Source organism: Anser anser (genome assembly GCF_964211835.1).
Source record: "Anser anser genome assembly, chromosome: 4".
Taxonomy (NCBI): Eukaryota; Metazoa; Chordata; class Aves; order Anseriformes; family Anatidae; genus Anser; species Anser anser.
The window spans coordinates 15,234,736-15,376,721 of record NC_139724.1 but is presented as its reverse complement, the minus strand read 5'-3'; the positions used below and the strand labels follow the sequence as shown (position 1 = coordinate 15,376,721).

Here is a 141,986-nt window from a genome sequence, read left to right as displayed (position 1 = left end):
TTTTTTTATTTGTTTGTTATTGGTTTTAAGTGTTATGTTTCTTACGGAATTTCCTAAGCTTCAGTTTGTGCCCATATCCCCTTGTCCTATTGTTGGGCACCAATGGAAAGAGTTCAGCCCCACCTTCTGTCCTTCCCCGCTATCAGCTGTTTACACACATTGATAAGATCCTGCTGAGTCTTCTCCAAGCTGCACAGCACGAGCTCTCTCAGCCTCTCCTGATATGAGAGATGCTCCAGTCCCTTAATGATCTTTGTGACCCTTGGCTGGGCTTGCTCTAGGAAGTCCATGCCCCTCTTGTACCTGGGAGGGAGGACTGCAGGGAACACAGAAAATTTAGTATGCTTGTGTTGTACAAAGCTCATGTATTCTATTACTTAAACACTGTACACACTTGCAGGTTGTACAGACCGATGAAACTGCAAGAAAACCAGATCATATTCCAGTCAGCAGTGAGGATGAAAGAAATGCTATTTTCCAGCTGGAGAAGTTTATACTATCCAATGAAGCTTTGGAAAGTGAGTAGTACAAGCTAGCTTTATAGATGAGTAACATCTTGCAATTGCACTGCAGCAGCATGACATTCAGGTCTTTGGATAAAAAAAGTTCTGTAATTCTGCAAGAATTAGACAGCTGATTACTAAGTCTTTCGAAGGTACCATGCAGGTAATTTGTCCATATTGCTTGACCTTAAAACTTGCAAGAATCTCAGAAATACAGAAGTATAGGGTTCTTTGTTATACTCGCACACAAATGCAGCCCTGATAACTGTGAGAAGGTAGCAGGGTATTCCCTCTAAAGAGGGAAGAGGTCCTGACTTAGATCCCAGATGGACTGAAAGTGATTCTGGTATGAGAAACTTGAGAGCTGGTTCTTACAGGAAACAGTCTGAAATTATCCTAAATTGTGAAGCCTGTTAGAGTCTTCATCAGCATCTTCTAGATATGTTAACATGTAGATACTTGAATTCTGTTTCTGTGTTTGGCAACACGAAGTGGTCACTGGGCATGAACTGCATGCATAGATTTTTAGCCCATGGACACAGAGGAGAAAGATTACTTCAGCTCTAACCCATCCTATGGAGAGTTGACTCAAACCTCTGTCTCCCATGCTACTGAGCTCATACCAATATGGTAACAGATAAACAAAGCTTTTATATGGAATTCTCAGAGTAGAAAAGCTATTAACACGGTAGAGGTTAGTAAGAAATACCCACAGAACTATCCAAAATCTATTCTTGGTGTTGCAAGGAAAATAGTATTCTGGACCTCTTTATTTATTTAGTTACTCACTTCTAACAACAGTCATCATTAATATTGATAGGGACATTTTTCCTTCTAGCATGGAAAAGTAAGTTATAAGTATGGCACCAAGCTCCAGAACATTAAAAAAATAAAATAAAAAAAAAAGTATTTGAGTGTATTTGTTAAGGTTCTATTTCCCTGTAACTTATGTTTAGGACACCCTCCGTTTTCTAACAATAATTTTTGCTCTTTTTTTTCTATGAGTAGATGACTTGCAAATGAAGCCCATTTCTTTTGAAAAAGATGACGATACTAATGGACATATAGATTTCATAACAGCAGCATCAAACTTACGAGCCAAGATGTACAACATCGAACCAGCGGATCGGTTCAAAACAAAGCGCATTGCTGGAAAGATTATTCCTGCAATTGCAACGGCTACTGCTGCAGTTTCAGGGCTGGTAAGTATGCTTTTAAAATTCTGAAAATGCATGTTTGTTTTTTTTTTTTCTTGTTGCTGTTCCTTGCCTAAAACCACTATTATTTGGATATTCATTAATGCTACCCAGACAGAGCATCATCTAAGAAAAGGTTTTTTTAATTATTTAAGATCACAATGTATTCATTCTATAATGATAATTATCAATCTAATATGTCATAAATACTTTCATTTCAAACTTATATTCTGCTGTTGTTTAACCTGGCAGACAGCTGAACACCACACAGGTGTTCATTCACGCCCCCATAGCGGGATGGGGCAGTGAATTGGGGAAAAAAGTGAAACTCTTGGGTTAAGATGAGGGCAGTTTGATAAGAAAAAAAAAAACCAAACCACAAAACAAGTTATGCACAATGCAATTACTCACCACCCGCAGATCGATGTCCAGCCAGTCTACAAACAATGGGAGGTACCTGGCCAACTTCCCCAGCTTTTATTGCTGAGCATGACATCATGTGGTACGAAATATCCCTTTGGCCAGTCTGGGTCAGCTGTCCTCATTGTGTCCCTCCCAGCTTCTGGTGCACCCCCAGCCCTCCTCTCTGGCAGGGTGGTGTGAGACGTTGAACAGTTCTTGACTTAGTGTAAGCACTGCTCAGCAACAACTGAAAACATCAGTGTGTTATCAGCATTACTTTCCTCCTAAATCCAAAACACAGCACCAGGCTAGCTACTATGAAGAAAATTGACTCTACCCCTGCTGAAACCAGGACATATTCTTCTATTCTGTTGTGTGCAAGTACAAAAGGTCACTCTTGGTTTCGGCTGTGGTAAGCCCTCAGTACTTTTATTTCTGGTTTTCTGACCGGAAAGAGGAGTTGAAGATAAGCATTTTGGTTTGTTTTTTTGCAGTTATTACTACCATCAGAGTGGCAGTGTCAAGAGTGGAAATGATCTATTCAGTATTAGTTCACATCCACGCACCTCAACAGAACTTCAAGCCTTATGGGGGGTGTCTTGAATTGAAGAATTTTGTAAGAGTCCTGCATTAGGAAGAGTTTTGAACATTTTAAATACTTGCAGCAGCAGTAGATTTATTTCTGTGGTATATTTGGGTTGCATCTAACGTGATTTACTTTGTGGATTGCACAAAGGCTGATCTCCTCAACAACTTATCCTACAGTTGTGTGGCCTCCTAATTAAATTAATGTGGGTCTTACGGAAGCAAGTGATTCTTATGTATTGCAGGTTGCACTGGAACTCATCAAAGTTGTGGGTGGTTACCCAGCTGATGCATACAAGAACTGTTTTCTGAACTTAGCCATTCCCATAATGGTCTTTACAGAAACTGCTGAAGTAAGAAGAACTGAAATCAGGTAGGAAGGGTGATGGTAGAAAGGTGGTATTCTGGAAACCTGATGTCTCTCACTTAGAAGTTGGTGAGACATTACATGTGCGAGACTTGTACTTATTAAACCTAGATAATCAGATTAAATCCGTATGTGCTTGTTATAGCAGAAGTGTAATGGAACCAAAGTTCATGGTCATACTCCAGTTAAAAATACAGATATATTCAAGGTTGGTTGTTTTCGTTCTTCAAACTTGGAAGATGATGAATAACTTTGTGTTTGCTATCAAGCTCTATTAGCCATATACTACTGCCAAGGGTGTCCCATAATGCATCACTCAACTTCCTGTTTGGACATGCAGCTCATACGCTCCTCTGTCCTAATTTTAAAGCTAGTGGTTTTAAGGGCTTAGTTTTGTTTTCAGTGGAAGCTGTTGGTAGCTAGGCTCTAAAAATCTAGACAAGATAGATATGCAGCACAGTTATTAATAAACATCCTGTCTGCTCAGACTGGATACACTTCTGTATCTTGGTCAATACAAAACCTATTTTTCAGTATGTCTGAAAACTCACTAATTTCGTTGCCAGATATTATGTTTACTCAGTTATAGCTTTGTGTCTTGTGCTTAGCCAGGTGAAAGGGCTAGAGAAATGGCAGGAGACAGAAGAGATTTTTGCTTGAGATAAAACAGCAAGTCACTAGAAGAGAGAGCAATTCTTCGATATATGTGTAAAGGAAATGTCTGTTCTAAAGTAACAAACCATCTTTCTCTTCTTAAAACAGGAATGGGATATCATTTACAATCTGGGACAGGTGGACAATTTATGGAAAAGAGGATTTTACACTGTTGGACTTCATAAATGCTGTCAGAGTAAGAAATCTATTGCACTGTGTTAATGCAAGATGAGAGGAAAGCATTTTCTTGTCTTGGGTTGTTGGCTCTTTTTTTTTGCCCTTGTCAATTGTTGTTTTAACCAGAATAATTATAGGAAGAATTTCAATGGGAGCTTAAATTTGTAAGTTAACACATCCAAGCCTATTTTCAAGTTCTTTAATTTGATTTGTTAAAATGTATCTTAATAAAACTTCTGTCAACATCCGTGTATTATCTCATTTTCTGTTTGGAATCCTATGGTTTTCAATAATTAGCTGTAGTAATAACTGTAGTTGTCTGCTGGGTTTTGTAGCTGTCATAGTCCTTTAATACATTTTAATTTGTGAATTCCAGGAGAAATATGGAATTGAACCAACTATGGTTGTACAGGGAGTCAAAATGCTGTATGTTCCTGTGATGCCAGGTCATATTAAAAGATTAAAGCTGACGTAAGTATAACTGGAAAATGGATCCAGGGATGTGAATGCACCTACAAATTATGTTCACTGGTTGTATCATAAGAATGTGTCTGACGGCCCTATTTTCTCCCAAAGTGGTTTCTAGTTGTTTATATTTGGGAAAGAAAAAAGGTACTTTCTTCCTTTAAAAAAAAAAAGTGAATTAATTCTTGTGGTGAATTAACTTCTGTGCTGAGGACAGGAGACTTAGAAAATGCAACTCTAATGACTCTAACTGATGAATGCCAGAATGAGAGACCCAAAGAAGTATGACAGTAACTTTTTGGAGACAGAATATAGCTTGGTTTAAGCAAAACAAATACTAAGTGGTCCGTTCTAAACAGGCTTAAAACTAATGTTGATATTTAGCAACTTAGTTCTGAAAGTAGGGGAAGACATTCAGGAAGGAGTTAATGTGTTGGTTGCAAGCTGAGATTAATGGTAGTGTGTTTAGTCTGTGGTAATTCCTTTAGATTCTAGTTTACTTTAGGCCTTTTAAAAATGAAGTTTGCAAGACTTTGTGAGTGAAGCTTACTGACAGGATGTCAGGGTATAACAAACTAGAAATTTGAGAGGGTTTGAGTACAGGCCATTATTATTATTTTTTGATTGATAGACCTTTGCAAAGGAATAGCCACATCTGACCCAAGTTGAATTTAACTTTATGTGTCGATTGAACTTCTGTAGCTCAAAATTTGTCCGTCACAACTCCTCTGAAGTGTTCGTTGGTCAGTGCTTACAAGTAAGTAGATGCATTGATCAGTAGTCTGCTAGTAGCTAACTTCAGGGAAAGTAGTACTTGTGTGGGCAAATTCCAGGGAGGGAAGAGTCTGTTGGTGCTGCCTGTAGGGTGCCTGGCATACCAAGATGTGAATTTATAGCCCACCTCAGAACAATTGTTTATATTCCTTCTCCTACAGCTGTATAAATCATTTTGAGTGAGTAGAGTTTGTAATAAAGTCAAAGGCCTGCTTTGAAGCTGCCTCTGTGTAAAGATCAAGATTTTCTATTAACCCTGAGACTGTTCAAGCTTTCCATGTAGTTACAGCTTGTGGGGTTCTGTTACAGATGGTCCCAAAAGCTTTGAAAGATATGTGCACAGCAAATTCAGGTCTTGCTTGCAAGTTTGTTTTTTTCTTCAGGTGTTTAAAATCTTGCTATATTAGGACAACAAGCATTTCAAAACGCTGTCTTCATTTCAGAATTACAGCACTGACTAGAAGCATAGTCCTTAGGTGCAGGTTTTAGAGACGTTTACCCACCTTGCTCTGTAACTTGAGGCTTCCTCATGCAAATGGATGTGACGTCAGTATCTCTGCTAAGAAGAGTCTAATGCTTTGTGTTCTTGTGAGGGAACAAGTACTTTTGGGGAAAGCAGCTTTTTGTCCTGTGTGCTAAGGCTTAGCCAGAAGTAAAATCCTTCTCTGATGTGTCCTGTGAGGAATAGAAATAAACGTGTTCCTCAAGCCTCCTAGCATTTGAGCTGGCCTCGTGAACCAGTGCTCCAAGTTGGAGAAAAAAAAAGATTGTTTTGAGACATCCAGAAATATGCAATGAATGTGACGTTGATCAAAGTAATTATTTGTGCAACTTAAGTCTCCAAGGTGCAGCTATTGCTTATGTTGCAGTGATAAGACTCTAGAGAGCAAAGAGGGGAAGTAGTACTGAAACATGACGTGCTTGCCTAGTTTAAATTTGCTTTGTGGTCACCGAAGAATAAGTCCTAGATCTTTTTTGTTTCTCCCTCTCATAGCTGTTCACTTTCAAAATTCAAGGACTTGGAAAGTCTTAACTTCAGTAGAATTGCTTTCTGTGAGAACTGCATATCTAGTGTCTGCATTGGAGGGGGTCTGCCTAATAAAGTCTTAAAACCAGCCATTATTGGTAGACCAAGAATTTGGTCCTACTTCATGACCAAATTGCTGCACAGAAAGCTACTTCTATCTTGTGCCTTAATAGGATGCGAAAGAGAAGTCACATGGGTGAGGAATCCCATCTGAAAGTGGCCATTTTCTCTTGTCATTTTTTCTGAGCGCTTGTTAGTGAGCAATGTAGTAGCTCACTAGCAGGGTGAGGACTGTGTCAAGAGAAGTAGAATGCCATTTGCAATAGTTCAGACAGGAATGACCTTTGTGTCTATTTGTGTCCATTGTTAAAAGAAAGCTCATTCTCCATTTTCGTGTGGTTTCTGGTATGTTGGGCTTCATTGCTAGTAGTGAAATTTATCCTAGTCTGGCTCTGAATTCCCATTGTCAATCCTTCTTCTGTTACCTCAATAAACTGTTTGCTTCTTTGTAGGATGCAAAAGCTTGTGAAGCCATCTGCTGATAAAAAGTATGTGGATTTGACAGTATCATTTGCTCCAGAGACTGATGGAGATGAAGACTTGCCAGGGCCACCAGTGAGATACTACTTTGTTCAGGAAGACAATTGATGGTAGAGATGCAAAAGTCACTCCAGGACCATTTGTTTTGAAAGGAGTGTGCTAATTTTCAGCTATTAAAGATGGTACTATATTTTTTTTTTTTGGTGAAGCCTTAATTAAAACAAATGGTGAAAGTCAGTTGCTTTGCACTGAAGACAAACTGGACTTGTTTCATCTCCTGTTACCTTCAAACCTGTTTACTCAAGGGAGGATTGGTCACTCCATGAGATGGAATGTCCAGTACAGTCCTTACCTTAAAGACAAAGATATGTTTTAATTTGTGGGGAGCTGAAGAAAGCAAGAAGAACAGTGAACGTAACAGATTGTCCCCATGTGCAATTTAAGCACTGCTTAGAGAAGATTGCAAAAACTGGGGAAACTGCCATTTTATGATACTCCTGTCAAATCCATTTCATGTGTTATTTTCTTCTCAAATCAGAATTTCAATCTTGCCATCTACATGAGGGATAATCCATCCAAAATGTTTAAACTTCCACTTAAAAGCAGATGAGCTGCTCTGTTGTGTTGTTGGTGCTCTCTTCTGAACTGTATGTGATGCTGTGTGCCAGAGCAGCTATCTTAATGTCAGTCTCCACATGGAAACAGAGGGAGGCAGGTCTTGAACAGGTATAAAAATTGTCATAGCTCCCCTGAAGTCAAGACACCTGGAATTGTTCATTATCTGCACTAAGACTGTTCTCTGGGGAATACTGCAATATGGGGAAAGTGGAACCCTATCGGAGAGCTGAGTTAACACTTTCAACAATAAAACTTTGCCTTCAAGAAAGAGAAAATGTTCAGTGTGGTTGAGCCTTTCTGCCCTTACCAAATTGAGAGCACTGTAGCAAGAGATGACTTTGAAAGGAGGTAAAGGCAAATGGCTGCAGATGTTTGTCACAGCAAACACTGTTTCCTCAGCTGCTCCTTCTGGTACCATTTCCTTACAGTGGATGGTTATGCTGTACAGCTGTCCACAGCATGAGTCTGAGTTGCACTGAGTTTTTTTCAGTTACTAGGGTATCTAAGTATAAAGAATCTGCTTATTGGAAATAATTAGAGACTTGCTTTGCGCTGTGGTGAGGCAGAGGTGTATTACAGAAGCATCTGTAACAACATCTCTGTCATTCAAACACTAGATAGTGTAGCTCATAGTTCATGTGGCAGGGGGAGGGTGGGTTGATTTTTTTTTTTTTGGTATTCCCCAGTGATGATAGTGAAGTGGGATCAGGGAAGAAAAAAAAAAAAAGAAACAACAACAACAACGCTACAAACTGGAAAACTTTTTAATATTTTTAAGCTTTAGAGACAGTGAATGCCCTTCTCTAAATCCTGTGGTTGTTGCAAAAGGTATTAACTACTTCACTGTTTATCCTTGATTATTCTTTGTTAAGATTTAGGGATGAACATTTAATGAACATTATTGGTTAGGTCTCTTCCCCCCCCCCACCCCCTTCTCAGGTAGTTGTAGTCAGGAACAATAGCTATTAGGCTGGGCACTTGAACAGCAAGATGTATGGAACTGAATAGCTGGAATCAACACAATTATTTCAGTATATGGGATTTGTTCATACATACGGGATACCTTCTGTAAAGGTGTATATAGTTTTACGGTCAGTATAGCTTATAGATATTTTCTAGATTATTAATAGTGCTTTTTAAACTACCTAAATTATTTCTTTTTTTAAATAACTTCTTATAGATTTTTTTTCTGAAACAGGAGAAAAGATTATTACACTTACAGTGTAGAGAAGGCACAAGCAGACAGTAAGTTTTCACTTCTAAATAACAACCAAAATATATTTCCATGTGGCGGTATTAGAATCTAAACTCTAAACTGAAATCAGTAATTAGTACTAAGGATCGCTTACTTGAATGTTTAGGTTAAATGAAGAGCAGTGTCACCTCTCACAGCTGTAAGCTGTGAAAGAAATGAAATTTTTAGTAAGTATGCTCTGGTGCATTAGCGTGGTGATAACATGCTTCTTTTGAAGTAGGCAGCGTAGAAAAATAGTGTTAGTCTCACTACTTTGCTAGAAGGCCATCTGACGGCCCTCAGGGTATAAAATAAATTTTCAGATACAAGTAACAGAGTGGCTCTTGCTAATGACAATGCATGCAGCTTTGTGAGAACCTTGGCAAAAATTCTAGGTAGAGGATGGCAAGTATCAGGGCCAGAACTGACAGATAAGGCTGTATCTCTGTGCTGTTCTTATTGTGTGTATCTGTTGGATGCATGTCTGTTCTATGGGTGGGTTCCTCTCAGTCTAACAGTTGGTGATAGAAAAACCAAAAATGCAAAACGAGTCTATAAATGTTTTTAGCTGACCTTTAAGATTTTCTGGATATAAGTTAACCTAGAGAACACTTTACAAGTAGTTACGTAAGAGGACTTCATATGGATGAACTGTGCATGTCAAGTGGCTATTAAAGTTGTTTTTCATATTTTCAGATTTTCTGAATTGCTGATACAGGGGGTGAATGTGTTTATGTTGGAGCTTGTGTAGAGGGGAGTGAGCAGATTTGGCATTAATTTGTGTTTGATACAGTCCATTTTTCAATTTAGTGCTGCTTTTTACCTGAAGTCCCAGCAGGTGCTCAGCAGGATCATGCTAAAAGGGCTCAACTCAGGCTGGCCAAGTGAGCTTTGGGCTGGGGGGGATTTGCTGGTCTTCCAGATCTCCAGTACTGCCAGTACAGTGCTAGCAGTGCAGAGGTGCATTGCACCACCTGGAATCTCATAACTGCTTTTTGGCTTTGTGATGAAAACTTGTGTGTGTCTAGGATTTTTTGACGCTATGTTCTCATGCAGCAGCTAGAGCTGGCCATCTCCCTGCAGCAATGAAGAACCAACTGCCTTTCTGCTAGAACACTCTGAATACCTTTCCTTCAAAATGTTTTTCTTTGCAAGAGCAGTTGATTTGCAGAGATTAAATTTTATATCGGCGTTAAAGATCTTTCTCATTCATGCTTTTTTTTTTTTACAGTCTGCTCAAAATTTACATTAGCTTTCCCTTAATTTCTTACATTAAATTACTTCCTAAATAGCTGCAGGAATGTTCATGCATGCAAAACAAGGCATTTAGCACCTGGCTCTATGTCTCTTTAATGCTTGGAGTAGTGAGGATTCTGTGTCAAGATCATGCTACTCTTAATAAGGCTGTTTTGACAGATCTGGCCTCCTTCTTGATGGATTTAGGAGTAAAAAGTACACATTTTCATCTTTGTATCTCCATTTTCAAAATACATGTGGTAAATATGTGAACATTTATTAAAAGAAAAAGTGCTATTCAAGAATAATGACTGCATAGAAAGAAAACTCTGGCCCCAGTTTCTACCAATGCTGAAACACCCGTGTCATCTCATCACAATCTCTCGCATCCTAAAATAACACAGGTTTCAGCTAGGCAATGTTTATATGTACATCTGGCTTGTATCAAACAGAGGTAAGGGCTTTAGGTAAGTTCATGTTTTTAACCTTTCCTTGTATCTTTGGAAATATTGTGGCTAGTTGTTTGAAGAAAGGAACTGAATTTCAGCCAAATGCAACTGACTTAATTGTTCCTCTACCTCTTGTGCTACAGGAGTTGTTTTGTTTAAGAAAAAAGCCAGGATCAGCTAAAGGAGTGTAGCTCAGCTGTAGATACTCCATCCTGGAAGCACTTTGTTCGGTCCAGCTGCCTGACACACTTTAGAGGCTAAAAATATCACACTCGGATCATACTGCTGATCACTTCAGTCACTTGTTTTGAAGGCTGGATCCCCAATTTCCGAGAGGAATTTCGAGGTGGATTCTGTGGCTGAGGCTCGGCGAGGTTCCACACCTGCTCGGTATGATCTGTCTGTCATGCTTGCTGCCTTCCCTCATTACCAGCTGCGTGCTCTTTTCTTCATTGTGCTCTGCCTCAGCCCATGGAGAGGTGGTTCGGAGAGCTTAACCAGCAGGGACACCGGCTAATTTGTGTTTAGTTCCCTGAGCTAGCTCATGGCAGGATCGGATGAATGCTCCTGTTAGCGTGTAGAAGGGGTGGGAATGTACGGCTAGGCAGGAAATGTCGCAGTGTGCTTGAATTTATGCCCTCCCCCAGTTGCAAAACATGTGAGATGCCCCATTTGCAATGTTCAAGATGCTGTAAGGGATGGGATGTGTGTGAACTTGCAGAGAACCAAGAACTTCCAGTTTAGGCTATCCAGGCTTGTATTTTCTGCTTGGCCAGTATTGCACCTCTAAAGCAATGCTCAAAGCCCCAGTAGATGTGAGACATCCCTGCTGTCCACATGGGTTAAACAGCACTGATTCTCTTGCAAATGAATAGAAAAGAAACAAGTTTGTTAAATATAGAGTTTATTGCACTGTGAGCCAGTGACAGAACTGAGCCCACGTACGCTGTCTGCCTCAGTTTGGTACAATATTTTTTCAATGCATTTTGCAGTGTCAATGTGCCCTCTCCCTCACTCTTTTTACTTTTTTCAGTTTAATTTTCTGTAGGAGTTGGGGTTATTTGGATGTACAGTATTTTCCCTTTTTTTGAGAGCTACTATGATGTTCTCCCCAGATCTCATAAATTTCTCTGGGAGAACCTGAATCACATTCTTGATTTAGGATAAACAAGGCTGTTGTAGAAATAGTGACATAATAGCCTGGGAAATGCTTTCAGCTTAGCTGTAATAGAGGAGTTCCTGTAAGCTCCTCCTTGTGCCTCTGTCCTTCAGCAGGACTTTTCCGTGTTTTGCTTTCAGAACTGTGGGCCATCTGCAGAGCATTGTGGCATGTCTCCATGACAAATGGTTTCAGGTTTCCTTGGGTTTGGGTCACAAAGTAATTGATGACATCCTGAAGACTTGCAAGTGACACCTGTTTCACAGAAAAACAAAACAAACAAAAAGAAAACACCAAACAAATCATACTGCATGTGTTAGAGAGAGAATACATTTTGAAAACATGCTGGCAGGCTGGTGTGCCTAGCAATGTTCTTTGAACAATTGGTACTGGATTTGCATCTAGCATTTAGATGCAGTGAGGTCTAGGACAGCTCCCTGCAACATCTGGTAATGTTTTTATCATAGAATCACGGAATGGTTTGGGTTAGAAGGGACCGTAAAGATCATCCAATTCCACTGCCCTGCCATGGGCGGGGACATCTCCCACCAGACCAGGCTGTCTAAAGCCCCATCCAGCCTGGCCTTGAGCACCTCCAGGGATGGGGCATCCGCAGCTTCTCTGGGCAACCTGTGCCAGGGCCTCACCGCCCTCAGAGTAAAGAAATTTTTCCTTTTATCTACTATAAATCTACCCTTTTTTAGTTTAGAGCCATTACCCGTTGTCCTACCACTATGCTCCCTGATAAAGAGTCCCTCCCCAGCTTTCCTGCAGGCCCCCTTTAGGCACTGGAAGGCTGCTGTAAGGTCTCCCTGGAGCCTTCTCCAGCTCTTTTCCAGGCTGATCCTCAAACATACAACTCCTTCCCTTCTATCATAGGAGTAAACAAACCAAAAGAGGTATAGCTCTGTGCACCTTCATGCTCTTCAATGACTGCTGATGCTCTTTCAGCAGGTAGTTTAGCAGCAAATGCTTTTTCAAATCATTAGGATGTTTCTCAGGCCACTGGTTAAATGAGTCTTAAGGAAAGTGGAAAAAACTATTTAGAACCAAGTAATAAGGTCCATACACACTTGATTGCACCTCAGCTAAGTTATTTTTATTTCTCAGAGTTATATGAAGTGCACTTTGAACTTCCTCTAGCTGCAATAAGAGCTCACTTTTCAGACTTATTACTGAAGGCTGAATTACTGGGAAAAAGAAAAAAACAATCTTGAGTGTTTTGTGGGTGTTGGTGGTTTGATTATATTTTTGGTAGAAGAGAAGAGGTTGTGGGTATTTTTTCCTCTTCTAATTCTTGATATTTTTTTTTTCTTTAGGTTAGTTAGACTAACAGAGGCAAAAGACTAAAGAAAGACGAGATGGGCTAAAGAGAGGTAAAATACATACTTTCTCACAAATTAGAGTTAGGAATTTACTGTAGCTTTTCTAACTTTCTATAAAGTAATATTTCTTACACATGCTTAAGAATCTCTTAACAAGGGAATTGCTCATTTACCTTTCTTTCCAATTCAATAATGTAACTTGTTTCTTTAGACATCACTCTGTAGTGTTTTATGCACGGGACACTGTAAGGAAAGGAAATGACAGTTGATATGCTGCTAGAAATGAAATAACTTATGATGTACCATTGCTGTCATGAATTCCACTGAGGAGCAATGGATGTGTTTTGTAATATCCCCAGAGCCTATTGAAGGGGTGTGGCAAGATGTTTTTTCTTGTCATAGTTTAGGAACGCTGGGAATTGCAGATGTTGTTTCCCGGTGTCTCAGGTGACTCTTGTTCTGAAACTCTGCAAAGCTAAAATGGGGCGATTCAGTTAAAATGTGGTGTGTTTCTAGTCCAAGTTACTGTTTGAAAATATTTTTCATTTTTCTTTATTCATTTTACAAAGGGATATGGCCTGTTCGGTTTTCATTCTGCACGAAGATCTCTTAGGATTGGGTTTCATGGCTGGACAGCAGATGGGAAAGTGTTTTCCCGAGGAAACTGGCTTTTGCTGGTGGGTCTTCATTGCTTTGTTTAATCTAACTGGCTTTGGAGGAGGAGAGAACTGACAAATTGGTCTCAGGCCCATGCCCTTCTTGCCCCGTTTGCCTTGTTCAAAGTAGTCTGAAGGTGAAGAATATGCTTCGCATGTCAACTTTGGGTATTATGAATTCAGCTTTTAATACAGTATGTACTAGTTGTGAAACAATATATTATGGACTCAACCTACTTCAGCCCATGTCGGACAGTGATTGCATAGTTCTTGCTGTCGCTGCCAGGACGCAGAATCAAATTCCCACACGAAGGATTCTTTTCCAACATCTCTGTCGCTTCTTTCCGAGATACCGCATAGAAGCAGCTGCATAGAAGGGAGGGGAGAAACAGCATGAATGCAAGTTACACAAGTAAGGCCATGTCATTCTGAGCTGCGCCAAGAGATGTGGTCTACCAGGCTGATGCTTCTTAACAATGCTAGGCTCACCCAAGGTAATTAGCCGTGGCTGCCAAGGGGCATGACATCTGAAGGACTCTTGATGAATAATGCTATTACAGGAGCATAATTCAGGACAGCAGTGCTCTGCCCTTCTCATGGAGGAAGTGGCACATTTGTTCAGCTATATTGCTTTATGGACCCTTGCAAAAAATGTGAGAAGAGCAACATGGAATTACTTTGAAGGGTAATCAGCATGTTCTCAGAAGGGCAGATATACCAGTCCAACACGTGGTTTTCTAAAAGGTTTATCAAGTGTAGCAATATACTATGCTCAACCTTTTCAAAACAAAAGGCATTGTGGAAAAGCTGCAGGAGTAATCTTTCCCTTGTAAAATCTCTAAAAGGCCTTAAGGTAGACTTTGTTCATTGAATATTTTAAAACCCTTTGTATAACAGTTGAATTTTGAACGTCTGTATGAAAACAATACTCGGAAAGAGGGGAAGGCTCTCTAGTCAGGCTGGGGTTTGCATATTTCTGTCAGAGCTTACGCTGGCATAGCAGTCACTGTACTGCTGTCGTGCTTGCTGGGAAGGCTTTCATTATTCAGGGATGCGCTGGAACAGTCATCAAGCATGATCCTTCTTTTCTTTTCTTTCTCTAGCACTTCATGCATTCTCCTAAGTTGTTCAGGTAGTAACAACTCATCTGGTGGAACTGACAACTAGAAAGGAACAGCATAGTTACAAATGAAAAGAATGGACAAACGTTGTGAGCAACTGTTTCTGTGCCATCACAGCAATCTCCAGAATGCAGCTGCTCTTTCTTACCTGCTCAGTTTAAGCAAGTGTGATAATTTGGAAGGTCTGGGTATGCTGCTTTGAATAAGATGCTGCACATCTGTTTTTGTTAAAATAGTAGAGCAAATACATCTGTATCCTGATATACCAGAGGTGTGCACTGATAAAAGTGGGAACAGTATGAACAACTGCAAAATATCAGGGATTCTATACTGCAAAAGGCTGCATAAATGTAACTTAATCTATTTCAGCTCACCTCAGCTTTTTAAGTGATTCAGCTACACCAATGTAAAGTAATCTGTGAAGGAATTTCCTTTATTTTCTACCGGTCACTATTAAAGAGCGTCTTGCTCTTTTCAAAGTGCGTTTAACTAAGATCTTTCATATGAGTAAGAATGAATTTACATAAAATGATTATAGCACAGTTATTCCACAGTAATTATTAGCAATCTTTTCTTAAACATGTAGATGACACCTAGGACTCTCCATGCATATAAGAAAGGGGAGAAAAGTAGTTTGGCTATCTAAAGAGACTGAGAGAAATAAAGCCAGAGATAAAATTACCTAAGTTATTTCTTTCCATTTTCAAACTATTACAGCTGGCAAAGTGCTGTGAGTTTTGACTGTTAGACCAATAAAAGGAGCCCCAGAGGAAGGACAGTGCTAGCTGTTCAGAATAATAGGGAAACATCAGATACGGTTCCATCTTTTCCTAAGTGCCACGTGAAGGCTGGTGGGAAATTGACCTTTTTTTTCCCCCAGTAGAATAAAACACAGGGCTCAAGGGGTTCTCTCAGGTGTGCAGTTCAGCCATTTCTTCACTTATTTCTTCATCAAATGTTGAAGAAGTTATTTCTCTCAGAGTAGGCTCCCTTTTCACAGGTGCAGGAAATGGCCTTATGCTAGAAGTCTTTCCTCCCCAGACAGCAAACAGTGGGTTGGGAGCTGTGTCTGATAAAATATCATGGCAGATGAGCTGGGGTGAAATCAGCCTGAATTTTGCTCTCTTCGGGGGATGAGCAGGCAGCTTAGTGTGTGCAAGCGCATTAGAAGCAAGCTTTATGCCTGTGGAAGACAACTTGTTGCATGCACAAAGACCCCTTATACAGGCTTTCGACATTGAGCTACAAAACCCTTCCCTACCTTTGCTACGGTGAGAATAAAACCCTTCCATTCTTTTCCATATTCACAGTTATCAGCCTGAGAGAACAGAGAATGACAGTGTAAGAATAACTGCAGCAAACAAAGTGCAATATTTTCATGTTCAGATAACTTTCATCCCTTTAGAAGTACCTTGCCTGGAAATGAGCCTCCTGCCAAGCTACATCACACCCTGAAGCACTGCACTTCCCCAGTTGCTCCAAGTTCAATTAGTGAGAGAGGATGGAAGTGAGAAGGAAAGAAATCATGGGCTCTGTTGGAGTAAAAGGAGTAAGGTGTGTGGATCCAAACGGAAGGCCAAGCTAAGGAGGTAGGTGAGTCTCAACTGCAAAGGTAGTCCCTGAGCTCTATAATCTCTATTATGGCTTTTGAGCTGTGGCAAGGGGCTGATCAGATATTTTATTGCCCTTCTTGGTTTTACAGATGGCCTAAGCCTTTCAGGGGGGCACTTCCTGACTTTTCTTGTGTATTTTTTTTATTTTTAGGTTCAATTCTTTGCTCACTTTATATTCTCAGATACTCCAGAGAAAACTGCCTAATGTGTTGAGGGGGAGTTTCCCTGGTGTTAAGTTCTTCAGCACTGCCTCCCTCTTTGGCTGCCTTTTGGTGCCTGGCCACACCAAAGAAGGCATTTCTACTCTCGTGTCAGAATGGAGCTCTGAATATCCATGACAGATGGGGTAAAGCACCAAGCAGCTTACAAATCATGTCTTTCATTTTCTTACCTTCACTTCTAGTTCCTCATTTGACAGTGTCAGGATGAACTGTGAAGAGTCATTTTCGTTTGGATAAATATTGGTTGCTGAGGTCAAAGCTGATATATCTAGCTTCTGTGAGTACTAAGGAAGCAAAAAAGGAGAAATAACAGAGGTTGTAATTTTCACCCCAAATCTAGCTGCTCTTCAAAGAAATTTGTTTAGAAGAAAATGCATGGAAAGTTTTTCGAGATCTTGGATTAAATTTCACTGACAGACATTTCAAAGCTCAGTCCCTTGTTTCTGCTTACAAAAGCTCTTTGCACCCACACCATGCCTTCTGGATTTTTCCCATCTTAGTCTTCATAATTACACATTAAAGCCAAGAGACCTCTCCAAGTACTTGCTTTGTGACTTCAGCTAAACCAACAGCCACAATGCCTTATGATCATACCAAAGTTTGTATCAGCTGCATAGAGGAAAGTCATGTTACACACCAAGATATATTTTTACTCTTGTGCACAGTTGAGGAAAGAGCATGCAGTAACATTATGGAGCAATTTGGATACATTTGTAGCTTAGGTGCCAAAAAAATAATTCCTTTTTTGCTTTAATGAGGCAGATTCAAATGCTGTTGTTTGTTTCACTGTCTTTTTTTGATTTCAGTCTTTCTGCTACAACTTTGAGTACTATTTTCTGGACTGTGCAGGTGGGAGACGGGAAAGGGCACCGAGAGGTGTCTTGGGTACATAGGGATTACTTCATGAAAATAACTGATGTGGTTCACACAACGTGCGGTTACAAAGACAGCATGCTACTCACTGTTGGTGCTTTCTTATCATCATAAAAGAAGAGCACAGTTCCTCTCAGTTCTGTCCAATACACTCTAAATTCCTGTTATAGAGGAGGAAGCGTCAGTTTGTCAATACAATCTTTTAGTTTCCACAAAGTGCTGAAAGTAAAAGAACTGCTGCTAAGAAAAAATGTCATGTACTTTTAAACTGGTGTATTAAAGATCATGTATATATTTATTTTCTAAGTATTTTATGAAAAAAAGTTATTAAATATTTTTTGATAAGTAGAAACAAAAAAAGCTCTAGGCTTTTTTCTCTACTATCCTAATTTGGCATTGAACTAGAAAGCTTTCATTTTAATTAAATTAAATGTTTTTAGCATTTGTCAGGGGACTTAAAAGGGGTAAGGAATGGGAAAAAAATACATATTCCCTTGAAGTGTCTATTTGCATATAATTTTGATCGTGCCAATTTACTTGCTATAGGGACAGGATCATGGATCTTGAGAGCAGTCTGACCTATTAACCGGACTTCCTGTATTCAAAGTGGTATTTTGCATGCTTTGTCTTTAAATTATGTGTGCTCATAGAGCAACATCATGCCGAAGTAAGTATGACTGTCTGACTCTTCTTACTGTTCCCTAATACAGTCATACCCAAGTAATGGGAAAGCTTTCTGTACTCTTCTCCATTTTCTTGCAACCCTGATACCCAAAGAGGTGTAACTCTTATGGGATGTGGAATTGGGAACACAAACCTGTAACACAGAAGTTCTGTTCTAGTTTTCAGTTTCCTTACTTGTTTTGTGTTTGTGTTTATTTTGTTTTGTTTGGGGATTTTCTTTGACACAAAGTTAGACATATTCACAAAAATGGAGAAAGAAGTAACTAGTGAAGTCCACTAGGTCATATGAATTAAAGTGAACAATGTTTATCCTGCTGGCAGTCCTTGCTCCCTGTCCTGCTAGCTCCTAACTAGTCTTTCTGGTGTTTTCTGACAAATTGCTGGTGTAAGATTCTCTACAGTGTTCAGCCTCTGGACCCCAAGCTCTGAGCACTGCAGTGTGCTATTAAGGTGTAAATGACCTTGTTAAACCATCTGTCCCTAGCAAATTAATGAAGCCTGTGAATGCTTGCTTGGTGCGGGGCTGGATGTTATGGGAAAGTTTTGAACTGCACTTTATAATGTAGGCTTTCTGCTCTATGGAGACATAGTAGTAGTTGCCCAGGAGCATTTGTAATTGTTTCACAGCCTTTAATATATTTATTCTTGAGTGTCTGGTTTCTTATAAATGATAATACAACTTGCCCAGCCCATGTCAATCTCTTCAGATTGGTGCGTATTATTGTTGTGCCCTGTTACAACAAGGCAAGGCATTGAATAATTTCTAGTGCTGCAGAAAAATTAGCAGCAAGATTATCAGTCTACTTTTTGTTTCTTGGAGTTCCTGTTTTTTGTGGTACTTGTTTGTTCCTGCGTTGTGAACCACAGTGCTATTTTGGTCTCTTGATTATATCTACCTTTAGCACAGCACAACTCATATTTTTTTCTACTTTCTTCATCTACACCTACAGAGACATGAGTGTAGGTATGGCTAGGGTAAAAATTACTTTGTAACACTAAGTATAGGGATTGTCATTATCAAGTGCTAAAAAAGGATGATCAGCTTAATATAGGGTCACGCTCTGAACAGATGCAATAGTAGTAGCACAGATAAAAGCATGGAGGCGTTTGTATGTTTGTGTCTTAATAATAACAAAATCCCGGGACAAAAACAAAACACTCTGTTTTGTTTCCAAGCTAGTCCACCTATGTGAAATCATCAGCTCATACCAACAAGAAAAAAGAGATGCAGCGCAGCTCATCTATACTTCAGGTGGTGCGTCCCTGAAGATTTCAGGATGCATTCAGTAAAATAGATTATTCACTGGAGCGATTGAACCATGTCTCAGTATTAAAAATATTGCATTAGCTTTTCACTGTGCTGGTAGCTATGAAATTGATCAAAATCAATCCACGTTTCAGCAGGTATATAATTATAATATTACAATTATGGTTCAGTTATAATGGGATCCTGGAGATATTGATGGTTACCTTACATAATTTATTTTCCTGTTTTTCCCCTGAGTAATACGAACAGAAACAAATAAAAGCACAAATTAAGCTGATATCACTATTTCAGTGCACCTATTTGCATCAGCCAGCACCGAGAAACATTTCCCACCACCATCATCAACAGATAGATATGCAGCGATAATATTTTGAGGAAATGTTTAAACGTATCTGCTCTCTGGGACCGTGCACCTTACCTGGGATTTCACGTGCCGGACTGACAGGTAACCTTGGAAGTACAGCGGCAGACCTGTGATCCTCTGTCTCTCCTGGGAGATTCGCCGGGGCGCTGGCTGAGGAGCTTCCACAGGCTGCTCCATGCTGCTTCTCAGTATCTTCTGGTCATCAGATGTGCTGGTGGTTGTTTGTTTTTTTCTTGCTCGCCCCCTCGCCTGTTGTTCTCCCCTGCTCTGCGTCAGTGTCAGCCGGAGAGCTTGTCCTGGTGAGGGGGCAAAAAAGCAGCGCCTCTAAGAGGAAGTCTCAGTGCTTGCTTTTAGGTCAGCATATGCTCTGCTTGGTGTGCAATCGTCGGGGGAACCAGATCGAGTGGATTAAAACGGACCTTTTCCAGTGAGCTGTACAAGACTGTGCTCCTCAGTTTGCTCAAGGGTAAGTGTTCGGAGAATGAGCACACTGGTACAAAATTGCATTGTTACTGTGAGGGATGTCACCAGGACGTGGTGGTGGAACAGCCTGATTTTTATGACTTGTCATAGGCTACATGCAGGCTGGGAAAGCTGTGCTTTCAGCTGCTTCCCAAGTGCTATTTATTTATTTTTTGTCTGTGAAAACACATTTTAATGTTGAGACTATCAAATTAGAGTTGGAATTTCTTTAGGAAATGGGATGCCATAAGTGATGTTGGAAATAAACCTGCTTACACTTGTTTGTAGCTGCCAAGGATAAATCAACTTTCTAACGTGCACATAGGAAAAGATTTTTCTTTGTGAAAGAGCTAATATACGGAAGTCTTTAAACACAATGTGAAGGGAGATGGTAGTTCAGGAGTGAAACATTGGTACTGCTGAAATGAGGGGTGAAATTTCCATAAATTTCTCAGAACAGTGATGTTTAACTTGGTTTCTGGCCTTCCTGTAGCGTTCAGAACTAATAGGGATGACAGGACTCAAGTGTTTTGGTGCTTGCTGCTGTCAAAACCAAGGCAAGCAAACACCAAATCAGTGTTTTGGTTTTTGTTGAACTACTTCATGACCTTTTTTTTGTTCCTCGGCTGCATATATGTGTAAGATGAGTATGTAATTACCCATAAGGTGAGCTGTGGTGGATCATACAGCTGCCAATCAGCTATAGCAGAAGACAGGGGTCTGAAAGTAACTGTGTGATTTCTAAGTGTGGCAGGGGACAGGTTCACGTTCTTAGGTTTTGGCTAAAAGTTGGCAGATTTTTGTACACTTGGGTTTTGTTGGCAGAACTTGACTTTGCCATTGAGTGATGCAGAAAAACCAGTGGAAAAGATTTGTCTGCGCCTTCCCTGGGGAAGGCTGACAACAGCAAGGCAGCACTCAGCCTGCCGTTTGCTACCGTGCGGTAAAAAGCATTACGTTAAATTCCAGGAGTTAGCCTGATGTTAATTCCAGGAGTTGGGCTCGGTGATCCTTATGGGTCCCTTCCACCTCGAGATACTACTCTCTGACACAGTTCGGGGCTGGCCATTAGGCACCACCAACTTGCCGCAACTCTTGCGGCAGCGGCTCCTCAGCCACGCTTTGGCAGCACAACGCCCGACCCGCCGCGGCACCCGTTCCGCAGCACACGGCACCGCCGCCTCCCGCTGCCTCTCGTCAGGGCAGTGCGGCGGGGGCTGCTGCGCAGGCGCGGTAAAGGCCCAGGGGTGGGGGCAGTGCTGCGCGCGAAGCAACGGCCGCCGCTGGCGCGCGGCGGCCGCCGACCAATGGCGTGAGGCGGCTGCGCTGGGGGTGCGCGCGCTGCCGAGGTTTGAAAGCGGCGGCGCTAAGGGAGGGCAGGGGGAGGGGCGGCGGCCGGCGGCGGGGCGCGGGGGCCGGCGTCTTGGTCGTGGCGGCGCCGCGGGATGGCGGAGGGCTTGGTGAGGCGGCGGGGGAACCGGGGGGGTCTGGGGGGTGAAGGGGGTCCGGGGGGGGTCGGTCCGTAGCGGCGGGGCCGGCCGGCCGGCGGCGTCTCCTCACGGCGCTGCTGAGGGGCGGGCGGGCGGACCGGCGGGGCGTCTCCACGCCACGGCTGCCTCCTGTCAGGCGCGTGACGCCTGTAAAGGCCGTGTATTAGTCGCGAATAAGGCGTTAAACTTCGTTAAAAGCTCAAAACTTTGTAGCCGCTGCGGGCATCTTTGGTTATTTTTGTGTGAAAGGCGGCGTGCCGCCCGGTGACACCGCGCAGTACCTCACGGGGAGCAACCCGGAGCCTGAGGCGGCGACGTGCTGTGGGGTGGTTCGGCTCCGGGCGTTTCTGAAGCGACGGCTTCTTGTCAGTCGGTTACCCGAGTGGCCCAGCCTTTCCTCCAGCTGTTTTACGCCGAGAAGTTGGAATAAATTATTTCGGTTTGGTTGTTTTCACGAGATATAATATCGAGAAACGTGTAGAAGGGTCCCAGGTATTTTCAGTAAGGCTAAAGTGTACTGAGTTCTGCTGTATTAGCGCTACACAATCTCCACGCTGCACATACGCTTTATTCAGCAGGTTTACACGTGTGAAGAGATCATAAGTGTTTTTTCCATTAAACATTTAAACGTTTTTTGAAACATTTTGTTGACGAAAAACTGCACTCTGTTCACTAAATCTTGACTCACCCTTCCTTCCTGTTTGTTTCTTCTACTGTCTTTGCTTGTTCCTAGCTCAGTAGGTTTTATTTCATTTGTTGGCATTTATTTCATTTGTTGGCTCATAACGTACTGTCACCTGAATTATTACTGTGCTAGTTGTGGTAAGAGATGGCTAGAGTCTTGTCTGCTATTCGAATGACTTTGTTTACACTAGTTTTGATGAATCAAGTCTTCCGGGACTCGTTTACGTGAGAAACAGGAGGCTGGTCATTTGCTTGTTAGCAGCATGCTTAGTAAAAGCTGATTCTTATTTCTTAACAGGATCATTTCAAAAAAGACTACAGAGCAAGATTCTGCCATGGAGGAGGGTAATTTCCACTTACGGTTTTAATCTTAGATACAATAGTTTGGGAAAGTTATGCTGATTTATTTGTATGAGCTTAATGCCAAAACTCTTGGGTGCATCTTAAGCTGATTATACAATATTTCTCAACCTTTCTGTATTTCTCAGTGGTGGGAGGAGTAAATTGTGCTGGGGGACAAAGCAGAAAGGATTTCCTCAGTATTCTTCTGCTGAAGTGACAGACTGTGGTGTGGATAAACCTAAGCTACTCCTAACTAGACTACCTGAGTGCAGCGATAGCAGCAGTCTGCGCCTTTCAGGAGGCAGAGAAACGAAGCCCACCCAGAGTTCCAGCTTTAGTTGTTTGGTCCTTGCTGCGAAATGTGGAAGATGAGTTTGAGTGTAGTGCTGCAGTCTTTAAAGGCATGCCAGAAGTCAGCAAGCTTTTTGTTACTGGAGTCAATTTTTAGACATGCGTTTCGTGAGCTTACCAAATGTGCCAAATTACCTGTTTTGACAGGCTTCTAATAATTACGGGAAAAATGGTCCATGGTGTTTTTCATTTTATTTTGGTTTTGATCAACATGGGCCAGCTGTTGGATTACTTCTCCCATGTTAATTTTAATGGGGGGAATATAGAATGGTATTCCAAGCAGCTGAGCTGTTCGCTTGCTTACAGTTTTGATGCCACAAGCCAGTTCCTACTTCCAAAGCTTTTGTAGAAGCATGGAGTAACTGCAGATAAGTGATAGGAAGAAAAGCGAAGGGTGACTTGTTGTACATCTACCCCTTCAGACAACTACACGTTTCATTTTCTGGGTCTGCTGAGGCTGAATCATCATGCAGGCAATACTACTTCAGGGCTGATTTTTAAAGTCTATTTATTTCAAGCCAGAATCTTTATTCATCCCAAAGTTCTTTTACCTGAAGATTGTTGTAATACTTGTATGTTTTCTTCTGTGGAGAGATACTTCCTCATTTGTACCACGTTTCGTGACAGCAGGGCTTTTTTTCCTGGAATCCTCATAGAGACAAGTTTCTTTGCTGATATCTGCGTATGAGAACAGATGAGATTTATTGAAGTTGGGACTAGTGGAAATAATAAAGTAAAATATTAAGTAGCAATAACTGAAGTGTTTGCTGCATGTACTTTTATATTACTAGGATAAGGATATTTAGTATTTTTTATTTAATTTTTTTTCCTCTTTCTAGAAAGAAGATTGATATACAACCAGGTCAAAATGTATTGAAATTCATTCAGGATTGTTTTGAAAGTAAGGTTTTATTTGACATTTTGCTTAATTTGCTGATTAAATAATAATTTCTTTCTCATATTGTATTTAGTGGTAAATTATTAGAAATAAAATGGTTAAAATAAAGTTTTTGTCAGTCTTTAACGGTGCCCCCTTTGCAGTCCCTTAAACCTGTGTAAGCTGTTTTATAATCTTTTTCCTGAGTAGCTGGTTTCTTTCTTGTTTACATTTACTTGAATGTAACAAGCCTTAGTAACTTGTTAAAATCAGTGTGATTCCAAGTATCCCCTATTTATAGCTTTTTCTTTATAGGCTGTGATAGTGAACTTACAATAAGCTCTCCATGCACAGACTGTTGCTCAACTCCTGTTGGCAGAAACCAAACGAGGACTTCAATACAGAGCCAAAGGGTAAGTTAGTTACGGACGTATCACTGTGTAGCTTTGGGTATGCATTTGGATCAATAAAATGGTTAAATTTCGTGTACTCTCAGGTTGAAGCACATTGCTATATAACTGATGGTGGGTATGGCTGTCTTGGACTGTATTGGAGTTGGTTTCAGTCACTTTACCAGATGTATAGACTCAGCTCTTTGCTGTCAGATGGACAGTAAAACTGAAAGATGATCCTTGTATAAAAGGAGCTTTTAGTTCCTTTGAAAAGCCAGCTCCTGATAAACAGTTATTATGCGTAAAATAACTTTGTGACATTGGGGAGGAGTGGAAACAAATCAATGAACTTATTATTGGCTGAAAGAATGATGCAAATCTGGTTTGTCTGCAGCCCATTCAGTCTCGTTTCAATACTTGGATTCTAGCGTTTTTTGTAAAAATCGGATATTCTGTTAACAGTGTTAAAACCAGACAGTCTTTATAATGGCATTTGTTTACTTCAGTCTGATGTTAGAATGCTGTATAATCTCAAATGAATTTGTGCAAAACTTCAGTCTGATATAATAAAGGTGAATTAAATTGTTTAAATTAGTACTGGAAAGAAAAAATATCTTGCCTGTGGGCTGGCAGGATGTCTATTCAATGCTGCAAATTGATTTTTGTGTGTGCGCTGTTACACCTGTGTGAAATTTACAGTTAGCCTTAGAAAGTCTTACATAATAGAAAACTGAAGTGTTCAATTAAAACAGAACTGTGCTTTAAATGAGTAAGAATTAAGGGACGAAAATTGTTGTTTTCTGTAGAAATGTATATTCTTGTCAAAATACCATTGCTTTGTCAAACATTTTCCTTTGCTTGTCTTGTTATTCTCCATTGAATCTGGCAGTCAAATGCAGGGTTAACGAACTCGGTGAAGAGAACCTGTATTTCTTCAGTATCCGTACCCGCATCACCACCAGATACTGTCAGTAGCCAAGGTTGGTAGCACTATTATTAATTTAAGGTTTGGGATAACTCTTGGTATTTTATAAGCTTTTGAGTAGAAGAACTAAACCTATTTAGTATACGTTGCAGGAGGGCCGCACAAATCCTACCTGACGCCTGCAATACACGGTTATGCAGCAGATTCTAAGAAAACAGAGAGCCATTTGTCTAAAGGAGGGGCTCATGACACATTAAAAGATGCCGAAGCACTATGCAAAAGCCCTGCTGAGTTCGTGGATCCTGAGGATGATAATGGGGCTTTGGGATCACCTCTCCTTGTGGAGGAAGCAGAAAGTTCTCCTGTACATATGTAAGTAGAGCTGAATGTTGTTTTCACCTTTTAGGGTAAATTAGCATGGTGGTTTCAGTCATTGATGAGTTTCTATTCTGAACTCAAGCAAATAATTCCAGGTTGGAGGAAAAGTTCAATTTCTAGGCTTAGAAGGGGCATCATTGTCTTTTTTCTTTTTTATAAGGTATTCTGGTGATAAGGGTTAATTCCCAAAAGAGTACCCAAGGCTTCCAGAATGAATTTGAACTCCTTTTTTCCCAGTACAGTACTCTAAATGAACAGCTTCTCAGATCGGTAGTCTCTAGACTTCTCAGTGAATTTACAGTGCGCAGTAGTGTGCTGTTGACAGCGTTGACCTTAAAAGTAACAGAAACTTTGTTAAAGCAGTGATGAACAGTCATCCTTCCTCTTGCTCTGAATATGCAAATACTACCTAAAGTAGGACAGGTTCAGTTGTAGTCATTATCTCCCCTTCAGAAACTTTCAATCCCAGCTGCAGCAGTAGCTGGTTATCCCAACTTTTTGGGAGGGCTGAATCTCTGGGGGGACGTCACAGAGAGGAGGGAATGACAGTGGTGCTAGTGATGTATGATGAAGTGCCTCTGGGAAGAGAGTGTACCAAGGGTCTGGGAACCCTAATGATTCTCCTAATTATGTTCTTCTAAAACTAGGAATTTGTCTTGTTGAGCAGCCCTTGCCTTGATCAAGAGTCACACGTTGCCTTGCTGACCCCATGTTGCTTTGTCAATTTGAATACTTCCTGCTACCCTGGGGAGTGGTCCCACTAATGTATGTTCCAGCAAATTCCAAAATGAAAGCTTATTCATAAAAACTGAGGTGCTGTCAGCAAGAGAAAATGGGAGCATCTGTGCATCCACAAGACAATTTAATGTGCACTCAATTTATAGCATCATATTTGAATGCTGTTTTGCATACCTAGATTACATTTTGATGACCAAAATATTCCTGCTGTGGTGAAGAGCCGTGCAGAAGTTGTCTGTTTGGAAGGACCTCAAACTGGGAGAGATGAGCAGACTCTCACACAAAGAGCAGAACGTACTGCTGTGTCATCTGTACGGAAGCAGAAGTCGTCTTTCTCTTCAGCTTTCTTAGCAGCTGTAACAACAGGGACAGTTGGGAAAAGGTTTGTTTTGAGGCTTAACATGAAATGCACTTTGCTTACAAAACGATCCAGTCCTAAGTACTGGAGCAATGTCCTTTACCTATAAAAATGGTGTGGGAGGATGTTTTGGGATAGTCATTTGTTGCTGGAAAAATCCAGCTTGAGAAAGGGTTTATTTAAATAGTTGTTAGAATGTTTTGTGCAGGGAGGATTTAACACCACTGTTAGGATTTAACCATGCCGTTTGTTGCATTTGTCTGCCAGTAAAACTGTATGCAGCTATTGAAAAGTGTTTCAGATGGAGTGTGAGATGTTTCAATTAGGTAGACTAGAGGATTCAGGAAAATCTTAAATGATTCTGAAGTTAGAATTATAGAATCACGGAAGGGGTTGGGTTGGGAAGGACCTTAAAGCTCCTCCAGTTCCAGTCCCCTGCCACCTCCACCCAGACCAGGCTGCTCAAAGCCCCATCCAGCCTGGCCTTGAGCACCTGCAGGCATGGGGCATCTGCAGCTTCTCTGGACAACCTGTTCCAGTGCCTCACCACTCAGATAATTTCTTCTTTATATCTTATGTAAACCTAACCTCTTTTAATTTAAAGCCATTCCCCTTTGTCCTATCACTAAAATCTCCGACAGAGTCCCTTTCTAGCTTTCTATACCTACAGAACCTTTTCTTGTTGCCCTTGATATCCCTGGCCAAGTGTAATTCTGACAGGGCTTTGGCTTTCTGAACCTGATCGCTGGCTGCTTGGATGATGTTCCTCTATCCCTCCCAGCCTAGTGCTAGCAGTGATCACAGCAGTCTTTTTTCAGAGCTAATACAGATTGGAGTGGTTAGGTAGGAAGTTGACTGTCCAGCACCTGAGAAATAATGAGGTATGAATATCAGGCTGAAACAACGAAGAACAGGTCTTTTGGAAGATGGAGGGTAATGAATGATGGACTTTATAATGGGAACGTCCTGCAGCATGTTTGGGTGTTCCTCAGTCATCACTAGATTTACAAGATCGAGACTCACCTTTTCCTCCCAAATGATGTCAGTACTTTGTCCCTCCTTTCTTTAGGTATACAGCCTCAATATCATCATTATCACCTGCTGTTGTAAAAGATGAAGACATAGAACTAGAGAGTGAATGTGAGTTTTTAATCGATGAATCAGATGGTCTGTCTTCTAATTCTTGGTTTTCAATACCCCAGAAGAACAAAAAGTCCAAAAAAGATGGCTCTGCAACCCCTGTTACGAAATCTCAGTCCTCTGAAAAGGAAAAGACAGAAGATAAGAAAGGCAAGACTGGGAAGGTACAGGCTGAAGCACTTACTGAACAGAAAACGCACAATTTGGATGTCAGAGTGCAACATAACTTCAAAAGAACGTCACAGTCAGATCCAGTCTCCTCTAAAGGTGAAGGAAATGGACTTAAATCTCAAAAGCAAAGCAGTACGCATGTAGGTAAGTTGTTTACCTGGTCCTCAGACTTCTTCCAAATCGTAGTACTGAACATTTTTGTGTTGGTCTGTTGGGAAATGAGGATAAGGGAAATAATTGGAGTCCTGATTGGCATTTCAGGTACACAGTTAAGTTTGGGTATATATAAGGCAGTGAGACAGAATGTCTTCACTTCTTTTTAACCTTTTCCTGTTAGGAGGTTAAAAACTGATAGGGGTGTTGCCTTTTCTTATGAGCAGACAAAGATGGGTACAAAGCTTTTGCTCCTGTCTCCCTAGATAGCAGATTAAGATGTGTGCTTTAAACTGAGTGCTCAGTTTTTATGAATCACTTTGGAAGGGTTTTGTAGGAGGAAGCACTGAAAACTAAAGCAGACAGAATGTGACATTTCTGCACTTACTCCGCTAAGAGATACAGGAGATACTATGGATTAGAGAAAGGCCTACATTAAGTGCTGGGGAAAAAACTTTTTCTGGTATTTCATTTTTGTATGATTCTTTTGGTTTATTTTTGTCTTTAGATGTAAACACATTTCTTCAGGTTTTTCTTCAGGTTTTTATGCACGGAAGGTATTCATGTCCATGTGTTTTATGTATTGATAGGAAAGTCTAAAAAGGATGCACTTCATCAAGACTCTCCAAGACACAGAAAGATGTCCTGCGAACCAGAAGCTGAGCAACTGATGTTGTCACTGTCTGGATCGGACACAGAAGGATATGATGAAGAACAGAAAAAAAGGGTGATGCCAAGTGAGGATTCACCAATGCCCTCAGCTGAGCATCATGAAGAGCAGATGCCATCTCCAAAAGAGAATCTGAAGTCTTCCAAGTATCTGCAGTCTGCTTCAAAAGCTTTTCTGCATTCAATCCACAAGAAACACACTGCTAAGCAGAAACTTCAAGAATCAAAAGATAAGCTGTCTAAGAAACGGGCAGAAAGTCAAAGGAAAAAGCTTAAAAAATCTGCAGAGAAAAGTAGTAATAAAAAGCCTCAGTTAAAAAGAGGGGAGAGCTCTGATAGTGAATCCAGTGAAGAAGGGCTTGAAAGAGAACCAGTCGAATTGAATGAAATGTTTACCTCACCTCTGCGTCAGAAATTAGAGAATTCTGTACTTCAGAAGCTGGCTTCGTCTGAAAAACCTAAGAATGTATTGCATGCATTGGAATCACTCCGTGGTGTTTATAACAAAACTCCTGTAAAAGCTGCAGAGCTACTGCAGCGTCTCACAGACAGCATACAGAATTCTGAAAAGAAAAATTCTGAAAAGAAAAGATCGTTGGTTAAGTCTTCAGGAAAGACACTCAAAAAGATTAATCACAGAACCCATAAAGGTGTTTCCTCAAACCCAGAGGACACTGAGCCTCAAAATACAACGGATTCTGACAGCTCTTCTGCACATGAGGTGGCAAGAAAAAAACACAAGCAATCAGATGTGAAAATAAAAAGTAACAAAAGAAAACATAACGCGCAACATAGACTACAGTAAGCTTTTCATTTAATTCCTTAAAAATGTGGTATGACTTGATAGATAATGAAACACATTTTGTTAATTCTAAGCAGTAATTGCAGTTGAAATAAGTGTCAGTTTCAGAGTGGTTAAATAGCTACTAGAGAAACCAAGTGGTGTAATTAGCAACCTACTATTAAAGGTGGATTCCAAAATCTAGTGTCTGCTTCTGCCTAAGGAAACTTAAATTCGGAATTTTTGAAGTGTACTTTTGAGATTGAGTAGCAGCTGCAGTGTTTGGTGTAGTCTTTGTTGTTTGTGGGCTTTTTGTTTGTTTTACATTAATTTGTTTTTTGAAAATCTTTTGTATGGTTCCCTGCAGTAAGTAAAATTAAGGGCTTACAGTAAACATAATAATTGTTTCTCTTCTAGAGATTCCTCTGCAGCTGTGAAAGTTATGAGTTGTGAAAGGTAATTTCCTTTGTCTGTAAAACTTGTGTTTAATCCCGATCCCCCGCCGTGCCATACTGGTGCAATTGTTGTGCTCTGTGCTCCACTAGTATAGAACTCAGTAGAAAGGGATCATGATTCATGCTTGAGTTACCTTGCTAACACAGTTAATAAACTAATGGAACTGTTCTTTTTTGTCATGATGAAGATGTCACAATGTTTCTTGCCTTCTGGGATTTTTTTTTCCTTTGAGGATTGCTTCCATATTAGCGTGTGATTTTTGAACAGAAATATCAGCACTTCTCAAGCTAATAACAACTGTACTAGTAGCATTGCTGCTGGTAAGTAGGGTACAGAATAGTAGCTATGCTCCAAACTCTTGTTTGTGCACATAGATAAGCAGATACTTTCTCCTTCATGCAGTGGCGCCTTAAAGCAAGTAGAAGTGGCAAGCTGTGACTTTATTAAATTCTTACGTTGTAATTCTACTGAAAACTGTAGTATTTGCATTGAAGTGAGCCTACTGCAGGCTTCATTTTAGACCAAGTGATTCTACAAGGTATAGGCGTGCTGATCGAGTGTTGAAACAAATGCACCTTTTGGAGTTTGGGTGGAGCACAGCTCTTTTCACCTGTTGCGCTTTACTGGCATGTTATTTAATGGCAATGCAATGCAGCCACAGATGGGGAAGGAGGCAAGGTTGGCGTACTACGCTGTGGCTATAAAGACAAGTCTTGTTAGAAGTGATTTGATTGCTGGAGAGTCTCTGGAGGTGCACGTATACGTTAATCATCCCTGTGTTATGGGGAAGGCTTTATGGCAGAATACATCTAGCTAAAATTATAAACTTTGTTACTGTCCTTTGCTCAAAGCATGTAAAAGATTTCTTTAAAGTACTTTTATAATCATGGTCTATAGAAAATTGTTTGAAAGGTAACACTACAGAGGAGAGGAGGAAAAAGGAAAAGTCATGAGATTTTTAGGAGGTCTGGTTAGAGGGATGATGTGAATACTAGTTTGTCTGCCTGATGGCTGACTAGAGGACCAGCTGATGAAAGAGACCTGTGATTTCTAACTAGCAGTCCTTTGCTTCAGTGTCTGATCACTACAAAAAAGCATTTAGAAGGAGAAAAAGAAACTGCATGGTCTGGAAAAAAAAAAAAACTTAAATTTGGTATTCCTTGTACTACTGTAATGTTCCTTTGATAGGTAACATATTGAAGCAGATGTATTTTTTTTTTCTTTTCTTGAAGTGGGCCTGTTCTAGAATATTGTGATGAATTTACTTCCAGAAGTAAGTGTTGTGAACAGGATAATGAATCTTCAGGTAATGTTTAAAGTCGGTATTTTGTTGCATTTTATTTATAAGCTTTTTAGGCTGAGGTTGTACAGTAATTTTTGTTGGATCTCTGCTCTTCTGGTTTATTCAGAATAAGAAATGCAGACTGGGCTGGCTGTGATCCCATTTCTGCCCAAGTACAATATGCCAGCTTCATGTTGTGCTGGCTGTAGAAGGACAAGCACTGCGTGGCTTGGCATCAAGCCTACCAGGATAAAGTTGTCCTTCCGAAACACTGAACAAATGCTTTAGGTTCAGTTTGTACACACCAATTTGGTGTGTTGTCATGTGGTGGCACTATATGGGATCACTTCAGGCCGCTGTAGAGCAAAGTGTCTGGCCCTAGGTAATGAAGGCGTGTTCACCTAAAATATTTTGGTTCTCTAAGTAGTTTCCCTATGCAAGCTGAACATCCTGTCATAATGAATATGAACCCTGGGGGCAGAAAGTCTTTTTTTCCTTAGTTTTAGATCCAGTTGTAAATAGTATTTAGTTTGTGCAGTGCTTTTTTGAGAGATCTAGTTTTGTGGGTGTTCGGGTAATAAGTTTGTTCTAAAGTTATACTAGAGGGGTGTGAAGGTGAACAACCTAGCCACTTCAATCAGTAGAATTACGTGTCTACATAGTTGTAATACTTGATTCTTGATATGAAACCACATATACTGTTCAGCTACCCTGGGTTTTGTATATCTTTAAAGAAAAAATGTTGGTGGGAACACTGATATTGGGACTTCTGCTTGTATTACCTTCTTCTTCTTGCAGATATATTGAATAAAAGTCAGGAGTAATAAATGCCTATTATGATGGTTTTTTGAATGTAATTTCAGATGATTCTGAAGACTTGCATTATCAAGTAAGAAATTTGTCAGACAAGATAAGCAGACATAAAATAGGTAAGGTTATTTTAAAATACTTTAATGTAAGTGTATAAATGCAAAAGCAGTTCCAACTCAATGTAAATTTAGCTGAAGAAGACACAGGAAGACACCTAGCGAAGGGTTCATTTGTTAATTCACAAAGCATCTTCATGAAAATGTAGAGCCCTAGAACCCCGTAATTTTAAGTTGAAAAATATTTGGAAAACAGTCTGGAAAAAACACTAAGCATAGGTAAGATTTGTTAGTTCCTCTTTAGGGTACTATGTAACCCTGCTCAAGGTGGTTTTTTTTTTGTTTTTTTAACTTTTGAAATCTATACTGTTTCTTTGTTTTATATTCAAACATGATCTTTTTAATTCTTTTAAAAAATATCTTTTTAATAATTTTAGTTATCTTTTTAATTGTAACATTTTCCTTTTTTTGAGTCAAGACACTGCTTACTATTCATTGAGAGCAGTAAGAGGGTTTGAATTGGTTTTGCACAGTGTAACTGAGGGTGCAAATAACCTACCTGCCTTCTGTGGTGGTCTGAGTTGATCCTGCGGAAGGATAGGATGGCACAATGGGCATGCAGTGGATTGTAATCCCACACTAACCTGCTTTTGTGGTTTTTTTATTCCTTTTATTATTATTTTGTTCACAACAATGTAGTTGTCTACCTTCAAAAACAATTTAGACAAGGCTTGTTTTTAATTTACTGTTTTTATTTTTAGCAGCTAAATATTCTTGACGAATTTGCTCTCAACTCTTAAGGGGGTGTTTTGTTATTCCTTACAAAAACTAAAATAGAAATTCTGACTGTATATGGTAGATCAGAAAAACTGAAATTTGAGACTATGAAATACATGAGTTGGAAGATGCATACCTGAGAAGTCTTGGAAATGCGTGGGGTCTTCAGTTGGGAAGAGTATTGTTCTTTTTCCAGACCTTGGAGATGGGTTAGGGGTAGAATCTGGAAGAGCAGGGTCTGCTTGGGTGCTCTGTGTTACTCTCCTCTTGCCATAACCAACTTGAAGCCTTTTCACTCTTGCTAATGAAATCCATTAGATTTGAGGAGGGTTCTTAGCCTTTGCCGAGGGGGTTCTGTTCATAGTTATAATGTTTGCTGCTTCTTGTTCTTGAGCCCCTAATGTCCATATCTCAGTGATTCAGTAAGGTATATTGAATGAAATCTACAGTCAGCATGGTGACTGCTTAAGAAAATGGAAAGGGAAATAATGATGTATGCAAAAGAAGGCTTCTGGCAAGACCTGATTCCCTTTCCTGTCATGAAAGGAAATTGGTATAAATATCGGCTGGGAAGTGATATAAATAACCCCTGGGAAGTGCTCACTCCCTGAACAGCGGGAGGTAATATTTAAAGTTTCCCATTTCTGATTTTTTTTTTCTTTCATGCTTACTGTGAATTGTTTCATCCTTTAAATTAGTAATGCCTTCCAATACACCTAATGTTCGTCGGACAAAAAGGATACGACTAAAACCTCTGGAATATTGGCGAGGCGAGCGTGTAAACTATACGATGAGACCTTCAGGTATTTGTTCCAAAATGCCTATCTCCTTTGTTCTGATAGGGCAGTAAAGGGAAATCTGTGGTTAGATCTTGTGCAATGAAAGTGTTTTAAAAAAGCAGATGATTTATAGTCTCTAGCCATTTAGTCATCTTTCAGTGTAATCTTTCTCTTGATACTCCTGTTTCAGATAGAAATAATAGCAGCAGAACATGTTATGTACACTTGCCTTAACTGTTTAGGGAAGAACAACGTGGTTTCTTTGTACTAGTAAGTTTCTTGTATCAAAGATTCTGTATGATACTAGGAAGAGACAATGTATTGGATCATTCATTGGAGCATTTGTCATCGTGTGGACACTGCTTCCTGGAGCAGATACAATAATATTTTATCCAGTCTCAGTGTTAAATGACCTATGTGATAAAGTACATCTTGTTCTCAGGGATTTTTTTCTGTTGGCTTAGCCTTATTTGGTATTTTCCTAATCAGTCGGTCTACTTGAAAATAGTATTTTATGTGTCCCTAAAATTGATATTTTGTCTTAAAACTTGACTCTCGTGTCATGGCTTTCTGAAATGTTCTTTGACTGAAACAGATTCTTTTCAAAAAGTCTGAAGTTGTACTGCACTTCAAAATACTTGATGAGGAAAAGCTTTTTGGTTTTGTTCTGGCTTTCTAAAGCTACCTGAAAATTTCAGCATCAAGGAAATATATTCCAAACTGAAATGCTTGTAGTTTCTGTAAATGTTCATTCATGTAAAATAAATATCGTGTTAGCGACCTTTGTTCAACTTTTGTTTCAGGAGGGCTGACAATTAGTGGAATAGTGTGTCCAGAAACAGAACCTCGCAGGAAGAATAGCCAGAAGAAGATTCGTCATAAGGAGAAAAGAAATTATACAAGTATAAACACTTTTTTTCATTCTTTTGATGCTTTAAAAAAAAAAAAACTAATTGAATGCTCCATTGCTGTAAGATTTTCTCTTGTAACAAGTCCAGTTTCTTTGAGTGAAAATCCTTTTGGAATTAAATGCATTAGTGTGATCTGATGCGGAAAAAAACACAGCTGTTGCTTACTGTAGCCCTAGCAATGCTGTATGACCTTAAACTTTTAACTTCTCTGGGTTGGGAACGAAGAGACACATGACAGATCCAGAGGTGTTGTAATGCTCTTAAAGCTGCGGTTAAAGAAAATCAGCTGTACTTCAGCCCTTGACCAGATTGTTAGTTAATGAGGCTAATGTGTTTAGTTTCATAATGCACAATTAACGTATAAGGGCTTCTGGTTGTCTTGCTGATACCTGTAGCACCACATCTGGAAATGCAGCATCTGGTATCAATATTTTAAACTGTTTTATGTTAAATACAAAATCATTGTGAGTTTGGTGAATGGGGAACTTTAAGAACAATGCACAAAATGGGTAAAATTAGTCAATATATACTTATATACCATACCTATATATAATATACAATATATACTTACATAATATATATAATATACAATATATACTTATATACAAATATATACTTAAAGACCCATGAATAGGAAGCTTTGCTACAGCCACTAAGGCCAGGAGGTGGTAAGTATGTAGGTAGTGCTCAGAAGGGAGATAGGGTCAGAGTCCAAAAAAAAAAAAAACAAATTCATTTTTCTGTGCTTTCTTTGGAAGAGATTTTGGTGCTAAAGAACCTTTCTATATGGGACTCACTAGAGGTTTTGTTTGTGACTGCAGTGTTTTATATATATGTTAGAGCAAATAAATGTTAACAAGGAAAATACTGTATGATCCTGACATGGTTCTAAAACAAATAAGGTATAAGCTAATTGTTAGAGGAAGAATAAGGAAGAAAACAGAGATTGTTGGTACAAATTTCTGGTGCTCTAGACTGCTGCATGTAAATTTGATTCCCTATCACAAAAAGAAAGTACTAAGACTAGAGAGGGTTCAGAGAAAGTTGTTGATGTCACGGAAGTACTTCTGTACAAGAAACAACTGTGTGTAGGCTAAGGCTCCTCAGCCCTGAAAAGATTCCAGAGGTGTGATAAAGGCCTATAAAATCACAAATGACGTGGAGAAGAGAAATAGAAAGCAATTACTGCTTTTTTTTTAACACAAGAACTATAATGTATGAAAGGAAAATAGTGGGAGCTGGGTTTTTCACACAAAATAAGGTGGCTCTTCTCCCTGTGTTCTCTGTGCTCTGTGCCACAAAATACTGTGGAGGAAAAATATTTAGATTCAATGTGAGAACTGGATAAATTAATGGAAGACTTAATTGTTAATAGCTCTTAAATAAAAGTGAGTTGCATGTGTAGAGGTGGAGAATATTCTGTAGAAACATCGTTACTCCATTAACAGCGGTTTTGAAGGTGGGAGGGATACCTGCTTTTGGCTGCTGATGGAGACAGGATCCTAATCTGTTGAACCTTTGATGTGAGCACAACTTTTAAGTTTCTACGCAAGTCATTTGCAGTCCATGTAAGCTTGAGCTGGTAGTGACTATTCATACTGTATCATACAAGAATTCGCTGCTTTAGGTTAGTTTGAAGTGCCTCCAGATGTGATGGATATCCTGGTTAACAGACATTCATCCTGAGAGATGCTCTTTTGTTAGCATCCTTGAATTTTAAGTGATATGTACAAGGCCCATCAGCTGAGTTGAATTTCTAGGACAAATTTCTAAATTCTAATGATACAATAAAAATCCTGTGGTTAGTGCTGTAGAGTTGCACCTATTACTGCCTCTTTATAGAGAGAGGGTTTTTTTTTTTTTTTGGAACAATGCTATATCAAACAGTAACTTCCCTCATAGCCCTGACTGTCGTAGTTTAGTGTTGGAGTGTTTAAGTAGACGTGAGTGCCTATAAAGTGCTATAGATTGTCTTTGACAGCCTTGTTCTGACTACATTTAAAGAGATTTCCTGTGCACTGTGGAGGTAAACATGTCCTCTTAAGAGAGTTCTTCAAGAGAGCTTTGGGATATTTGTTCTGTCTTGAAAATTCTCCAGTGTCTTTTTTCTCTTTGAAAAGCATAAGGTTGTCATCAACTCTTAAGCTGTTGCCTTCTCTGGAAAAATCCATTTTATTTTAGAAATAGTTCTCTGATTTACAACTTAGAGTGAGATTCCTGTAATGGTGTCTCTCAAGAAAAGGAAAATTGAACATGTGCTTATTCTTTTTGAACACTTTCATAAGTCTCCTGATGCCCATCAGCAGTAGGTAAAAGGAGGAGACTTACTTTTCTTAGTTCATCATGTATTTTACATTCTCTCTTAATATCCTCTTAGTATCTTTTGCAGGAAAAGTTCTTCTCAAGTTAAGGTACTTTGGGGTAAATACTGTCATTAATAGGCAACCTTATTGGCGTTGCCCTGGAAAATACTTCAGGCTTTAGGGACCATTTACTGATCACACAGAGAAATAATTCCAGTGAAAATTGCGTTTTCAAAGAACTGCTATGGGTTAGCTCCCTTTTTCTGGAGAAGGTATATTTCAGTCTGTTTAGTTGCTTAATGAAGGAAATTTAATTACCTGTGTGTGAAATTGTGGTTACATAAGTTTTTAAATTGTGTAGTGATTACTTCTCTGTATTTTTTTTCTCATTAGAAAATGAGGTAGCTAAAAAATTGAATTGCACCCTGGCTGATACTTCTAAGCCAACCATTGTAGTGGACCCAGTAACAAATCAAGAAGTTCTTCAAGGTAAGTTGAGGGGATGTAACCAAGGACCTTTCTAAACAATGTAGCAAGTTCTTAGATATAGACTGATAGAGGAAGAAAATTGTTCATGCTGCCTTGGGCATAAAAAGGGTAAGCTGTGAAAATATTCATTGCTTTTCTGGAGAAAATTCTGGGGGAGCCACAAAAAGGGGAAGGGAGTGACATGTCCTGTTTTTCAGCTAAATACTAAGTCTAGCTTGTGGGGTTTTTGCACTGAAACAATGCGTGGTGCATATAATTTAAAAAGTTGCTGAGCTAACAACAAGACTTGGTTATGTGTTAGCATTGACATTAATCTCCTGGACTTTCCTTGTAGAGTGTATTAACACTGGAAACAGTCACTTGAGTTTCTTCAAAGATGAATCGGTAGAAATATATAAAAATCTGAATACATCTACTTTTTCCACTGGTAAATTAATCTTGAAGCCACTTAAAGAAAAAGGACACCAATTTGTCTACATGGATACAATAGTAAGTATGCTTTTTCCTTATTTATTTTTATTTAATGATCTATATCAAAACAGAGAATCTTAGAATGATTAAAAATAGCATATAAAGTTGACAGGTTTGTCATATTTTTTGCCTAAACTACAAATGTATACAGGAAACATAAATAAATTTCAGCTGTGAAATCAAGCAGTTATAACTAAAGAAACTTGCTGGAGGTACTTTGCATGCACAGTACCCTGCTTTCTTTCACATTAAACGTGTATGTTCATGTGTGCTTCATGTGCAGACAAGATAGAAAGATTAAATAAAAATACCTCCCTCCCCCCCCCCCCCCCCGCTACAAGTTGCCTGTCTTAGTTGCCTGTCTTAGGTTTCAACTGGGGTGGGGAAAAGGAGTTGCAGCTCAGTTTATTATGTTAGTTATGTTATTATGTTAGTGGTTTTTTTTGCTATCTTGCAGTGTGTATGCAAAAACAGTGTTTTTTTTTTCTTGGATAACTTTCTTAAATGTTTGCAAAGGAAACATTGCTGATCTTAGAACCCCCACCCCTCTCTTTTTTTTAAAGGCTTTCCATGTTATCCATGGCAAAATAGTTGTTACTTTGCATAAGACATCATATTATCTGACTTCGGGGGCCTTTTTCTATATTCCAGCAGGTAAGCGCATGTTTTTAAAATCAGTTTTTGGGGATTGGGTTAGACTGAATTAGCGGGCTACGAAGCACAACTGAGGTGAATAGTTGGGAGAGAGGAGTTGGAGTAGAGTATGGGAAAGCACAGCATTAGGAAGAAGGGAGTGTGACCCAACACTGGACACAGGCTGATGATCTAACCTTGGACTGTAGTGGTACAAACACAGCCTGTTTACCTGAGTTTCCTTCAGAGTTTTTGATAACATAATCAAGTTCCAAGAGTGAAGTTCTCTTGGTATTCTAGTTCTGTCCCTAGCTACGATGTCAGGGAAACTTAATCGGACAGCTTTAAATAGTGGTAGTTAATATAATTTTCATCACCATCTTTTCCTACATAAATTAATGAAAATTCATTTGGATCAGTTCACCACATTTTGCACAGTGCGTGAAGTACAGAAGGTGCAGCCTGTCTGCTGAAAGTGTTGTAACCTCATATGGGTCATTGAGAATTGTAGAACGCCACTGATTTTGCTCTTCTGAGATGAAAGTGGAATGAAATCCGTATGAGAAGCTACCCTTTAGCGGGTAAGAGAGTAGTCAGGAGAGTTTGTAGTACTAACGTAGACTGTTCATGAAGTGGTAGAGGACTTACAGCTTGCTTGTGAAGAGGCTGTGTTAAAGAAGTGACAATCTACCACTCTTACTGTTTTATCAGTTTTTCACCATGACATCCTGTTTTAACAACCATTGTTCAATTAATGCTTGACACTTCAGTAAAAGTGTCGGTTTTAATCTTAAAAGCTGAGGGGTCAGCAGAGACAGATATATGGTTTGATTTTGGGTAAAGGAGATTGTATTAACTGGTGAAAGTTCCATATCTGTATTCCTCTCCGTTTGTCCCTGTTTCCTGATGGCCTTTCTGTACTGCGTGGATGGGCGATGCGGAGGTTGTGGTGGAAGATCTCTTTGTATCTTATCAAGTGTGGCTATGTATGAATGTTAGAAAGTTGCTCTTCCTCAACATCCAGTGTCTTTTAGATGCCTCTGTATTTGAGGTCACGTTAGTATGCAAAAATCCCAAGTGAAGATCTGCAAATAAGTTTCCTTGTGCAGTTCTTAATGAGATTGTCCATAACAATTAAAATAAATTCAGTCACATTAAAGTTTTCTTGTGGCTTTTGTGAGTGGAGAGTTTAAGCCAATTACTTTGGCTTCGGTAAAAGTCTTGGTGAAGATGTGCTTTTTTCCTATCACAGGTTAAAAGAAATGAAGCTAGCTGTAGGTCTTCTTCCTTTTTACCACTTTGAAATGCAGTGACTTGCCTGGAAGAGTGGCATCATAGATTTGGGGCTAATATTACTTCTCCTTAAATATATGAAATAAAAACATAGTTTTCAACTGAGTTGAAGCCAAATAGGACTTCAAAGATTGCTAGTGGCTTCTAAAGAAAACTTTTTCTGCTTTTATTTATAGGAAATCAATACAACATCCGTAATCTTCTGAACGAAGAAAGTGTTCTCCTTTTCACGCAGTTCAAAAACGACAGGTGTGAAGAACTTCCTCCAAAAAAGTTTGCTTGAAATACTTCTCACGCTTTTGTACTTTCTGATTTTTTTTTTCCCCTCATAAGAAGTATGTTTGTTTGTGCCCAGCTTAACTTCACAAACTAAGACAGCTGGTAAGATCAACATAGAAAGAGCTACAAAAACAACTCACAAGTTTACTGTCAAACTGCAGTGACCCAGTGAAGGGCCTCACTCTGTATCGGGCATTTGTCATCCAGAGACAGGAAGAGATACTTAAAAATTTGTTGGAAAAACGTATTGTTGTTCCAAATTGTACTTTTATGCCTAATCTCCCCCCAAATGCTTAACACTTAAATTAATTTTGACATCTTCAGCTAACATCTGTTAGACTCAATGTCTGCCTCTCAGAATAATCTCTGTTTAAACGTAGAACCATGCTGTCTGCACTCCAGTAATTGTTGTCTAGGAGACAGGCTGCTGGAATTCTTGCGTGCTAGGGTCCAGCACTCTTCTAACATGTTAATGACAGCAGTTTCTTCCTTGTCTACCAGATGTATGATTAGTGCCTAAAATTTGTATTGTAAAATGGATGGTTTTATCTAGGAGCTTATCGGTTTTATCTTTTATATGGAGCTCTGAACGTTTCAGATAGCTTTATTTTGCCTAATGGCAATAGGTCATTGCTAAATGTGTTACTTTAATATTGCCTTTTGTTTTGATTGATGTGTTTCTGAATAATAACGAGGACCTTTGGGAAAATTGTAATTATACTGTAAACTCCAGAAGCCAAGTCTAGACAGCAGATGGTATACATAACATTTGTCTCTCAAGCTCTTCAAGGTTCCTTCTGGCTGAACATAAGGGATAAACTACAGCTACTCTGGTAGGGTGCTTTCTCTGAGTGGTCACTGCTGTTCCAGAAGAGGAAAAGATATGGAAAATTGAACTGGAATTGAAAACTTTTTAAGGGCAGAATACTTGAGGATTGAGCATTGACCTTGTAAGCAGTCTTGGCCATGATCTTTATGCTAAATCTAGAGTACAAATTAAAGTAGGAGAGGAGAATTGGCTTTAGCGTTACCCATAAGAAACTTTCAGCTGAGAACTAACTCCGTGTCTGTGAAAGCACTTGGACACTGAGGCTACAATTAAGACGTGAGAGATGCTTTAGGTTGGGGAATTTTAGGTAATACACTTTCTTTCAATTTTTCTCTTTCAAGCAGTGGTTCCTATAATTAGTTCATGACCTTGTATGTAATTAGTGAAGTTACGTGACATCTTTGTATGCGTGGCTAGGTCACACTGAACTCTGAGATGATTCCAGGAGCGTGCCAATTGCCATTCAGTTCACCCTCTTGAGGAAAAACTATTTGCAGTCAAAGTTCAGATTGCAGGGAAGAGCGTTCGTTTATTCCCCTCAGCCTCAAATTTTGTAAGAGGTTTAAAATTATTTTTTCTACAAGTCATTTAGTTAGAACTGATAATAATTTGATGTCGGTAGCTTTTTGCAACTTTTGGGCTTGGTTGGCCTCTTCAAGGTCAGTGAGATTCAAATATTGTCCCTCTGTTGGAGCCTTGCCAGCAACCAGATGGGCACTCATGCTGTCTCCCCTGCTTCAGGGAATCCCACCCAGTAAAATGCTCCGTTTGTAAGTCTTTCAACTCTTTAGGCAGGCCCACAGAGATCTGGAAGTTTGCCACTTGGTAAACAGTACAGGGCTAGCATTAGACCAAAAATCCTGTGCTCCTCTCCCAGGCTTGTCTCCCAGCAGTCAGGACATGGATGTGATGATCTCTGAGCCCAAGAGCTCATCAGCTCCAGCTGAAAGAAAGCAACCACTTCTCCATTGTGTTAAAGGCCAGGGAGTTCAGAAGGAAGATACCCTGCAAGTTTTGTTGTGCATTACCTGACTGCTGAGAGTGGGTGCTTTGTTAAGGGTCTGGTGAACACGTATGGACTACGGAGCTGATGGCCCTAAAGGAAAGTGTGGCTGTGTGTTACAGAGCTCAGGGCAGCCTGCTGCTGTTCCAGAATACCTTCTGGTTTGGTAGGTTCAGGTGGAAGCAGTGCATTGCCCTTATTGTCATCTTCCCCACTGCGCTACATTGCAACTTGTCAGCAGGGTTTTTGAGTGGGCTTTTTTTAGGTCTTGAGTAACTGATGAGAAATCCATCTTTCTGGATGTTTTCTTAAGCAGAAGTAATATGTTCAGACCGCTTCCTGATACAGACTGGGAAGTAGCAGATGTTCAAGTGCAGGTTTGAGGTCAGAATGCTGCAAATGCCTCTTTGCTTTTCCTAATTTTGTGCCTGAGAGTGTCAACAGAAAACTGTGGGTTTGGTTTAAAAAAAAAAAAAAACTAATTTTTTAGGCTAGGTAGTTTGGTTGCTTTCTGGCTAGTTGATTTATTGTGTGAAGTGTCTAGTATAATTTGCAGAGAATGTTTTGTAATTGAACTACATCTCAAAATACTTGATTTTTCTCCTTTTGAGTAGCAGAAGTCAGTTATGTCAGGCATGGTGTTGTGTCTAGGATGTTGCTTTCAGTTTGTAAAGTTTTGGTGAAGTACTTGCCTTTCAGTTATGCATTTTGTCTTGTCTTTCACAGTGTTAGCTCAACTTCTAGTATAAGAAATAGTGGCATAACATTTTGCTGCGATAGTTCAGTATGAAGTTCCTTTAAATCTGCAGTGAAAACAGAGCTTGATTTCTTAAAATAGTTTAAGTGGCTGCAACTGCAACATTCTATAGTTTAGGAAGAAATAACTTGTTTTGGAAAGGAGGGACAGAATTGAAATTTATTAAATGTACGAAGTTCTTATCTAAAAGAAACAATTCCACCATTTGCCATTAGATGGCGCTTCAAGCATAGCTGTTTGTCGTTGCCTGGCATCTGTACCCAAAAGCTTTGGCTTTTGAATGGGGGAGGAGTATGTTACAAATGGCGATAAATTCATTTGAACTCTGTTGCAAGTAAATGTAAATAGATTTCCGTTAACATTAGGATTTGGCACAGAACCTTGCGAAGTTCATTCGGTCAGCATGTAAGTTGTACTAGTTGCAGCCTCTCACTCAAAGTTGTTTTTAAAAATACTGCTGTGCGGCAGGAACTGAGGTGAGCTAGATCGTTCACCCTTTGTCTGGATTGCATATTTTCGTTTAACCTGACACGTGTAGTGTGAGTAGGCGCAGGAGTATTTACAGCTTGAGCTGAGAAGTCCTGTTTGTATTCCAGGACTCCAGTGGGTGCTGAGTTGTGCAGTGTGGCAAATGAGAATTGGTTGTTGGAAGAAAAAGCTGATGTTTCACCTATGCCTGTTCTTGCTATGGCTCCTGCTTCCTACACTTTTGTGTTTATCAGGCTACTAGTAGTCGTGGGTAACCTGTGGCAGTCTAATTTTTTCCCTTACCAAAAGGGATATTGCAAAAAAAAAAAAAAAGTCTTCTCTGAAATCTGAGATTTTAACATTCTTCTTCCTGTCAGTGAGTGATTCTTTTTATCTTCACATTTGCTTCTGTTGAATAATCAACTTCCAGTGACTACTGTGATGATTTCAAATAGATCTGTGGCAAAATCACCTACAGTTGATAAAATGCTAAGATAATAGCCCATGCAGAACATGTTGTGGTCTGTTGCTTAAATACGTATTCTTAGGGTTTCTCCGATGTTATTTATTTCCATGTTGAAGCTTTTAACAGTGCTCAGATTGTTTCATAGACTAATGGCTTAAATATTCAGCTCAGATGACACAACTTTTCATCTACTTACAGCAGAACACAGAACATCATGTCTAACAGTAGTAGAGATCTGAGGCAGGTTTGTAATTACTAAGCTAGGCTGAAATTGTTAGCTGGTGTTACCTGCTGTGAGGTGAAGTTGGGATTGTCATCAGGAAAGAGACGTGGCCTTTCTCTGCTGCCAGTGTGGTACTGCACTGTTCCTGGAGGAAACCTCTGTTTTAGTACATTAATTCATTGGTTTCTGTCAACAGTAATTGAGAGAGCTGAAGGCAAAAGCAGAGTCAAGTATTTCATCAACATGATGTTAGTAGGTACGTGCATTCTGTGGTAGGTGATGTGATAGCAACTAGAAGCATACTTTAAGGAGCTTAACTGACAGTGACCTACCATAATGGTAAAGTCAGACTTCTCTAGGCTTTGGCTTCATCTGAGAAAAAATGACGTTACTGGTTAGTAGGTTCCTTTGAAAAATCTAACTTTTTGGAGTTTTCGTTTTGCTAGAAAGCTCTTTCTGTCTTACTAAACAAAAAGTTTGTTGTTATTTAAAGAAGAATGCAGGAGAACAATTGCAAAACTGTCAGATGTGTACACATACATATTTTGTACACCTTAGTAAACATAAGATAGAATATGAGCTGAGTAATTACAGAAAAATAAACAGCGCCAATAAAACAAACTCTTGAAGCACATACACAATTCCTTCTATTTTTCAAGTATGCAGTTGAATTAGTTATCTGCAGATGATTTTGAATTAATGTTTGGGAAATGCAATAAACCGAAAAAGCTATTTCCTCATTTTCATGACAGTTGAAAAGGCATTTCAACACGAAAGAATATTTTCTTGCATTTCTACTGACGCAGACTCTGCTGCATGATGTGTATTGTAATACAAAATTTACTTTAAGCAGTGATTGATTGCAGATAATACATCTGACTGAGGAGTATGGAACATGCTTCTTACATGGTATTGACAGCTGCTGTAACCAAGCACCTTAGTGTTTCCAAGACAGTACACTTGCTCTAAAGAATATCCTGTCACTTCATGGGTGTTCTTAGATTCAGACAGAAGAGCTCTCTTCACAATACATTTCTCTGGTTGTAAGGAAAAGCATCCTTTAGGATTTCACAGCCAAACTAATTCCTGTGGTCCAGTTTTAAGACTAAAACAAATAGTTGTCAAAATAATGGGCTGCTGAATATTAGGGAACAAATACGTTAAAGGGGTGCCTGCAGAGCTGCTCGGTGTTCTTGAGCCCACACACAAAGCTTGTGTTCTTTTTTTGTTCTTCACTTCAATTGCTGGGCCCAAGTAAAGGCGCACAAAACATTGTAAAACTACATTTGCTTTGCATTTCTGCAGTCTTTTCTTATTTGGAGCACCAGACAGGCAACAAATGAAATAAGCCTAAGGAAGCAAAGTGTTTACTTCCTCAGTCTATTGAATTGAGATGCAAATCTGAAAGTGTTCAAGATATTTATGTTCCAAGTAAGATTTTTAACTTCTCTTTGAAGCTCGATAGGTAAGGCCTTCTAAATTTGGAAACTGAAGAATTGTAATGCTCTTGACAGCTATGTGGGAAGTTTATTAAATGGGTAGTGTGGTGGGATGACCCGTGGCCAGCTGCCAGCCCAGCCATTCTCTCGGTCCCCCTTGGAAGACAACATGCGATCCCTACCATGGGATGCAGTTCTCCAAGAACTGCTCCGGCATGGATCCCCCCAAGGACCTCAGTCTCTGCCAGGTGCCTTCTCCTCACCACGGGTTAGTTATTTGCCAGGAGCCTGCTCCTAGGGGGGGTCTCCGTGAGCTGCAGCTTCCTTCAGAGCACGTCCACCTGCTGTAGCGTGGGGTCCTCTGTGGGCTTCAGTGTGTACGTATATCTGCTCCTGCGTGAGCTGCAGGGAAACCTCTGCTTGGGCGCCTGAAGCAGCTCCTCCTGCACTGACTGCAGGGCTGTTTCTCTCGCCTCTGTCTTGATCCTCTTCCCCCCGGCTGCTGCACAGCACTTTTTCATTTTATTTTATTTTTTTACCTTTTTTTTAGAACTGTTTAGATGCTACCAGTGTCACTGATGGGCTCAGATTTGGCCAGCAGCAGGTCCCTGTAGAGGAGGGCTCTCTCCCCATAGTGACCCCCCACACCACCACCTCCCAGTTACCAAAACTTTGCTAGCTGACAACACGTGTTACTTAGCTCATTGTTTTCTCATGTTTAGGGTGTTCGAAGCTGCCTTTTCTTGTGCTTCCAGCATCACTAGCTAACACGAGAATGGATCAAGATATCTGATACGTGGTGCCACCGCGTGGGTGTCTTCTGGAATCGATATGCTGTAAAGAGGGAGAGGAGTGATGAGAGAGGTGTAAACGTAATGAAGAGCCGTGCTACTTGGCAGGTAGTGTCCTGGTGTCCAAAGGTGTTGCAGCCTGGCTTGACTAGGACTCTGTAAGGGGTTTTCAGTTAAGTTCAATAACTTGGAAGGGTAGAACATGACTTTTCTGAAGGGTAGAGAAACACCTTCCTGGTGTTGGTGCCATCAGAACACGGCTGGCTGTGCCAGCAGCTTACGCTCTTGGTTTGGGATTCGAGATCACTTGGATTTAGCATTAAGTCATCTTATCTAAAATTGCAAGATGAAATTCATGAGCGTGATATAAAATTCACTGGACAATATGCCTGAACTTACTGAATCTTACCCTTTCTTTGTTATCATCGCTTTTGTGTTGGAGTACAGAGGGGGCAATTAAAAGAAATAAAAGTTAATTATGATTTTTTTCCCCACAATCTGAACTTGAAATTTTATTGCTGACAAAGCAGGGGTTCCCCTAGGATGCTGTAGGCTATAAGCTGAAGAAACTAAGCACTTCTCTTATATTTCAGTAAGTGCCAAGTCAGCTCTGAGGCTAATTAATCAAAACAAATTTACAATTAAGCCCAGGAAGGAAGACTAATTAAGTAGCCAGTTAAGAAAAAGTGCTGAAGGAGGGATCAACCTTAAGGGAAAGTACGAGACTCCTGGTATTGGCCCATGAAGGACAGTTAAGTGATAATTGCAGAGGCCTTTCTTCATCCAGCAAAAGCTCTCTGACTTTTAGTATGGCTGATTTTCGTCATGTTAGAAGCAGACATTTGGTTTTTAAGCAACTAAGCTTAAGCTTACTCTTAAGGTAACTTAAATACAGGGGTTGCTGCAGGAAGAAATTAAAATGCTGCCAGACTTGAGCAGCATTTTAGCTGGTGAAGAAAACGACTATGTTTTGAAGACAAAGCAGCACTGAATGTGCAGGGTTTTTGCCTCTTCATTTTGTGGTGTACCGAGTCCCATCTTAGCTTCCTGTTTAACCTTTCAAACAAATTACTTTGAGTGGATTATCTCATCAGAATTTGGAATAGCTTCATTATGTTTGGTTGCTAACCCCACTTAAGTTCACAGAAATCATTACCTTGTCATGAAATGGCTTCTGTTGCTTACATCCTACACCCACACTGCATGACATACTTGTGTTTCTTGATGGCAAAAAGAGGGGGGAACTATCATAGCAATACTGTTTGTACTGAAAATAATTTAGCTCCTTTTCTGAAGGGTGTTTTAAGCTTGCATTTGTTTTGCTGCAATGCTCATCTCTGGCAAGATGCTAAGGGTTGTAAATGAGGTGCATGCCTCACTCTTCCACCTGTCCTTGCCCATCTCCCAGGAACTCTGTATGCTGTTGAAGTACAAAACCATTTTTAACTAACTGGATGCCTGCATGGACTAAGAACTTGCTTAAATATCCAGTTCCCCCCCACCCTTTTCTGGAACTGGAATTATTATAGAAATTACAAAGAAGGGGTCTCCATCTATGACAAGTGTTGATCATAATTTTATTTTCTTCATAGAAGTCCATATGCACATACTTGCCAGTGTGGTGCACTGTATCAAGTTTGAATGTTCTCTTCCTTCATTTTTTTTGTCTTACACCCTATAGTAATTTCTAAAGGATTATTTTTTTCAATTCAGTGCCCTCTACAAAGTTTTGGTTTTTTTTTTGTCTTAGTGGTGCTTACAATGACTGTATCAGTTGTTTAACTTAGTTCCAGGTATTTGAATTATTTCAGAAGTGTTCTTGTGCCTGAAAGTTCCTCTGCTACCTCTCCTTCAAGCTTTGTAAAAGGCCTGGCAAAGCTCCCGATTTTCTTGCTTAGAGAAGTGATGCAAAGCTTCCTTTTGGCCTCTGTTGTTCTTTTAAAGACGTGTGTAGTTTTAATCCCAAGAAAGGTCAGTTTAGGCTGTTGCTGGCAGGGTATTTGTTATCATTGTCCGCCATTTCAGGCTCACATGGTTGTCCTTGAGCCTCATCCCTGTGTTGAGGCTGGCTCTGCAGTGCCAAAAGAATCCTTTCCAATGCCATTGCACCTAGCCAAACTTAACAGCATCAAAGCGTGCTTCTGGCACCTCTCGCAGCACTAATTCATCATGCTGCTGACCTTTTGCCTTGGCAAAATCTGTCTGTGACTCTGCCATCACCTAGGCACCATGCTATGCCCTGATTTTGTACTGGCAGGCTCGTCCAGGCATTCACCTGCTCTTACATCTTCATTCCTGTCGCCAGGGGCGATGCCATTTGGCACCGGCCGGTTTTGGCACGGAGATCTGGTGTGTGCACACACATGCCCTCTCACACCCCGCTGCTGCCTGGCTTTTCTGGTAAATGCCAGGAGAAAGGCATCCTCCTGGCTGCTGAGACTTCTGTGGGGTCTGAGGAGGAGCCTGGACTAAGATGGAAGACTGTCATGGCTCTTCAGGATCACCAGCATAGGTACAAGGTACACCTGTGAGCACTTGTGTGCGCACCTGGCATCCTGGTTCTTGTCACTGGCCACCGCGGAGAGGTCAAGGGATACAGAAGAGAGCAGGAGATGAAAGTTCATTTAAGGGGGAAGGGAGTTTATGTGCATCCCTCTGGTTCTGCTTGATCAACTGTTGAGTCTTCTTAATCAGTCATAACTTTCAGCATTTCTCTGTCCTGCCTGGTAGAGGATGATGGTTATGGTGTTGTAAGCTACCTTCTGTTCCAAAGCTGTGAGTCTGGTGGTACCACCTACCTCGTCAGGAGGGCAGAGAAGAGAGCAGTTTACAGTGTCACTTGGTGGTGAGCTGTGTCAGACTTGGTTCTCTCAGTTAGCAACAGTCTTAATCCGTGGATTCCTCCCTGCTGTCAGCAGCTCTGTGTGGCCTTGGGGCTGTAAATGGTGGGCTGTGGACCATTTGCCGAAATACTAGCAGAAACGAATTAAAATATACACAAGGTTTTTATAAAAATAGCATGAGACTTGCTTGTATGTTTACTACTGAGGGCTCTTGGTCCTGCACAAAATGCAGCATTTCGTAACGCTGGTAGCATAAAACAAATCTGTAGAACAAGTGTCAGTGTTGCAACTGAGTGTGGCTTTGACAACTCCAAACTTTGTACAGAGGAACACAATTGTTAGAGTACCTTGTTTAGCTAAATTATGCTAATGTGCTCTTTTGAAAATCATAATTGAAATGATACCAATATTTTTATTGATTTGCCACTGGAGTACGTGGCTGCTTTGAATACAATTTGCAGTCATTCCACTTTACTGAGCAGTTACTGTCTAGCATTATGGCACAGAGGTTTTGTTGTGGTTTTTAACTGAACATTGCATTCATCCGGATGAACTAATTTCTATTCTTTTTGCATTTCAGACCAATTGTAACAAGCACGTTGTTGGAGCCCGAGCCCTCTTCCCCATAAGTTCACCTGCAAGTTGATCATCTAATGCGAGCGAGTTCTGAAGAACACTGTTAACTACCATCCAACTGGAAATATACCTGTATTGGAAGCACATAGTTTCCTTGATCTTAAGAGATCTTCCTCCAGTGTAAATTGTAAATAGATGGCTACAAATTACTTTTCTGTTTTGTATCAATAAATGTTAAATAATACAAATCATTTTTGATTCCTTTGCCTTTCTAAATCATTTAAGAATGAATTTTATGGTAGTTGGTGCAATGATGAAAACTCGGGTAATTGCATGAGGCTGAGGAGTTTGATTTGTAAACATGTATGAAGGAAGTTGCATTGAGTGGTTTCAAGGACGTCCCCAGTGAAATCTGCCAACTGTTCCATTGGTTGTATTGAAACTTTTAAAAGGAGTTTGGAACTAAAATATGCCAATACAGATTGGCTTTGAAAAACAGTGTTCCTGACTGACCGTGCTTTTGGTTCCAGTGTCAATCACTGCTCTTCCTGCCATAGGTATACAGAAACTCCAGCTTGCGATGCTGTAGGAATCTTGTAGTTTTGAGGTAAATCATAAACAGAGCCAAACTCTGCTGCACTGTCACGATCATTCGGTGCTCTTGAGGTTTGGTGTTTGATGACTTGCACTCCCCTCTGCCTTCTCTGTGAAATTTCCAAGGTGTTTCCATTTAGCTGGAGATGGCGCTCCCTGAGTGTTACCTGTTACAGCAGGTCTGGCATAGTCATCAGTGCGAAATAAAATGCAAGCACCTCCCATCCCTTGGGGAAAATATGGTCCATTAGTTTTTCATTTGCCATGAGCATCAGATTTTAGTATTTTTTTTCCTTTCTCTTTATCTCCTGGGAATACCAATCTGCATAGATCTATTATTAATTCCACAGCAACTAGCTCATTTTCTCAAAAATCTTTACTGTTGGTGATAAATGTAGGTTTCTCTAGGAATCATTTAAAATCCCAGTTGGGCTCAAGTATGCCATGCACAGTGCTGGGTAGTTAGCGTGGGGTTTTGTTGTTATTTTTAGGTATCTTTGCCTCAGCTGAACTCACTTTTTTTTATAAGCTAAGTGTTGTAGAGTTGTCTGGCATTTAAATCTTAAAACCATTCTGGCAATGAAGGAATAAAATTGAAGGTGGGAGGGTGAGAATAAACGCATCCCTGAGCAACAGCGACCTGTGCTGAGAATGATCGTATACTAAGGTATCTCAGTGCTACAGAGAGGAAAGCAAGAGGGGTTTTCCAGTCCTGAAAGGTTTTATAAACTCCCCTTACAGCATTTGTTCCCTTCAGCTGTGCCCAGGCGTCGCTGGGTGCCAGCAGGAGCCTTGTGGGAGGGCAGTGGTTCATGAGGCCCTGTCTCAATTCCAGCTCGCATTTACAATTAAAGCAATGGAGAATCGGGCTTTAGGTTAAGATCCCCAGCCTTCACATTACTCGGGCTGTGTACGCTGTCCCTTCTGCGTGCCTGGGTAAGCGTGCGTGTGTGCACAGCGCTGCATGCTGTGCCAAATGGGAGCAGGAGGGTGATGGTGCTGTTTGCGTAGAGGGCCTAAAAGTGCTTTGTCCTGGTGAGCTGCTGCCCAGGTTGCTTTGTGGATTCCCCAAGCAGGAAATGGATCTCAGCACTCTCTTCCCTCACCTTGAGCAGTCAGTCAGGGTCGTGCTCTCCTGTGCTTGTGGTCTGACATAAGGAATTGTTACTGCTTTTCTTTGCCACAGTGTTTTAAGTTGGAGTGGAGAAGCCTTCATCTAGAATGCTCCATGGCATTTTCTTTTAAATTAAACCAATGCCTTGGACAGAAACAAAGCACTAAGCGCATATACAACGTACTGTGTTTTGATAAGCAGGAAGATCCTTAATACGCCTTTTTCTTTTACCTGTCTTTACTTGAAAGAAGCAGAACTTACGTCAGCCCTTCCTATGTCAGTCAGATTTGTTCATAATTTCGCAGAAGGAGGGCAGTTCCAGTAACCTTTATACATTGACCCAGTATTAAATTTTAGGAAGCAATGAGTTCGTGTTGTATCCTTGTAGTGGTTCTTTCGGGGGGAGAGGAGCGGGGGAAAGCAGTGGTTTGGTTCAGTCCAGGGGTTTTCCAGTTTCTCCAGTGATCACAGATGTGCTTCAATTTTAAGATGTGATAAACAGGTAAAGCGGGCAATTCGTAGGGCGTAACAGAAGACACAAAGGTGAATTTCTCTGCATGTAGGAAAATTCAACTTCATTTTTTTTATCTTAATGCAAAAACAAATGAACGAACGACAACAAAACACAAACCGATGTACGCGTGAACCACCTGGAATGCTTCCATGGACATCAAGGAAAATCATCCCCTTTTTAGCAGTAACACATCTTGAGCAGCACTGCACAGGCACTAGGGTAGTGCTTTAATGTTATATTGAGACCCCTTTGTGCCTTGGACACAGCGGTGACCGACTATCTTGACTGCTCACACTGAACCCTTTTCACGTTCAAGAGGGCAGCACATTTGCCTGGTAAATCCTAGACCTGAGAGGAGTTCCTAGTGGCTGTGTTGTAGCTCGGTTACAGGCACAGCACACAAATTACTTGCACATAGTGCGCCGTGAGTCACAAAATTGATGCTCTGGTATTACTTAGCCAACTCCGAACTTTTGTGCTCCGTTGTGCTTTGAGATGTGGTGGGTGCAAAGGCAAAGGCTCGTAGCCAGAGCTCCATCTACATTGTCTGGCGGTGACAGAAGAGGTTATTACATTTATTGCATGCCTTTGGCAGCTCAGGATTGGTTTTACCATGCGAGTCTCTTGGTGTATTTTCAGTACCTCAAGGTACAAGGATACTTCTCTCCTGTAGGAAGCAAATTGGTTACACTGCTCTGTGGTCTGCTGGTGTACAGCTGTGACTGCTTTCTTATGTGATTCAGCTGTTACTAAAACAAGACTTACTCCTCTGCAGATAAGCAGTTTAAACTCATCTGTTAAGGATCGTGTGATTATTTTTTTCCCCTTTTCTGTTCTGAGCAGGGTATTATCCACACACACATATGCTTAACTGAAAAAATATACATCAAACCAGGGCCAAATAGTTTGTAGCCTAAGAAATTAACTGTAGAGTGAGTTATATTTTGTGTGCAAAGAAAGCCAAAGGACAAGGTATGAAAAACTCTCCATCTGTCTCTCTGGGCACGAGGGAAAGCTTTCCTGTGCTGCAACAACCTCTAGTGCTGCCTCAGCCTGGTGAAGATCCACCACCTGGTCCTGCTGCCATCATACCTGCTTTCTAGGGCTTTTTCTGAGATCCCAGTCTGTGCAAGAGGCAGTGAGAAGACTTGTCCAGCTCAAATTGATTGTTTCTTTCTTTCTCTTCTTTTCTTTCTTTCTTTCTCTCTCTCTTTTTTTTTTTCTCTCTCATAAAGGAAATGAACATAATATAGGATTCAAAAGCTTGAAGTCCCATGCTTGATTATTTTAAATTTATGGCATGAAAATCAGGTTGCTTTAGGTTACTTTCTATTAAATGATGTGGGAAAAAGGCACTTGGAGCAGCCCAGAGCCAAGGGAACTTGAGCAAGATGTAGCCTGGTATTTACTGCTTAGAGTTTCCCTGCTGCTCACTACATTTCTCTCTCTCCCTCACATTCAGGAAGGGTGTGAGCGGTACAAATACTTCTGAATTGGCAAAAAATATTAACAAGATGGCTTTTGGTGGTTGATGTCTCTTCCTCCTTCTCCTTGAAGGTAAATGGGGAATGCAAATGATTCGATCAGAACAAGCAAGCCAGAAGACTGAGCTTGGCTTTCAGAAATATTTCTTCAGACTTGTTAGGTGGTTCACATACTCTCATTCTGGATGAGTACTGTGTTGTTTTGGCATAGGGTTTTGGTTGGTTGGTTTTGGTAGCTTAGCCTCCAAAGAAGCTTCTAGTGGCATGCTCCTATACCCCTGGCTAGCATAAAGGCTGGTGAAATGAGTGCTGGAGACAAGCAAAGGGACACAAAGGAAAACCAACCAAAATATATAGAAAACGCTGTTCTTAAGTTATGATGTTTTAAGCAAGTTTTTCCTAGTTTTGACAGTACCCATTGCTACCTGCCATTTTCCTGCATACCTGGGCTCCCGAATGTGCTGCTCGCGTGGGGAATCAATCAAAGGCGCATCCCTTGAGCTGCAGGCAGGGCCATGCTTGTACCAAAATGGTGGCCAAGCAGTGGGGTTGGTGCCGAGCACGGTGCCGCCATCTGAAAGAAACCCCGGTGTCCGTGTGGTCATTACGCCAGAGCCCCGGGCTCTGGAAGGCGAGCTTCAAAGGGGGAAACCAAGCCCCCGGAGCTGCTGGCAGCATGCACACAGGTACTCGGCCGAAGGAGGCCGGCACACACCAGCAAGCTGCATTCCTTCTCTGCTCAGGAGGTAGCTGTTTATTTCTGTTGTGCGCAGTTCTGCTAGGGGCAGTGTTTGCTTTATAGCTGGTTCTGGTTTTGAGAGCCCCGTGCTTGCTCCAACAGATGACTTACCCTTTTGTGTTATTCAGATCTCTGTACTGAGCCTGCTGCCTGCCCTCTGCTGACACCTCTTCAGAGGCTTGTGCCTGTGATCCTGCTTATTGCTTTCTTTGGGTTATTACCTGTATTTTCGAGGAGACTTGTCTTCTTGTTTATATCCATAGAAACCAGAGCAATGGGTTTCGAATCACCAAATTTATACCTAGGTAGCACTGTTATCACAATCAGTCTGCTCTATACAGGCACATTTTCATCTTGAGAGCCTGTGTTTACAGAAGATAGCGACTGAACTCCCTATTTCAGGGTCTAATTCATAGCCAAGCTGGTGCGCTCAGAGTGCCAAAGGAGTTAAATTTCAGTGCAGCACATTCAGTTGCTCAGAGTTTCCAGCACAAACATTGCCAACTGTAGTGCCTCTGCAGGTGAAATTGTATTTGACTCTATTATGGCAGACAGTTAAAAAGCACGCCTAAATGGCACGTCACATACGTAGAGGAGAACTAATGTTTAACTCAATGTCTTCCCTGAATGTTTGCAATACCAAGCTTGTGTGTGTAGCCAGGCAGACTAGCTGTCCTTTTTAGTTGCTTGCATTGATTCCTCCATCAAGTCTATACACAAACTCCGTATGGGGAGTGGTATTTTTTCCCCTGTGCTCTGTAAATGAAGTTTTGTGATCACAAGACATAGCTTCTGTTTTCCACTAGAGGCCAATAAAGCGTAAGACAAGACTGCTGCAAAGCTTAAAGCAGAAAGCCCCGTCTTTTTTTTTTTTTCCCCTTCCAGACCTGTTGCTCAACTGCTGTATTTCTGTCTTGATGCTAATTTCTTCTTTCAGAAATGGTTTGCCCTCAAATGAAGTGGAATTCAGTTGCTAATACTTCTTTCCAGTGTTTTGTTCCCCAAACCTTCAAGGAGTTAAAGAACTGTCTTCTTGATTTGCTCTTGCATATTTCCACGTTTTCAATTCCTGGTTAACCGTAACAGCTTCCATAGAACAAAGGGGACATCAAAAAGGCACTGGAAACAGAACAGTGATACCAGTGCTTTGGTCTTTTGTGAGTTTCAGGAAATGCTACGGCTCTAGCTTCTCCATGTCACTGGGGATCATCCTGAACAGTGTTCGTCCAAGCCAACAGCATCCAAATGCAGCTGAGGGACAGGGGCCTGTCCATGCTGCCATCAGTCTGTCTGGGTGCCTCCAGCTTCCAGCTCCCCAGGTTCTCTCTCAGTTGCACGATGAGGAGGGTCAGGAGAGCAGAAGTCCTCAAATACAAAGGTAGTTGTGCCAGCTCTTTGTCACAGACAGGAGAAGCAGTCTGGGACCATGCCTGTTAGCCTGGGAACTGCCCCGTGCTTTCTGGCCCAAATCAGCAAGGAGTAACTCTGCCTAACATCTTGATTAGTCCCAGAGATGCTTACAACATGTTGAAGGCACTGCTCGATACTGGGAGGTCATTTAGGGGTTTGTTGATGCTTGGCAGGGGTCTCACGCGAGCAGTGCAGATGTGTAACCCTCCCTGCTGCCACACTGCTGGGTCTGGTTATGGCACTGTGCTCTGGTTGCTGTTCCTAAACTTGTGGGATTTCTCTGAGGACTGGGGGAAACTTACCTTTAGAGGTAGTTGGGCTTCTCCTTTTGGTTTTTGGAGGATGTGCTGCTATGGTAGGAAGCAGAAGTGATCTGGGATTGCAGTTCTGAGGGACATTGCCGAAGTCAGTCTGAATCCTGGGTAAGAAGTGCAGGGCACATGCAGTGCCTTGGCTTCATACAACCCTTTCAGCCAGGGCACCCACAAACCACTGAGGATTTTTCTGCATCTGCTAACTCCCAAACCCACCTTGCAAACCAGCAGGGCTCTGCTGCAGGACTTCTTTGGTTAGAAAGGCGCTGTCAGGCACAAGCACACGCTGCATGAGACAGGCTGCAACCCATGAGGGCAAGCGTTCGCTCCAGCTTCATTCATCTGCCATCTGCAAAGGATTTCCTAATCCTGGTGCTCAGCAGGATGGGTGCTTTGAAGTGTTTACCATTCAGTTGCTCTTCCAGAATATGGAGTTTGCAGGATCGCAACGTTTGCCTGGTACAGGCCTCTGGAAACCTACTCTGTGCCTCCAGTGACTGCAGTGAGTATTGAATACTATAAACTGAAGAAATCTGATTCATTATTATTATTTACTCCTCATTAACACTGGTATAACACAGCAGGGAGGCTAGAACAGCAGCAGCTCCCTGGCCGTTATCTGCTGCTGCCGCTGGCTGCACGTGTGGTGCTGTGGTGCGGCACTCTTGCAGGACGTGCGATCAGAGGGAGGCACCAGCTGCTGAGAACAGGGAGAGAAAGGAGGCAGAGGGAATCTGGCTTGGCTTTATTTATCTCCTCGTGTGAGCAGTGCCACAAACACCCTTACGGTAAATACCATAAAATGAAAAAGAAGTAGGAAGTGTGAGTGACATCAGCTTTTTATCTAAGAATGTACAGATGTTTTTGCAAAATGAGCAATTTTGTGTATTACCAGTCACACATGCTGTTTAATTCCTCTCGCTTCCCTGCTGCACATCTTCTTTTTCTCTCTTACGTGGATATCACATAAAGTGTCGGTAGGAATCAGTGTTAACACTAAATGCTTGGTACCTGTTTTGATCCTCTGTGTGCGTATGTTCAGATTTGCCTGAAAAATGAGGCCCTTGTGGCACAAGGTGCTGTACAAATGGAAACAAATAATATCTGCTCTACAGTGATTGTGCTGTAATTGACAAGGGGAAAAAAAAGGAAACACGTATTTTTTTGGTGTTTCTATGCTGCTTGAAACAGTGGGGCCAGGGCCTCCGGGCACTGTTATAACCCGAGTCAATATTAATAATTCTTCATTTTCTGGAAGAATGGTGCTACGGAGTTACTTTCTTGCTGTAATTCGAGCAGACTGAAACAGGCTTGTCTGTAATGTGAGACTCAAGTTCCTTGGCAGAGTTTCAAGGCAAGCACATCTCTCTCCGCTGAGGTTTGCCACATCAGAAAGGCTCAAATGAGAACAGGGACTTGGGGTCTTTTCCTAGCTTTAACCCCACGGGGCTGTTTCACTTGGCAAGTGACAGTCTTTCTGCACAGCTGCTTGGCCCACCTGTTTTCTGAGGGCAGGTATTAATTCTGGAAGCTCGTTACTTGCAGCGAGTGAGTTCCTGGTCCTGGTAGCGTGGGCTGGCTTGGAGTGGAGCTGGCAGCCCCGTGGCCACGGACCTGGTTATGGCACAAAGGCAGCAGCTCTGTGCTGGGACGAGGAAGAGCCCCCAGCTCCCGGCCACCTCATGCCAACGTCTGCATCAGGGCTGGTTTTGAGCTGCTCTGACTTGGGGAAAACCATTTGATCAGTGCCCGTCGTATTTTATACTAAGCCTTTTATGCCATTGCGAATATCACAGGTCGGTGGGATGCTCGTGAACGAGCAGGAATGTTTGATCTGAACCTGTAATTTCGTTAACTGTTTCTCCTTATATTAATTTACATTTGGGTGATTCTGTAAGAAATTATAGCAGGATTTAATAACACTAATATTAAAAAAATCAATATCAGGTCTGCATATTTCCATCTGATTAGCAGTTTTTCCTCTTGATTAAATTATGCATTTTTAATACAAGCCCTTCATTTATCTGTGATGACATGGCACTGTAGCCCTCTGTGTAAAGCGAGCACATTTCAGTGCCCCCTTTGCTGCTGCTGGTACGAGATGCAAATTTTCTTGTTTCTCAGTAATTTTTTTCTGTATCCATCATACCGCATGCCTTTGCTTGCCTAGAATAAAAGGTCATTGTAAATCTTGATTATTCTTGGAAATTGCTCACACAGTTATTTCCTTGACTTGATACGTTTCATCTTTGAGTGCATCAAAAAGAGATTTAATCAAAAATGAAAATTTGGGAGAAACTGTTGGTAGTTCTTTCCATATACAGCAGTTTTTGAGAAATGCACAAAACCCAAATTTAAAATGTTTTTCATTTTGGTTTGGACAGCTGAAGTGGAATAAAGTTATTCTTATTTTAGGACTTTCCGTGTTATTTTTTTTTTTTTTCTCAGGGGAGAGATGAGAATTCACTCTTCACCCAAATTTCTGGGAGTAACACATGCACACTGGGCACTGCTTTCCCATGGGCTGTCCTTGCCATTGGTTTAGAGAATCCACTCATGCAGGATGTCTGATTAATTAGCCAATGCTAATTACTTTTTTTGTCGGAGTTGTGTTTAATCCCTAACTAACAGTGATCTCTGCTTTTTGACTGAGATGGAGCAAATACAATGGGAATGCAGTTTGGTTTTGAGGTAGGAAGTGGAGCCGCAGTTAATTTTTGGAAGGTGACTCTAAAGCAGAAATCCTGCTATTTAGAAAAAGAGTGTTGAGTGCTAAATGAACCCTCCCCCTAAATAATGCCACGTATTGAGCATGTTGCCCTTCACGTATCCCTTTCAGTGCTGTGCACACAGAAGCATGTATTGCACGGTTGCTTGCAGGGATTTTGCAAAAAACGTACACATTGTGTCCCAAATCTGTGAAAGAATCCCCATGTAGAAAAATTTCCAGAGAGAGCTCTGGTTTGGGATATTTGTCCCAAAAGAAGCTATGCTAGCGCCATTCTTGACGCTGACCCCCTCCTCAGAGGCATGACAATGTGCCAGCTAAGGATGGATGTATCCGAGGTGAGGTGCTCTCAGTGCATGTTTGGGGTCTGGGGGGCACAACAGGGTGGATGCAACTCCAAACTGCTGCTGGAAACAGGAATTTGCTTCTTGCCGCATTCACCTCCATCCTCAAGCAGGCCTTGCATGGGAAATACTGTTTGTTTTTTTCTCCGAAGTATCAGCCTTTTTCACCTCACAACCTTGTAGCTCTGAAGTACGGCACTTGCTGTGTCTCTTTGGTTCTCAACCCTGGTAGAATGCTAGAGAAAAGATAGGAACCAACTACATCCGGAAGAGTTCAGTTAAGAGAGTTTGGCTCAAAGTAATGCTTCGTTCCTCTCAGCACATGCTGGGTGTACGTAATGAAAGCTTTAAAAAAAAATCTACAATCTAAAAAAATAAAAAATAAAATCCTTATATGACAAGATTAAAAAAAAAAAAAAAGCAACAAACAGCTGTGAAACAAAGCTTAAGAGCTTTAGAAGGAGAGCTTGATCTTTGGTGGTAGGCATGGGCCTGCCCAAAGGGACAGTGCTGGAGGACTTACCCAGGACTTGTACAAAAGTCCCAGGTCACCAGTATCCTCATTGACGGCAATCATGAGCTTTATTGCAGTCATGCTTAATCGAGAGCTCAGCTAAAGACCGTGTTTCTCCACTGAGGAATTTGGGTGGTATAAATCTGTAGTCTAACGGGCTCGAGTCGCGGGGGCTGGCACACTCCCATTGTGAGCGCTTTTCCTAGGGGTAGATAAAAGCCTCCCATAAATAAAGCTTTGAAATCTTCCAGGAGAGGTTAGCAATACAAATATGGGTGCATGAAGCTCAGTGCAAGCAATATTTCCACAGATTTTTATTAGAAAGTAGATATATGGGAGCAGCTATGCATGATAAATCAACATATCTGCCTCCTTACTGGCTTTTATGATAGGCATTAGCAGTAGTGACTGTCACAGAGATCATAACTGCTTTATTTCAGCTGTCTTTATAAGGCATAGTCAAATATAAGCAGTTGCTATTATTTTTTAAGCATAAACTCTTTCTCCCTGCTTTGAATCGATGACAAAGTGTTCCTGGTTAAACTTCAAATTTTGCGTGGCTGGGAGAGGGAAGGAAGAAGTTCTCGGTCTTTTGGTTTGGCAGAGTTTTCCTGGAGCCTTGGGGGTGGCTGCCCTGCATTGCCCAGAGCACTGAGGCACGGCAGTCCCAACGTCTGCCTGCCCTGGGGGCACTTTGGGGAGCACGAGGACCACCTGGCCTCTCCTTCAGGGTGCTGGAGGGGGTTTCGCAATGCCAACAGCGAAATGCAACGTTTAATCTTTCTCAGTTGTCTCTTCGGGTAAATCAGCTTTCGTGTAATCTGATTATGCATATATTATAGATGTATAAATTAAGTAGATAATTGGTGAATAATAGCATTGCCCACAAAATGATTTTAATAAAGGGTTAGAGAGGCTGTTCTGTGCTAAAAATGCTTCTGTCTTCCTAGGGTAGGGTTTTCAAAGACAATTAAAAGGCTTTTGCACCCAAATCTAGAGCTGTAAAGGTTCATAACATGCTATACTGTATAAATACCAGTGGGGAGCTGGGCACTCTGCGCTGATTGGGAACTCCCCGGAGCTCTTTATACGCCTCGGGAAGGGGAGGCTGTTATGTTGGTACCGAAGAAATATGTCCGTGCACTTTCCTTAAATGCTCACTCAATGCATCCCATATGGTGCACAACTTGGCGAGGTTAATGCCAAATAGATGTGATATGTCTTTCTTAGAAGCTGCTTTTGTGGTTTTACGGTGTAGGCAAGACTGGAAGAAGTGTCACATAAGACAGTGCCAGTACAGAAGGTGAGAGGTAGGTTTAGCCAGCTGTTTCATCTTCAACTGGTCATCCTCCTCCTCTTGGCCACATCTATGATGGCATTCCACCCTTCTCCGACTCTCCTGCCTTCCATAGAACAGCTCATAGCTGTCCTGGAGAATAATCAGGCACATAATTGCAACCTTCCTCCTCTATGGTTAGTCCTGCAAAATAGCGCTTGGCCCATATGGTGCTGCTGACACTATAGAAATGATGCTATGGATTAATTACAGCTGGGGACGCTATGAGGGGGGAACTTTGCGTGCGTGGCTCTCCCACGAGGTGCGCAGTTGCGAAGCAACCTGACACATCTGCCAGGGCTGTCTAAGAAACTATTAGCCAGTTGCTACCTCCTGTGCTCAAGAGCTGCAGGCAATTTCACAGTAATAGTTTCTCGGTTTCTTTCACGCAGGCAACCGTGGTGCAGAGATACTGACTTAAATATGTATCACAGAATGGCATCCTTAATAGAGGCTTTACAGGAACAAAATGTATATGGGTAATCCACTAAGGCTGGTTGCAGCTGACAGCTTCGTTATTGCTCTGAAGACGCGTGTCGGGCACCACGGACCGGGAGCAGGAAGAAGCCATAGGAACAGACAGCTTTGATTCAGGTCCCGGGGATGATTCTGCATCCCACCCGCATGGGCTCAGGGGTAAAATCAGAAGGCACTGTTCAGGGAGTCCCAAAAAATGCAGTATTACTGCACCGTAGAGAAGAGCAGGTGAGTTACAAGGATGCTGAAGCATTCCCTAGTTTGCAGATGGGGCCTCAAGCTGGTTTCCTTCTGCAAACCCAAGGAGAAGGGAGGCTTTTATGCAGCAAGTCTAGGCTAAGTATGGAAGTCACCTCGTGTGGTCTGATATATAAATGAATAATTTGCCTTTTATTTTTTCAGTAAGAGCAAAGCTGAACTTGAAAGCAAAAGCAGTTTGAGTATGTGTATGTGCAGAAGTAGGTTTAAAGCTCGCCACAGGTGAATGAGGTAGGAGATCACTCTGGTGCATCTTGGTAACTTGATTTCAAGCATCATTTAACCCCTTTGGAAAACTACCTGAATCCTCAGAGCCAAGGCAGTCTCAATTTTGACAATGCCATCAAGATGTGCACGCAGTACCCAGAGACACCTCTTCCTTTTGCACCATTTCCCCTTAGCAGTATTCCCTGCCCAAACAGAAAAAATCCACTAAAGGATTTGGCCCTGGAGGGATGCATTAGCTGGCGTTATTTTCTCAGTCGTCAAGTTTCAGCAATTGAGAACAAGCAGCAATGCCTCTCTGTATGGCTTTAATGACATTTGCTGTCAGAGACATCAGCCATTGGAAAGGACAGGGCTGTAACTTTATTTTAAGCTGGATAGGCTGTAGCTAAATCTTCTGAATCCCTTTCAGCTTTGGAAATGGCTTTCCCCTATCTCTGCCTTCTACCTGGTGCTTTCACATAGTGCTAAAAGGGGAATGGTACTTTTAATCTTGAAAATGCCTTTAGGGCTTTGGAGTGGATCATTTGAAAGTCAACAGTGTTTAAAACACATTAATGAGGGTATTCACCATAAAACAGTTTTATTTCTGTGCATAACTGATAAACATGAATGTGAGAGAATATAAGGGAAAATAGGTGGGAAAACAGTTGTGCTTGCAAAAGTAAACAAATTGTGGATCCACAATGAGAAGAGTATCATATTTATTTTAACACTAAGACCGGTTGTGAATTTTCCAGTTAAACATCTTTTCTTTTTTTTTTTTTCTTCCTGGGAAAATGTTTATTTTTCTTGACTGAAACCACATGTCCTCATATAAATTACATTTTGCTGGAAAACAGGCCAGCCTTTTGCTGGAGAACCCACCTACCTGGCTCCTGGGCGATCCCCCTAGCACGCCAGGGCTGAGGGCTGGGTGCCAATACTGGCCACCACCATTTTCCCTGCCACCTCCAGCCCATTTTTCCCACTCGTAGGCAATGCTGGAGAAGGAGATGCACAGAGAGAATGTACAGGGTAATGCAAAACGGGTGAAGGCAGAAACAAATGGGATTGTTGCCTTTTAGCATGCAGGAAAAATAATTTTAAAAAAAATTGAAACAATTTTAAAAATAAGAAAAAAGCAGGTCTGGTGAATTGTCAGACATCATGCCGTTTGCTTTGCCATTTGCCTCTAACAGTGGAAGACCTGAAAGCCCAAATGTGAACTGCATGTGTGTTAATGGTGATATGCAAGTGCTATCACACTTTGGTAAAATGAACTGGGAAAAAAAATCCAGCCAATCATTTAAATCAGGCACTTGTTCAGCTCTTAAGGATGTACAATATGATTATAAAACAAATCAATAAGCTCTCAGACTTTCTGAATGTTGTCACAAATGATTAAGTTACATGGATGGGTCTGAATTTATCCCCCCACCCACACAGCAAGTCCAAAGTGCCACATCTGGACTCATCTGCGTGGACATAGCTGTGAAACTTGAATTTTTGTTTGCTACCCTCCCCAAAGGACACTTACCAAGTGAAAAATGGGCTAGAGCTCTAACACAGTATGCAGTTATAGTGATACCCTTCTTTTAACGTGGCTAGGAATCAGCTTTTAAGAGCCATTAGGACCCAAAGGAAAATATGTTACTTTTACGGGATATTTCTATGGATTTGGAGCTTGTGTCAGCAGCATCTCATAACAAGCACACTACAAAAGACGCAATGCTCATCCTTGCAGCTGACATTTTGGAGATGCTCATCATCCACAAATAGATACTTAAAACTCTTGAAGGCCATGTAAGAGACTCACCATGAGTAGCAGGATGTGGTGAAAGTCAAAGTCTTCTTGCAAATCTGGCATTTCTCATCTCAGTTGCCATTGCCCATGTCCCCTGTAGTTATTTAGACCTGTGCAAGGCCAAATTGGACAGGTTTTAGGGACAAGAAATCCCACTCCCCCCATTCAACTGTGTTGCAGTGCTGAGGGGCTTATACAGATTGAAATGCAAAGCAAAAAAAAAAAAATAAAAATCATGTAATAATGCACTTACAGTACCACCGTGCTCTGGGCTCCACAACAATTTTAACTTAGTCCCCATGAGGCCACACAGTAGTTTTGACTGTGGACGTGTTTACTTTAATATTGTAATAGCTGTGTGTAAAGTAATTGATTTGTAGTCGCTATAGCAACTATAACCTTGTATTTTCTAATGCCTGGGTTCAAAATGTTAACCTGAATGTTTTTTTTAACCATAGAATTCGCATTCTGTTCCTTTCATTTCTGGGGTGTGTTTTTCTCTCCTTTGGCAAGAAGCATTGTTCCAACTGATGGATTTAAGAACACGTTTTCAAGAGAAAATGTTTTAAAACAACCAGCATTTCCAGCTATGATGCTGCGTTCCCCAGTACTGGTGGCAGGTTAAATACATCCCTAATCACGGTAAAGTGTAAGAAATGTTAAATTATAAACAATTTCATTATTGCCTGATGCTTTACTCTGAACTGGTGCACCTACAGTGTTGGGAAATAGTACCCAAAACAGATGCAAATGCCCTGGCTGAAATGGAGTAGCAGGCTTAAAGACTCCACCCAGTTAGCATCATCTGTGTTTCATTAGGATTCATTTTGGAGAGGCCCGGAGCCAGCCTCTAAAACTAGTGGCTTTACCCTCAGTAGAGTTTGGTGCCTAGCTATGGGAGAGGCTGGGAGCTGAGTTTCTGTGAATCTTCTTCTGTTGATTAATTTGCTCTGTGGACGGTCCTGCCAGGTAAGCCCCTGAGAGATGTGTAGCTGTCACCTCTGAAAAAAAGAAATCCTCGTTCTCTGTCCCCTTCATTACACTAATCATTTCTTCCTGCTCTTGTTGGACAACAAGATTAATATTTGTTCTTTGCCTCTCTTTTGGGGGCTTTCTGAAATGGGCTGGTTTTATTTTCCCCTACATCTTCTTTAGCCTTTTCCTCTTTGGTGGACATGTTACTGAAGTGAGAAGTAGCCCACTTCATAGCTTCAAGAAACCATAGAAAAAAATATAGTTTGGTAGGGAACTTTAAAAATAAAAAATGAGGAACCTTCCACTCCCCAACCCTGACATAGAATGAAGACTTTAAACCAATTTTTCATGTTGCTCTGAGCATTGAAGCCTTGCTCCTTCTTCTTCCCACTAAATGCTACATTTCCAAGTTTATTCTAGTGTTCTTTCTAAAGATATGGAGATCTTCAACACTAATAAGAAGTAGCAGGTTAGCCAAGGAGAAGAGAAGGCTTGATTCTTCAAGCAAATGAGGTCTGAGACAGTTAAATATTTTTATGTGAAGAAAGCAAAACTTTCCTTACTCCTGTAGCAGCACTGCTGGGGTGAGGTATCTAGCTTCATGTGAAGCAGCACAGGCAATAAGTTTGTTTGCTGCAAAAGTGCACTTTGGTTGGATGCTCTATTTACAAGTGTCTGCCTGAGCTTTGGAAGCCGTTTTGGATGAAAGAGAGAAGGACGTGTTTTATGGAAGGGTGTGGGAACAAGGTGAAAGTTGAGAAATAAAGAAATGCCTCAGTTCTTAATTTTGGGACCAAATTCTTTCAGTGAGGTGAACTATTATTCACTATATTATCACAGGCATTAAAATATTTAAGCAAGGGGGTAGTTCTGGTAAAGTTTAAGTATTTAGATGCTTAGCTTGTGGTTGGGGATGAGAGACCACAAGTGTTTACTGAGGCATTTGCTGAAGCCTGCGTGTCTACAGTAAGCCAAAGTCCATGAGTTTGTGAGCTGTACCACTTCTTCCCTGTGCCACAGAGTGCCTGGATCCATAGCATGAATATTTTCACATTGATACTTGATAAGCTGATGCCCTGTGGGACTGATGTAAGACCATCTGCTTTTATATCTGTAACTACCACTGACGTTGCTGGTGTGTTGGCTCAAGTAGCCCAAAGCACTTTTTGCTGACCTTCCACATTGCCTTCCCTGTGGAGCCAATGGCTAAGCTGCTAGAGCCCTATCAGCATTAAGGCTAGCAGATTCATGGTGTAAATAACCTGCATGAGGATGTTCTTGAAGCCTTCCTCAGAGGTTACAGGTGCGCTGGAGATGCCTGGAAGAAAACATGCAGGTAAAAGAGAGACCAAGAAAAAAAAATCATTAAGAAACATTGCTAGAAGTCCTCCATAGGAAGCAGTGTGTGTGTGTCCTGGGGTGCCGGTGAGAGATCGATGGGGAAAGTTTGTTTGTTGTGCTGTGTTTTGTTTTGCCATTTCTCGTCCTTTGCATGGCAGAGCTGCAGCCGAACTGCAGCTGAACGCTTCTTCATGTGCTGGAAATGAGAAAGGCTGCTTCCATGGGTCTAATGGAGCCACAGAAAAACCTTTTGAGACCTTGGCTGAGATGGTATTTAATTTAAAGGAAAAGTCTTTCTGGTCAGAACGGATGCATTCCTCCCTTTGGGCCGGGGTTGGGTGATGGTATCAGATGCTGCTTAAGAGGTGTGGATGTAAAAGCCATCTGTAGTCACAGATACGTGACCCAGTGGTTAAGTAATGGAGCAACATGCCAACACAGCCGGCTGCTCCCTAAATGTGTAGCCAGAAAGTGTTTGATTCCATTTTTGAATTGCTTTGCGGGTGCTAAGTGGAGCTATTGCATTACCAGCAATTAAGGCGCTTCTCCTCCCAGAGGCTGCTCGGGTGCTGCTTGGCCCCGGCACATAAAGCGATGCGGGCTCACAGAGCGGGCGGGCTGACCTGTCGCAGAGCATGAAGATAATGGAAATCTATTCTCCTCCTGCTGAAAACTGAGCCTTTTCAGACCACGTTGTCAAAGGGGTCTCTGCACCCTGGGGGGCTGGATGCTTTCTTTGCAGACAGCTTTATACAGAGGGTAGGAAGAAGGCCAGTTGCATCCACAGCTCCCTTTGCCACCCTAGGCTGGCTCATCCACGCAGCTCCGGTTACAAATACACTTCCTTCTGCCAGTTCATAGCATCTGCAGCACTAACTGTAACTATTTTTATCATTCTCTTTTTAAGGCACCCCCTCTTCTCTAGGAGGAGATGGGAGAAATAAAATGGGTCCCCTAGACCTACACGTAATGAATGTCGTATTTCATGTGTGCTCTGGAGAGGTGAAAAAAAAGGGCTGGGTTGAGTAACCTGGGTGTAAGCAGCTTTTAATAAGGTATATTCATGTGCCAAAGCGAATCATTCTAGTCCATTGGGTAAATATGTATCAAAGTAATTTTCAAAATACTTCTCTGCAGCCAATGAGCTGGAAAGGGTCAGTCCAACCATGCATTATTTTTTTAATGCATACGCTTATTTATTGAATTGAAGGAGGAACACAAGATCTTTCCGGTTACTTGCCCAGCTGAAGCTGTCTTTAACTTCTTTTGGCACAGCAGCTCTATTTGGAAGGAAGGTCAGTGCTGTTCTTGCTGGTGTTGGGGGTGCTCAGTGAAGGCACCCAGATCCACCACAATAGGGCAAGGGCTGTACCTGTGTCTTGCCCTCTGAGCACCAGCTCTTACCACATTTTGCATGAAATCCTGTGAGATTTCTCCTGTGAGGCCCTGAAGCAAGCCCAAGGGCAATGGGTAAGACACCCCCTTGTTGAGAATGTTCCTAGGGTTGCGTGTGATCAGAAACCCAGTGGCTTGGCGCTGGTTTTTCCAGCATGCAGAGCAGGCCTGGAGCACCTGGAAGCTTTCTATCAACCTAGCGTGGTGCCTGATGAATTTTGGTGAGCTGTGTGTAGGCAACATCTGTGCGATGTTTTTCCAGGATCATGGTTTTGTGGTTTAAATTCCATCTAGTTATCTCTTTAGGAGCCTACGTTCGGTTTTGGATGAGGACAAAACATGGACAGAACCTTATTTTTGAAGACTTGATGCAGAAAAGTTGGAGTCAGTAGCAGAAGTGTGATTAAACTTGGATTCATTCATGTGTTTTTAGATCAACTTTCATTTTGCTACAATAAATCATAAAAAAAAAAAAATCTGGGACAGTTTGACATAGACATGCAGCCAGCTGCTAGTCCCGATATCTAGCCCGGGGGCCAAGGGGAGGAGAGGGATTTTGTGCCAAGCTCTCGACCCTTCATGGAATGCTTTATCTTTATTGTGTATTTGTAGCCTTAGCACCTAGGAACGAGGGCGAAACAGCAGAAATGCCCAGTTTCCACTTCAAGAACCTAAACAACAGAAGCAATCAGTCACTTGCCTCCTCTGTAGAAAAAAGAGCATTTTCGAAACATTTTCCAAGCAGGAATTTGCATGTGCCATATTCCATCACTAATGTATCTCCAGCTGTAGCACTTTGTAAGTATACACAGATGGCTCACGTTCCTGGTTGGGATTTATAATTTGGTGGTTTGTATTTTTAAGTAAAACCTCAAGTGCTAAATAAAGAAAATGTCAGAACTCTTTAACAATGGAAAAAGGGTCTAGTTCAAAGGCACAGCTGTGGGACATCGTGGGAGTTGAATGAAACAGGAGGCTTTTCCTTGGAGGAGCTGGATATTATATTGAAACCATTATTTTTTCCCTAGTAAAGAAAAGTCTCTGGGCCTGATGACTGGGGCTGGGAGCTGTGGGTTGCTTTGCATCTGCTTTCTCCCGTGGGTGCTGGTGGGTACAAGGGCAGCCAGCAGCTCATAGAGGGTTGGGATTGTGGTGCTGTAGTTTGCAGAGCAGAGAGAGATGATCTGTCCTGAGGACTCTGCTGAGGGTAATATCCAGGTCTGTGTGTGTATATCTGTGTGTATCTATTATATATATTTATGTATATCCACATATATAAGAAAAACATACCCATCAGCTCTCACAGGTGATGATGGATGGTGTTAATGATGATAACAGCTATGCATCATCTACTTTTTTTGTGTTTTTCCTCACTTATTGCAGTGAAATGGACATAAAACAGTTCCAGCCTGTAACTCTCTCCTTACCCACAGCTAGGAGGAAACACTCTATTTTAGTCACTTTTGAGCAAAATAGTAGTGAATTAGAGGGTTAAGATTTCAAAACAGAGATGAAATGAAGTGATGCTTTAAAGTGAGTGGAGCTTTTTGTATTGTGCATGTTAATGTTTTTAATTGTCTTTGGTCTCTTCTTCTTAGTGTTGCTATCTATTTGCCTACCAGCGTAGCAGGGAGGGGGCAATGTGGGCACACTGAGCATACCAGGAAGTTCTTGCTTGCTTTATCATTAAAAAGCACTTCAGCAGCCTTCAACAATTCTTGTTTCTCTAAGTACCTTAAAACCAGTGCAAGCCAGTCCTTGGCTGTGGAAAACTGCAGGAAGGCAAACACCTGGGGACAAAGGTTTTGCTTCATTTTTTTGGTGTTGACATGCTAGCTTTGTTTTTCCAAATATTGATGTGATGTTCTTTTTTCCTGTCTTCAACAATTTTTCCTCTGTACACATACTGGGACACATACAGAGATAACCATTAAATTTTTTTGGTCTGTGTTAATCCCCTTCTTGTGTTTGCGTGAGCTGTCCTGACTTTGCAGGATGATTCAAGATGGAGAGCTGGGGAATAACTGGCATTTGTGGTGAAGGGAGAATGCCCAGCTTCTTGCTTTTAGTGTGATTAATCATCCTGTAAAAGATACTGCTGTGTAAATATGATGGCCTTTTTAAAGAGGTAGGGCCGGGAGGATAAGGTTTGTGTTGAGCCCCATGAAGCTGCCCCTGGAATAACATCTTGCATTTTCCATGATTGCCCTTCAAAATGAAAGATGTGGGAGCTGCCCAGAAGCTCTGCCCGTTTAGCTTTACAAAGAGCAAACTGAAAAGTGATTTGATCAAAGACTGAATATAGCCATGTTTTCTTTAGCTAAAGAGCTCTTCAGTGGAGCACACACGGGTGCAATGAGCTTTGAAGGCTGAAAGCTGAAGGCTACAAAACAAAGGGTCAGATTTTAACAACGAGGGAATTAACTGTTAAAAGAGTTCCTCGGGAGATGTGGTGCATCTCCTTTTGCCTTAAGACTTTAGAGCAAAACTGTATGCCTCTTTCTCAACTGTGTTATGACTCAGACAAAAAGTTTCTAGCGCAGCTGCAGCGTAGCTGGGTACTAAGTTCTCTACTTGCTGTTCATAAACTTCTGACCCTCAAATTTTTTCAAGCTGAGCTTCAGTTTAGAATACATATGAGGAGGAAATGCAAAATTGCCTTTCAAACAAATATCACAAAATACTTTCATAAGTCTTTTGCAGTCTATTTACTAATTATTTTCATGTAGTTTCTGATGGTTTCTCTCAATGATCTGAGTGGTCTCAAGCTGACTGAGGTCTGGTGCCCCATTTTTTTGGGCACCAGAGCCAAAACTGAGCTATGCTGAACTTAGCAACTCCTGTTCTGTCTCTGGATTTGCTTCCCCTTACATTTATTGATTGTCAGTTGATAGCAGATACCTCAAATATTCTTATTTTATTCACTTATAAATTAACCCTCCATTTTTTTTCTAACCAAGCTCATCAGACACATTTAACATCCAAGCTGAAATTTGCTTTTGATAGTGATGATGCTGTACAGCTAATTTTCATGTCACTTAGGTTTGCTTAGCTATCATAAACTTTTGATTTTTTTTTTTTACAAACTCTCAAAGATATTTACTGGTTAATTAAAGTTATTTGGAGGCTTGAGGACAGAAATACCTTGGCGTAGCTGAGACAGTCCAATGAGGAATAGCAACTGTGATGAAACTGCAGTTGGAGCACTTGGTAGGGTGGAGAGAGGACCAACAGTATCTGTGTGATGAGGCCTGGGAAGGGAGAGAACAAAAACTTCCCTGTTTCCATCTGGAATTGCATTGCCACAGGGGAAGCACCAAAATGAAGGGAAACTGGGCATGAAGTGCATTTACAGCAGGGGAGCACTTGACTTAATTTAGCAGGCAGCATAGGGATAAGATGAAATTGCAAGCTCCAGCAAGTGTCAGATTTTAAGATGTGTTTAGGTGCTTACAGACACTTCCTTGGATGCCTATGGCACCTCCAGTTACAACATACCTTTCATAACCTATGGCCAACATGATTTAGGAACAAAAATTCATGTTCCTGTAAGAATTATCATGCTTGGCTGCTTGCAGAGGACAGGAGGGTTGAAATTTCTGCCAAGGCATCAAAGAGGGTGTCAGAGGCCACCCTTAATGAAACCAGCATCAACAGCTGCCTCTGGGCAATAGCAGCAAAGAGGTTGAGCCTTAGGGATCATAGCTTTGTGAGAAAGTTATTTGCAACTGTGATTTATAACACTGCTTGCTACAGGGGTCATAATGATGTCTCTTCTCACTCTGCGTTGGACTTGCAAGTCCAGGGTATCACCCAGAGAGAGGCTGGCAATTGGCAAATGATTTAATGCTGTTGTTTGATAGAAAGAGAGATTAAAATGTGCGTTGTGGCGAGCTGATGCTGAAGTCCAGAAAACATGTCTCTTCTTCCCATCCTTTTGACTGCCCAGCAATAAATCTATTGGCCTGAGATGCCCACCCAATAATAACAAAAATACATTCTTTGTCATCTGAACTATTTATTGCATTTATAGATCATAGAGCTGGGCAACGTCATGATTGATTGAGCAATTCTCCATCTCCCCTGATTGCCCAGGACTTGCAGCCTAAACAAGGTCACTGACCTGACCCCAATTACAGTGGATCAAAACAAAAAGGGGAATTTAGCACTGTCTTTTCCTGCTCATCTTAGATAGGAGGAGAGACAACTCCTGAACTGCTGAGAAGAGTAATGATTTATTTCGTAACTTCTATCTAACATCATGCTGTAGGATGCTGAGTGCCCAGCTGGTGTAAATCAAAGGGAGTCCTTTGGGAGCTGCTCAGTTTCTGGGGACCGTTCCCAGTTCGCACCAGTTGAGGCACTGGTATCACATATGGTCCCTTCTTCTGAGCGAGCCTACTCCCTGGTTGAGGAAAAAATGGTCCTGGTGGAAACCCTTACCTTCCTCAATAGAACAGGGGCAGAAAAGATGACAAAAAAGCTCATGGGTTGAGATAAAGACAGGGAGATCACTTACAAGTTACCATCACTGGCAAAACTGATAGGGGAAAATTAATTCATTGCCAATTAAATTAGACTTGGATAGTGAGAAACAACGAGAACATTCAAACACCTTTCCTCCACCATCTGCTCAGCTTCACTTCTTCATTTCTGACTCCTCTACCCCCTGACTGGAGTGGTGCAGAGGGATGGGGACTGGGGGTTGTGGTCATTCTGTAACCAACACCTCTCTGCCGCTCCTTCCTCTTCACGCTTTATCCCTGATCCACCGTGGGTCTTCTCCACAGGTTGACATTGCTTCAGGAGATAAGCCTCAGCTCTGGTGTGGGGCCTTGGTGGGCTACAGGATGGATCTCTGCTCTGGCAGGAGCAGAGGATCTACAGGATCTCTGTTCTGGCACCAGGGGCACTTCCTCACCCTCCTCCTTATTGCATCACCTTGATGCTGGCAGGGCTTAATCTCCTTTTTTTTAAAAAATTTTTTCCCCCCTCAGTGCTGCCAGTATGGCTGACAGGCTGTACTCTGTGGAGAGGCTGTTGAGGAACCTTCTGGAACCTTCCAGAACTGTCCTCTCCTCACAGAGGCCACACATAGAATAGAATAATAGAATCATTAAGGCTGGAAAAGACCTCCAAGATCATCTGGTCCAACCACCCCCCTACCACCAATGTCACCCACTAAACCATGTCCCTAAGCACCATGTCCAACCTTTGCTTAAACACCCCCAGGGACGGTGACTCCACCACCTCCCTGGGCAACTCGTCCCAACGCCTGACTGCTCTTCCTGAGAAGAAATGTCTCCTCATTTCCAACCTGAACCTCCCCCGGCGCAACTTGAGCCCATTCCCTCTAGTCCTATCACTGGTTCCCTGTGAGAAGAGGCCGACCCCCAGCTCCCCACACCTTCCTTTCACGCCCACAAGATGGCGGCACAAGAGCTGACGAGTTCAGCTCTCTCAGCAGTTTGGCCAAAGGCATCCTCCAGGTACTGAGCTTCTCCTCCAGGTACTGAGCTTCTCTTCCAGGAGCTGAGCTTCTCCTTATCGTTCTGCCTTATTTCAGCTCACTTGACCCCAGTGCTGCGTGCAGCCATCTTGTGAAGGCTGCAGAGCAGGTCGGTGTGAGGCGGTGTCTGGCTTCAGAGGAGGGAAGTGTTTGCTGATCTCTCTTGCCAAAGTCAGACTTCAGACTCAAAGTTATTTTTAATTAATAATAATATAAAAATAACCTGCAGCTTTTTTAGCTGTTGATTTATTTTTAACTAAACTTTTCCTCACGAGGTCAAAAGGGTGGTTTAAAAATAAAGGATTCCAGTGTCCAATCCCCAAGGACAGATTGGGGTTTATTTAAGGTGTGTAACATTGGGCTGGCATGTCACAGTATCACAGTATCACAGATTTCTAGGTTGGAAGAGACCTCAAGATCATCGAGTCCAACCTCCGACCTAACACTAAGTACTCCACTAAACCATATCGCTAAGTTCTACATCTAAACGTCTTTTAAAGACCTCCAGGGATGGTGACTCCACCACCTCCCTGGGCAGCCCATTCCAATGCTTAATAACCCTTTCGGTAAAGAAGTACTTCCTAACATCCAACCTAAAACTCCCCTGTCGCAACTTTCGCCCATTCCCCCTCGTCCTGTCACCAGGCACGTAGGAGAACAGACCAACCCCCATCTCGCTACAGCCTCCTTTAAGGTACCTGTAGAGAGCGATAAGGTCGCCCTTGAGCCTCCTCTTCTCCAGGCTGAACAAGCCCAGCTCCCTCAGCCGCTCCTCGTAAGACTTGTTCTCCAGACCCCTCACCAGCTTGGTCGCCCTTCTCTGGACTCGCTCGAGCACGTCCATGTCCTTCCTGTAGCGAGGGGCCCAAAACTGAACACAGTACTCGAGGTGCGGCCTCACCAGAGCCGAGTACAGGGGCACAATCACTTCCCTAGACCTGCTGGCCACACTGCTTCTTATGCAGGCCACGATGCTGTTGGCCTTCTTGGCCACCTGGGCACACTGCTGGCTCATATTCAGCCGACTATCAACCAATACTCCCAGGTCCCTCTCGGCCAGGCAGCTTTCCAGCCACTCATCTCTCAGCCTGTAGCTCTGCTTGGGGTTGTTGCGCCCCAGGTGCAGGACCCGGCACTTGGCCTTGTTGAACTTCATACAGTTGACCTCAGCCCATCGCTCCAGCCTATCCAGATCCTCCTGCAGAGCCTTCCTGCCCTCGAGCAGATCGACACACGCACTTAGCTTGGTGTCATCTGCAAACTTACTGAGGGTGCACTGGACGCCCTCATCCAGATCATCGATAAAGATATTAAAGAGGACCGGCCCCAGTACCAAGCCCTGGGGGACACTAGTGACCGGCCTCCAACCAGATTTGACTCCATTCACCACAACTCTCTGGGCCCGGCTATCCAGCCAGTTTCTAACCCAACAAAGCGTACGCCAGTCCAAGCCCCGAGCAGCCAGTTTCTTGAGGAGAATGTTGTGGGGAACGGTGTCAAAAGCCTTACTGAGGTCAAGGTAAACCACATCCACAGCCTTTCCCTCATCCACCAAGCGCGTCACTTGGTCATAGAAGGAGATCAGGTTCGTCAAGCAGGACCTGCCTTTCATAAACCCATGCTGACTGGGCCTGATCGCCTGCTTGCCCTGCAAGTGCCGCGTGATAACACTCAAGATAATCTGCTCCATGAGCTTTCCTGGCACTGAGGTCAAACTGACAGCCTATAGTTCCCCGGGTCTGCCCTCCGGCCCTTCTTATAGACGGGCGTCACATTGGCTAGCCGCCAGTCAACTGGGACCTCCCCCGATAGCCAGGACTGCCAATAAATGATGGAAAGCGGCTCGGCCAGCTCCTCCGCCAGTTCTTTCAGTACCCTCGGGTGCATCCCATCCGGCCCCATCGACTTGCGCACATCCAAGCTCCGTAGCAGGTCGCCAACCATTTCCTCATGGATAGCGAAGGCCACATCCTGCTCCTCATCCCATGTCCCTTCAGCTCATTTTACTAGTTTTATAACTGCAGTTCAGGCATCCCCTACAAAAAGTATCACTAGAAGCAACATGCTGTTAGATTTTATTTTTATTTCTCTGATTGCTAGTTAGGCCCCCCTTAGCAGCTTGATGCTTCCGTACCTTCTCAGTTTGTTATTGAGGAAAAAAAATAAAGGTAAAGATACTGGAAAAAAAAGTCATATTATGATGTATTTTCCCCTGTGACAGAAGAATTAGCACCATGTCCTGTCCCTACTGGTGAGTGGGTCTTTTTTTTGTCTCTGGATGCTCTTCTGTATGAAGAACTGTAAGAAGGTAACTTCTGTTTTCCCTTTCTGTGTGCCTGTGTTTTCCATATGTTTCTATATGGGCCGGGAGAAATCTTACTAGACAAGGGGGAGTGATTCTACGCTGCAAAATTATTTGCTCAGTTAGAGGCTTTTAATAATGCATGGAAGAATTAGAATCGCCCTGCTGTTGCATGTGGCAGAAGGAAGGGAAGCTGCCCTGCGGGTACATTCAATAGGCTATCAGAGCTGGGGACTGCTCAGCGATGTTGGAATAGCCATCTGACCAACAAAAACAAACAAAAACCCAAACAGTAATTGACTTGCCCTGCCTCTTTTTATCCAGTGAATGAACGGCAGCCACTGAAACAAATACTCAGTAGAAGCGCAGTGGGTGACTGTCATTTTTCTGATCTGCGTTGTGAGGGGCCCAGGAACTGAGAGTTTTGCCACAAGCATGGGATTTCAGCTGAACAAAAGAAAGTTGCAGAGAAAGTAGGAAGTAGGGCGGTTGAAATCACTTTGTCGTTCGCAAGGAGATGTTCACCCCATGTTTTGCCACCTGATGGCATGGTCTGTGTATGGGAGGGAGCCATACATGATCCACCCAGCCCCTTGTGTGTCTACCATTTATCGTGGTCCATGCATATGTGTTAAATACACACATTCCCCAAATGCATCTGGTTTGTATAGCTGCAATATGGCTTTGATTTCCCACAGGAATCCCTCATCTCTAATTTGTCTATGCATTTATGTTTGCATAGTAAGCATTTATGCCATGGCTTTACAGTAAGCTAAGTCCATATGTCCATGTATTGTGCCTGTGTAGCATCCAATACAGCAAGGCTATGTGAGAGTCATCCATTTAAAACTGTGCTTCCTAGCTTTGAGGTCTTTGAAGATTTTCAGCACTGAGAATCTCTCAAAGTTACCTTCATTTTCAGACAAAATTCTTACTGAAATCGGTGAAGAAAGCCAGGGTGGTTATTTAGGTGCCTGAATATGAAGTCAGTTTTAAGTACTGAGGTTTGCCACTGTTGGCTCTCATACACATTGAGCTGCACCCACTGCTAATTGCATAATAAATCAGTGCAAATTGCAGTGTTATGGTGCTCCGCAGTGGCCTTAGCAAACCTAAGTCCTCTGCTTGGCAAGCAGCAGCTGCCCTGGATGAACCCACCATTCTGCTGCTCCTGGGTGCACCAGCTAAAATCAGTTATAAGCAGATAGGAAGAAACTAGTAGAAAAAGTATGCAGTGTTGGACTGATGAAGCAAGGATCCCCAGGATTTAAGAGCATCAATCCTCTTGATATCAGTAACAATGATGCTTTTTAATGATCTTTTAAATATCCCCCTAAGGAAAAAGCTAGTTTTCCACCATGTGAGGTTTGCTGTCTACCTTGGAATAGATGAAGCTTTTGGAAACTAGAGGTAAGGACTAGACTAGAGCTTAAGTAAAATTGTCCAGCATATTGCACCAGCACCTCTGCCTCTTACTGTGGTTGGCAAAACCTCTAGCAAGTGGTGAAATGCATTTGTACAAAAGTGGAAGCTGCAGCTCTTTACAGTTTCAGGGCAGTGTGTGCCAACGTCATCCTGTACCAAGAGCTGTTGCTGGGATGGGGGTGATGGTGTGTTGCAGTATGCACACAATTAGGTTTCATTTGTAAATAATTTAGCAAGGATATTTTGATTTTCCTAATTTATTCTGAAGGGTAGATCTTCCCTGCTGGGTTGTCAATCAGCAGGCATCTAGTGGCATCTCCATGTTTTGGTGGTGATCAGATGAAAAAAGGAAAGAAGGGTTGCAGCAACGGTTGTGTGTCAGTCCTTGGGGATACATCCTTGGTGTGTGAAGTACAGAGGCCTTTTTATATGATAAATCACTGCAGGGACTAAGCATGTCCATCACGGACAGATTTGTACTGCATGAGGTGCTGAACAAAGAGGAGGCAAAAACCTGGCTGTTGTCCCAGCCAGGTCACTGGGAGGGTGCATATGTAACCTGAAGTCCGTGCGTGATGCTCCTAGCACCGGAGCCCAACTCTGTAAGGTTTTCCCACACCATAAGGATTTTCAGCATTTCAAAGGATTTCCCAAACTGACCCAAGTTCTGTCCTGAGACTCTACAAAAGTAGAAAGGGAACTTTATTTTAAATCAAATCAATTTAAATACTTTTTTTTTGACAAACTTTCTGTTGAAAAGCTGTTTCAGTAGAAGATCTGCAGACAGCACTGGCAATAGTCAGTAGTGAAGACTCCTATCTTATGTAAGTTAAACACTGTTAGTGGATCAGGGACTTGAAGCTGCTCAGGTGCTCAGATTCATTTTATGATTCAAAATGATGAAAATCCCAAACTGTAAAAGGTATTTTAACTTTATCTGCACAAGACTCTGCATTGTTCATTCCTTCTATTAATGAATATTTATGTGTGTGTGTTTAGGGCTTCATATATGTGGACAAGAAACAAATATTTTTGAGAGTGAATTATAAGCAAGCATGCTGGAGAGATACTGTTTCTTCAATAGTTTCAAACCCAGGCATAACCTGATTTATTACAGTTTGTCCTTATTTGTAACAAATGTTTTTCTATTGCCCCTATTAGTTGGTGACACGGTTTCTGTGGTAAATGAATGACATGTGGAGGTAATGATGACAAGGGGCTGATATTGGATGGCAAGGGGAAAGGGGGGCTTGGTGCAACAACATGCCCTGCTGAGGTTGATCCAAGGACACTTATCAATCAAAATGGTGACAGCAGCCAGGGAAATTTAATTGGAGATTCATTGAACCCTTAATGATGTGACAAAGAAAAAATAAGGAGGCTAAAAAAGGCTTCTGGGCTTTTCTTCCCCCCTTGTTCTGCCAGTTCTTAGAAGGAGAAGGGGACCGTGGGATTGCCAAAGGCGCCTCTTGTCATTGCATCTGTAAGAGGTAATCATTGCGCTTTGAAAGGGAGCAAAGTGTTCGGAGAGGTGTGTGTATATATATTTCACTGCCTCAGTACAAAAAGGGGGTTGACAAAGACCTTTTCTTTTACTCATGTGGCGGGCCTACCTGCCTCTTGATCATAATTGGAAGTATTAAAAGAAATGCTAACAAGGTACACGTGCCTTGCATGAAAATGGGGTAAAACTGTATAGTGGCTTGGGCAGTGTTCCCCACAGAAAGGTTTATTCAAACCCTTCTTTCTCCTAATCTTGTTTTATCACCAACAAACATGATGAGTTACATTTGGGAGCCTGCAATCTGTTGTAACTCAAGAGCTGAGCTACATGGCTTCTAAGTGACGGGATAGATAAAATGCTACCTTTTTATTTTTTTTTTTCCTGAGCTGCCTTTTAAAATCAGCACGGGTGCTTAGGGCATATGGATAGCTCCTGTTATTTAGTTTTTGCATACATTTCCATAAATAATACCTTAATAAAATGTTGTGGCAATGCCCACCATGTGGAGGGTGCTCTTTGCAGATGCAAGGAATCTGTTCGTTTTTGTCCACCTACAATTCTTTCTCTTTGAATGTGGCATGTAAGAGCTTGCTCTCTGGTTTGGGAGGACGCTGCTGGGAAAAACATTTACTGTGCTTGTGATCTTACTCATCTTTTCCATTGATTAGAAAATCCCCCCTCCTTGTTTTGCATCAGCTTGCTTATTTCACTGTTCAGACTGGGGAAAAAGGCAGCAAAATGGGACTAAGCCATGTACCGGTAAGATGACTTGTCTCTGTTAAATTCCTGAAGTACAGCAGCTCCATATCTATATATTTAGGTATTTAAAGAGTTGATAAATACATTAATAAATATATATAAAGAGCTATATATCTAAATATTGTTGTGGCCACAAGCCAAGCCCTGTGCGTATGCATGCTTTAATGTGATAAGTTGCTTTGGCCAAATTTGTGAGGTTGGGGGCAAAATTAAAATGTAAAGGGGAGCCCACCCCCAGTTTGCCTCCCCCCTCCATCCTCACTGCAATTTTCTGACAAAGGCTGATAGGAACTGATCTGGAGGTAGCACACACACCATGAGATGGGATTCAGTAATCCTCACCTTATCTCTTCTGATTTCTCAAGCTGGCGATGTGCGTCGATAATTAAAGTGAATGGCAAGCTGCAGTGCCACCCTGACCTCTGGGGTACCAATTGCCATTAATAATAATGCAGCCAGACAATACAAGGTTTTAGCACCACATTAATACAGACAGGGCGAGAAAAAGCAGATAAAGCCAAAGGGATAAGGCAAACCCCTCAGTGTCATCTGGGTATCCTTTCATGCTGATCTCTCCCTTCATGCTCTTTGATTCCAATTATTCTCTTCTTTTTACAGGCAGGAATATTTGTTTAATTATGCCGTGGGATGGGAGGGGGAAGGATGTAGGACAGATTTGGATCTAGTTACTTTTTTTTTGACTCTTTGGTAGTTGTTTTTGCTCAAAACTGTATTTGTATCAGTTCTCACAGTGACAAAAACTGCATTTGGAGACCTTGTATGTCTGACCAGACCCACACATCAGTTCCCTGTAGCTTTAGTCACAACCTGAAGAGCCTGTGCTGGAAAATGCGGGCACAATTGCTGTGTTGCCAGCTGAGAGAGCAGCTCACTGCACCTCTGAGGTTATGCCAAAGCTTGCAAGAAAGAGCAGTCCCCTGGTATGCTGCTACCTCTGTACTTGGGTAGCTGAAAAATTAGCCTGACTTTGTCACTGTGCAGGACTTGCCTGAGGTAAAGTGGGAGTATCTGCAATTCCTAGCCTTCCTTCTATTGTCCTAAAGCACACGGACACCTGTGAGGTGTAATACCAGGCAAATCTACGTTAGAGTTTAGATGTTATTCCTAGGCATAGAAATGATGGATGGAGGGATTTCCAAAAGCCTTTAATGTCACCCAAGCTCTGCTCTTAAGTCAAGTGAAGCTTTGCCACCAATTTTGGTGACTGCTGGGCTTAGTGAGATCCCAATGTCACTCTTATGCCTATATCCTCTGTTGTCCTTCTGTGTTCCCCAGTTCAACAAAAACCCATGAACCTCTCACATTGTGTGAGTAGAAATGGAAATTTTCTGTCAGGTAATAATGTGTGTGTATCAGAAACTGCTGTCAGGACTGGAGCTAGGGATTTCTTTGTCCTGCCCTGGAAAGGGTTTCGCAGCACTCCTTCATGAGCACAGCCCACTTGGAGAGGCCTTCCCTGGTGTTTCACTTTGCTAGGACCCCCTGTGCCTAACCAATGGGACTGAGCAAGCTGTCATCTTCTGGCTATCCAAATAGCCCTGCCATCCTTGCATTGCCTAACTGGCTTCTGGAAAATGTATTCATGGTCATTTTTACGTCATAAAGGTTTAGTCACGCTCCCCTTCTCTGTATTTTCATGAAGGTATAGCAGTGCCCCTTCCATTTGACTTCCAACCTATCTGTGCTCTTTTTGAAATTGTTTTCCTCCTCTCCTTGCGTTCCCAGTTTGGCAGGGCTTTCTGATTTTTTCCCTTTTTTTTTTCTTTTTTCTAAAGGACATTTGCCCTGGCTCCTTCAGTGTTCATGTAGCTTTGCCCTTTGAGGTGGCACAGTTTACACGGTATTTTTGTTCACGGTTGGTCTTAGTGCCATAGTCTAGTTGTTCACTGCTGGCACTGCAGCTGGTCTCGTGTGTTATTTACCCCCTGTATCCACACTGCAGGAAAAATGTGCACAAAGAAGGAGCAATTTTTGGAGATCACGTGGCTGGGAATGATAGCCCCAAGCACGTTTATTTCAGAAATGGCTTTGCCCCGAAGCTCCGTGTCCCAACAGTCCTGCAAACTTTGCAGGATCAGGGGTCCTCTTCCCTTCTTTGCCATTTCGCCCAATCTCTAGTTAATTTGATCTCTATCTGAGTGCACCAGGGAGAGAACATCTATTAAACAATAAAATAGACCGATTGTGATGTATTTTCAAACGCTTTGGGGGAATTCTACAAAATTAAGTATCAGAATTGTTTTTCTTATTGGCAACTATTGATCTCTGGCTGTGCCAGTTTCTCTCATTAACACTTTTATTACCTTGTCAATCACAGCACAACCTGCGCTAACCAGAGGCTAAAAGGATTTACCGTTATTAACAAAACTGTCTGGTGCCTCAGAGCAATAAAAACAGCTGAAACCACTGGGGAAGGGAGAAGTCTGCAGAGATTTTGGTAGCATTTTAGTCTGGAGACTGTGATTCAGAGGAAAAAAAAAATCCATAAAATAGGAGCCAGTTTCTCAGCTGATGCAAATGGTCGAATCATGTTAGAAGCATCGGAGCCACAGGGACATCTGTCTGCAAGTAAATGTCCGGCCAGGAATTCAGGATCATATCTAAAAATACAGAGTTTGCGGGCCAGAAGCCCAGTAGGCAAGGCGGTCTGTGAACACTGAGTCACGCCTGCTCAAGCCAAGGTGGTCCAAGGGCTGCAACTGGCTTTTGTGACCCAAGAGCCCAGTTTAGGGAACTCTTTAACTTGGTAAATCAGTCCCTGGAGGTGAGCGTGTCCTTACAGGTTGAAAAAGGATCTTTTAGGCTTTTGCAAGTCTCGAAAACGGGTTGCTGTGAGTAACTGGGGGAATGACTGTCGACAGGGGTTGGCTGTGCATTGTAATGAAGTCAGGGGCATCTGGTGTGCGCATGATAACACGGTGACAGCAAATGTGATAGCAGGCTTACTGCATGTGCCTTTCAATAGGAAGAATAAAAAAATCCTTTTCTTTTCAAAAGCATCCTGAAGTTGGTGTTGTGACAGTGTGGCAGAAGCAGAATTCTTCTCCTTCAGGGCAGGGTGTCAGAACACCCTGGGAGCTGACCCTAAAAACGCAGCGGAACATGGTGACCCTGTCAGCTCTGACCTTCATCACAAGTGTAGGAAACGAACCTGAATTGGCCCTCCCGTGATAACCTCTGGGGCAGGGTACTCACTAACAGCTTCTGGTAAGAAAGGACATGTTCCTTTCAGTACCTAGGTCTTTCAATCTTGAACACCTTTAAATTTGCTGTGGTTAAAAATCACTGTTTGTAGTCAGCTGTGCTGTAACATTTATAAACAGAAGTCTGCACCCTTATTCTCAGTTTCCAGGTGACAAAGTAGAAGTGTTGAGTTCTGGCGTGACTTGGAGAGCTGACCCTCGAGCTTGACGCAAGAAGATGCTGTTTGTGCTGGCAGTGGGAGAGCTCTGTGTCACAGGAATGTGAAGGTGATTGGAACAGAGGGTCCCATCCCGATTATTTAGCATCCTTCAATATCTGAGTGCTCTGCTTGCTTGCTTGTTTACTTAGGGTAACATTTCTAGTGGCATTTATATTAAGGAGTCAAAGTGCTGGTACACCTATGAGCATTTGATTTCTCAGGATGTCCCTTCCTCTTGCTGTTGCTGCTAAACAGGCAAAGGTCCAAGGCATTATTATTTTTTAAAAATGGTAGATAAGGCCCTCTGTCACTATTTCCTTTTGACAGTGTCATTGGAACCTGGTTTTCAATGTTTGTTTTCTACCATAGTCCAGAATTTTTGTCACTCCTGCTAACCTCCAAGGTCACCTAGACGCTTCAGGGATGCAAGGCTGCTCACCGGAGTAAGGAAGCAATTGAAAAAAGGCACAAGATGGCTGAAGACAGCCATTAAAATCCTGCTCTGGCTCTAAATATAGCAACCTTTCCATGCCAGTCTCCTGTAATTTGCATGTTGAATTAGCATCTCATTAATCTCTTATTAGGGACACTGGAAACCTAATGACAAAAACAAACGCAGCATGTGCAAAGAAGAATAATAGGAGGAATGAAGTGAATAAAAGAGCTTTTTTTTTTTTTTTAAGCTGCAGTCTGTCAGCTTACTTGTGGTTTCTGACCACCCTGGTGTCAGGAGGCTGGAGGTGCCCTCCTCACACAGACAAGGCCAAAGGATAAAACCCCAAAGGATGGCAGCAGACCCTTAGTGGGCTGGTGCACCTGACAGTTGGACTATTCACATGCAACATGCATTTTGGTGGAGGGTTCCCGGCCCCTGCCAGCTTCCCAGGGTTCTGAGAAGTAAGGCATTGGGATCAAAGGTCTTGAATTGTGGGTTTCAGAACCACATTTCCCCCAAAAGGTGAGGAATAAGGGGGGAAATTAATTGGGTCTTTCTGATTTTCCAAGCTTTGTTGAGGAATTTCTGCCTTTCTGAGCTTAGTTCTATCTAATTTTCGGAGTTCACAGCAATGAGCCCAGACACCACAGCTCATATCAATTCTCCCCAAATGACCAAGCACTTCAGCGTGCACATTCCTGTCACTGAGTTTGCTGTTAAAGTGCTCCAGTAATAAGGTACCAATTAGATTATCTCCCCCTTAGAAGCATAGTGCAGCTGCAAAATGGATATCATATCATTAGCACCTTTCCCTGGCATTGTCCCAGGGGATGGAAACACCAGACTGTGGGAGCAACTTAGAGCTGACAGCCCCTCGCAGTTTTGGTGGAGCAGAGTGGATAACAGAAGAGGAGTGGGGCTAAAAGGGTGCTGCTGGCCGTGCTTTCTGCAGACTGCAGTAGGGCAATTCTGCTGGTACCTAAAAGGCCAGCTCTGGCGAGCCTGAAATCAGAAACCTCCGATTTCCTAAAGAAAAAGGACTGTGGAAAATGCGAAACTCAAAAGCAGAAGCTAGGATATTTAAGGAGAGATGTGGTAGGAGAACTGAGTGTGCAGCAACATAAAGCATAGGGTTCCATGAACCTCAAGGGGGTTTTGCTCTAAAAAGGCAGGATCAGGCCCCAGAGCAGGCGAGGGAAGGGTGCTCACCCCCCCTGGTCAGTGCCAGCAGTGCCTGGCTCGTGGGCTGAAACTTGGGTGTGGGTAAGCTACAGTCAGAAATCCAGCACATGAAAGTGAAATTAGACACTCGTAAATCAGGGACCACATGAAAACAATCCTTTGGGGACTGTGGTGAGCTATTTCCTCATCAGATTTGGCTGTAATGTATTGGATTACATTAAAAAACAAAACAAAACAAAAATGGTAATGCAAGCCATGCAGAGCATGGAAATGCTTTTCAGTTCCTCTTTATAAGCATGTTACCAGAAATAATTTGGGTCTGCGTTTATCTGGCCTGTTGAGTTCCAGGGTGCTGGCGCTGTGCAACCAGGAATCGGTTAGTTTAGAGCTGTTTTGCTGAATGAAACACAAGAAATTGTGGTCCGCGCAGCCTCTGACCAGATGTCTGTCATGCATGGAGGCCCAGGTAGTGGTTATGCTCTCTTTGTGTCCCCCAGCCATCACGAAGGTCCAGTCACAGTCCTTGCTGTTCCGGAAAGCCTTCCAGTTGTTGTTTGACAGAGAAGAGCTGGCAAAAAAAGAGGTGTGTGGTAGAGTGCACAAGGGTTTGCCGCCCCGCTGTGTTGTGCTGCTTGGCAGCCTCCTTGCACGCCTGCTGGTGGAGCTAGGCATCAGCACTCGATCTCAACCTCTGCCTCCAAAGCACTGGACCAAGGATGATTTGGCAGTGGGTGATGCGCTGGTGCTGTGGAGGGGTTTTCACCTTCTCTGCACCTTGCCACCACTGCGGTAAGACCGATAGGGTGGCCACTCCTCACTGCTCCCACTGAGCAACCTTGCTAAAACAGGGCTGCTCCTAATTTTCAAGCATCTGACCTTGGAGAGGAAGCCCTCGCTGGCGCCTCTTACAAAGACAATGCAAATCTAATCGTACTACTCTAAACATCTTATTAATTTCTCCATACTGTGGCCTCTAGCTGTTGGGTCTTTAAGACGTGGCACGTGCAGGCCGTTCTGCTTCCTCGCTGCGGTGATACGATGATGAGCCAGGCTGAAGTAACAGGAAGTTCCGCTTCATTACAGCAGTATTTGTCACCATTAACGCTCAGCAGGGAAAAAAAACAATGTATGTGCCGCCTAACTTTCAGAAGGGTGCATTCGTGTCTTCCTCTTGAGCAAAAACACGGTAGGGAGACGGAAGGAGCTTGCTAACCGGCACAGGGCCAGGCAGCGTGCAGAGGAAGAAGTGACCGTGTTCTTTTAGCCAGTGGGTCCCTGCCTCCTGCTGGGCAAAATGCTCATTCTTCTTTTCTCCAAGCGCTTGAACCCTCGGTGAGCAGATGCGTGGCTGGAGCTGAGGAGTCTTTCCCAGGCATCAATATCAAGCTCCTTGGACTTGAAATGATAGCGGAGGTGTTGGCACGGGCTCCTGTCTGGCACTCGCTCCCACCAGCATTAAATCGACTGCTGAGAGAAAATGATTGCTCGGTTCCCAAGTAAATGTCAGTAAATCTTAGAAATGAAAAGGAGCATCATGATGGGAATAATTCTCTTTTTCCTCCGAAAGCCTGTGCATGAGAGGGGAAAAAGGAACAAAAAGATTTCTCCAGCCACACTTGCTGCAGTTAATAGCAATGCCGTCTTGCCAGGAACATCAAATGGAGGAACAAAACTACTGGGTTTTGACAGCAAGAGAAAACACGTGGGCAGCTCTGGGCTTGTCCCAGGGCCAGGAGCCCAGAGGGAGCCTGAAGGAGCACAGCACTGCATTTTTGGCACTCTCCTGCTAGTTTAGCAGCTGCTAAAGAGACAGAAACAGGCACATGCCTCATTGAAAAGAGGTGCCTTGACAAAGAAAAAAGAGCTCTCGCCTGACCCAAAAACCTCTGACCCTGGCGATTAGTTCCCTGGGTTCTGGCACTGGAGCAGGCGAATGGAGAGGAGATGCTCTGCTCTTCCCTTAGATCAGTCTGTTTATGCCCAGCTAAGCACAGGTCAGAAGAGGCTTCAAATGTAGATGCCTGCATTTGCATTCCTCCTCATCATTCAGGTTTGTGTTGAGGGATGAAGACTAATGTGTTACGACATGCCTTTGGGGAAGGAGATGCTCCTGCTCGGTGTAAGCACAGCAAGTGCTTCTCTGCAATATATGGGAGAGCCTGAATCTTCTGAGGTGCTTAAAGAGCATCGTGAGAGGTGATCGTGCTTGTCTTTGGCAAAGAGGTCAGTTTAAGAAATTCCCTTTCCCACTCTTCCTCCCTGGTGCGCTGCTGTTTGCCAGCCCTTTGACCCAGGTGGTGCAACTGACCCTGCTACTGAAGCCAGCCACGTAATTACTTTCTTGAAGTCCAGAAAAGGTAGCAACGTTCAGTGGAAGTTCTTAAAAACCCTGGTATAATTGCATCAGCCTTTTCTGCAGGAAGCCTCCCCCTGGATGGCGTGCCCCGCTTACAGGCGGCGTGCTGTGGGCTGCCTAGGTTTGGAGCACAAAGCAGCCAGCCCCGGCACAGCACCCCAGGGTGCTTCTGGTGGGGGATATTTAGGTTCCTCGCTTCCTCTGGATCACCTTGTAGGCAAGGGCTCTCTGCAGAGGCTCTAAAGCCTAGAGAGACAAGGCTCCTCCACCGAAGGCTCACCCCTGTCTACCCACCCCAGCACTGGAAAGCCGCATGCTTAAAACTGTGACGCCCATGCAGTAGAAAAGCAGAACGCTGGAGGATGCTAGTGCCCCTTTGCTGTTCTTGAGCTGGGCAGCTCCATTATTTCATTTGATCAGTAATCCAGCCATAAATCTTGATCTCTTCTGTCCAGATTTTCAAGGCAGCATGACCCAAACCCCAAAGAGGTCCTGCTGTCACTCACAGCCCTGCCTGCCCCCATGCTGACAAACTCCAAAACACATCAGCAGGTTGGCTGCTGGCATATGTCTCTCCACGACTCGTCTTTCCAAAGGCAAAGTGATTGATCCTTTAAGCAGGGGTTCACTAATCAAATTCATTTATTCAGGCACTGCCCTGCTGCATGCTCTGAAAGAGCAGAGATGCCTTTCCAAACATATTTTTCAAAGCTCCTTAACAACTTAAGAGCAGCGGTCTGCAGGAGAGGGAAAGCATATCATTTAGAAACAGAGGGAAGAGGGTGCAGTGATTTTTTGTTGCTGATGTGGCATCGTATGAGGTCAGGGCTAGATGGATGAGCTCCAAATGCTATCTTGGTGCATTGAGTATGCAGCCACTTTGCCAGAGGTGACATAATGTTGGACATTTGGTCTCAGTCCAAAGTGATATTGACGTGCCACAATGACAGACAACTTGGTGAAATGTCCTCCATGCCAAGCGGGGCTGTGGTTTTCCAGTGCGCAGGGCGCTTATTGAAGGAAAAAGCCCCAACTAATGCACAGCACCTCTGCTTCACTGCAATCTCCCATGAGGCTGGCGTTGCTTATAGCAAGATGGATGAGCTTGAAGAACACGCATAGCTCCTTTCTCTACCGAAAAATGAAGACAGCCCCTCATTTATGCTCCATAGGATCTCTGTCAGTGTTGGGTACTGTGCCTCTGTCATCACCCTTACATTGAGCTGCAAGGACTGGCTGGAGCTGCTTGAATCACTCTTCCCAACTGCATTGTAAAGGCACCTTTAATAAGAAGGAGACTTGATCCTGAGGTGCTAGTTACTTATCTCGGCCTAGCTGAAAACCCTTTGGGCTGGTTTTTGCCATCAGCTGACCTTGGATGGCGACTAGCATTTAGTCTTTGAGTCTGTCTTTTCCTGCATGATAAGATAATCATAACAGAGCCAGAGCTGACAAGTGGTGTTTTGATGTAAGCAATGAGCAAACAGACAGATCAATAAGTGCTGAGCAAGGCACGCTTCACCTCATATCGTATCGACTTACTGCAAAAATAATGGGGCAACAAAATGAAAATGTGTTGTGTTCTATCTGAGTTATGGGCAGTGGTTATATATAATAAAACACAATATATTAACTCAGATGGGACTGGCTGTTGAAGAAAATACAAATGGGCAGACACGGAATGTACTGTCTCTAGATGTACACAGCAACACATCGAGATTAATTACACAGAATAGGGGAGGAAACGAAAGCAACAATAATTCTATTATTATGGCCATAGAAAAAAACGTGAGAGAGATTTATGGCACTAAGAGCAAAATTTGTGTGTCCTGTTAGTCTGACTGTCTAATGTGTGAAAGATTTATGAGTCCAGTGAGTAATGATCAAAAGTATTTACAAAAGTTTACCATTTGTTAGCTTTTATTTTTGCTCTCATGGAGATTGTTTACAAGCAGCGGAAGGATGACATTGGGCTGACTGGCTGTCTGTGGGGCTTCTGCTGCAGGTTGCTTATAAACATTTTGATTTCAGCAGCTCTGATCCCCCAAAGCCAGGCGACAGCCCAGGCAGAAAGAGGCACAAGACTACGCTGAAGCAGTCTTGATGTGTTCAGAGGAAGCTTGGCTCGTGGAGGTGTAAGTTGAGGTGCACTGAGATGGGAGGCACTTTCGTGTCCTAGAGCTGCTTTTTATGCACCAGAAACTTCTGCTTTGCCTTCCCTTACCTCTGCTGATTGGTCATGATGGGGACCTGTGGGAGATTACATCTGGAAGCTGGTGCATGATGCCTATGCTTGGAGAAATGATGGACAGAGGAGGAAAGCAGAATGCCTGTGATAATCAGGTTGTAGAGAGAGAAAGGTTATAGAAAACAGCCGAATGGGTACGCTGTTGGCCATTTATCGCCTTCGAAATGGATCGAGGGTAGCTAAACAATAGGACATTTCTCACGGCTGCGTGGGCACCTATCTCATCTCCCAGCTGCAAACAGCAAACTGCCTACTCAGGGCCCCAGCGAGACGTAAGGTGATTATGGCTGCTTGGTTAATTGAGATGTGATATGACAGAGAATATAATTTACTTTGATAATAATTATCACTGACCCAGGTAGTTTTGCAAAGCTCAGGCAGAGTGCAGAGGTCTGCTCTGATGGATCATCTCCTTCCAGGAAAGACTTCTGCAGCTCTGCAGCTTCGCGGGCACTCCTGGGTGTGCTGGAGAACACATTAAAAAGAAAGCAAACCCAGGATAATATTCTCACAAATACCCTGAAAAATAAGTCTGTAAATCTGGAATGCATTTGCAGTGTGTTATGGGGCAGTAAATCCCACAGATACTCACAGAATCAAGTACGAATTTGGGTCACAATATCGAATCCCAGTGTTCACTCTTTAAGGACTTACTGGGGTCTCTGTCCTCTTGGCATCTTTTTCTCATGAAGCTGGGAAAATCTCATGTTTCGTTTTTGTTAAGTAGGTAACACAATAAGACTTATAAACATGGCCTGAGGAGGGAGGTATTTCAAAGCAGGGTATAGCATTTCAAGTAGTTAAGTAGATTGTCTCCAGTTGTGGTCCAAATTTGCCAGGAAATCGTGAGATTTTGAATAAGCTTTTTTTTTTAATTATTATTTTTTTTTTTTCTGCTGATGTGCGCAATTGATTATTTTTATCACCAGGAGGGGTTATGAAAACACTTCTGAGCAGCCAAAAGCCCAAGACACTGCAAATATGGCAGCGATGCAGGCCATTAAAACAACAACAACAACAAACTCTACAGTTTTTTTTTTTAAATTTAATTGCTGAAGACAAACCCAGTTTTACAGAATATATATGCTGAAAAATGCTTCAATAGCTCTTATTCAAAAAGATTAGCTGGACAACTCTAAACTTATCGAGATAAATGAGGTGAGTCCATTATTTCAAGTTACTCCGGGTAGAAATGAGAGCGGAATTTGGTATAGGGAATAGGTTCTGAGTATAAAAATGAGAATATTCAGGCAATTTATCATGATGGCTGAATTAAAAGAAAAACTGCAGAGCTCCCAGCAGCAACTGCTGCTGTTAAAAGGAAGGCCTTTTATTGAGACGTGCAACTTCTTTGAAGCTCCTATTACTGACAACTTTTGCCTTAAAAAGTGTTAAGTGTACGTGCGTTAGGGAAGTGTGACTGCACTTTTGGACTTTTCCATTGGTATTATTGTATTATGGTAGCAGGTCGTGGCCCAAAGGGGGAAGGGGACAGGGATTTGTCACTGGGGAAGGGAGCAGTGTCGCAGGGATGCGCTTTTCTTTTCCTGGCGTTCAAGGATGGGAGGCCTTCGACCTTCAGCTTTGCTTTGTCTCAAGTGCTTGCCCTGCCTAAACGTGCTGGAAACGAAAGAGAAAACAGAGGGAAGAGAGAAGGGAATGGGAGTAATTTGAAACGTGGAACATCTGCATGCTCATTATTAAAGGAAAAATAAAACAAATCCTTAAAAAGTCAAAGAGGTCCCTGGGGAGGCATTGCTCAGCCGGTGATGAGCTAGGCAGGCATCTCCGGGCAGAGATTTATTTTTCCTGGTTTCTCATCAGCCCTCACTGGCTGGAATCTCAGCCCGCAGCCGTCTGAGCCCTGGCTGAAGCTGCACCACTGTTTGCTGTCTACCAGGTCAGGGCTGGGGAGGAAAAGGAGCTCCAAAAGGAGCCAGGGAGTGAGCTCTGGTGATGATTAGGAGGTAGAAAAAGCATTTGAATAAATATTTGTTGGCACCTGCAATGGGTAGAATACACCTGACATCTGGGTTTTCTTCCCGGTGCTCTGATAAAAAATAAAAGCTAGCTGGGGAATAGGGCAAGGGGGTGGTCATGATTTAACTCCCCCGACTGCATACAACTCCACTGTACTTACCTCCTTTTGTGGCTGTCAAACTCCATCTTAAAACTCGTGGGCCAGTCACCGTGGGTCTCACACAAAGCTTAGAGGCACCCAGCTTTGCCAGCACCATTTGCCAGCATCCCTGTCCCTGCTGTCAAGGCTCTAATGTGAGCAATCTCCATCGCATGTAGCCGAAAAACACCAGAAGAAAATGTTTTTGTCCTCATCGTATCGAATCCAGACCTGATTAGAGACAGAATTTTCTAGAGGGACTATTGATTTTTGCCTCGCTGACTGTACCCAGCAATTTGCAAGTTGCTCAGCCATCGTTTATTTCTGGAGTTCGGCAGCAAGATAACAGCCTCTGTAAATAGACTGATGCGTTAACCATTGGCTTGGTGATGGATCACATTAATAAGAGCCTCAAATTCACCCCAGCCAAATCCTGAGCATCTGTCCCAAGGATCCGTGCAAGTTGCTAGCACCTTCCTCAGTTCGGAAGAAAGCCAAGATAGGAGGTCTTGATTTCTTCTCCGGGATTCAAAATAAGGAAGGCTGCTTTCTTCTGAAGGAGTGCCTTTCCCAGGTTTCTTTGCCAATCTTACCGAAAATCTGTGAGTTTAATAGTCTTACGAATGTGTGTGTCCTTCAGCCTGGTGGTGTGTATCATCCATCGGGACAGAGATCTGCTTGCCTTAGGAGGAGAGGGGAGATGTGATGGGCTTGCAGTCTCCTGTCTAGCTCCTTTTCTTGTGGTTTTGTGACCTCAGTGAGCATTTATAAAGACCTAAGCACACTGAGACATCTAGGTGGGCATCGTGGTTGCTTAAAAACATAGGACCCATTTTGGATGTGGAAAGCAGTCGTTTGGGAAAATGTGTTCTTTTTTTTAAACTTCGAGTGTTGTTTAGAAAGTGTTTATTTTTCAAGGAAAACAACCACTGAAACCCAAGCCCGTAACCCCTAAAGAATGGAAAAGATACAGATTGGGAAAATAAATAAATAAAAAGTCTGAACACGTGAGCACACGGCCATCTCCTATATTTTTAAAAGCCAAAGCACTGTCACACACCAAGCTCAGCAGCATCACCGCAGCTGGTAGCTACAAACCCAGCTGGCATTTCTCATCCAGTGGGGCACAAATGGGAGAGCGAGGAGGAGGTGGGCTCCCGACCTGCAGCTGGGTGGGTTTCTCATCCCCAGGGAGAGGTTGGTGGCTTTCTCCTAGAGCCGCCCTGTGAGACTGGAGGTTCAAGTGCTGTGCGTGGGGCTGTGAGGCACTTCAAAGTGATAAAACTTGCAAAAATGACATAAAAATTGTTTTCCGTCCTCCTCTGAGACTTGTGCAGGTGGCTTCTGCTGAATGATCTGAGAGTCTTGGGGACCGACCCGCTCTGATAATAACAGCAATAAATATATCAGACTTTTTCTGTATCAAAACAGCGTTGTTCCAAAGCCACACAGCCCTTCAAGCCACAAAAACCAGTGTCAGGAGGCTTTGAAATGTGCCTGGTGTGGGTTGGGTGAAAGCAGCCGGTGCTGAGGCACATCCCTGCTGCGTGCAGGGCTCCTGCGCCCCAGGGCAGTGCAAATGATTGAACCCTGCCTGGATTCAACAGAGGGGACCCAAAAAACCTGCTTTTTCCCCGGCACGCGAGGCAGGAGAGGGGCATCTGGCGAGGCTTCTCCCAAAGTCTTCTAGCTCTCTGCTAGCTCTAACCCACTGCCGGCCTCCCATGGAGAAGCGCTGCAGCCCTCTTTGCATGCAAATTGTGAATGCATTGTACATGAGGGCCCTAATTAATACTCGGCTGCAGATAACGATTTTACATTATGGCTATTAACCTTGGCGTATCTGAAACCAAATGCCAGCGTGTCGGGGAGGATTTTGCATACGTTGCGTAGTGAAAGAATGAATTTCGGTTTTGCATACTTTATAGATTGATTTTCTTTATAAGTTGTGAGACTAATATTGGGGAGGAGGCCGGCAGTAGCCTGTTGGCTACTCCAGTGTTTAGGGCATTAGCCAGGGATTTTGGAGCCTCGGGTTGAGTTTTTTGCTCTGTGCTGGCTGCCCGCAGGCCATTTAACCACATGTGTGCAATGGAGATACGAGTGTTTCTGTCCACACAGGGATGGTTTCATAACACTATTTCTGTGCCCAAATATTCCTTTTCCAAAGCTTTTGTGAGAAAAGCTCCTTGATTCCTAGCTCAGATGTGTGTCTACCTGCAGTGATCTGATTCCTGGGTTAAGTTTATGAACTGTGTATTGGAATTGACGTTTTTTTTTTTTTTTAAAGAGTTCTTTCTAAGATTCATTTCATTTATTCCTAATAACAGGCCAGAAGCGGCTACACGCAGAGATGATGTTGAAAGCCTGGCCTGGTGGGGTTTGTCTAAGGGACACGGTCTGATCTGCAGGAAGATCTGCTTCAGCCTGGGGACAGCGACACTTGGAGGCCGCATGCCTTAGCTGCTGGGCACTGGCGCCCGTGGTGGGTTAAGGGGTTTGTGCCTCTGGTTCCCCATCCTGTCACCTTCCCAGGGATGCTAGAGGGAGCATCTCCCGTTGCTGCTTCTGCCAAAAGAGAAGAGCAGACTCGTGTCTGAGGTCCCCTGCATCCAGTCAGTGCTGCCAGGGTAAGTGCAATGCCGGGCTCATGGGTACAATCTGCATTTCCTGCTGTGGGGAGACTGTCCAAGGGATTTCCAGTCCTTTCCAGCTCACCCACTGTCCTACACGTGCTCCTCGAGCAGTGTTTAAAAGCAGAATACCCCAAAGTGCTGAACTCTGGAAACCTGGCCCTCATTTACCCAGCAGTTGCCGTGATGTGTAATGGAAAAAGGATGCTTACAAGGCCACTTTCTTTAGGAAGAATTTTGTTTCTGATCCAACTGGCAATAAGTCTAACTCTGTGTAAACTATTTTATGGATCTGTATAGTCAACAGATCAATTTTATTATACTTGGCCACTGCAGAAAAACTGTAAACTCCTGCTGTTAGCTGATGTTTGGGAAATATGTTTACAACTTTATTCCTTTCCTTTGGTGGCACCAAATTATTTATTTATTTGTTTTTTAAAAAAAAAGCTGTGCTGTGCTCTCTCCCATGCTATTCTGTCATGCAGAACTTTTCCACATGGCCAGCTCCAGCACAACATATTGTGCTAATGAGAAAGCATTCGCAATTCTAATTAATGACAGGTCTTTTGATTTTCCTGAGCTGGTAAAGGCTCAATTCTCCTTTGTCTTTCCACCATTAGGTTTTACTGATTTTAAAGATATTTTATGTGGTGTTCTTGCTAACATCAGTTTTCAGTGAAGCCCCCAAAGTGACTAAGAAAGCGAGATTTGTCTCAAAACCCTTTTAAAATGATAGGGAGTGAAATAAAAGGAAGAGTAGTGGGTTGCTGGTATCTGCAGCCATGGTGGCTGGCACTCTAGAGTGACTCCCTTTGGTGACTGTGCTTCAACCCACGGCAGAGTTAGGTCTAGTAGCTCCCCCCAGACACATCCCTCCTGCTATTTAGCTGTACGAATCTTGGTTTAGCAACAGTTTTGGATTATGCAGGGAAGTGGGCTGTGGCAATGGGCTACGCAGGGACCTGAACGCTGCTTGGCTGAGAGCAAGGGCTTCTCTATGGGACATCAAACTGCTAGCTTTCTGCAAGCTGGCACTGCCTGTCTGGTAGCTTATATTTGAAGGGGATGCTGGATCAGTTTGCTTTAAAAGTCCCTTTAAAAATAAGCAAGTTTGGGAACATGTTTTTGTGTGATCTAAGCTTCATCTAACCCAGTATCCCATCTGTGACAAGCATCAGCGCCAGATGTTTCTAAATAAGATATGAAAATCCCACAGTAATAGATGGGGGATGATTTGCCCTAAGCAAAGGTCTCACCCCAACCTCGCATAGTTCCAGAGCAGTGTCGAAGCAGGTGTTTTACTATGAGTACCTGGGACAGGGGGGAAAGCTCATGAAACGCTCATTATTTACTGGATTATATTAAAATGTACAGCTTCCTCACACATCTCAGCTATGCTGTCTTTTGAGGCACGCTAACCTGGCATTTTCTTTTTCAGAAGAGCTGACCGCAGAGTCACGGGCTGGGTGTGGTGGGAAGGGACCTCTCGAGTGAGCTCCGGACATGGGCTGCCTTTGGGAGCTCTTAAATCAGCAATAGGGGAAAACCACAAAAGTTCCTTCTTTCACTCAATCGGGAATCAGTGGAGAGCACTCCAGTGGGCCTCGGATTTGCAAAGTTGCTTTTTGGAGTGGATTTGCACCTCGGCTATTGCTATGAGGTCTAGGTAACTCTATTATTTCATATTTTCTCCCGGTTCCTATGCAATTTGCACAGTCAGGGTCAAGCCTTCGCTAATGACAGCTCCTTGCGTTTCAAGGTGGCCGAATCAGCAGGATGTATGGCACGTATCCACAGAGCTTTAAAAATATCTCTCTGCATGACATATGCTGTTTGTCCCTGAACACTGGATAGGTTAATTGTTAAAGAAACATTAATAACATTAACTGATGGTATGGCTTCCCACTGCCTCTGCCCTGGCAATCTCACACTGGCAAATGGATTAATAATCCTATCGGAAATGAATGTCGTTGCTATGCGAGTAACTCTAAACTAGATAATTCAGGAATAGTTTGGATGATTACTAATTAGATCCACCGACACAGGGGAATTTGAATTATTCATGACTGGCTGAAAACAGCGGGTAATTCATTTGTGCACTTCTCTGCAACTAATGTGAAAGTTGTTTATTTCCCCTCCACCCCACCCCACCCAGATGATCTGCTAGAAACGATCCCACATTTCAGTGCTGATCATTTCACCACAGAGGAACATCAGGGTTGCAAAGGTAGGAGAAAAAGCCTTGAAAAGTTAGTTGGAGAAACGCGTGGACAAGGTGCACTTTGAGACAGGAACTTTATTCTTTATTCGCTGAGTTTCAGCAGACCAAGCCAACATCTGAACTTGCGAAGAAATACCCAAATTAAGATGCTGATGTGCTGCTGGGGCAGGTGAGGAAGTATCATGTGGTGGCACCTGCACCCCCACACGCATGCTTTTTTGCAGAGGTGCAAGGGGCTGGCTGGGAAAGGCTGGGTGCACCTTCACAGCCCTCTTGCTTCCCCCAGACTCACCCAGTGCCGCCCATCTCCCTGTGGCGGAGCCATCAAGTCTCACCTGGGGGAACACCCTGAGGAGCTTCCTCCTCCGTACAGACGCACGCACCATTTTGAATCCAACTCCCCCAAATCCAAAGCATGCCATTTTTAATGAAAAAAGGCATCCTTAGCAGCTCTGCAGATACCTACTGCTGGACATAGCTAAAGTGATCTGGATAACTCAAGTTGAGGACACATAGGAGTTAGCAAAGAGGGTTCTTCACCTGGTCTCTGATTATGCTTAATGGCATGCAGATGACTTCAAAATAATGTGCAAAAGCTTTCTGGGCTGTCTGATAGCTCCTTCTGTCCCAGCACTGAGCTGAGAGCTGTAGCCAGCAGTGACGCCTGAGCAAACCCATTTTAGGGCTCCTTGTTTTTACTTCATTCCTTGAAATGGCTCTCAGTAGTTTGAATAGGAGAAAAAAAAGAGGTGACACTGGAACAGGAGGATAAATAACCTCACACATGAAATTAGCCAGCTCATTCAATACCAGGCTCTGCAGACACTATTGCCTTTATTCATTTATGAGCTTTATTATCTTGATTTTTCATTAAAATACAGTAGGTTGGTCTAACTCATAAAATAGATAAAGAGAAGCACATCAGTTCATTTACCATTTGTCCACGTATGTAACTCACACAAGAAGACAGCTACTGCTGTCACCCATGAAGCCCTACCGAACTCAAAAACGCTACAAAACTGGGAGTAGGTAAAGCAGGCAGCTGTGCCTAGGCTTTCCTCCCTGGCTCACCTGCACCTCACTTGCTCTTATTTTTGCTAGCATTTTCCAGCACAGCAGCACTAGCTCGTTTTCAGTGTCTCAGATGTATCTGACCCTTCGCCGGATGGGTGGCAGAGACATGTACCTTGCCTGAGACCACAGGCTGGAGCTGAACTTGGTCTTGTCAATCAGGAAAAAAGAAATTGAAAAAAAAAAAAAAAGGCTTGAAAGCTGGTCTTGAGGGGATTAGAAGACACGTGAAGTGCGCCATGTGTTGGTGAACCCATTTGAAGTGGGTATTTGCGTCTTATTTTTGGTGAAATACCAGACTGAGGCGTTTCTTCCATCCTAAACCAGCCAGTGCTTCAGCATGGGGATCTGTTTTCCTCCACCTGGGTGCGCACCACGTATATCCATGGCTGGATAGAAGTGAGAAAAATGCTTGCACGCAGATTCACGTATATATGCACTTCTTAGCGTTTGCCTTTAGAAAGCAGAGATGCTTCATCCACATGTAGCCCCTGGAGGAGCGATATTAGTAGTGCAGCAAAGCCACGCCTGAAATGCTGCTGTTTCTACAGTTCTTGCTCTCTTGCTGTGGTTTTCACCAGCTCCCCAGCCCTCGGCAGTCCCCAGCAGTCCCAGTGGCCCCACGTCCCCCTCCTGGCTTTACCCGCGTGGTGCCACAGCTCAACCCTGGCAGCCTGCAGCTTGGATAGGGCATCCTCAGCATGGGTGGCAATGGCACTTGGGGGCAACAGGCAGCAAGAAAACACAAGGAAAATATCACCGCATGGCTTGTGCTTAATGCATATTTTTATTTCCTCCTCCTGGCATGGGGGGGGAAGCTTAATTGGGTATTTCGTACTGCTGTCCCTTTCTCCTTGACCCCAGACCTCGGTTTCTGGCGTCTCTCCACAAATGACATTAAAATACCTGATGTGGCAAGTGGGTGCTTTATGAAGAGTGACGTGGCATCAATCATAATTAACCCACGTGTCGCTGTCACAGGCTGGGGCAGGCCCCATCACATCTGGTTTCCTGTTCGAAAATACTTGGGTTTATGTAGGTTTAGCTGAAAACAACCAAGAAAATGATCTCTAGGCAATGGGAGCTGGTGCAAGATGAATTGTCTGTCACTCAGAAAGATGCCCTGGCTGTGGAAACCATCAAGCACGTTCGTGGGGTTTGATTAGTCCTGTTTTCCCCTCGCCCCGTGCTTAGCATGTTTGCTTTTCAGATCGGTTAGCAGCCCAGTATCTGCTCTCTGAGCCTTTTGGAAAACACTCAAGGATGCGAAGCACCTGAGTCCTGCAAGCGGATGATTTTAGAGCTGTCTGTAAAAGCGGGATCATTCTCTTTGTTTCTTGAGTTAAATGCCACACGTTGAGCATTTCAGACTCGGCATCTGCATATCTGTCTATCTGTAGGTGCACTGTAGACCGATGCACCTTGCCAAACAGCGCACCGTGCACTGACACGCTGAGCTGGCACAAGAGGCGCCGTGGGTTTTGTATCACTGGGCTGTAAAGTGCTGGAGACTTGTGGTGCTGATTTTTCATCCCGAAGGCAGAAAGCGCCTTGCAGAGCCACTGGGCAACAGGAATTGAGACTGTCCTTCGTGCTACCTTGCCAGCGCTGGGTGCTTTTGGCTTCCCTTGCTCCCTCTTTCCTATTGCTCCCTCTTTCCCTTGCTCCCTCTTTCCTATTACAGCAGCTCCTACTGGTGAGGGAGCTCAGGATCCGTGGGCATTGCATTGTGCAAGCCATGCTATCAGACACAACTCTTCTGGTTAACTCTTGTGGCGAACAGCTGGTGACTGGTGGCAGCCAGGGAAACTTGGGTCTGTCGGTGTTGCGTTTTCCTGCTTTTGCTCCCTTAAGCATTAAATTGGCTCCTTCACCTCCTAATCTTCAGCTACAGCCTGTTGTTTAATTCTTTTTTTTTTTTTTTTTTTACCAGCCTTGTCCCTTACAGAATCCCAGTGTTACTATGGTGATGCAAGGACCTGTCACAGCATTCACCGATGCTGTAAGGTATACTAAAAGGGTACCGTGGGACACTGTGCTTAAAAATGTGCAAACCAGCAAGGTATTATTGGAAACCCTTTGTTTCCTCCTCCCTAGCTCTCGAGATGGATGCGGTGGCAAGCTGTGATGGTGAGCAGAATGTGCTTCTGGATATTATGTGTTACTACACAAATGATAACAGTGAAATGTGTGGAAGTGGTGGAGTAAGGTACTGCTCAGCGAGAGTTATAGGTATTGGGCTCGGGACCTGCAGCATTTAAAACACAGCACAGCTAAGGAGATGCAGTGCACTTTAGGGATTTAAATCACATTAAATTCAGAGCCCAAGCAATTTTTGAAAACAGTGTGCATCTCCAAATCTCCAAATACGGGCCCCAAACAGTTTTGCTTGCTTTGAGGTGGGAGCTGTAACATTATTCTGTTCTCTGGATGTTAACCTCGCTATGCAAAATGGTATGCAGGTCTCTAACTGGAATGATATTTTCTAGTCTTGTATCTCCCTCCAAACCATCGAGATAATTGCATTCTCTTAATGTGCCTTACCAGCTTGGCTCAGTCAGAGTTGTTAACATATTTTAACAAAATTCCTGCCCACTTCAATTGTGTGCTCTCTCTCCTCCTCCCTCCGAACTGCGCCTTGGCTGCATTAAGAGTTAAACTGGTAGCTCTCCTGGACTTGACATGATAATAAATCTAATAACGTCCTGCTAACAGAGCTAAATACCTCATTTGAGGAAAAATGAAGCAACGTTTTTCCCTGAGCTGTAAAATATGTTGAGTGATTTCATTTCCTTCATACGGAACATCAGGGCTTGGCATAATCCTTGCTCGCTCCGAGAGAGCATGAAAGTTGTCTCCTGCGTGCTAGCTCCAGTTGCCTCGCTGCCAGTTACCTGCCGCACGCTTGGCGCCGCTTGGCCTCCTTCCAGCAAGAGCATGTGTGGTTTTCCCTCTTACTAAAGAGAAAAGAAAACAGGTCTGTTCTGGCATTCGGTCGCAGGCTGTAAAGCGGAAATTAGCATTCAAGACACAGCCACCTCTACCTACAAAGGCCACCTGCACCACTGGTGCTCCGCTTTCAGGCATGTCCCTCAGTCTGCCAGAGTCCGAGTGTGAGACGCGTTATCTGGCCGAGTCAAAAAAATGAGGGATGAATGAAATCTGAGTAGGGACTACGAGGTGCCAAAAGATCAGTTTTAAAAAATCTAGCTGGCTTTCCTTACGTCTCTGTCTGGGAGTCTTTGCTTTTGATGTAGATAAGCTTTCGGTGTGAAGAAGAGAGTCCGTATTTAGGAAGGTTCTCAGGTATTTCGCGACTGTTGTGTCTGAAGTCCCAGAAAAGGAAAGGTTTTTTATGAGCCGATGGGGAAGGACGCTAGTGGAATTTTGCGTGCCTCAAATATTGTCGCCTCTGTCATTTAATTTGTCGTCTTCAAACAGCAGAGCAATTAGGAGAGTTTTAGGGTTTAGCTTTTTAGGATTCACTGCACAGAACAGCCCAAATGAAGTTTGGCACTCATTTCTGCTCCCCACAACTCTGTTAGTTACATTGAGTAAACTGACCATGAGCTTTTTACATTGTTTATATAGATACACAGATACAGAAATAGAGAATATAATGTGTTATAATATAGACATAAAAATATCTGTATTATTTCACCTTTCTGTTCGTGGTTTGAAGTCTTTCATTCGTGTAACAAACCCTCTTTATCTGTTTGCTGGCTGCTTTGCAGCATACGGAGACCCGTTTATGGTTCTAGTCCATAGTTTGGAAGCTTTTCATCTAATTCCTGCAAATCAATTACAGTTTCATGGGCTGGAGTGCATTCTTTTACTTCTATTGCAAATAAATACAAGCGTAAACATGCCCAGACCCTCACGTCTGTATGTACGCGTGCGCATCTGTCCAAGTTCTCCTGAACTGCCTTTTGCAGTCCATCCTACACACTCCAAATACAACTAAATCTTGGAGTCAAGCCACCTTTATTCTTCCTGGATGTAATTTACTCAGTTATTTGCTATATATCACAAGCTTCCTTTTCGTATTACCAAGATGAAAACAAATGCATAGCTCTTTGTGTATCTCTAAGTCTTTTATATTGATTATATACGGATCGTTTTGATGCGTTAGATCTGGAGGGACCTAAAATAACGATGCTTTAAGCCATGCTTGGCTTTGGCACGGAATACCTGCTACCTGGCCACGAGCAGGTGGACAGTAAGATGTGCCAAAGGAGGCAGGAGGTTACTTTTGGAGCCGTGTTACTGAGAGAGGTAGCATGCCTTGCAGGTTTCGGTAGAAAAGATGGGGCTGAGTGGCAGGAAGGAAAGCTTCCAATTTGTGTTGATTATAGCAATTGATAATAATAATAAATTGGTTCTAATTAGCATGGATGCAATCATTTCCCACCTGTAATGACAGAAGATGTCTAGTTCCTCAGAAACACATACTGGAAGCCAAGTGGAGGAGCTGTTTGGTTTACAACTTCACGTCTCGCTGCCTGAAGCAAGGATGTCTGGAAGGTGCTGGCTGGTGGCTGAATATGTTAGGAGCTCTTTGCAATCACTCTGCACCCAAATGTCTATGGAAAAATACATCCCTTTGAAGCACAGGGTTTCAAATTTATGGTTCCCTTAGAAAGAAAAATTAGTAACATTTTGCTTTTTAAAAATTGGAATAGTTTCCGTAATTGAGAAAGAAATCCACTATATTTTTCCTTATCTCTTAGCATTATTTACAGCTCTGTGATACCATTTTTATCACTTTACCATGATCAAACCATTTAATTCAGAGTAATTCCACAGAACGTGCTGCAGCAAATATAAAAGCATAGTTATGTAAAATTTTTGGGAGAAAAAGCATGTATGTCTCAAAAAGCTTTGTAGGTATTTTTAATTTCCCCAAAGCACAGGATAAATAATTATACACTTGATAGGTTTTTTTTGAAAGATGGATTTCAATAATACCCCCCCACTTAGTACTTGACAGAAATGCGTGTATTGGTACGATTATCCCAAATGCCCAGGATGCCTTATTTCCAGCAGGAATTAAAGTCAGAGAAACATATATTGAAATTCTGGAGTTTGCACAAGGCTTAGCTCCATACCAGCTCTCCAGCTTCCTGCTTCTCTTGATGGTCCTCCTTAGGGAGTAGGTCCTCTCCTGTCCCACGTGGGACACTCCATCCTCTCTTCCCCTGCTTGCCTTGCTGGGCCCTTTGTGGCTTCTCAGCACTGAGTTTGTCCCTTGCGCAGTGTGTGCCTTTGGGAAGGCAATGCCAAACTCCAACCCCCTGCTTTTCTCTAGGACGTGACTAGGGCTGTTGGGCTGTCCTGGGCGACGAGGGCAGCATGGCAATGGGTACAGGAGGGACCAGTCTGCTCGAAGGTGTTCCTCCAGTTAGTTCCCTGCTCCACTTGTGTTTGAGCCTCTCACTCTGCCATGTTTAGGGATCCCTAATTCCTGTTTGAAATTACTTGGGAGTTAGATCGAGGCCAAAGCAATTTTCCCCCCAAATGTGTGGCAAACCAGGGAGCTGTAAATTCCTATAATTCCACTAGAGGAGACTCTGGCCTTCCGTGAATATCGCCACTTGCTCCTCAGCTGCAGGCTTGAAGAGCAGGGGTCTGCAGATCCGAAGAGCCGGGAGGTCGCTCACTTTTGCATCTGGACGCAGAGTTGTGCTGAAGGGAGCAGGCTCCAATTTTCGGTGAGTTTTCATGTTGTACAAAAAGAGTTTTGAATCATAGAATCAGGGAATGTCCTGAGTTGGAAGGGACCCACCAGGATCACCGAGTCCAGCTCCTGGATCCGCACAGGACCACCCAAAACCAAACCACATGTCTGAGAGTGTTGTCCAAATGCTTCTTGAGCTCTGACTGGCTCAGTGCTGGGACCACTTTCCTGGGGAGCCTGTCCCAGTGCCCAACCACCCTCTGGGTGAAGAACCTTTTCCTAACACCCAGCCTGACTCGCCCCTGTCCCAGCTCCACGCTGTTAAGGGATTCTTCTCTCAGAATGAGGAGCTGAGAAAGTATAGAAAAACCCTGCAACCACCAAACCCAGATCTTTTTTTTTTTCTCTCCCTATTTCTAAACTCACAGGTGTCATTCATTTAACATTTTCAAATATGACTTTGCCATTATGAGCACTGGCAATTTAAAAGCAAACTGGCTCTCTGCTGTGAGTCCGTATTTTTATATAATTGCGTATCTCAGCGAGCAAAGAGTATAAGGCTTGTCGTGTGGCACTGCACAATCCTTTTCCCCTTGTGTCCCCTCTGAAGGCTGCAAAGCTCGGCTGGACTGAGTGTGCCTAAGTCCTGCCGTGATGCTAGCAGCATTCATTAGAAACCCCAGTGCTGATACACCTTATCATTTATGTTCTTTCTGGGCAGATCACTAAACTGAGGCCCATTGATTTTGACTCAAAGGGTGCAGTGCACCACCTACTTCCCGATATTAAACCATCTTGGCTATATCCCACTGCCGTAGGTTGCTACAATGTCTTTTCTTGTCTTAGGGTTTTTGCTTCTGTTGACAGGCTGTAATTTCTGTTGGCATGCCATAATTCCATTGCTGAGTCCTTTGGTGACAAAGTTATTTTTAAGAGTAGTAAGAGTCTTTACAAAATATCGCAGGAAAGGGATTTATAGAATTTTCATTGCTGTGTTCTCAAGATCTTGCCCCTTCCTGTCCATTCTGCTAAATTTGTTTGGACTTTAGCTTCTTGACCAACTGATGAACTTGGGAGGCACTGGGTTGCCTTCGTAACGATGTACTTGCAGTGCAGACCTCAAATGGTCAGAAGTAGACTGAAAAATGATAGGTTTGTCCTAACAACCTTGGTTTCTTTTTCAAAATAATGGTTCTCTATCTTTGGATCTTATTTTATTTTGTACTTGTGTTTGAATTTTGGTGATATTTGTTTTCACATTTTGTTCCAGAATCCTAAGAAACTTTTTTTTTTTTTAACAATAGCTGAGATTCTGATATCTGTTTGCTGGGCCATTAAAGAAATCCACAACATTTGCTTGTAGGAAAATCAAAGGTTGACAGCATATCTGCTCCACTGATGTTTCCACAGCTCATATTCCAACGTTCTCTTTTAATGTAGCCCATGGATGATACACTGCTTTAAATTATTTATATTGCACACTTCATTCCCCAACACTTTTTAGTTCACTTTGAGGTAGAGTCCAGTGAAAGGTCTGGAGAGCCTTTCTGAAAAATCAATAGCTCTGCGATCCAAGCCGTAATAATTAAGCAAGGGTAATTAAACGATCAAGCAGCTAACTTAGTCCGTCTTGACAAAGTGCCCTTTTGTCTTGTAAAGGTGAGGCTGTTAATGCATGCGGGGATGAAGAGTTGCAGCGAGGTGGCCCTTCCTGGAAAGCGTCCCTCCCAGCTGCCGGTGGTGGGGTACCTGCAGACATCCCCATGCAACACGTGGGCTTGCTTAATCTGGATTTGGGCCAGCGGGCAGGTTTGGGTAATGCATTGCCAGCTGAGACAGCGACAGCACTGCAAAATGTGTTTGCAGGCTGCGGTGCAGGATCCGGCCCTGGTGAGGGGCTTGTTGCCGGCTTCAGCTGCTCTCTCTAATTGGGATCACACTGATGGGTTGCAGAAATGATGCTCCCAATAGGCCGGAACGAGCTTTCCTAAGAAAAGCTGGAATCACGTCTCTCAGCATGGTAGTCTGGCTGATGCGAAATAAAAGGTATGTTTGTCAGTTTTGTGTCACGCTTCCTCCCTCGCCTCCCGCTGGGGAGCAGGGCTGATATGATTAGAAGCAGCTCAGGCATGCCTTTTGGATTGCCTGCAGCAGTGCTAGCAGTTTTTTTGGTTTCCATTTTTAAAGCTGGGCTTGGTTCCTTCCAGTTCTCCACTTCCATCACTCTTCTGAAGGTTGCTCAGCCTGCTGAATGCATACAGCTCTTGGAGAAATGCTAAAAATAACCCCAGGTTTCTGACTCTGGTCACAAACCGAGGAGCGAAAATATTTAGCGAGAAGTATCTTGGATGTTTAAGCAGCAGACAGCAGTGTTTGCAAATAATCCTAAAAAAATATAAGCAAGGATTGATCTGGAAAGTCAGAATAAGGGTTTCTGTGGGTTGGGAGCCTGGAGAAGTGGAGGAATGGCTGTGATTATTATGATGGCCAGGAGGGGTGCAAGCTGGAGGGGTGAAAATCACAATGATGTTTGCAAATGTGACACAGCGCCTTGGCGTTCGTGCACACTGTATATGCTGTGCATGCCTTCAGTATATGGCACGAGAAGTGGGAGAAATGACTCAACAAGTCCCAGGTAGGTGATGTTGCAGTCTGTGGGAAACATACAGGATCCCAAGGCAGGCAAAAGGCCAAATATCTCCATCCCCAAACGCCTCCTCAGGGCCTGGTGGAAGTGGGACTCGAGGGCTCTGCTTTTCTGGTTTCCTTCTGGGGATGTGTTTTCCATGAAGCACTGTGCTCTTTTCTTTTTGCTGCTTCTGAGATGAGAAATCAGAGCTTTTCACTGAAAACAGACCCGTGTGTGTGTGCATGTGAGCATCTGATTAGCTGCGAGGCTGATTTTTTCTCAAGTAAGAGCTTGTAAGGAAATTTTCAACCACCTCTCCACAGCCTAATTTGGGAAACCCGAGCTCTCAGCTCTACAATTTCTCCGACAGTGAGCGCTGCACTTACTCTTTTATGAAAGCCTTGGCTGGGAAACGCATCTTGGATCCAACTTCCCCCAAGTGTGTGTGATCGCCACTGGATGGTACCGCAAGCACTTTGCCAGGTGGCAGCCAAATTCTTTGTGTACCACCTGCCTTTGCCACCGGGGCCACATTCAGGCTTCCCCTTAATTTGTTAAAATGGCTTTGTTAGGGCTTTGTCCTTTGGAAATCCCAGCAGCGTCTGGACCTCCGTTAGCTTTCTTTAGCAGGGTTTGTGGCCCAGAGGGAGGTGTTGGGTGCCTTATTTCCCTTCACAAGCCCTCGTCTGTGCAGCGTGCCGGTTGTCTTTGGCCTGCAATAAAGGAGCTTGTGGTGCAGTGGGCATCTAGTTTAACGCTGCTGGGATTATGATAAATGTTGTGTGATGCTAAATTAGGTCTGCCAAGGATTGATACGACTTTTATCCCGTTTTTTAAATACATATTAAAGTGTCTCTGCTGTAGAGCTGCTTCCTTTGACAGATTTATGGGTGCATTTGGGAATAATGGTGCCGTATGATGATTATAAAACTATATAAAGCGTTCTTTATTGTTCATTACCATTGCTCTGTATTAACTCGTGATTATCTCCTGATGCATTGCAGTTGCAAAATCCAGGCCACACCATACGAGAGCCTGAACAATCTGATCTCATTTGGAGATGAGGCGGTTTGGGGAGGAATACGCTATCGCTTGGTTTTATGCAGAGGCAACGGGCTGTCTTCTTCCAGCAGCTTCCACAAACACTAGGAACGAGTGCTGGGAGGTTTTTCTATGGGCTGTGGGCGACTCCCGTGCAATGCAAGTTGCAGATATGTGGAGGTGTCCCAGACTCATTGACAGGGCAGTGGGATTCCTCAGCCTGCTTGGCTCAAAACCCCTTCAGGGACCTGAGCAGTTGTTATAGCCAAAGAAAATGCCCCTCCTACAAGGAGGTGGCGTCAGTGGCACTTCTAAACCTAGCAGGCTTCAGTGACAAACACAATTGCCTTTGTCAGCTCTTATCGTGCTGTATTTTGATATAAAGGTACTTGAAAAAATATGTTAGAACTGCGTTAGGTGGAGCTGAGCTCTTTTGGATGCCTAGCTTCACTGACGAGAATTAAACAGCCAAAACCTCTTGTCCTGAGCACCTCAAAACCTGCAGTTCCTGGCATGAGGCGAATCCCAGAGACGCACATGAAAATAACTTCCGTTGCCTTCAGAAGTCTTGGGATAATGCCATCAGCACCCCAGCTGCTCTTCCTCCCGCTGGTGAACACACATACGTGGAAATTGCCTCCTGATTTTCTGAACATCAAACTCGCATCAATTAAATACCACAGCGTGCTGGGATCACTCTTTCGCTGCTCATGGCTTTTGTTTTTGTGTCAGACATCTGGCTCTGAATGCAGCACCAGTTTGATTTTTTAGCTGCTCGTGTCTTTCTGAGTGACATAACCCCTGTCTCAGATGCCGTCCCCTGAAGTCAGGAGTGCACGTCTGAGCCTCGTGGCCATGCGTGCAATGGCAGTCCGATTGCATTTCGTGTGGCTAGTCGATGATAACATTTTATTGAATTGGTGCATAGATTAAATCCCCTCAGCCATGACAATTAAATAGGAAAAAATGTGTATGCCATTTATAGGGATAATATTTAATCAGAAATAGACAAGAACATGAGTCACCAGCTCAGAAACAAACCCAGTCCTGATATAAATTCAATTGAACTTGTTCCAGCTGTTTGCAGCAAAAAAAAGTAGCATTTTTCACAGATGCGACAACAGCAAATGAGCCCAGTTTAATTTGTTCAAAAGCCGAACTTTTAGGGCATTTAAGGACCCCGTGTCACCATTTATTGAAGGTGGCTGGGGAAAACAAATAGGCAGCAGCAAAGGCCAGTCACTTGCTGGGAAGGTGCTGAGCAATGTAGGGCTTGTGGATATGGCACCCAGTGTCCGTGGAGCTGAAACCGCTGCCGGAGGCGTGTGCTTCATGCAGGTGGGGGCCAGGCTGAACTCATTGCACCAAAAGCAGGAGGGAGTTTCTCATTGCATCTTTGCTCCTGTTTTCAGGGTAGCTAAGAATTGCAAGTGAGCATGTGCTAGGACCCCACTAGCAGCATCCCCCAATCCCCAAGATGCCCCCCAAAATCACGGATCATCAATTAATTCCTTTTAAATCTGCTCACTGTGCTCTGCCGCTTCCAAACTTCAGTGATTAAAGTGCCTTGTGGTCCCAAGTACAAAAGTGTAAGTAGGAGCCAATCTTTGTGTCAGTGACCTTAGGACTTTTCCAAAATTAGTATTACGTTAACTTGACAGGGTCTTTTGCCCTCATAAACCCATGTTAAGTGAGGTTAATTATCCCGTCCTTTCATTCTTTACTAACCCATTTCCTCTCACCTGCCCGAACTGATTTTGGCTGACAGGCCTTTGTGCGCCATTCCACTTAACCACTTTAAGACTGGGTCCTGTATTCGTTTTACTCTGGCCCCATGAGACCTGGCTGTATTCCAGGCAGTGCTGAAAAATCAATGCTGATTTTGCTGAGTGCCCCTTGGCCACCTCTTTTTAAAATTCTTGGCTATAAAGTAAGTAGAATTCTGCTCTTAATATGTCTGGCTTGAGTAAATGAACTGGTCCGTCCTGGCTGGGAAAGAGAAACATTAGTTTCACCTGCCTAGACATTTACCTCAACGAATGGCTCAAGGAAGTTCCAGCGTGGATCAGCTAATGACACCAAAATCAGCCACTTTGCTAAAAAGACAGGAAAATGAATTTACGTCCTCAAGGAGACCTTGTGCATCCACGTACGCCTCAGTAAAGAAGGTACACACACATTTACTCGAAGGAAACACTCAATCACCATGTTCTACAAGCCAGAGCATGAATGGCAGTGTATAAAGAAGTGACACGTGGGAGCGCATTGGATACAGCATCACCGCTCCCGGGGCAGTGGCAGTGTGCTGTTATTTACCAGTCCTCTTGGTTTTCTCTGCAGAGATGCATTTCCAAAAAGTGCAAGACGAAAAGATCTAGAGCTATTTAATTTGCTGTTGCCTCAAAGATGGGGAAGAAAAAGCCCTAAGTGTTCTTCTGCGAGGGGAAGGTAAGAAAAATCAGCATCCAGCAAGTGGGGAGGGATGTCAGCTGATTCCCTCTCCGGAGAGATATCTGCACCCCAAGATGGGAATGCAGTTTGGGTAGACATGCCTGAGATCCTTTTACACGTGTAGTTTGAGCACTGGTGGTCCCGATGCTGGAGCTGCATAGAGTGCAGTGCTAAGTAACCTGTTAAATAATAGTATTTAAGGCCGTGGGGTTTCTTAGCCTTGCTGCGAATATTATAGTTTGAAAGAATAAAACCTGGATATATGATTTATTTGCAACATTTAGCATGTGCGTCAAAAAAGAAATGGTCCTTTTTCAGCTTGGGCTCTTTGCATGCCAGCTAAGCTTGTCTCCTGACCTTGAAACCCAAGGAAAATGGGTTTCTGTGGTCATCAATCATTCTTCTGCAAATGAACAGGCCCTCACGAGTGCTAGGACAGCAGCAGGACGGGCAATATTCTCCGGGCTGTAAGACTGGCACGTTTATTGTGTGAGAGGGAAATAAAAGGTAGGCTGGCAGCCGAATGATGCCTGCAATAAGTGAAATAAAACAGAGAAGATTTTGGTGGGGCTGGCTCTGGCGAAGCCAGAGTTAGGAAGTGCCCTGGTAAGCCGTTGTGCAGCAGTGAGCTGCCAGTGCTGTTCGTCTTCATTCAGTTCAGTTCATCCTGTTCCTTCACCTTTCCCACAGCACAATGCAGGTGTTTCAGTGATGAGATCTGCTCGGCATCGCCTTGCCTCCTCCGCATCCTCCCCACTGGACCACGGGGCGCTCAGAGTGACAGCAGGCTGGAAGGTGACGTGCAGGGGAAAGCCAACCACACTCATCTTTCTTGGCCAAGAAGTCCACTAAGGTGTGCCTTTTCCTAATGACTTTTCTTACGACTTTGTCGTTATCCCAAAAGTCAGCAGAGTCTCATCTAAACGTAATGCTAGGGGAAAACTGTAGCAAATCAGGTCCCTTCTACAGCAGTTTTGTGACGAGCTCAGTTATAGCCAAGCTACAGCTTTGCAGCAGGTGCTCAAAATACTATAGGTGTAGCTGTTGTGAAAGAACAGGCCTCAGCTGAGGGTGAACAATACATTATTTTCTCCTGTAATGCTAGCAGCAGATTTCAGAGAGCGGGGCTGCTCTCTCTAGAAAAAAAAGGGAAAAAGCAACACAAAGCCAAGCAGCAGACAGGGCAATGTCGGTTCCCGGCTGAGGGCACGTAGGTCGCGTTTAAGACGTCAAGGGGAACTTGGGAGATTTATGTTCAAGCCTCTCCACAAGCCACTTTCTGCGTGTCCATGAACAGGTCCTTTAACCTTCCTGTGTTTCAGTGACCTGTTTGTAAACTGTGGATATTTTTGCTTAATTGGAGCTCGCTGATGCCAACGGATTTCTTTGCTGTGACCTCAGCAGGCATTGCTCATATCCTCAGGCTGTGGGCTCTTCAGGAAGGATTATATATATACATATATTTGACTTACATGTACCCTGTATGTTTTTGTACAGCATCTTGCACAGCACTGTCACAGTGCTACCACGTGGGCTCTTTATGTGCTACCAGAGAACACCTTCCAGTGTGTAAAATACAAAGATATCACTTTTCCTCTATTCTCTCTGTGTCGTTTACTTTTACTGGGAAACTGAAGAGTGAATTGGTTCGTAGCATGCGTGTCTGCACGTGTGCATGCACATGGAGCATCACGGTCAGAAACTGGGGAGCCCTTAAGTTCCCTCTGTTAGCAGGACAGACATTAGGAGACACAGAAATGTTTGTGCTGGGCAGGCATTCCCTCACAGCCTGTGCTAAATTCCCAGGCAAGGGAATGATAATGTGTGCTTGCTTGAAAAGTCCGTGCATGCTTATGAAATGAACTGTTAGAATGGTCTTTTATCCCTGTCTGGAAGATAAAAGCTTTGCTCTTGTTGTTGGAGAAGGCCTGATTGGAAATGAGGTAGGAGCTTTTCTTTTTTCTCTTCCTTCTGCCTCTGTGTGTGTGTGAGAGAGTTGCTATGGTGAACAAAGGGTAGGAAGAACTCTTATTTTCCCCCACAAAATTGTAATCTCTTTCCTCTCGACACTGCCTATTTTCTGAGATACATATATGCATGTATATATATTTATCTGAAATAAATATATGCATGCTGACACTCAGACACACGAGTGTTTCCAGTGTTTCCAATTTAAGCAAAGCAATCTTGGGAGGACTGAATGAATCAGAAAAGACTTTGGGCGTGTAGGCATTTTAATAGCAAAATGAAAATACATCCCCCCTCTGGCAGCAAGGTGCACGTGGAGGTGCAGCAGAAAGGTGTATGAAGGGGTGTAGGGAAGGTGTTGTAGGAAACATTGCATCTTCGGCCACTGCAAGCATAAAAATGAGCAGGGATGCCTTTTCTATTTACGAAGCCACATTCGTTTGCTTGCTGTTAAAATAGACACAGAACGGTATGATCTCAATGCAGGAGGTTATAGTAAGGACAAAAGCAGGTTTTGGCCTCAAGTAAACATTGCCACAGCCAAATTTCTTTTGGGGTTTAAGCTGTGGACTGTGGCACGTTCTTCCCTATGCGGTGAGCTTGGGGAAACATCTCACCCAGCAGCAGGGTTGGGGAGATGCTCCACAAACTAAACTCATAAATGGAGCTGCCGAGAAGTTTTTGCAGCTGCAGGTGGTTTCCACTGGAGGCTGAAAAGGGGAAGGTGAAGCATTGCAGTGGCATTTCAAAATTGCCTTTTGAAATGACTTTCTGGCTCAGTCTGCATCTTTTCAAACAGCATGATTCGACTGTATCGAGTCAGAGCTGACATAATGTCATTATGAATAAATTGCCACCAGATATACCAGATAAATATGGTTAATATAAGGAACCCCTGCACACTTCTCTCCAGTGCTTGGCTTATTCTCTTTCTGGATAGGGTACACGTCCAATCACCCCATTTCTTTTCAGGAGTCAAGACTTCAGGAAGCGTATTAAAAACCAAAACATTGGAGTGCCTGGCACTTTTGAGTGAAGTATTCAAACATGGGTATGTCTGGTTCAAAATATGTCAGGCACTTGCTAAAAAACTAATGTTCTCCAGCACTTTCAGACATAGTTGACCCTGCTCTGTATGGAGAGTCTGGTCGGCAAAGTCCTTTGGTCCGTATTATCCTAGTATGTCTTAATCATGAAACACAACAAGGGTAACTGCTCCCAGTGGTAGTTAAATGTTACTGCTATGATCTTTGTTCTATGGCTCTGTGGCTTTATTATTTTACAAAGGTCAGAGTTAGTTCAGCAATTTTCTTGCCTTTATTCCAGTTAAAACCTTACCATATCTGTTTGGTCCTTGCAGTTTATTATTTGGAGCCTGGTGTCTGCTGTTGAAAGCTTAATGGAAATCCTGAGAAATATTGTTTCCCACCTATCTGTCTGAGTTTACTACTTAAAACAGTTTTGAGTAATTTCTTAGCCTGCTCTGTCCCTAATTACAGCTTTACCCAAGTATAACTTGGAGTCAAACTAAACCCTGAGGAGCTCTGCTGGTGCCCAGCTTCCTTTTGCATTTAAAGTTAAGCACAACAGGGGTAGGAGCCTCCCTTGGTTCTGCAACCATCTCAAATCATATTTTCTCAAATCGTATTTGGTTCATTCAGCCCGGGGCTTTGGACAGGTGCTGGGACTAATCTTGTCTCAGTCATAGCCTCAGCATCCTGGGAGCAAATGGCTGACTCTGCCAGGCGCTGAGGTCTGCACCTGGCAAGGACACAACCCTTTTGTAAAGGCTGCCGTGGGATAATTGCCGCTGTCGAATGCAGCCTACTGAAATCTGTGGTGACAGAGACCTGAGAAGTGCTCGGGTGCCGAAGCAGCTCTCTCTTCCCCTCTTCGCTATGCCAGGCTATGCTTTGCCACCCCGAGTCTTAGCAGCGTTTTCAAAATTAGCTTTCACCTTCTGGGTGCCTTGCTTCCATCTAATGAGCATGGCAGCTTCTTCATCGAACATCAGTGCCGGGTGCCTACTCAGCTAATTTGATTGCATTTTATGCATTAATCAAAACCCTCCATTATCTGACCTTGCCTAGGGCATAATGAAGTTGAGCGCTGGTCTCTGCTTCTCTTCTGACGACAAGGTGGGACGTTCCCATGAAGGTCACAGTCCCACATTCCCTGTGGCCCTGCCTGTGACCTATATTGCTTGGGATTCGTTTGCCCTCCATGCTATTCACAAAAGCACTGTGGCTTTTCCTTTTCACCCGCAGGGATCAGGCTCTGATATTTTGTTTCTCACCCCTTCTTTTAGGTCATCAGGTGAAACTCAAACCCTGTGGAAAGCAAACATCCCTTGGAAACTGAGAGAGTACATTTATTCAAAGGTAGGCTTGCTTCCTCATTTGTGAAATTAAAAATGCTGGAAAGTGGGCTGCAAGTTGTTATCTAGCTTCTAGTAAGGCAGCTAGATAACCTTTGTAAGATGCAAACTCCAGAAAGTACTTTGGAAAATGATGACAGACAGCAATTAATTGAACAATTAGTAAGGTATCGATTCACAATGTCTTAAAATTTCCGTTGCCATTGAACCAGCCAATTACTTCTCTTGGCAGAAGTAATGTTTGGTTCAACGTTTCCATTAAGCATACAGCCTTCACCCTGTTCTATCAATCACCCAAGCTTGGCCCTCAACCATCTCTTGCCTGACAAAAAATACACAAGCGCAGTCCTTCAGCCTTTCCACATTCATCCCTCTGCCATACAGGGTTTCGGTGGCTTTATCATGGCAGCAGTCAACATGGACAGAGGCGGTACCTTTATATAAGACCTCACCAAGGGCAGAGACCACCAGAAGCGTAAGGATGCTGTGTGGACAACTGTGTGTTAATCACATAAAAAATCCACCATTAAAAGTGCTGTTGTGAAAGAAGTTCCATATCCACATCTGCATCCACACATACACCTAGAAAATGCTTTTCTAACCTCTCCTTCTGCTTGTGCCTGGATGATCTTGCCTTAACCTAGGTGTCCAAAATAGTTGAGATGAATTATGTCCTGAAGGCAGCTGCTTTGGGTTCCTTGGCTATGAAAGGAGGTTCCTGTAGCACATCCATCGCTGCTGGCACCATGGATCTTTGAAGTTAGTTGAAATTCCCTCTGTGCCTGTCTGTTTGTCTCGTGTTTTCACCCATGACAGTCAACGGTAGGTTTTGGGGTCCCAAGATTCCCATAATTGTCCATTTTTGTAATTCCTAGCTGGGAGGGCAAGGGTAAGTTCAGTGACCTGCCTAAAGCCACGTCATGGCTGAAACCTGAACTGTGCCCACCTTCCCGGTCTGTGTAAATAAGGCTGGGCTTGGCAAAGGCTGGGGAAACCTCAGTGGACTTGGGGAAAGCTTTGACCTTGGGGAAAGCTTTGATCTTGGGCAGCTGGATTTGGAGTCCCAAAAGCTCCCCACTCAAGTCAGGGAAAACTGCTTCGTTCACACGTTTGGCTCTGAGCTGATGAATCACTGGGTGCAAATCCTTTCTGTAACCTGTTTGTGTCCCCCTCCTCTTGGTCTTAGTCTTTCTGTCTGACTAGAGAGGAGCAGATCCTTTTCACGCTAACACTATAGGGCCTTGTGTGTCTGTTGGAGCTGCTACTGAAATGTAAATATTAATTATGTAAAGAACGCATTAAAAATGCTATTAAAGCTGCAGATGGGGCAGAGTGAAGGACAAACAGTGCAGCTTTTGAACGTCTCTGGGATGGAGACAAAACTTTTGAATGCCTTTGAGAAAAGAGATTGTGTCAAAGTGTCCTTTCTCCTTTTTAAACAAAACAGATTCTTCTTTAATTCCCTTTGCTTTCTGTTTCTATTTCTGGAGCAGGCAGGTGGCCCTGCCCCCGGATAATTTCACCAAAAAGGAATCATTGTTTGTTGAGGTGGATGACATCTGATGCAATTCCAGCTTTGGCAAAATGTGGTATTTGGGGCTTTTCTTTTTTTTTCCCAAGGCAAAGTGAACCCTGGTGGTTTTGTCCAATCCCCTCCAATATGAAAGCTGTAAAAGCAAAGCCATGTCCCAGATCCCTCCTTCAGACAGCCCTGTCATACATCATATGACATGTACAAGCTGTGGTAGCCTTACTGTGGCCATACCAATGTCTCATCTGCTGTGTCTGTCTGTCCTGGCTTTTGCCAAACACACCAACCTCCCTCTCTCTCTGCTGCCCCAATCTGTCCATTCCTACCTCCTAAATTTCCCAAGTGTTCAAGGCTCGCAGCTGTCCAGACAGCACATCATATTGTAAGGTCATGCTGCCTGGCTCCTTATACTCAGGCAAGGGCCCCACAATTTGCTTCTGGCCTTTGCTTCCATCCCATTTTCTCCTCATCCCGCAGGCAGAAGCCTTTGCTCCCTCCTCTGCTCCCAAAGGGGCCCTAACAGCTCAGGAACTATAGCAGAATAAGGGCAGCGGAAATTCCGCGGTGTGCAATGGCACAGCTGGCTTGATAGGCCGAGGACAGCTATTGATCTTTGAGAGCTCACCCTGTAGCACCGCCGAGATCGTCAGCACCTCTGCAATTAGCTGCTGATCGGGGTGAGCAAAGACTGGCAGAATGAAACCCGTGATTTCTTCTGTGCAGATAAGCCACAGGTGGTTTCTTTTTCTTTTCTTTTCTTTCTTTTTTTTTCTTTCAGTTCCATAATCTCCTTTCCAGCAGCGTAATTCTGTGCTGCCTTTGAAGGTCTGCGTGTTTTTCAGTCAGTTTTTTCTTTTCTGGTTCCTGGTTGGCACTTTGCAGTTGAGCAGTGTTCCCAGGGGACAAATTTTAAGAGGGTTTGTGAGAGGGAGAAATAGAGATGTCTGAAAACTGACAGAATCCTGGCACAGATGGAATTAAAATATTTCCCTTTCGTGGGAATGCAAGATGTCAATGCAAGACTGACATCCAAGCATAACCTGGAAATTGAGACCTTATTAGCACTTCTCTGAATAGGTGTGATGGGGTGTATCCCTCTCAAGCACAGACGTATTTATTCATCTGTGTGGCTCTAAGTGGTTTGTGTGTGCCACTGACTGGTTCAAATCCAGGTCCATCTCTTTACCTACACACAGGACCCCATGTGATGTCATATCGTGATTGCTACTTCACCAAGGAACATCTTCCCCACTGTTTTACACTTCCCTGCTTGAATTCAATTTCAGAATGGATTCCTATTTTGACCCCTTGAAGAAAGAAGTGAGATTTCTATACAATAATGAAAGCAAAAAAAAAAAAAAAAAAAAAAAAACAAACAACCCGGCCTGTTTGTTCACAGGAAAAGAAAAATTAAACATCCCCTTTCACTATTTGAATTTGTTTATTTTTCTGATAATTCTTTATGTTTTTTCTGACTTTAAAAAAATATTCCACAGGCTTAATGTATCTGGTCCAAGGCCTAGGCTAGGGGAAAGGCAAGCTGCAGGGCTGAAAACAGAGAGCAGTTAGTGATGCTTTTCGACGTAATAAGGACAAATAATGTGAGTATTTTGCACACAGACAAGTCGTGGAAAAATGGATTGAGGTTCCTCACATGAAAAGAGAAGAGTTGTCATGCCGAGGGACTGACGCATGCTACATCTGAGGCAGGATGCCCTCACTTTGCTGGTTTGTACAATTTTCTGCTGGGATCCTGCTTGTTGGCTCCCATCTACCTTGAGCTTCCTCCGCTGTTGCCTGTCTTGTCGAGCACAAAGCAGTTCCATCGTGTGCCCTTCAGCAAAAGGTGGATCCTCCTCTGAGGGATTTTAGCATCTTCAATCAGCAGAAGCTTGGAGGAGAAGAGGCACAGGGAGGCAGTGCCGTGTCAGCCAGCAGGTCAGCAATGCAGCCGGGCACGCCGTTCAGGTCTCATCTCCCCTCCCGTGCTGTCTTCACAGGGCAGCAGGGCCACTGATAAAACCAATTTGGGAAATTAAGCTGTTAAATATAAATGTGATTTGGCTTTAACGGCAGTGGGAAGCTGGGGAACGGGTCAGGTCTGAGAGGACTGTGTGCAGCTACGTTTGGAAATAAATTGTTTCTATGTAACGGAAATGATGGGAGATTGCAAATAGGAAAAAAAAAAAAACAAACATTAAACCCACCAAAAATATTACAGCAAAACTCTGTATGAGCGCACACAGAGCCTGCTGGTTTGCCTTTTCATGCAGACTGTGCTTTATGCAAATAAAATTAAAAAAAAAAAGCAGCAAATCACCTTGGAGAGAATGAGCAACTAATGCACATTGAATATAAAAATCCACATGAGTTTTTTTTTTGTTTCAGAAGTTAGCAAAGGTCATTGAATCCTTTTAAAATTAATTCCCTTTTTAAAAATCCCAATTCTCCTGGATGCCATCGAAGTGATTCTTCCCAATGACCACAGATACAATCTGGGAGCCAAATGCTGTACCGTGCATCTGTCTGAGCTGCAAATCGCTGGCCGAGGAGCTTGTTCTTGCTCCCTCCCTGCACTTACTGCTTGTGTTTCGTGGGGCTGGCTCCTTCCCCATTATCTTTGGTAAGAACGGCTCTGAGTGAATAGCACAGGTCCCGTCCCCAGCTTAATTGCTGAGCAAAACGTATCTTTCTTAAATATGGGGTGGAAACTAGATTTTTGTTCCCCTTCCAAAGAAATGCCTGTAAATGCAACTTCTCCTCCCACTGACACTGTCTTTGGACTAAGTGGTTCGTTTGGCTGCAGGTTTCTCTGTACTGCAGGATGAGCCCTTTCTGCATAAAGCGAAGCCAGGGTCTCTTGCTATCGGCTGGCAATGCAGCCTGCCCCCTCCACACATCTCCATCCCCTTGCTGGGCAAACTGCCCCACAGTTCTTCTCGTAACCCGGACAGGGGGTAGCGGCAAGGGCAGAGTATATCTGAGGGTTAAAAAGTACCCCCCCCCCCCCCCCCCCATGTCAGGTGGTTTCTTTTTCTGCTGACTTTTGTTCCCTTTGAGTGCGCTGATTTTCAAGCTTCTCTGCATAGCCCAGAGGACTGATTGCATTTGGGATTCTTGTGTGATCAGGTGAGTCCAGGAGCTGGTGTTTTAAGGAAGACAACAAATATTGCGAGAGTCATGAGAGCAGGGGCAGGAGTTGGTTTAGATCTCTTCCCAGCAAAATTGATACAAATTTCCATATGAAAAGAGAGAAGCCACTGCTGAGAGCTTTGTGGGGTGTACGAGATACTGGATTATGCATCTTGTTTCATTTAGCATTGTCACTTACAGGGTAAGTAAATTCTGGTCCTGTTCTAGTCTTGATAAAACTAAATTTCTTCATTTATGTCTTTCACTCGGTGATAAGAAAGGATTCCTGTGGAGCAAAATCAACGGCCAAAAGAACGGAAAGGTCTGTGCATCAAAAAAAGCCACCATCCACTCTAAAAGAGGGTGAAGCCGCTATCACCATCTGCAGGTGTGCTCCAAAGGAGAGCCACCTCTCTGTTAAAAACACTGCATCTCTTATTTTATTCCAGAAACGGCCAGCTTCGGCTACCTCAGCCTCAACTTGGAGCATTTTACAAAGTGCTTGGCCTGTTTATAAGTCCCTCAAGTTCAGTCCACGAAGATGAAAAGACCTAAACGTGCCAGTCACTTTGAAATATTAGGCCAATTTACACAGTCAGGAACTTAACAGTAAAATGAGGGAGTGTGTGCTCACTCTGTTTCTCTTCCTGCCAAATTTTATTTCTTCTTGGTTGTGGCTTTTAAAAATAATTCCATCACCCCTGTAAATTGTATTCATTCTGTGTCCTTAACCGTGTTCTCTAGCTTTTCCTCACTCTTAGATAGCAGGCTGATGATGTGACCTGCATATTTGACATAACATCAATGAAGAAATAATGAATTGAGACCTTCTTCAGTGATAAAGCCCATTTTTTAGGATGGACAATTGGAACGTGTCGGCTCTGACTGCTACATCAGGCAATAGCAGGTGCTTTGTCATCTCTCACTTTTATTTTCAGTAGCATTCTCCTCTGTCTTACGTGATTGTTTGTCTTGTGTTGGTAAATTCCCATCTGCACCCAAAATGAGTTTTCATCGCTGTATCGATGGATGGATACAGTCAGTCTCTGTCCACTTAGTCTTTGTCTATGTCTGCTCCCATGTTTTTTTGTGTTGCAAATTTAGGAAGGGCTCTGTTTACAAAAAATGCCTCTGTCATCATGTTCATGCATGTCATTTTGTCAATATTTTTTACTTCTAGAGTGATGTTACATTTACCAAAATAGAAAAGATTTTCATCAGAATAAGGACGGTGTTCTTAAGTAATCTCAGGATTTCTACAGTGTCGTGGGTCTCTTCAGCCCATTTTATGTATTTTAAGAAAGATGTTAGTAAGAACATTTTGATGCAAAACCAATTGGATTTCCCTGAAAGTCAGTCTTTTCAAGTTGTTGTGTTAAAATGATGCAGCATCATTGGGCCTGATTCTTCACGTATAAAAGCAGTGAGATCCTCACAAGCTTTGTGGATGCTTTTGGTCCCTCGGTCCAAATCCATATAGCTACCTATGTAGTGTTTCCTGATACCGAGCTCCCTGCGAGGAGACGGAATCAGCAGTTACCCATGTCTTTTCATTCCTTTTCAGGCAGAAAGAGCCCGTGAGAGTACTTAGCAGGGAACAGCCCTTGTGCACTCAAATGACTGTGCAAGGATGCAATTGCCGGAGGACGTCTGGCACAGCTCCCGGGCTTGTGCATGATTGCATAGCTGTCCGTCATGGAGCCTGAGAGATCCCTGCCTGATGGTGGGTGTTCTGATCCTGCTAAGTTTTACTTATATAACCTCTTCCAAAATAGCTTTCACCTTGAAGACACTGCATAGCAGGGCTGAAATGCAAGAGGGGAGTATGAGAAAGAAAAATAAATGATATCTATCTCCCCAGGAAAAGCACAGTAGTTTAACTTTTAGTCTATAACACGCACCACAAGCAAATACCATTTCAGTATATCAGAGGCAGATTTGCCTTTTGCTCAGTTTTATCACTTTTGGAAAACTTTGCTTTCCGCTAGCCTTTCAAAACACCATGTTTTAACAGCATTATTGTAGGGAGCACTACTAGTCGCAGAACTTGAGAGGTGCGTGTGTATATACCTCTTATCTCCATGCCACAAATCCAGACCCTTTATCCACAGGCTACTTTAAGCCACTATCAGGACTAACTCCCCCAAACGTTTTCAAGTTCTTTGGCTTCACTGTGTGTAAGTGTCTTCCGTGACCTCTGCTCCCCTAATACTGTTCATGTCTGTGCAACTCCTCTCTGCAAGGGTCCAATCCAGACTACCGTTCCCATTCACCTACCTTTCTAATGTAGGAAACTTTATTTTTTTTTTTCTAACCAGTTGATAATAAACCATAGAAAGAGTGATTTCTTCCCTCTGGTATCTGGTTACTAACTCTCTAGTAACTACTAAGTGCTGTGATATTAAGTGACCGTTCTTTAGGATGTTTAATTATCCCCCAAAAGGCCCCAAAGTGTTCCTAATGGATCCTCTGGCTCGCGACACACATTACTGTTAGTCCGCTTCGCTTCTGGTTTTCATTCCAGTAACATCAGAAAACGGCACAGGTCCTGCAAACAGGGGAGTTTCTCGCGGCATGTTCTCAGCCTTCTGTTCCCAATCCCAAAGATTTTTGTAGGTCACTGGCAGCGAGTCTTGTGAACAGGTCTCTTCTGGGGCTTGCTTTGCAGTACACTGAAACCGCAGGTGCCTTTCCCTTCTCCTGTGCCATGGGAAATTGGGTTATTGTTTCAAAGCCCTTTTTGCCCGTGTCTGTTTCAGGTGGTTTGACTATTTACCCAAGTCCATGCACATTTTACTGCCCTGCCTGCCTCTGCAGCGAAGGAGCAAGTCCATGTCAATGACACGCTACTGACAAAGACTTTTCTCCTTGGAGCAGCCCAGTCTCTTGAGCAGGCATGTCCTTTGGTCTCATAAAAAAAATACAGAGAAAAGACTGATTTAAATGCAGCAGCAAGCAGGTGTCAGGGAAAGTTGCTCACGAAAGCCACGTGCCTTTTCCGAACAGCCTTGGGTGAAGACGGTCGCTTGTCTTGAAGCTGTTTGATTTCAATTTCATTTTTACATCTGTATGAATTTTAATTGCTGTAGCTTGAAATACATCTATTCTGATTCCAGGTTACACATTGTGTCTGGTGAAAAATGGGGACGATAACTTCCCAGGGAACGGCCAGTGTTTCAGACCAACTGCTCTGCTGAAGCCTTGGCTGCCAGCTGTATTTCAGAGCTGCACTGTTGCTTTTTATAAGCCATGGAATACAGTTTGTAAGAGCAATCATCATCCCAAATTGGTCATTACCAAAGTTAATGACCTGTTTATTAGAACATCAACCTTGGCTTTGCCTCATGCTGTTAATTAACAAATCTGTCATTAACTGCTGGTAGCCATGAAGTTGTGCATGTGTGTGTTGCGGGGGAAGAGGATGGGGATGCTTCACTAGCTGTGGCACATTTAAGGTGGTATCACTGCAAGTTCACATTCCTACATGGTTCTTGCGCCCTGCGTTATTCCACTATGGTTGTTTGTGAATTTGGTAGATCCCTTTTGGGACCTGCATTGTTCTCTGGTTTAAACAGATTCTGCACCACTTTCTGCAGGTTCTCATGTACTCCCTAGTCTCCATATACTGAGCTCAGTGAATGGCAGCACTGAACCGAGTTTATCCTCATCTTAGGATCTTGCCACCTTTGCTCATATCCCTCTGAGCTTTCTCTTCTCCATGCTGAAGAAGTCCAGGGTTTTCGTTCCTCTGGCTAAAATCTTGCTCCAGTCCTGCTCCATCCCACTTACACCCTCATTGTCCTTATTTCGCGCCTCTCTGTTGCTTGTTCCTGCTCTTCCCTGGCAGCGACTGGGCTCTGCATGTGTCATTTCTACCCTCACTATTGAAATTGCTCCTCCTGAACCCAACCCAAACCCGATCCCTAATCTGCGTTCAGGGCCAGGGAGGAGGAATGGAGGAACCTGGGGGGGGGGGGGGGGGGGGGGGGGATGAATGCATCCAGAGTGCAAATGAGCCTTGGTGGTTGTCCCTGATATACAGGTGTGGATGGCAGTGCCTCTTCCCCATACACAGTAGGCTTTCATGGAGCACGTCTCAGTAGTACACTCCTGAGAAGGATCAAAGGGTTTTGGTATTTTCTGGGTGTGATTTGTACTCAGCGTGTATTGGGAAGTGCGCTCGGAGGGGTGAAGGGCGAACCTCAGAACAAAGAAATTGTTTATGATCAAATCATCTCCCTGCAACAAATTGTCTGCTTTGTAGGAGGTGCCCATAACTAATTAGCTATTTGTTATTTTCAAGAAAAACGTGATCTATAATAGTGAGGTCTGGCATAACATCTGTCTCCTTAGATAGGGTTTTGAAAACCATAATTCAGGTGAGAATTACAGGTTTTATCTGCCTCTGTTGGGGATAAATGTATTTTGCCACTCCTCTCAGCCTCTAGTGCTAATTACGCTGTCATAAAATGCCCTGGATTGATGAGGTTTCAAAACACCCACACCCATTTTGAGCCCTTCCTTGGCTCTGCAGCAAGCTGTTCCTCCTCTGAGTGATCCTTGTTTGCACCACCAGGTATGTGGAGGCACCAGCCAGGAGCAATCTAACCATCAAGAGGCCCTTTGGGTCATGCTTGATACGAGTGGATAGAAGAAAGAAACCATTCAAAGGCGTTGACAGTCCAGGGGCAATGTTTGGTGAGGTGAGTGAGCTGGTCTCATAAAACCATGTGCCCAACAGAGAGGTCATCACCCTCTTCCCTCTGTCCACCCCAGCTCCCCACCCATCCTGGCGCTGATTGCACCCTCCACTGATCCACCACACTGACCCACCACAAAAATAGCTGTATTTTCCGCTGTTGTTTTTTGCACAAAGATGCTAAATGGCATCGATTGACTGAGGGCATCTAGCAGATGACTGCTCTGGGTGGAAGGGGGGGTGGTGGTGGTGGTGGGTAGTTGCCAGGGTGGCTCGAGCCTTTGGGTGACCCTACCTTGTCCCCCACGAAGGCATTTTGTGCATTAGCAGCAGCCTGTAGCAAATAACAAAGGACTCCCTGAAAAAAATAATGAACTCAGAAAAAGTAGCTTCTTGGGCAGCTGCCCAATTCTAAACCTGTGAGGGATCTGACTCTTAACAAGGCCATTTGCGTACCTCGGACTCAGCTTTCTGTAAGCAGCAAGGCGGTTTGGTGTCTAGATCCCTCTGCATTCATACGAAAATGGAGTGCTCCTGAGTACAATTAAGAATCCCCACCTCAGAGCTCTGCTGGCTGAGGGTAGATGGCCTTTCCAAGGTCAGAGGGAAAGGCAGGAGATAAACTTTCCCCAGTGCTGCTCTGAGCAGGGCATCCCACCTGTCTGGAGGAGATGAAGGGAGGTGACACCGAGGTTACCACACAGGTTGCTGCTATTTACAGACTCTGCCTGTAAGGTTTGTCAGCATTTGGAGCATAACATTTTCTACCGAGAACCACTGAGCAGTCATTTTCCTTCATTAGGTCTTTTCACCTTGCGCTGGATTAGCCAGGAGTTAAACTGTTTGCTCCCTCACACCAATTCTCCCCCCAGGACCTGCAGACTTTCCTTTTCTTCTTTTTTTTTTTTCTTGGGGTTTGGACTGTTTTAAAATACTTTGTCTATATTTGATCAGTGAACAAGGAAGGGAGAAGAGGAATGGCCTGCTGAGCCCAGGGTGTTTCTTCCTACATGGACTGATGCAAGGCACAATAAAATGTCAAGTTTAAGAGTCACGCAGGCGAAACCTTGATCCCAGAGCTCACTCAGGTGGCAAAAGATAGGCCCTTTGCTCTCCATCAACTCATGCCTCAGTCTCAGCTCATGTCTAAAAAAGCAAAATAAATGCGACATTTCAGAGCAGGTGCTTCAAAGCTATTTTTACCTTTGAAATGTACCACTGAAAAAAACATCTTTAAAATAAAAACAACAAAGCACAAAATACTCTATTCACCAAATCATCAAGGAAGAAACATTGTGAAAAACTCCAATTTTGGAAGGCAAGACCAGTTCTAGGGTAAAAAAAATAAAATCCATTTTTTTGGGGGTGATATTGGGCAGCAGTTGTCTTTGTGGGTGTGAAGTCAGGGGTACTTTGTAGGCTTCTGGCTGCTCTGCCACCTAACAGAGCCATGGTCTCCTTGGTACTCTCGTGTGACACCTCATATGACTAGCTCCATTAGAGAAGCCATCAAAACTTTTGCCATCACAGCTTTTGCTGGCTGCTGGAGCCTCCATATAAATGGGAGGAAAATAAATGGCGAATAAGCAAATGATTCTTCCGTTTGTGGCAAAAATCCTACCTTTCACATTTGGTGTCTGATGTGTTGATTATAATCAGGTTGCGTACTGAACTCGCTCAGAGCAAGAAGGGGGGCAGAACGGAGCTGGAAGCGTCGTGTTTTCAGTAAATCATTTCTTTAAAACAGCAGTCTCCTCACTAGCTAAAGACCTTCTCATCTTAAGTGCATTTGGCATTGTCAACAAATCCTGCGTCTTTTCACCTGATTGATCATGGACTTTAAAGAAGTGGTTATTTTCCTGATAAATGAGATATCATATGCATTCATCTATTGCAGAACTGCTGCAGACAATTAATCACTGCCATCAGCTCATTACGGCTCTTAAGGGTACGTGTGAATATTCTCCACGTTAATAAAAACTCCAGGTGAAGGTTAATAGTACTTTTGAGATCAAAGTGACATTGCGGAGCAGGTCGGCCACTGGCTTTTGGATTCGGTACCTGCATCGCTGGATTTCTTGTGAGATCCCATACTGACGGGCCAGGCATTACCCACCCAGCGGGATGTCAAGCAGTTGTCACTCTGCTAGATACCACCCACGTGTTCGCATGGTTTTCTCCCAAAGGGTTGGCTTTAAAATCAACAGCGTAAGATCAGCTCTGGCTTGCTGAGCTGTTGGTGAAGATTACAAAGAAATTTTCTCTCTAGCACAGGACCCCATTGGGTAAGCTGAAATCTCTCACCTGCATGTGTGCAGCTCCCTGGGAAGTCACGGACCTCACACCTCACTAACTTGTGCCATTCATCTTGATATATTACCTCCTACTGAATTTCTCTCTTTCAAAGCCTTTGGGGGAAAAAAAAGCAGGTAAGTGGTGAAAGATTTGTTTTCTTTACCCACGCAGTTCACTTATTGGTTAGTGCAAGTGTCTGAAGGGTGTCTTGAGTCAGGTTAGGCTTCTGTTCACGCAGAAAACCAGGAGAAACAGACAAATATGTTTACAAAGAGAATTTTTCATAACCAACTTAAAAGTTTTAAGAGGCTTTGCTTGCAGGGTCCGTTCAAGATGTGATAGTAATAAATGCAATAGAAAAAGAAGCAGCGACATAAAACATTCAGGAAAGTGTTCTAGGAGGATCGCTTTCAAAAAAGGACTTGTTTTCCCTGTTTCCCTGGATGTGTGAGTAGGAGCAGCCCAGTGTGTGTGGACAGCAGGACTCTCTGGAGGGTAAAAGTTTTGGAGGTGAAGTAGATTTTTAGAATTGTACTCCCAAGTTGTAACACTGATCAAAACCATCACATGTTGAAGACAGAGTGCTCAAGTTTTTGGTTTCAGGTTGTCTCAGCAGAAGGAACAAAAATGTTCCAGGCTGGGGGAAAAAAGTCATTATCCCCCCAGTCTTTTCAGCAGAGACTTTGTTGAAATGTGTGGTTTTAGGAATAGGCAAGGTGAGTGATGGAAGAGGGCAGAAGATTACGGGAATAGCAAGGTGGTGACATCGGAACAAGCAGGACATTTGGGATAACTTCTCATTTAAATTACCAGACAAATTCTCTCCTCCTGGTTGTCTCTGTCAATGTTGATAACCCTTCTGCTGGTGAGATACAGGAGAGCTCTGCCAGGGACTTCCAGTTGTTGCTGCTCCTCAGGAGAGCCCAGTGCAGGCAGCTTAGGCCTCGACCAAGTGAAGGTCCTTAATTTGACAGTAATGAATAATCACATCTTCAAACAAGAGCACTTTGCTTAAGTCTACCCTGCGAGATGGTCTTAAAGTGCTGAATGTCCTTTCTTTGACCTTGTTAAAAAATTCAGACCCGTATATTGTCACCGAGAGCCTGTTCATGGAGCAGAGAGGGCACCTGGAAACCATGAGGGAACAAATAAGATTTTGGCATCGCTGCGGACAAAGCCAGAGGAGCACTGCTCAGCGCTAAGAGGAAGGAGAAGAAAGGTAGTCAGCTCTGCTGGCCGATGATGTGCTAAAAGCCCCGAAGACTCGGATTTGTCTGAAGGCTGCTGAAGAATATGAACCCGTACACTTGAAAGGAGCTGCCTTTCACACACAAAACAAAACCCAGCCAGCCCTGTGAAAGGAAGGAATAAAAGCAGCTGGATGTGTTCTGGCGGTGAAATTAAAAAGCAGACAAGTGTAGAAGCCAGTAAGCAAACTGTGCAAGTCAGAAAGATGATGTTCTCCGTGTTCTTTTAATAGTTTATTACTTAGCAGATTACACAATATTTGACACTGATGCTTGAAAAGCCTCCTGCCGTTTAACAGTGCTCTGCAATAAAACGCTATAATCTGGTAGAGCACCACACCGCCGCTATAACCCAGAATTTGTAGGGGAGTATTTCCCTTCCCTTCAGTCTGCCTGTCATTTTGTTTAAAGAAAGAGAAGAAACTGCAACTTCTCTCCACCCTCTCTTTCCTGATTACAATCCCCCGGCCCTGATTGCTGCTCCCTGAGAGCTTTCTTCCCGGCTGGGTGTTCCTCGCACTTAGCCTTCCCCGTGTCGCTCAGAGACTGCAGAGGGGATGGCAAGAACACGCAGAAAATTGCAGCAGAGGCACTAAGGCAGCGGTAGGCGGAGGGAAAGTTAATATTTTCTGCTGTCAGGGAGCGAAGCTGTGCTGCAGTAGTGGGTGAAGGGCCGTGTGGGCAGGGGAAAGGCTCTTCTGTGTGGGATTAGGGGTCCAGCTGCAGGGGAAGCGGTGTACTTGGAACAACGGTTTGGAAAGCAGAGCCTTGGCAATGGGGTGAGTTGGCAAAAGGCATGCGGGGCAGCTCCAGGAAAAGTGTAAACGATGAACTTGCCAGGTAGAGGAGAAAGGTTGGATCTTAGACATGTTAGAGATCTTAGAGCCAGTAAAAGTCCAAGATCTGGACATGGCTTAGGCTGGAGAGAAGGCCACGTGAAAAAGTGAGGCTGAAACGAAGGTGGAAACTTCAGTGGCTTTTGCTAAACACATGACCTGGCACCCAAAGTGCAACCGTGGCAGCATGGATGCTTGGGCTCCGGTGCTCCAAGCAGCACGCTTGTTTTCCAGCACAGCAATGCTATAAGCAATCCCTGACAATGCATTTCTTTAATACTTCAATAGTTATACCAGTAGCTGTTGGAATTAATTATGATTAGTTTAATTATAGGTATAAACCAGGTCTTTTTCAAAGTGAATTATAGTTTCCTTCAATGGTATGTGGTGGTTAAGCGCTGGTAATTAAGGGTTTGAATGAGGGCTTGACAGTGCGTTTTCCCATAATTGAAATTCTACTGCAAAAACCATACTGCTTGCAATCCAGCACACAGCCATAAGCTTTCTCTGCTTTATTTATTTATTTATTTATTTTTTTAATTTAATTTTATTTTTTGGTGGCAATATAGATGTAAGGTCAGTTATCATGAAAGGCTGCTTTATATCAGCCTACTGCTGAATCTCTAAGGTGTCTGATCATTCATTAACGTGTTCATCTGGATAGTTCAGTGTTAATAAGGCACTTAGGGAGATGATGGTGCTGTGGGTCCAAAACCCAAGTGTCGGTCCCACTAACATGGGAAGGGCAGAGGATTCACATTTAGCCCTAAGTCTGTGGCTGAAAATATTGAGGAAGCACTGATCTTTCACGTTTCTGGCTGAAGTGAACCTCTACTTCCACAGCTTCTGAGACCTCAGGTGCCAATAATGCGGTATCAGCTGCGTCTTCAGAGTACAAGTGGTGAGTCCTGGGTGCTGTTTTTTGGGGTGAGGGCTTCTGCCCAACCGGGCTGCTCTGCCACTTTGGCCTGGCCACATGATGGCTTTAATGAGCTATTAGCTATTTAATCCCATTAAAAAAAAAAAAAAAAAAGTGCTGCAGTCAATCACTAGCACTCCCCGTGGTTTCCACTTGGAGAAATAATAATTTGTTGGAATGCTTTCAGAGTAAACAGAAATAATTTGTCCCACACCGCGGCAATTCGAAAGCACAAACCCATCTCGGGAATGTGATGGGGGAGTGCCAGGGGCTGGTGGTCACGGGCAGTGCCAGCTTCTGGGGAATACCTGTGCTTCTGGGGCTGGCTGTGGGTATGTGCATCCATCTGGATGGGCTTCTGTGGCTTTTAAATCCTATGGGATAATGAGCAGCCTAAGCCAGCTGTTTAAGGAGCCATTAGTTTGCTCAGCGTGAGGTTACCTACAAATTGCAGGTGTCTCCTGTTGCAGGCTTAAGGATAAACTTCCAAGCTAGGTTCAGGCTCTGTTTGCAGTAAAAGGAGCGTTTTGAGGGTTGTGACAGCAGCTGGGTATCAGTGGGAGCTTCAGGGGTTTGGTTTCCTCCCATTTCTGTGCAACAACTGGCTGAACACACCAGCAGCTCAGTAACCCACAAAACCAGGGGAGGTTTGTGCGCCCCACTCCTTTGGCTTGGTACCAGGCTGAGCAATCTGTTGTGTGAAAATACAAATACGCTCCCTGCTACGGGATGAAAGGACGCCGCTAGAAGTGGCTGCCAAGGAGGAGGGCTGCAGTTCAGCTCGGCACAGAGGTGGTGTCATCCAGGTAGGGACTGAAAGGTGGTGTGTGGTCGCAGGTGAGGCAGCAAATGCCGGTCCCTTCTCCGGTGTTCTCCAGGCTTTCCTCCCAGCCGCAGAGGGAAGCAAAGTTTTCACGTTGAATTTGCAGTCTTTTGTCAGGTTGTCACAACCTTAACATTATTTAAATGTAATTTTTTAGTCTATGAATTTGAATTATCCGTGGATTCGATTCATTACCAACACATGCCTAGTAGCCAGTTTCTAAATTATGTTGCTGCTGACTTGAATTATTATAAATAAGACTGTGCCAAATGTCGATTGATTATTCAGGAGTAATCAATATAGAGAGAGAAAAGACAGCTTTGGTTGACTAACAGCAAAAGATTTTTATTCCACAGTCCTGGAATTTAGAGTAAGGCAGTAAGTCAGGCTGTACTCCAATCCCCCCAAAACAGATGCAAAAGAAAAGCAGTGCTGGCCTCCTTACAAATAAGAAGCAGCAAGCCTGTGGTGATCTCTCTGCCAGTGGGGGCACAAGCACAAATGTCCCTGGAAAAGTGTTGCAACTGGTAAATCTCCAGGTTTGCCTCTGACTTGTTCTTAGACTGGTCTAGAGGAGAGATTGTCCTTGCCACCTACACCCAAAAAACCTGGCCGTGAGCCTAGGAAGTAAAAGGATACACATGGGTGGAAAAGCCAAAGCCTTTGCTGCAAATCGGACGTGGTTGTGGCTGGAGGGACCCAAAGCCACGTGCAGCCTCCCCAGGCGGCGCCAGGCTTTGTCCTTTGGGTGACGGCAAAGCCCAGCTGTGGTTGCGCTGTGCTCCGTTGGAAGCTGTGACACGTGGTGGTGGCAAACCGAAAGGAGCTGCAAGAGCTGGAGAAACTTACTGGTGCTGGACAAAAACGGGTGACAAGTTTTGCTCGGGTGCTCACTCTTGCTCACTCTCCCCCTCCTTGCCATCCACTTTTGACCAGCGCCAGCATCGCTATGGCTGAGATTTAAACATCATGGTTGGAGAAGAAGATGTGAAAGAGAATGGGGGACCATTAGCAAGACATCAACTGAATGGGGGAACAAAAGTCTGAGAAGTATGTCAGCATAATTCAAAGGAAGCTTTGCTGCCAGACTTTGCTCGTCTTTGCAAAAGGCTTCCTCCTCACCCACACAGAAGGCCACCCTCTTTCAACCTTCATAGCATGAAAATCTGAACCCCAAAGGGCAAGCAAGTAGGAATGTGTTTGGTGTAACTGGGAGGAAGGCTGCAGTAGTTGTCATGCCTTTTTCATGCAGTTGCCAGAGGGGTTGCATACCCATGTCCTAGGTGACACGTCGAGGTGAAGAGATGCATTTTCCAGTGCTGGAAGCAGAGATGGGGGCTTTCTGGTGGAGGATCGAGGCTTGGGAGCAGGTTTCACTCTGCTCCTGGAGGTACGTGGGGTTGTCTCCAGCACGGGCGTCTGTGGTGCTGGAGACAACCCAAACTCCCCAGAGGTAATCCCTCATGATCCCCAGCAATGCTCGAGGTTACGACCCAAATCAGGACAAATCAAGCAGCACTGTCCTGCTCCCTAATGGCTGTAGCTGTACTGAGATCAAGGGGCTTCCTCGCTCCTAAAGCATGAGGAAAAGAGCAGCAGTCCTGCCCAAAGACATGGCCGTGTGTCTCCCGAGAGCTAAATCTGTAGGCTTATTTCTAACGAACAGATTAAAACACGATGAGTAGAAATTCATCCTTCGTGTAACTTCATGAATTTCATTTCAGTCACGGGGGGAAATCTGTTAGCACTGTGACAGATCTGCCATGTTACCAGCTCTCAGTCTCACGGCATTTGCTGCTTTCCCGAAGGTCTGCTGGAGTCCTGCAGCTGCAGGGTTCCCTGTACTTGTACAGCACGCAAAGTAAGCAAATAAATGAAATACTCATTTCTAGATACTGTGGCTGCAAATGAAAGCTTAAAAAATGGAAATGAAAAGGGAAATTTAACAGAAACCTTGATGAACTCTTAAAAAAAAAGATAATATTTTTTTTATTTTTTAAAAAGCTTCCCTACTGGGGGAATGCTGGAGGTTTTTTAGATACTTAGCAGGACAACATGGAAATCACGGTCTGAAGAACCACTGCCAGTCCTGAGATTTTAACACCATATACATTGCCTGTCTTAAATCGTATCATTGCCTTGAAGTCACAGTTAAAAAGGTCAGTTTTGTGCTTTTTGGCTTGGGGGCTGGTTTGTAAGACTTCAGCCTGGGGCCACTTCAGGCTTCTCAGCCCAGTGCTGTGTGCAGGGGCTGTAAAATCGCAGTGTCAGGTGGAAGAGGTGCTGGGGCATCAGCTCTGTCTGCATGCCACCATGGCTTTCGGCTTTACCTCTGAGCACGAAATTGTGACTCAAGCAGTCCTGGGTGACTGGTGAGGTCTTTGTGCTGGTGGATTGGTGACTGGCGGTTTGGTTTCTTGCTGTGTTGCTGTTAACTAGGCACCTGGAGCATGGTAAATGGCCTTGGGGAAAGGCTGCCTGCTAAAAACTAACCTGTTTTTCTCTGGGTTACCTCCACATACAAAGCGCTTACGTGGCAGGTGAATAGGATGTGCCTCCTACCTGCTGACAGGCTCCTCACGCTAGGCATCCAGATGCCACCAGGGTGACAAAATGTTCCAGACATGTCCCGTGTACATGTCCTTGTGCTGGAAAGGCTGCCCATATCAGAGCAGGTCAACCTCTGAAATACATGGGAATAGGGGTGCTCATCATCTAAGAGACTCATTTCTGTAGTGCTGTATATAGCTCCAGAAACTTCCTATGCACTAGTAGGTTATTAAAAAAACAAGAATTAATTGCTCGGCTCAAAGTGTGATGGAATAACTCAAGAGAACCAGGCTTTTAAACGTGACATAAATCAATGGGAGCCCTAAGTTGGGATTTTCTGCAAGCAAGAAACAATCGATGCACTTGGGATGTTTGTTTTCAAATAGCCCCTTTCTTTAGACCCTTACAGTAGTACCCATGGGAAAACTAATAGTTTGGACTTGCTGTTGTTTTTCTTTTAAAAAACTGTGTTGTTTTTTTTTTTTTAATCTTGCTCTTTCTCCCATGCTGTCACTGAAGGTCTGTGGTGTGGGTGTTTCCAGGATGACTACTTAGTGATTATTCTGTTTTGATGCTTTGGGTCACAGAGTGTAGGTTTGAAGCAGCAAATTGTTACCAAATTAACTCTGGCTCGCAGGGAAAAATGGCAGCTCTCTGTTCCTTGATTGCCAGTCCTGCAGCACGAGCGGTGATTTCATTTCAGATGGGTCAGCTGGCTGGGAACATGGTCCCGGAGGCTCCTGCAGCCATAAGGGATTCCCGGCCGCCACCCCAGTGCCCTACTGCTGGCAGTGCAGGTCTGCATTTCTGCAGCACGGCCTAGCAGAGCCTGAGGCAGCCTGGGGCATTGCTGAGGCTGGAGCTACGGTTACCAAACTCCGCAAGTGGTTGGTGAAATATAACTGTGTCAGGGAGTGCAGGGACCTCCACTGAGAGGATCGTTTTGAGGTGTATCTGGGTGCAGTTCGGCAGCACGAACCTCTTCTTGCACCTCGATGGCTGCTTGGGAAGGCTTGGGGTGACTGAGGCCTCTAAAGGCATCAGATCCCATCCCATATCTTACAGAGAGGCCACAAATACACTTCTCCTCTGCCTGCTCTGCTTTCCAGCTACAGCTTTTACCCTTCAAGGCATCTTGGTGTTGTAAGGGAGTGCTGTGTGTAAGCAAGGCTGGCAAGCCCCCATTTTCCCTGCATATGTGCAGCCTGGTTGAATGCTTCCTCCAGCAAGGAACTGAAGGTCTCCACTTCCAGGATGCTTTTCCCCCTTTGCCTCAACTTGTAGTGAATGTGGGGAGCACCGGCAATCAAAGTAGATGCCGTCTGCTTCGATCAGCCCAGGAAAATCCTATGTGCAAGGGATACAATTAAAAAACTCTGCTGTCCTGGCCGCTTGCTGGGCAGTAACAGTGGGGAATTTGCCACAGCATCCGTCCCGTGCAGTCTGCCGGTGTTTACAGGTCGTCATTACCCGTATCGGGAAGCTGGGCTGCCCGGCATTACAGCAATTTGTAAATGGCTTCATCGAGATGTCACCAGTGAACTAATTTATGGGAGCTGTAATTAGCGATGATGGGACTGCAGGTGGAAAGCAGTAAGTGGTGGCATTACTTAGTGACTTCAGGAGGGATTTTGAGTGTCCAGCAGCCGGCTGCTGTCTGTAAGGGGAGAACGACAGCAAATGAGGGGGAAAAACACAAACAAATGTAGCACAGGCATACACACAACCCCCTGCCCTGAAAAAAAAAAAAAAAGGAAACCCACAAAACCGGGAAGACAGATGGAAAACGAGGACCTTCTGAGCAACAGGTGACCTGATTTTAGGTTGCCGTTTTCTGAGCAGAGAGGAGTGACATCAGTTGCCCAAAGTGGCGTTCTGGGCTGCTTGTGGGATTTGGTTCATCGTGCCTGTTGTTGAGTAACAAGGTAAGTACCTGTGAGTTGGGCTGCTGCCCACGCATCGTGGGGCAGAAAAAAACAAAACGTGAACATAAAAGTAACTTTTTTGCAGCTCCAAAGTCTGAGAAGCACATCCACTGCCTCCCACCGCTGGGTTGGTCTGTTGGAATGTGATTCCTAAGCCAGCCCTGCAGTCGCAAGCTCGGTAATTTCCCTTTTCCTGCATGTTAATTCAGCAGTTTTTTTTTTTTCACAAAGTTCCCCGTTCCCTGGACTCGTGTCATTAAGACAGAAATTGCTTTTTCTCTTCAATTAAAGAAATACCTTTTAAATAAAAATGGTAGGAAGAATGGAATGAAATGACTATGTCAGTCTTTTCAGGTTAATTAGGGGAAATTTCTGAGCTACCCCTGATGTTCAAAATCATATGAATGTGGGAAATTCTATTTCAGCACCTCTTTTGTCCTAATTGCAGAGGGAAAATAATTAAATATTTTTCAATTAAATATTGAAATGAAACTCTCTGATTCTTTAAATCGAATTTCATACTTAGTTTTCTTACACAAGTATGAAAAGCCACATCTTTGATCAGTTAAAAATGTAATCAGCATCTGCCTATAATGCAGCTTCACCACACAAGTCAAAGCAAGAAACCACATTTGTCTGCAGATTTTCCAGAGTAAAAGTCTTTTTCCTCGTATCTTTCAGAAATAGTTCAGTGATCTTAAGAGAAGTCCTCAGCCGGTCCTACTGTTGTTAGTACCTGTGATTCAAGGCTGGGTGTGGGCATCTAACGTTGCAAAAAGCCCCCAAACCTGATTTAAATCATGCTTAGCAAGGGGTTGATATATTTAATAACATGTTTACTGATAACAGGTCGCTACGTGTGGCTGTCCTTGTGGTCTACGAGCTGCAGTCTTAAAAATCAAGCAGTGCATGGAGCCACACAATGGAGCAAAGCCCGAAGCCCTTAGTGAAGAAGCAACACCAACCTCTTGCAAGAAGCCATCCTTGGAGGAAGGTGAGCAGGAGGGGGATTTGCGAACTGGCCTTGCTGTGTCTGCTTCCTGTCAGAGAGCGAGAGCGAGCACAGCACAGGCATAATCGGTTTAGTATTCCCCTTGGGTTGTTATAAACAAAATCGATACGTACTAATGACTGCAGCAATAAATTTCGTCATACTTCATACGGTAACGCTCCGCACTTCCCCAGTTGTTGGCTTGACAGAGAGTAATAGAGTTTACCCTTTTAAAGTTGTAAATTACTATGAAAATGTTGAGCCTCATGGTAAAATACATTCGTGGATGATTTTAAGCTTGGGAAATATTGGTAATACTTTCGCTAAGCATACTATTAAAATAAATAAATAGTATTTATTGCTTGGTTTCCCAGCTATAGCTGGGCGAAGAAACGTAGCGAGCATGTTTATCATGCTACTTGTGGTTTCATAATATTTATCTAAAATTGATTCTCAAAGAAGCTGTCTGAGAAGCTTATTTTTTCACATATCTGTTCACAAACAATCTTCCTCCAGAATAGATTTCTAGTGAGTAAAATCTTGATTTTTAGTGCTGGTTAGTTTAGGAGCTCCTCTTCTGTTCAGAGATTTCCTTTTACATTTTTTTTTTGTTTTAGTTTGCTGGGAGATAAACATTTTGAAGGTGGATTAAGTGTTTCAGTTAGCCCCAAATAAAACATTTGAGACTTTTTGGTCATACTGTATTCCAAACTTGAACGTTCACCACTTCCGTCTGAATTGAAATGAAATGCTGGAATTACAGGAGTCTCCCAAAATGTGGAAATACACATTTTTCTACATCTTTGCTTCCCAGTCTTTTTCTCTCTTAAACTTTGGAGCCCACAAGGAGACAGAAAATGCAGGTGGTTTCAATTATACCCTTGTTATTACAGTCCATCCACTTGAGATAACCCCCTGAGGAGCCAGTTTTGGGTAGCTCTTCATTCTCTTGCAATCGTTTGCAGAAATTTCCCTAAGCTGTGCATACTGTGGGTCATCTAAAGGGGCTCTCAGGCCACAGGTGTGTAAAATGGCTCCAGAAAGGCTCTTGGTAATGCATGGGAGAAAGAAAGAAAGTTGTGAAACTCGGCCCTTTTGCTCCTCGTACAGCCTGGAGAGAGTTGTCCACGTGTAAGTAATGTGGGCTTCCTGTGCCTGAGAGCAAAGGAGATCCGCTCCCCAGGTCTGCTTCTCTGCAATAATAATTTCCCATTGATCTGGAAGTAAAGCAAGCTGCCAGAAGCCACGGTCCGAGTGTGTATTATAGCTGGGAATAAATCAAACCTGTCATGGTATTGGCAAAGATCAAACCTGCCCTGCTGACTTGAGTTCTGTGCAGTATGGCAGCACAGCATTTGGTCAAGGAAGGCAAAACCAAGCACAGATTAATTTTTTGGCAGCTGCTTCATTGTATAGGGAAGGGGGAAGTCCTGACTTGTTGCTCTGCTTCCTGGCCAGCCCCGTGCTGGAGTTTGGCTCTGCAAAGCCAGACCTGTGCTACCTGACCGCTGCTGGTTTGCTGTTGCAGAGGGGTCCTTTCTGCTCTTCCTCCCCGTACATGATAAAAGGAGAGATCCATCTGGCACCTCACACCACTCTGCTGATGTCCCACACAGCGAGGACCTCTGTGGTGCTCAGTGGTGGAGCCTTTTGGATTTGAGTCCGGCTCGTCCTCAAGGTGAGCAGTGACGAGGCTGCAGCAGAGTGGAGCCAGCAGCATCGTACCGAGCAGGTACTGTCAGCACTGCCAGCAGCCGAAGGCTGATGTTTGGGTTGTAGTACGTTGCTGTGAGTTTTTCAAGTTAGGTTCACTGGTATGGAGAAGACTAAATAGACACATGAGTTTAAAGCCATTTTGTCTTGTCTTGACTCTGAAATAATTCATAACTTAGGGGTTGTGCAATGGGTATGCAGAAGAGAAGCAGTTGCCTGTACCACCCCTTCTGCCCTCCTCCTGCTCCTCATTTCTTTGTTGTGCTCTACACGTGGGACTGCTGGAGAGGAGCTGCTGCTCCTAGTCTGTTTCCAGCTACTAGCTGGTGGCACTTACGAGAAGGCATTGTTTTTTTTCCCCTTCCCTCTCTGCATCACTATGTCAGACAGCAGGTCCCACATCAGATGCATGCCCTGTGCTGAGGGCTGCACTGCAATGAGAAGTGTCTGCAAATGAGCTGAGGTGTACCAGTAATGATAGGCTAGGTCTTTTCTTTGAGCTAGAGCTGTAGGTCTGTTGTTTATTTTCTGGGGGTGGGAGGATTGTCGTGCAGCAATGTATGCCATGTAACACACATGTAATGCATGCTGATACCTTGGCATTGCTGTGTCCGTGCCCATTAGCTGGGCTTTGCTGTGCCACACACGAATGCAAAAGCCTTGAGTGTAGCAAGACGGTGACTTTTCACTGCTGTCTACCGGCAAGTAGTTGCTTTTCACGTGAGCTGAGGCTTGGGCATATGTGGAGAGTCGAATGCTGCTCAGTGTGGTGGCAGGGAAACATCCCTTATGGGATCAGGCTGACTGTCCTGGTCAGACTGGCACAGCCAGGGTGCTTGGGCAGAGCATGATGATCCTTTGTGTTTGCTGGTCAGCAGCTGAGGGATTTCCAGAGCCACAGGTAGTGCTCCTGTCTTTCCTAATCCGGGAAGGATTTTTCTCCCATTAATTTCTCGAATTCCCATAAAGGTTTTGACATCCGTAGCATCCTGTAGCTCAGCCATGCATCTCATGAAGAAGCACCTCTTTTGGTCTCTTCTTGAACTTAGTGCTTTTTGGCGTCATTTGGTGGCCTTGAGTTTTTGCATTTGAAATTGATGATCTGTCGTTCCCTACACTCTTTCTTCTCCATGCAGCTCACAATTTTATAGATCTCTACTGTACCGTACTTTCCAGACTGAAGCCCTTTTCTGTTTAAATCTCTCTACACAGAAGCCGTTTCACTTCTCTAATTATTCTTGCTGCTGTTTATACCTTCTCCAGCTCTGCTTTAATTTTTTGGCATGTGAGACCAGCTCTGCTTGTGTTATTCAAGGCACCACAGATTTGTATGGTAATACCAGGATGTTTGCTGTTATTTTCTCCAGTGCTGTCCAGCAGGGAGGACTGTGGGATTAAATAAAATGGTGCTTCTGCTCATCCCTATTTCTTTCCCATCCGAATTTGCCTAACAGCTGCAGGGTGTCACTGGGCTGGCCCTACCCCTAGGCTGCTGTTTCAGTGTCCCCTGCTCCAAGGTATGTTTTCTTGTCGCAGCATCCAGATGTTTTGGGGTACCCAGCCATGGGGTAGACTTGTCAGCGAGCCCAGCAGATTTCTTGACATCGTGCTTTGGGATCAGCAAAAACATTCTGCAACTTTTCACGTGGAAGGAGCCATTTCCTACTACACCAGTGGACTGAGTGGAGAAACGAGGTGGTAACTGTGAGTGCAGCTGTACAAGTGTGTAAGACTTGTGGTTTGTCCTGCCACTGTTTGTCCCTGCTGCAAGGACCGGAGCAGCGCTTCCCCAAACTCACTGCCCTGCAGTTGCATTGAAGAAAAAAAAGCAAATTCATTTTCCATCAACAGTTTCCTCAATGTAAAGGCAAGTTCCCATCTTCCACCCTGCTTTGTCAGCTAAAAATGTCCTCTGCTGGTCCTGTGTCAGTGCTGCTACACCTCATGCTGAGCAGCTGCACTGAGAAGAGACACGATCAGGCAGCACATTGCATTTCTAGTTTGTCAACTGTCTCAAGGCTGCCTGCAAAAATTAGTGTAATATCATAACTTGCCTGTATATGTGTATGGCATTACATCCCACAAAACAATAAATTGCATTTGCGTTAGGATATGAAGCTGCTAGCAATGCCTATGTTAATTTTCCACGGCTTATTAAGAAATCATAACAATGCGTGCTATTTATGCAGGATGTATTCAGAGATTTATCTCCTTAGTAATGTATTAAATTAGAATGGTGACATTAGAGACATAGATTAATGTATTAGCATTTCTCCTGTAGCTTAGAGTCAGGATTATATCACAAAAGGAATTAGTTTTGTGGTCTCTTCATAGATCCATTTTCAGTGCTGTCCTTCACCAGCTCATTGTCAATCACAGTCACCCGGATAGATTCATGCCTGTGTCACTTTCCTTCTTCTTACGCTCTTCTCTATAAAAAATGAGATACTGGGAATTTGAATGCAGGGTCTGAAAAAGTAACTCGTTCTACTATTTTAGGCTTTGTTTCAAGGAGTTGCATTGGCAACAGTTCATGTTCCTTCCACATCTTCCATGGTAATTTGACAGTGAAGCTGTAGGATATTGCAGAGGCCACATCCTCCAACTATGACTGGTTCACTGAATGCACGTGGGAGGAAAAGCCTTAGTTTTGGAATGAAGATTGGAGCAACTGACTCATATTTGAATGCTTACATTACCTGGGATATCAGCAATTCAGTAAATGAAGTGAACTTTCAAAGGGTGTCTGCTGGCATAAAATGAAGCTGGGAGGAACTTGCCTCGTGTGCCTTTTGGACTAGTCAAAAGTGACTTTGCAATGTAAATAACTTGAGGTTTATTTTTATTTTTTTGATTTGTTGGTAGAAAACCCAGAGACGTTTCCCACAGCATCGGTCCCAATTCATTTTGCGGTTTTGATGTTAGGAATAAGGTGCTGGAAGCTTTTGGGATTGCTCCGTGTGGGTCCCGTTTCTGGGTGGAAGTTTCGGTCTGCCTTGACGTGCCGGGGCTGCAGGGGAAATTCAGTCCTCCTGTGAGCCCTCTCCAGTCCCCCTCTGAGAACAGGTAGCAGCCTCCAAAAATTAGTCAGAGATCAGAGAAACCTCTACAGCTGTGGTTCACTTGGTTGAGTACAAATTTTTCGTACTTTCAGATTTTTTTTGCCATTTCAGCCTCCTTTTTTTTTCTTTTTTTCTTCTTCACATAATAAAATGCTGCCAGTGTGAAAGGATCTGATGGGAGTAAGGAGATGAATGATTTGCCTTTAAAGCTCTGTGGCATTTTTTTTTCCTATTCTGTAATTTCAATGCAATTTTGAATGTTTAAATTACAGGAGAAATGAATGAATATCTAAGACATGACCAGGATTTTTCTTTCCTCCATCTATTTTCTAGCCAAGTGCAATTAAACTCTGCTGATAGCACAGAAAATTTCAGAATCCCGTCTTCATAAATGGAAATGTCTACTAAGAAAAGGTCCTTGATCATCTGGTATATTGTGTTACAAGTCAATTAATATTCCAGCAATGTTTCACCCACCACAAACTTTTACTTTCAGTGGAATTCTATAGGAATATGAACAATTAGCAAGTAATTAGCAGATATAACTGTGTGTGCTGAAAATGATTAGTATGTGCCTTAGATTTCAAGATGGAGCTCCTCTCTGCTTTCTTTTTTTTTTAAGAAGGAAAACGAGGAGTTAAAAATGTTAATCCCCAGGTTGACTTTCTTCAGTTTTGCAAAGTATGTGTACAAATTGTTCATGTGTCTATATAATTTCAGCATCTGTCATTTCTAAAACAGCCACATTTAGAAAAAATCAACAAAAAAGTCCTCCAACAGCTCACGATTTCCTGGAATTTTTCAGTCTTGCAGAGCTGTCAGCCTCATTTCCATAGTAATGCAGTTTAGGGGTTGCAAAATAACAACGCAGAGAGCAAGTTGCGTGCTTGCTCGTGCAAGCTCTTGTTCCCAGGTCTCAAGAAAGCCCCTCACTGCACCACCACGAGCTGCATCTCCTCCAGCAAATACACAAACCTGCTGCTGGTGGGGCTGTCAGCCTCGGGTGTCTGGGTATTGTGTGCTTTGGTCGGTCAAGTGAGACCTGTTCGCCACTTGCACAGGGGCAGTCTGCGCCTGGCACAAGCAAAATATAGCAGCACGTGCTGTTTTTTAGGGTTTTGAGCTCCGTTTCCCCGAGGTCTCTGCCCCTGCAGTGCCCACAGAAGCTTCCAGGAGGCCTCGGGGCTCACCTGTGCTGCACTTTGTTCTCTGCTGCTGTGGAGAAGTGCCATTTTTCTGGATGTGGATGGGCACTGGTGGCACACAAAGAGATGGAGAGAAGAAAATACAACCTTCAGACCTTCAGAGGGCTTGTCCCGGGTACCGGGGCTGTGGTGAGGAAGGGTACACATCGCTGCAGTAATTTTGGCAGTGCTGTAAGGCATTACTTATAATAGCATTTGGCATTGCAGGAGACTTTGAACTGGGAGCAGGTATTTAGAGCTTTCCTGTGGTGCTGCAGTGTTCAGCCTTTGCTCTCTGCCTCAGGCTAATGCTTTGGAAAAGTTGGAGCTGAAAATTATTCAACCATTTCTAGAAGCAAAGCAAAGGAAAATAGGAAATTTATTTTTTTCCCCTTTTATTTTTCCCTTTCTAGGTGAGCCCAACAATATCATGGGAATTTTCTTTTTATCTTTCTTAAAGAATCAGAGAAAACTTTGAACTGTCACTTACGTGCCTGTCACATCGTCTCCCTTTGGTAAGATGAGATGGCCTTAAGGTGAGCGCAAATGTTCCTTATAGTCATCCTGTGTTTCTTCTCACAGTGAGCGGTGCCAGGCTCCGTGTAAGGGAGTTTTGAACTCAGGGCCTCCAGTTTCAAACGAAGATGCTGAAAATGAGCAGGTGGCAACGTGGAAGGACCCATCGTTGGTACAGCAATGGGCAGTGGCAGCAGTATGTGCCCAAGAAGTGGCAGCTGGGTGTAAGCTCTGTTCTTCTCCCCACGTATCAGTGCCGTGGGACCTTTCACACCTGGTTACTAACCTTTTGACATCACTCACCCTCATCTGCATGCTCCGTGATGTGTTTCTGAACACCCAGTGACCACCCAGGTGCTTTCTCCAGCCTCGGTAGGCAGCAAAGCTGCAGTCGGAAACACGCACAGAGCCATGTGCTTCACACCTGGAGTAAGCCAAGTAAGTACCTTGCCAGCTGCACAAGCTATTAGGTTTGTTTGTAGGTTAACTCGTGGCTTCAGAGGATCATTTCTTCTTGGGTTTGTCTGTAACCACACAACTTGCCAAGGAGGTGCCTCCTGCTGACCTACGGGCTGGGCTGCACCATGTCAGGCTGCGTCCTGCTGTCTCTGGGACAGCATGAGCATCCTGCCCAGGCTGTACCCTTCCCTGTAATCGGATGAGATGACAGCCAGAAGCCAAGCAGCACATGTTTATTATCTTTTATTTTCCTTTTTTTTTTTCATTGATGCTTTTCCTGTTTGCCTTGAGAAATACATGGCCCCATTCCCATATGCCTGGGAGTGCTCTAACATGATCGAGACGTTCCTTTGGAAGACTCATCAACCTTGCATCTCCACAAACTACTGCTGGTTTCGTTGCTTATCTATTTTGGCTAAGTTTCTCACATTTTTCAAAGGTACATGCTTGACTAGAGTCGGTTTGCAATTTAAATGGTACTTGCTTTAATTTAAATATCAGTAAGCTCATGTGGGTTTATTTAGTGCGTGTGAAATGATGATCAAGCTGACACATCAAGTGGCTCGATCCAGACAGTCAGTGCTCCCTGCTGAGGGTTTATCTGATCTGTGTCGGTTCAAGTTTGTGTTTTATTTCTTTTGTGTCTGAGAAGTTTGTTGATCAAAATCGCTGATTCATCTTTTTCCTCATTCCTCCTTATGCTTCAGGAAGGTTGAATGTAAATGGGGTTTTTATCTTAGCTGGAGAGAACCAGGGAAAACTATGGCTTGATTTATCCCTGGATAGTGCTGGTAACAAAAGCCTGGGTTTTTAATGTTAACTCCTGATCTTTGTAGTACACGCCCCCAGGTTGGAGGTCTGCGTTTGTATTGTGCTGCCTTATTCACCTCTTTCCCCAGCTGTCTGCTGTCCGTGAGGCTGCTGAGATTGTCCTTCTGAGCAGCGGGCCAGGGGCAACACACGACACCCCAGGAAAGAAAAGCCTTGCCCTAAGGAGCAGGGCTATTAAAGTCTGATGCCTAATAAGTTAATCACAGAATCAGGGAATATCCTGAGCTGGAAAGGACCCACAAGGATCACTGAGTCCAACTCCTGGATCTGCACAAAACTACCCCCAAGTCAGTCCATATGTCTGAGAGCATTGCCCAAATACTTTGTAAACTCTGACAGGCTCGGTGCCCTGATCACTGACCTGGGGAGCTTGTCCCATTGCCCAACCACCCTCTGGGTGCAGAACCTTCTTCTGACACCCAGTCTGACCCTCCTGAACCATAATCTGGTTTAGGGAGCAATCTTTTGTTTTCTTGCCTATCCAGAAGTAGACTGAGCTTCCTATGCGTTGTACGTCTTTATTTCTCTTCAGGTAACAAATGCTGACCTACGGTGCCACACAGTTTAAGGATGCAAGCATGGGTCTTGCTCATGAGGCAGGGCAAGGAGGCAAAGCAGATTGATTGACTCTGTTGGCTGCGTGTGTGATCTTCTGAATGTGAAGTTGTTGTCTCTCTGAACCCTTGGATGGCATAAGATCATAAAAACCTCAGCCGTAGAGTTTATTTAGAATGAGTCTCTGATACAGACATAAACAACCTGTGGATCACACAAGTCAAATACGTACGGGTTTGTCTTCCTGAAGAGACTGATGATGAGCTCAGATAATGTCAGGGCTCTTGTGTGTCATGTGCACGAGGGGTGTGATTAAAACAACAGAGAAGGCTGGGAGAGCTTAGATCTGAAGCGGCAGATCTGTAGCAGCAAGCAGGGGACGCGGTGCGAAATTCTCCAGCTTGGCAGCCGCAAGATACATAGCAAGTTTACTGCGCCTAAGAGACCTATGAACATAATGTTTATTTTTGAGGCATCAGCAGT

The 141,986-nt window shown here is 43.4% G+C and overlaps 3 protein-coding genes and 2 long non-coding RNA genes across 11 annotated transcripts in view; 4 read left to right on the top strand and 1 right to left on the bottom strand.

The window, feature by feature from the left end:
* The window catches only part of UBA6 (ubiquitin like modifier activating enzyme 6), a 34,090-nt gene extending 26,507 nt beyond the window's left edge, over window positions 1–7,583 (top strand). Inside the window, exons 29-34 of the mRNA XM_083834817.1 lie at window positions 401–518; window positions 1,512–1,705; window positions 2,932–3,059; window positions 3,816–3,903; window positions 4,261–4,355; window positions 6,663–7,583. Coding sequence (XP_083690943.1) covers window positions 401–518; window positions 1,512–1,705; window positions 2,932–3,059; window positions 3,816–3,903; window positions 4,261–4,355; window positions 6,663–6,798 — 759 coding nt within the window. The 3' untranslated portion in view covers window positions 6,799–7,583. The remainder of the gene's footprint in view (window positions 1–400; window positions 519–1,511; window positions 1,706–2,931; window positions 3,060–3,815; window positions 3,904–4,260; window positions 4,356–6,662) is intronic.
* A 3,040-nt stretch (window positions 7,584–10,623) lies between these two features.
* On the bottom strand, window positions 10,624–21,306 carry STAP1 (signal transducing adaptor family member 1). 4 transcript variants are annotated; one of them, XM_083834820.1, is made up of 9 exons: window positions 20,632–21,306; window positions 19,565–19,806; window positions 17,285–17,356; window positions 16,493–16,606; window positions 15,750–15,806; window positions 14,358–14,530; window positions 13,605–13,733; window positions 12,885–12,954; window positions 10,624–11,641 (listed from the first exon to the last, which is right to left on the bottom strand). In XM_083834820.1, the coding sequence occupies exons 1-9, from the start codon at window positions 20,633–20,635 to the stop codon at window positions 11,441–11,443; spliced, it is 1,062 nt and encodes a 353-aa protein (XP_083690946.1). In that variant the 5' UTR covers window positions 20,636–21,306; the 3' UTR covers window positions 10,624–11,440. The 4 variants fall into 4 exon arrangements, with proteins under 4 accessions (XP_083690946.1, XP_083690949.1, XP_083690947.1 ...); XM_083834823.1 differs by having other exon boundaries at window positions 20,930–21,306; XM_083834821.1 differs by lacking the exon at window positions 15,750–15,806.
* Window positions 11,554–16,749, top strand: LOC310898986. The gene is made up of 4 exons (XR_014583886.1): window positions 11,554–12,762; window positions 13,281–13,388; window positions 13,717–13,861; window positions 14,471–16,749. It is a non-coding gene; the product is annotated as an uncharacterized lncRNA (long non-coding RNA).
* A 20-nt stretch (window positions 21,307–21,326) lies between the features above and the next one.
* Window positions 21,327–49,606, top strand: CENPC (centromere protein C). Of its 4 annotated transcripts, XR_014583884.1 has the most exons (20): window positions 21,327–21,432; window positions 22,445–22,491; window positions 23,679–23,740; window positions 24,032–24,129; window positions 24,998–25,088; window positions 25,186–25,405; window positions 26,328–26,531; window positions 27,577–27,962; window positions 28,562–29,441; window positions 29,839–29,877; window positions 31,110–31,183; window positions 32,023–32,088; window positions 33,501–33,605; window positions 34,385–34,483; window positions 37,189–37,284; window positions 37,619–37,773; window positions 38,319–38,409; window positions 39,858–39,930; window positions 45,868–46,044; window positions 49,360–49,606. XR_014583884.1 is itself a non-coding variant. In XM_083834818.1 (19 exons), the coding sequence occupies exons 1-19, from the start codon at window positions 21,418–21,420 to the stop codon at window positions 49,406–49,408; spliced, it is 2,850 nt and encodes a 949-aa protein (XP_083690944.1). In that variant the 5' UTR covers window positions 21,327–21,417; the 3' UTR covers window positions 49,409–49,606. The 4 variants fall into 4 exon arrangements, 2 of the variants coding, with proteins under 2 accessions (XP_083690944.1, XP_083690945.1); XR_014583885.1 differs by lacking the exon at window positions 45,868–46,044 and having other exon boundaries at window positions 39,858–40,062; XM_083834818.1 differs by lacking the exon at window positions 45,868–46,044.
* A 30,929-nt stretch (window positions 49,607–80,535) lies between these two features.
* Window positions 80,536–136,570, top strand: LOC310898159. Its single transcript, XR_014583022.1, has 12 exons — window positions 80,536–81,254; window positions 81,421–81,630; window positions 81,769–81,893; window positions 92,498–92,797; window positions 107,780–107,887; window positions 108,581–108,743; window positions 112,167–112,239; window positions 112,880–112,994; window positions 121,475–121,601; window positions 133,042–133,186; window positions 134,712–134,915; window positions 136,433–136,570. It is a non-coding gene; the product is annotated as an uncharacterized lncRNA (long non-coding RNA).
* Window positions 136,571–141,986: the final 5,416 nt, after the last annotated feature.

What these genes read in the sequence shown, in the direction of transcription:
- CENPC (XM_083834818.1), top strand. An exon ending in CATTCAGGATTGTTTTGAAA is followed by an intron (nt 23,741 to 24,031) that starts GTAAGGTTTTAT and finishes TTTTCTTTATAG; the next exon opens with GCTGTGATAGTGAACTTACA. An exon ending in ACAGGGACAGTTGGGAAAAG is followed by an intron (nt 26,532 to 27,576) that starts GTTTGTTTTGAG and finishes TCCTTTCTTTAG; the next exon opens with GTATACAGCCTCAATATCAT.
- STAP1 (XM_083834820.1), bottom strand. An exon ending in ATGAGGAACTAGAAGTGAAG is followed by an intron (nt 15,807 to 16,492) that starts GTAAGAAAATGA and finishes CTGTTCTCTCAG; the next exon opens with GCTGATAACTGTGAATATGG. An exon ending in TTATTGAATTGGAAAGAAAG is followed by an intron (nt 11,642 to 12,884) that starts GTAAATGAGCAA and finishes TCTGTGAAACAG; the next exon opens with GTGTCACTTGCAAGTCTTCA.